The sequence below is a fragment of the Lithobates pipiens genome, unplaced genomic scaffold, assembly GCF_037356315.1.
Source record: "Lithobates pipiens isolate NorthernLeopardFrog02 unplaced genomic scaffold, aLitPip1_a1.2 Scaffold_3, whole genome shotgun sequence".
Classification (NCBI taxonomy): Eukaryota; Metazoa; Chordata; class Amphibia; order Anura; family Ranidae; genus Lithobates; species Lithobates pipiens.
Window position 1 is genome coordinate 14,462,086 of NW_027507790.1, and position 144,179 is coordinate 14,606,264.

At 41.9% G+C, this 144,179-nt stretch overlaps 1 protein-coding gene across 1 annotated transcript; it reads right to left on the reverse strand.

Moving 5' to 3' along the window:
• Positions 1-1,010: 1,010 nt before the first annotated feature.
• On the reverse strand, positions 1,011-79,151 carry SVOP (SV2 related protein). Its single transcript, XM_077461300.1, has 16 exons — positions 78,949-79,151; positions 63,958-64,118; positions 62,581-62,666; positions 57,674-57,772; positions 54,800-54,871; positions 54,530-54,654; positions 51,679-51,742; positions 47,252-47,377; positions 45,777-45,905; positions 43,160-43,233; positions 36,111-36,187; positions 31,214-31,321; positions 29,421-29,532; positions 13,662-13,743; positions 7,061-7,150; positions 1,011-3,620 (listed from the first exon to the last, which is right to left on the reverse strand). The coding sequence occupies exons 1-16, from the start codon at positions 78,981-78,983 to the stop codon at positions 3,414-3,416; spliced, it is 1,647 nt and encodes a 548-aa protein (XP_077317426.1). The 5' UTR covers positions 78,984-79,151; the 3' UTR covers positions 1,011-3,413.
• Between the last annotated feature and the right edge of the window lie 65,028 nt (positions 79,152-144,179).

Below are 144,179 nucleotides of genomic sequence, written 5' to 3' on the forward strand. Positions count from 1 at the left end.
AGCTTGCACGATGACGTGTACAGCACGTACGACGGGACTAGAAATAGGAAGTCCAATACACAGCAATGCAACCTTCCGCCGTGTAAATCCTTTCTGAGCATGCGCCATTCTTAGTCCGTCGAACTAGCCTACTCACGAGCGGATTGTCCGCTGAAACCAAAGTATGATGGACAGTATTACGGAAATTCCGAAATACTTAGTACGCCAGACTGCACGCTGAAAAAGTCCGCTGAAGCCCACACACGAGCGGACTGTCCGCTGAAATGTGTTTCGACGGACTAAGTAGGCCATACAGTCCGCCCGTGTGTACGCGGCTTTAGCTTTGCACCTCGAGCTATGTTGTTCTTGCTTTTCAGTGCAATCCCAGACACATGAGAAACAATCCTGCCATAACGGGTCTACTAACACCAGTGCTGCCTGTAGTGCACCCACACTGAATTTTAGGAGTCTTCCTTAGCACCCAAGTGTGGTCCCTTCCTCAGCTGTATCCCAATTGCCTGATTATATCTGATCATCATCTGATGACAGTTTCAGGCATAATGTCAGGTGGCTGTTTAAGTTGCAGGTAGCCCCAAGTTTTTGTTGTTGTTATTTTAACTGCTTTTGGGCATCCCAGCTGTGTCTACATCCTGTGGTCTTTAATGAAAGGGAAAGAAAATTAGATTTTTTTGGCTTACTATAAGATCCATTTCTTGAAGTTTCTTAAGAGAAACAGGTTCCATGCCTCTGTGTCTATGATGTGGCTCTTATTGTTGCTTTTCTACAAAACTGAGGCATACTGGGAGTGGGAAGGGTTATGCCAAACAGGTCATTGTTTGACAGTGTCCAAATCCTCCGTTAGGCGGCAGTATAGCTCAATTGTCTTTAAAGTCTGTGTCCCCTAATGAACAAGAATGGATTTTGCAATAGGTACAAAAATCCATGTACTTTCATAAGGTTCTAGTATTACCATAGTCACAAACTAAACATATACAGACCCCTGTACAAAAAAACAGTCACTAAATACACTATTCCTTTTAATGTAAAAATTTTATTGAACATAAAATATTCAACTTACAATAAAATCCAAGTCAACAAGGCATTGTGGACATAGGAAGAGATCATACAACAAGCTTCTGACACGGAGACGTTCAAACATTGAAATGCATTCATTAAAAGTCTGTACATTCGGACACACAAACATTCACTATTCTTCTGCACTGTTGCATCTGCTGACGTCGTACATACAGTGCCAAGCAGAGACAAGCAATGATTCACACCCAGGATTCAGCATCCTGATAACCTAGTGTGAAGCTGAACTTGAAATGATATGGTTCACTTTCTGTTACTCTCATAAAACCAGTTCTGTTAACCCTGTCTTTTCCAATGAAAATAAACAAACTGAACAGTACTGTCTATGCATTCAATTTCTTCTTTTAACCTGAGCATCTGAGTACTACAGAGGCTTGAGAACCAACAAATTGCCAATTTCAGCATTATACAATTTTGAAGAAGATGATCTGTTTTGTTAGAGATGATCACAGCTTTTTAAATTCATGATGTCACTGACTGATAGTCAGACGTGGACTACCAGTTGTTTTGGTGCCTTTTATTCAAAGTATAATTGAACCTAACACACAAAAGGTGTGCACCAGCTAAATGCACAACCTTGCATTCTGCAGATGTGGTGGTACTTTTTTTTTTATGTTTTACCTTTATTTTCACCTGGTGATTAAGCCAGTGACCCAAATTCTTAGGATAACAAAGCTCACACAATCTTCAGGACAATAGAAACTAGATAGGACTACAGAACCCCAACCTATTCTTGATAGCATTAAGAAGTGTGGTTCTGTAGTTCTCAGAAACAGCTGAAAACAATGTCAGCACAGAAAGAGAGCATAGGAAGCTATCAGCTCACAAGATTTCTGGCAAGATTAACAGGAACCTGTGAAGATAAAATAGGTAAAATGGTCCAAAAGGGACCAAATAAAAGATGTTCATAGTTAGAGTTTACATAAACTTTAATGCCGCATAGACACAACGGACATTCCGGCAAACTAGGTCCGACAGGATTATGCCGTCGCACAATCCAATTGTGTGGGCTAATCCATTCATTTTGTGGTGAAAAAATATGGCGGACCTAGAAATAGAACATGTTTCAAATCTATCCGACAGACTCAATTCCAACGAACTAAAGTCAGGAAAACCGTTCGTCTGTGTGCTGGTCCGACGGACCAAGTACGACGCAAGGGCAGCTATTGGCTACTGGCTATTTTTTTATCCCGTTTATGTCACCACATTCAAACCAATAGACTTTCGAACGGACTTAGTCCGTTCATATGTGGCCAAGTCCATTAGTTCGGAAAGTCAGTCGGAACTCCGCCGAAACTCCGTTGGGAAGACTGTCAGACCTAGTTTGCCGGAAAGTTTGGTCTTGTACGCGGCATAAGTCTCCAATGCTTTTCCAGACAGCAGCTGAATTTCTTATTACAGTGTAATGAACATTAATATAGACAAGGATGTACCCAGCAAAAATCTATGTTGTATCTAATTAGTGAATTGTTGCATACTCAAGTGCTATTTTGTAAGTCACAGATTTATTTTAAAGTTCAAACCAGACTAAAGTAAGTTACTCAACCCCAAATTTGCAACAAATATTATTTCAGCTTTTGAAGTAAATATTTTCCTTAGAAATGTAAAATTCTTAAATTACAATCTTTTAAACTCTTAACACCAGACATTGCTCTAAGCCAGATGGGCAAATGTGGCCTAGTATTGCTCATCTCTTCTTGCTTCATGTTTGAAACCACTCCTCATTTACAACTCATGATCATTTACTACTGTATGCTAAAAAGGAGTTAAAGAACAATAATGAACAAATTAGTTGAATAGACCATACGGTTTGCAGCACTGAAGGCTTAAACCAAGGTCTAAACAAATATTAAGATCACCATTATTAGTTATCTGCAGTTCTCCAATCTCTTGATCTAGAAAAATATTCTTAAGGAACTACAGCATGTGAGGTAAAATATCTAGAATACCTTAATCCATGGCTTTCTCTGGTTTACTCAAGATCTCAAAGACATCAACAGCATCCAGACATATCTGGTGAACCAGGGTCAAATTTAATTTCAAGTATGGATACTGTATCTTTTCTTGTCAGTGCTAAAAACACAGTCGGTTGTAGAAGTCTTTAACTGTTGATTTTACTCTATGGATGTTATTTAACAGTGTCAAATTCTCTCTCTATAGCATAAGCATAGCTAATTTCTCAATCTTCTTTTTAAGGAACTATGCACACCATTATCCCACTACAGCAGTGCTACTTTTCATTAGCAATACTTTGGCCATTACTGTCCATGTCCTAATGGTAGATGTGAGACTGAAAGGCTATCCATGTGTGAGTGTCAGTAATAGTGGGGGAGGTGAGGGGGTCACTCTTGTGAGCCAGAGTTTGATGGAGTGACTCCGTCATTGTGCACTCCTCTTCCCACCATCTCTTGACCCCATTCTCTGTGGCTGGACTCCTGTAGCCCACGTCCTTTGGTTTCAATGGGAAGGAAGCAAGAAGCCAGTGCTGCTAAAAGACAACAACCACTGTACACCAACACTGTGAGATATATAGAAGACTCGAGCATCACCTGTAAGAAAGGAGAATAGATCTGTAAATGCTTTGCTGAAATAAATGAGAGTGGAAACCATGACATTACAGTTACTCCTGGCAAAGAAGAGCAGCACGAGCGTCACAAACGCCAGTGTACCCCACCAACACAGCACCCGCCCCCACCTTTCCTGGCTCTGATCATGAGCCCCCCATGCACCTGGGGCCCAGGGCAGTGCCCATTCCTTAAGATGACCCTGCATAGATGCAAAAAAAGGTGAGAGGAGCTCTCTCAAAAGTAAAGGGTATTTCCCTCTTAGGCAGTTGTCACAGAGACAGGGGTCCCTGTTGGAGGATTTTCCCACAACTTTTGTTCTGGTGACAACTTTAAAATTCTGGATTTCTGTCTCAATGACAATGGACAAAGGACAAATAGAAAGGGACACAGACTAACCCATTCACACTATCCATAAAAAAAGGTTTTGCTTTTACAAACAATTTAATTCTTTAAATTATTTCTCTAATATTGTCACAGATTTAATATTGTCAAATGTGACCTTTTTAATATTTTTATTGAAGTATTTCACAAGAAAGAATACAAAAGTTACGACAAAGAATGTGTATATTCCACAATATAAAATACGTACTGAATGGGTAAAAAGTCCAAACATTTTTAAATATAAAAGAACATATAAAAGGGCGTTCTTCCAAATAAGAATCTTCACAGTCAGTATAGATTGTACTGTCAGTGTGGGGTAACCCCAGAACTTTTTTAAAACTCTAAATAATGCATTTACAAGGCACATTCCAGGCTCGTTTTACATTAAAGGACAGAGCAACTACATATTGCATTTTCAAACTTAGGGTCAGCTCGTAAACCCCAATGACTTGGAGATGAGCCTGGTAGTAACTGTATACTGTACATTCATGAAAGGGGACCTATACCTGCAGGAAAAGGAAGCCACATCCCTCATCACCCAGAAACCGGTCTTCACTCTGAGGAAATAGCAACTTTTCTGGATTTATAGGGAATAGACAAGGAGACGTGAGAGGTATAAAAGCAAAGACTGAAATAAGAGAAAGAAGAGGGGAAGACTTGAGGGGGAAAGTAGGGTATGCCCAGGCACACGAATCCCACCATCCTGAATTTGCCTTTAATCGGGTATGGATCGTGAATCTCCAGTCAGGTACTTGACCCATGGGTCCCAAACTTCCTCAAACATCCACATTATATCATTCAAGATTGATGATATGCACTCATTAATCATAATCCAGGAAAGTTTGTGCTTGCGCTGCTCGAAATGGCAAGACTATTTCCAAGATTTTGCAACAGTAATTTTTGCTGATATAAGTTTTAAAGGCTATGAGACATCTCTGGGGTCTCGAGGCAGTCTCCATCTTGCAGCCCAGCAGAGCTTGTCTCGAGATTTGACAAGGTGAGAGTGTAAATGAAGTTGTACACCCAAATCCAGTAACGCCTTACATTATGGTACTGCCACCAAATGTGGCAAATCGTCTCTTCGTGCCCGCATCTGCGGAAACACAAGGGAGATGATCCCAGTATATAATTTGCCAACCTAGCTGGGTTCCATGTACCATTTCAGAAGCACTTTATAATTCGCTTCAATAATAGAGGTATTAATGAGAGACCTCAAGGCCTCCGTAGCTATAGAGTGCCACTCAATCGTTTCCTGAAGGTCTACCTCCCATTTTTCCATATAACCCTGTTTGACAGGAGTATTAGTCAAAATAGTATAGATTTCTGAAATACGCCTTCGGATTTTATCAAGTTTCTGACACAAATATTCCATGGAGGTCATGGTTGCTATATTGGAATTTTGTGATAAATGGTATTTAACGTGTTACTAAAACCAGTACTATGAAAATACTTTATCTGCCCCCTTCTGTTAAAACTCTCCTTGTCAATATCCCTCTGTGATCACATAAATCAGCTATTTGCGGAAAGCCATTATTGGACAACCGGGCAAATGTTCTGGGGCTGAGGCCCGGGGTGAATTCCCTATTTCAAAGAATTGGGGCCAGAGGGATTTGCTGGGATTTAAATTTGTGAGATTTTGATAGTCTATCCCAAATTTTCATGGATAGGCATAGGATTGGAGGCCATCCCTAGGTGTCAGCCATAGGATATGGAAGATTGGTCGATCCAGACATGCATAAGCCTCCACTTGCATCCAGATAGGGAGAGGCTGATTGGAATGAAATTTGGCTAGCGGGGCCAACTGTGCCATGTAAAAATACTTAAGCAATTCTGGCACATGTGACCTTTTGTGTAACGAGTAGGTATGTGTAAATTATCTCCCACAAGGGACATTGCATTTTAGCAGATGGTGCTTCCATGGTGCTTCCAAGTCGCCTCCTTGTTTTTTCAACCACTTGCCGTCTGAGCCAGTTCTGACATTTTTCACATACATTTAAAAAATCAAATTTTTTGCTAGAAAACTACTTAGAACCCCCAAACATTATATATTATCTGAAAGCATGGGCCTTGGAGAATAAAATGGTGGTTGTTGCATTTTTTTATGCCACACAATATTTGCACAGAAGTTTATCAAGCACAATTGTTCAGGGAAAAAATTGATTTTCATGAATTTTACTGCACACAAACACAAATAATGTTTTGCAGCTGCAGCCACTGATGAGGCTATACATATACAGTATGTACAGCAGAGAATAGTTAAGGTATAGCACATCAGGAGAGACTGGTGAAACCTAATATGTACAGCATCAAATACAGAAAAGAAAGGTGGGGGGATCCTTCAGATACATGAAGGATGTGAATAGGATTTACGAGGAAAGTATATTCAAAGTAAGGCTGAACTCAAGAACACAAGGGGCTTCAAACTAGCAAACTGAAAGTTCACAATAGTGCCAAAAAATATTATTTTACTGAAAGAGTAGCTGATACTTGGAACAGACTTCCAGCAGAGGCAGTGAGTAAATTTACAGTAAGTGAATTTCAAAATAGTTGGGAGAAACATTGTTCTATTTTCTGACAAAAAACTCAATGGACTACTTGGTCTTTATCTGCCATCGGTCTTCTATGTTCATCTCATGCAGGCTGTTAATTTTGGATAAATATTGAGTCAGTAGGCAAAAACATAGCCTATAAAACTGACAGGTAGCTTGCAGGCAAGGCTGAAACATTGCCAGTGATTAAGGCAGTTTATTACTATTACAGTGCTAGAAAGGGTTGGGGGAACCTTCTGCTTAGCTTTGCCTTACTGCCCAGAGCAGAATATATGCCGACTTCAGATAGTTAGGCTTGCAGTTGCCACCACTGCTTTTAAAACTGTACTGAGGTGAGCAGAGGCATCGGGGGCAAAGACTTAATAAATATTTTACTGGGAAGAGAAAAATGGAAGTGTACACTGTCTGCAGTAAAATGCTTGGCTATGAGAGAAATGTTGTGTCTGCAATATTTATAGTGTATTATACATAATGAACAGTTTTCATTTTTACCTGTGCAATAAAAGGTGTGATTAATGCCCCTACACGAGCCATCCCACTGCAAGTTCCCAGACCTAGTGCTCGTGTAGCTGTTGGATAGACCTAAAGGGATAAAACAAAACATCAATATATTAAAATTCTTACTTATGGGAAAGACATTAGAGATAGCTAAAGCATATTCAATGCAATGCAAACGAAAGCAGCAGCCAAAGCCAAAAAAATAAATAAAAGTTAGCAGCTACAAATACAAAATACAAAAACTTACCTGTCCAGGGATCCAGCGCTGTCCTCACTCAGGCAGGGTTATCAGAAACCTTCGGGTCCCTGGTTTCCGACATGTTTACTTTGGGAACTTAGCTATGACTCCTTGTGGCCATATAGCCAGCTTCCCGCTGCTCATATACGAGCTGCACTGCAGATTGTGAATAGTCCTGCAGCCTCCTGGGACCGGCGACATGTCCCAGAAGGCTGCGGGCAAAGAGAGGGGGGACAAACCCCCTCAGCCTAGTCAATCTGAGTGGAAGCAGGAGAGGGTACCTTACCTATCAAAACCAGGTGCTTGTACCCATTTCCACTGGGATTCCAACCAGGTACCCACTCCCCCCCCCCCCCCCATAAAAATGTGCCCAAAAGTAGGAGATGAGAAGACAGAAAAGTGGAACTTCCCCTTTTGGGTAAAGTTCTGCTTTAAATTGCTAAGATACCATTCCTTGCTCCAAAATACATTTGAAACATTCAATCTATTGTTAGCCTTAAGGCCAAACTCAACTACATCCAGAGGAATGCTTTCAATCTTAATTGTCTTCATGACAGATTTACTGTCCACTATGATTTTTCAGGCTCTTCTGCTGTTACTAGCCATCTTGTAAGGTGCTGAAGTAGCAGTCACACATTCTCCCGATTCTTCCCCTTCTTTTCCCATTAGCCATTGATAAATCATCTTATATTCTATTCACCGAATACAAGGTGTTCTGTGACTGGACAAGAGGAAGTCCTGTTCATCTTCCCCTCGTCTTGTATCAGTAGGTGATGGGGGAGGAAGGGAAGAGCATGCTACCACTACTCCTGCTCTGTATGAAATGGCAAGTCACAGTAACAGAGCCCAGAAACTCAAAACTGACAGTAAATCTGTCATGAAGACAACTAAGATTTTTTGCATTCACAGAAACCCTTGAAATGCAGTATATACAGCTTTATGCTGGATCAATCTTTGGGATTTAAACGTTTGGTAATTAAAAAAATAATAAAAAAAAACAACATACTTACCTCTATTCTGATTTCTCAGTTTTCGTTCTTTTTGGAGCAGACAACCTGCAACTGTTAAGTCACTGCCCTCTGCTCTGCCCCTTCAGCCGCCACTGGAGCAATGGGCTGAAGAGGAGAAGGATGCAGCTGGCTTTGGCTCTCAGCTGTGAGCTGAGAGCTGGAGCCAGCTGTCAATCAAACAGCTCCTGTGACCCATAAGAGAAGTCTGGTCAAAAAAGCTTTAGCTATACTTCTCTTTTAAGTAAAACAAATAACATGCTTTTTTCCTGGAGTTGGGCATTCAGAATAATAGGGGAACATTATAGCTGCAGCATTTTTTTCCTGGAAGAGCTTCTCTAATTTAGACTTCCTTTAAAGTATGAAAACAATATACCCAAACAGTTAATTAAATTTTTACATGTTTGGATACAACAGCTACACCATTGTTGGTGAGTTATGTTGACAGCACAGATCAGACTGTGTGACCATAAAACTCTGATAATACACGCAAGCCAACTGGTCTTCATAACCATTGTATGAGACTGATCTTCATAATCATTCTGGGACTTTTAGCGCCCCATCAAATGCCAATAGCTGGCAATGCGAGGGAACAAGCTGCACTCACTGTGTAGCTCACTGTGCTCCAGACCTGATTTGAGGTGGTGGACTGCATGTTGGGCACCAAGGGGTTAGGTACATGATGCTTTGCTTAGCATATTACATGTCTTACCCATACCTCCCAACTTTTTGCAATAGGAACGAGGGACACTTGTGATGTATCACTGTGAACGTTAGAGCAAGAGCAACAATTCTATCCCAAGACCTCCCATGTAACTCTAAACAGGTAAACACTTTTAAAGCATTGCCTATGGAGATTTGTAAGTACTGAAGTTTGGTGCCATTCCACGAGTGTGAGCAATTTTAAAGCCTGACATGTTAGGTAGCTATTTACTCGGCGTAACATCGTCACATTATACAAAAAAATCGGGCTAACTTTAGTGTTTTTTTTGTTTTTTTTTAGTTCATAAAACAGTTTATTTTAAATTGCTGCACAAATACCATGTGACATAACGACCGACCATTTTATTCCTTAGGGTCCCTGCTAAAAAAAAAAAAACATATAATGTTTGGGGGTTCTAATTTTCTAGCAAGAAAAGTTTTATTTTTACATAAAAGAGCAGAGTGCCAGAATTGGCCCAGATGGCAAGTGGTTAAAGAAGAATTATACAAAAAAAAAAAATTATGAGTTAAACCCATAAGTGGTATTTTTTTTAACCACTACATAGTTAGTTACATAGTAGGTGAGGTTGAAAAAAGACACAAGTCCATCAAGGCCAACCTATGTGTGTGATTATATATGTCAGTATTACATTGTATATCCCTGTATGTTGCAGCCGTTCAGGTGCTTATCTAATAGTTTTTTGAAACTATTGATGCCCCCCCTGCTGAAACCACCACCTGTGGAAGGGAACTTCACATCCTTGCTGCTCTCAGCCCTTGTACACATGGTCGGAGATTCCGACGGAATGTGTCCTATCGGACCGTTTTGTCGGATAATCAGACTGTGTGTGGTCTCCATCGGACTGTTTCCGTCAGAGTATCCGATGGACCAAGTTTTCCAACTTGTCCGTAAAATTTTCTGACAAAATGCTCCGATCGGACATACTCCGATCATGTGTAGCCTACTCCGACGGACAAAGTGCCACGCATGCTCAGATCAAATTCCTAGACCAAAGCTATTGGCTACTAGCCTGAACGTAGTCCCGTCGTAACAAAATAAGGTCATCACGTTATGTACAATCGGATTTTCCGACAACTTTGTCCGACCGTGTGTATGCAACAGTTTCGGACAAAATCCGTCGGACAAAATCCGTCGGACAAAATCCAACGGATTTGGTTGTCAGAATGTTCGACCGTGTGTACAAGGGCTTACAGTAAAGAACCCTCTACGCAGCTTAAGGTTAAACCTCTTTTCTTCTAATTTTAGTGAGTGGCCATGTATCTTGATAAACTCCCTTCTGTGAAAAAGTTTTATCCCTTTTGTGGGGTCACCAGCATAGTATTTGTAAATTGAAATCATATCCCCTCTCAAGCGCCTCTTCTCCAGAGAGAATAAGTTCAGTGCTCGCAACCTTTCTGCATAACTTATATCCTCAGACCCTTTTTTAGCTTTGTTGACCTTCTCTGTACTCGCTCTATTTCCAGTACATCCTTCCTGAGGACTTGTGCCCAGAACTGGACAGCATACTCCAGGTGAGGCTGAACCAAAGTCTTGTAGAGTGGGAGAATTATCTCTTTATCCCTGGAGTTTATCCCCTTTTTAACGTATGCCAATATTCTGTTGCTTTGTTAGCAGCAACTTGGCATTGCATGCCATTGCTGAGCCTATTATCTACTAGGACCCCCAGGTCCCTTTCCATCCTAGATTCCCCCAGGTTCAACCCCTAGTGAGTAGATTGCATTCATATTTTTGCCACTCACATTTTTCTACATTAAACCTCATTTGCATGTAGTTGGCAATTTAATGAGGTAGTTGGCAATTCAAATTAATGGGGTGTAGCTGGCACCCCATTCATTTGTTCAGATCTTCTTGCAAGATTTCCAAATTCTGCGGAGAAGTTATTGCCCTGCTTAGCTTAGTGTCGTCTGCAAATACAGAGATTGAGCTGTTTACACCATCCTCCAGGTAGTTTATGAACAAATTAAACAGGGTTGGTCCCAACACAGAACCCTGAGGCACCCCACTTACCACCCCTGACCATTCCGAGTATTCCCCATTTATCACCATCCTCTGAACTCGCCCTTGTAGCCACTTTTCAATCCATGTACTCACCCTATGGTCCATGCCAACGGACCTTACTTTGTACAGTAAACGTTTATGGGGAACTGTGTCAAATGCTTTTGCAAAATCCAGATACACCATGTCTACGGACCTTCCTTTATCTAGATGGCAGCTAATCTCCTCATAGAAGGTTAATAGATTGGTTTGGCAAGAACGATTCTTCATGAACTCATGCGGATTACAGCTAATGATACCATTTCATTACTAAAATCTTGTATATAGCCCCTTTTAACCCCCTCCAAGATCACACTATTGATGTTAGGCTAACTGGTCTGTAATTCCCAGGGATGTATTTTGGCCCTTTTTTAAATATTAGTGCTACATTGGCTTTTCTCCAATCAGCTGGTATCATTCCAGTCAGTAGACTGTCAGTAAAAATGAGAAACAATGGTCTGACAATTACTTGACTGAGTTCCCTCGGGTGCAAGCAATCTGGTCCTGGTGATTTATTATTTATACTATTATGTTACGTTTCCCAAGTCTATTTGTAATTCTGTCCTCTGTTAGCCATGAGGGTGCTTCCTGTGATGTTTCATGAGTACAAACACTGCAGTTTTGGTTACTGAAGCACCCCCGATTCCCTCGTGAAGACTGTGGAGAAGCATAACTTCAATACCTTCGCCATCTCCCCGTCCTTTCCTCATTTTTTATGGGGCTAATATGGTCTGTCCTCCCTTTTTTACTGTTTATATACTTAGAAAATGTATTGGGATTTTTTTTGCTCTCCTCCGCTATGTGTCTTTCATGCTCTATCTTAGCTGCCCTAATTTCACCCTTACATATCTTGTTGCATTCTTTGTAAAGTCTGAATGCTGGTGATGATCCCTCAGCAATGTATTTTTAGAAGGCCTTCTCCTTTGCTTTTATATGCATTTTTACATTAGAGTTAAGCCATCCGGGACTTTTGTTCACTCTTTTAAATTTATTTCCCAATGGTATGCACTGGCTAATGCCCTTTTTTAATATGCTCTTAAAGAAAACCCATCTCTCCTCCGTGTTGTTGGTTTCTAAGATTTTATCCCGATGTATATCTTCTAGCAAGGTTTGTAGTTTAGGGAAGTTGGCTATTTTGAATTTCAGTGTCTATGTGTTCCCGTAGTGTTTCCTATTTGCGTGATTTATACTGAAGCCAATTTATTTGTGATCGCTGTTTCCTAAATTGCCCCGTACTTCCAAAATGGTTGATCGGGTCTGTATTGTTAGTAATCAGTATATCTAGTAATGCCTTGTTTCTAGTTGGTGCATCTACCATCTGACCCATGAAATTGTCCTGCAAGACATTTAGGAACCGGTGAGTCTTAGAGGAATGCGTGGTTCCCTCGGTCCAGTCTATGTCTGGATAATTAAAATTCCCCATTATGATAACACTTCTTATCCTTGCTGCTAATCCAAATTGTGATAAGAGGTCTGTCTCCCCCTCTTCCCTCAGGTTAGGGGGCCTATAGCATACTCCCAGTATTATTTTTCCCTTAGCTTCATCCGTTTGGAGCTCTACCCATAAGGATTACACCTCCTCCCTAGCTCCCTTATTGATGTTATCTCTCAAATTCCCTTGTACATTATTCTTAATATATAGGCAAACCCCTTCCCCTTGTATACCCACTCTATCCCTGTGATAAAGGGAATACCCTTGAATGGTTGCCAGCTAATCATGAGAGCTGTTGAACCAGGTCTCTGAAATTCCTACAAAATTTAAATCCTCCTCGTTCAACAGCATCTCTAGTTCACCCATCTTGTCCACCAGGCTCCTGGCATTAGTGAACATGCCACGTAGTTGAGACTGGTCGTATACTGTCCTTTTATTGGGTGTTCCGAGATTGCAAATAGGACTTGTTACTATACTTACCTCAGGTTTATATGCTTTAGTCAACCTACCACTAATGTCTCCAATACCACCCTATGGAATATGTTCATTGCTGACTATCTCTACCTCTGGACTCTCCCCCCGTCGCCTAGTTTAAAAACCCCTCTAACTTTTCGACCATCTTCACTCCTAGCAAATGTGCACCCTCCTCATTTAGGTGCAGTCCGTCCCTTCTATAGAACTGGTGACCGACTGAGCAGTCGGCCCAGTTCTCCGGGAACCCAAACCCCTCCTTACTACACCAGCTCCTCAGCCACTTGTTTAATTCCCTAATCTCCCTCTGCCTTTCTGGTGTGGCTCGAGGTACAGGTAGTATTTTGGAGAATACTACCTTGGCAGTCCTTTTCCTCAATTTAGCTCCTTAAAATTGTTCTTTAGGACACTCCCTCTGCCTCTGATTTTGTCATTGGTGCCAACATGCACCATGACAGCTGGGTCTTCCCCAGCCCCTCCCAGTAATCTGTCCACCAGATCCGTGATGTTGCTTTATACTGGCATATAAAATTTACCAATGCTGAAATTTGGAAACTGGATGAATGGTTTAGCACTTATAGATCAGACCAAAATGGGGGACAATGAGAAGAAAGGAGGGACAGAGGGACTTTGTTCCAAATCAGGGACAGTCCCTCGAAATCAGGGACAGTTGGGAGCTGTGGTCTTACCTCTGGAGTGTAAACATAGGCAGCTTGGAATCCACCTGAAATAAAGGCTCTTGCTACGAAGAGTAAAACTGTGAGCACATTCCTGAAAAAAAAAAAAAAAGAGTCAATGCTGAATAGTCGCAATGTAAACTATTAATATTTTAACAAAAAGCCATCAAGACATTTCAGGCTAATACTTATCTAGAATATAGAGTCTGTTTTTCAAATGATTTTTAAAATAGGCCTTATGTTTATTTGTTAGGGCATGTGTTGATGATTCTTGGCCTTGTGTTGATGGGAAAATGTAGGGTGCATTTAGGATCAGTTTGTGATCTTTCTGGGATCATTCACAGTTCATTGAAAGGCACATTTAACCCTCAGCTGACTGCCTTATAAAATGCCTCATCTTACTTCAAGCTGCTTTCCATTTCCATTGACTTGCATGGAGAGAGAAGCAAGTTCTAATGTGAGCAAAAGCCCATTGACGCAGGCCATTAAGCTGGGTACACACAGGCCGAATATCGGGAGACAATGGCCAGTTAAAAGAAAAACATCCGGCCATTCGGCCCGTGTGTATGTCCAACAGAAGCCAGCCGTTCGGAAGTTCTTTTGGAAGTGCAAGCTTGGCAAACCAGCATCCGACCAACTCCCAATTAGCGCTTTCAGCCAATGGCAGAGAGTGCTGATCAGAGTGATCTGACAGGGGAGCCAACTTACCTTGCATGGTTAGTACATCTTTTTTTTTTCGTTTGTTCGAAAAAACGAATAGTGTGTACCCGGTTTTAGTGTTGCAATGTTAAGCTCATAGTAAAGAAATACACCAATATCTTTCCAACTCAAGAGAAAACTAAGCTGTGCTATGATGCCTAAAATAGCAGCTGGAATTGTCTATTAAAATATAACTAAAGCCAACTTCTATTTATTTTGATATAAAATATGAAATAGCTAGAACCTTTGTGTTTGTCACATTGAAGAGATTTCTGTTCACTTCCTGTGCAATAGAAACAACAAGGATGTAAAGGAAAATATTTCCAGAGTAAGGGGAAATCCTCATAGAACTGTCCTAAAAAAATTTTTTTCTTGTGCTGACAACAACTGTAAAAATGTTTACATTACAGGGACTAAGAATGAAACTCCCAAGCAGAGTCACAGACAGCAATGCAAATTTGGCAGCAGTTAAACACTTCCACACTGTATAGTTAGTCACAGAGTCAGTCTGTTTGAAAAAGGGCACAAATCCATCCATACACAAGGTTGATCCAGAGGAAGGAAAAAAATCCAATAAAGCATGGTCCAATTTGTTCCAGTGGGGGGGGAAAAAAATCCTTCCTGATTCCCTGGGAGGCAATCGGATATTGCCTGGATCAACCACCCTTGGTATTATTACCTATAAATATTAGTTTCCAGTTGTATTTTGTGCATTTAGGAAAGAATACAGGCCTTTTCTAAAACAACCTACTGAGCTGGCCAGAACTAGTTCTTGAAGGAGTTTATTCCACATTTTCACTGCTCTGAGGCCAGGTTCACATTTGTGCAAATTGGATGCATGACATACGAGTGTGGCCGGCTCTCAATGGAGTCAGTTCACACAAGTCCGGAGCGGCTATAGTCCACATTCCAAAAGGGTCCTGTGTGTGCTTGGGTCCGGTTCAGGTTGAATTCCTGCAAAAAGTTGGACCTGATTTGCACCTGAACCAGTGAACAGAAACGCACTGGACCCCATGCTGGGAACCGTGGCCACATATATGTGAAACCAGCCTTACTGTGAAGAAGCCTTTCTGTATCTGAGGGTTAAATCTCTTTTCCTCCAGATGTAAAGAGTGTCCCTTTGTCCTTTGTGATGACCTGAAAATGAATAACTCTACAACAAGTTTACTATAGTAACAACTAATATAGGTATGCATGGTGATCATATTTCCCATTAATCACCTCTTTTCAAGAGAGAATAAATTCAGTTTCTCTAATCTTTCCTCATAGCCAAGTCTGCCTTGCCTCTTATCAGTTTGGTTGCCCTTCTCTGCACTTTCTCCAGTTCCCCAATATCCTTTTTGAGAACTGGTGCACAAAACTGAACTGCATATGCCAAATGATATTTTACTAATGATTTGTACAGGGGAAAAATTAGATCTCTCTCTCTCTCTGGAGTCTGTGGGGTTGATTTACTAAAACTGGAGAGTGCAAAATATGATGCAGCTGTACATGGTGGCCAATTAGTGTCTAACTTCAGCTTGTTCAATTAAGCTTTGACAGTAAAACCTGGAAGCAGGTTGGTTTTTACACAGAGCTGCACCAGATTTTGCACTCTCTCTAGTTTTAGTAAATCAACCCCTATGCCTCTATTAACACAGGAAAGTATTTTAGAAACTAGTAGCTTTAGAAACTGCAGCTTAGCATTATACGCAAAAAAATGTTGGCTTATTGTTTACCTAATATAGCATATGACATTTTTTTTCCCTGATTTGATGGATGCTCCTGAATGTTAAACTACAAATAGAATGTGCAAAGTCAAGGGATTTTAAAGGCATATTTTATTAATTTATTAATATTATACAGCAATGGCCACTTTTCCATGTCAGATCTCATATCTCACATTAGGATAGTTGCAGAGTTTCTAAAGCCAGCCAAGCAGTGGCAGCTGGTGAAGTTTTAAGATGGGTGAGCGCTAGACCCCACCCTTCCTTTTTGACGCCTCACACTTTTCACAAACCACACTCCTTATAGAATCCATCCACTCTGCTTCCTGTAGTACGTCATATACCAGGCTGTACATTATACACAGGACTCTGTACATCATATACCAGGCTGTACATTATACACAGGGCTCTGTACATCATATACCAGGCTATACATTATACACAGGGCTCTGTACATCATATACCAGGCTCTAAGAAAAACTAAAAAAATAAAACAAATAGTCATCACATTTAGGCACTGGAATAATGCAATATCTTACATGTTTGCCTTTGGGTTCAATATCACTTGAATCCATAACTCAGAGCAGGTCTACACAAGGTATTATCACTTAAAGTGCATGTTCACAAATAACAAACCTATGGTGTTATGATCTCTGTGGAACTACAAGTCTCAGGATGTCTTGTCCATGCCTATGACAATGGTTCCTTAGTCCCTCAGCAGCAAAAACATATAAATGCTTGAATATCATCAGAAATGTTGCATATGTATAACACGCACTTTTTTCCCCTGAAAATAGGGGGAAATCGCGGGTGCGTGTAATACGCCGATAGTGTACCGGGGGGAGGGGGACGAGTGCCGCTGGAAATCACCGAAACGCTTGACTCTCCATTAGCTCCCCTGCGATGTCCTGATCACATAGTTAGTTCCTGGCTAAGGAACGGGGGAAACTCCTAGCCTCTGCCCTTTTCATAGAGGACACATGGCTTGTTATAGAAGCTCCAGCTCTATAACCTCTGCAGGATATCGGCGGAGCTCTGGACAGGATTGCAGCGGGAGTGTGCAGGCTCTACAGCATGAGGGGAAGGAATCAGTACTGATCGCTCCGGGATGCCTGCAGCATACTTAGCCCAGGAAAGCTCTCCCAGCCTCCCCTCAGCCCCTGCCAGCCTGCGGGAGGATACCAAGCATGTGGTGGAGATGCAGTCTGGCTGAAGTAGTAGAGGATACCTCTGAGACCGGACACCAGGCTTCCTGATTAACCCGGCCAGTGCCAGCATCCAAGTCACCTGAACTCCTTAATTTATGGCATCCTGACAGCCAGAGCTTCTACAGTGCTGGCCCCTTGCAGAGGGTGCTATACAGTGCCATAGACAACAAAAGGGCAAGGTAAGGGCGCTCATCTCCTTGGGGGGGACATATCAAGATTAAGTCCTTATTTTTATATTGTATGAACAGGAGGGTATTACTACCATGGTTTATTAAAAAAAAAAAATTTTTTTGAAACTTGTCTCTTAAACTGCGGTGCGTGTTATATGCTGGCGCGTGTTATACACTGATAAATGCGGTATATATAAAAAGAATAGCAGCAGTTCCATCCATCAAATCCTTAAATCAGTGCAAAGATTGGACAGATCTAAAAAATTGGGGGCACCTACCCAAAATAGTGAGGTAAATCTCAAATGCTCTGCACTAGTAGTAGACATCTAGACACAGATAAATGTGCAGACACAGGCATCACAGCAAAGTAAAAAAATAAGACAAAGCTTAAAAAAACAAAAACAAAAACGTGGGTTTAACTATACATGATCTGAACTGCACAGTAATAAATCTGGCACATAACTGCAGCTTAAACTCTGTCCTTATGACTGATGCCTTGTACACACGGTCGGACATTCCAACAACAAAATCCGTTTGATTTTTTCTCAGACGGATTTTGTCCTAAACTGGTGTTGCATACACACGGTCGGACAAAGCTGCCAGAAAATCCGATCATTCGGAACGTGATGACGTTTGTTCGTTACGACGGGACCACGTTAAGGCTAGTAGCCAATAGCTTTGGTCTCGTAATTTGATCTGCGCATGCATGGCACTTTGTCCGATTGGAATGAAAAAGTCTGATCAGATTTTTTTGGCAGAAAATTTGAGATCCTGCTCTCAAATTTTTTCCGTCAGAGTTTCCAACTGAAAAAGTCCAATAGAGCCCACACACAAACGGATTTTCCGACAATATAATCCGATTGGACCTTTTCCGTCTGAATTTCTGACCGTGTGTACAAGGCATAATAGTTGTGCAAGAAATCGAGCAATGGAAGAGTTAATGAGCAATAAAAAAATCTACAATTTAATATAAAACAGAACGGCAGAACCGAAGCATTAAAATTATAATTAAAATCCTCATTATTAAACTTAAATGAAAATGCATAGAGGTATAAGAATTTAAGGCATAATTAGCAGGATCAGACGAGAATGTAAAAGCAGTAAAATACCCAGTAACTCAGACAAAAGGAAACAAAAGGAAGATATTATCTGTTGGAGGGATCAGGAATGACTGGAGGAAGATGTCCAGAAAACTGCACAGAGATAAGACAGTCTGGAAAGTGATTGAGGGATGTATAGCAAGGACAAAGCATTGTCACGGCTTTATGAAGCAGGTCGGGGAGGTTAGGAATTGTGAATGCTAACATGGTTATGTGCAAAAGCAGCTAAGACACAGCTACAATTATAAAATCTCTCAACATGTCAGCTAGGCAGCTGGCAGATGTTCTTCATTACTGAAAAAAACCCTCAGGGCTGCATGGTTCTTACTTTGCTTTCTGCTCCGCACGGGCCATGCAAAGAACGGAGTTGCTGAGGTCACTTATGGTTTTCGTAAAACCCGGAAGTAACCTCTAATTTAAACAACAATGCTCCTACCAGTATTGATTCTATGGGCGAAAGCTAAGCGGTGCTTTGGTTTGCGCCGCAAGGCGGGTTAAAAGCCCGCAAATGAAGCACCATGTCTGCAATCTCGTGATTGCATTGACGTGGTGCTTCCCATAGTGCACTGCGTCCGACGCCTGGACACTTAAGGACCTTTTTTTATTTATTTATTTTTCTTAAAGGGCCAGTTTAAAAAAAAAATGTGTTTTTGTTTTTTGGTGACTACAGGAAGGGGTGCAGCACCAGGGCGCCCCCTATGGGCGGGCCGCTACTGCAGCCAAGACACAAGTTACGATCCTTATTGATCTTTTCAATAAAATTGACTGCATTTAATGATTGTCTCAATCTGAGTTCAACCAAATATTTTGTTTGCTGGAATGAAAGATAATTTGCAAGGAAAAGGTTATTTGAAACAATCAGATCTATAGTTAAATCTTTATTGTTACGTGTATTTTCAGTATACAGTAAGGCATGCGGAGGATGCAACTTCCTACAAGCAGTTCAGCTTGTAGGATGAGATATTCCACCTCCCATTGCTGACATGTTAATACCACCCACCTATCTCCTGTGCTGGTTATCCACCAGAGCCAACACAGCTGTCAGCTGCAGCCAGAAATAGAAAAATTGTACTATAGCAGGAAAAGTATATTTCAAACAATGGCTGCAAGGAATCATTATATCTGTAGTTTTATTATTCAAGACACAGATCATGTCTGATCAGGAAGGAATACCTCTTACTGGAGATCTGTACTATATTTTGGACATACTGTACATACATTTTTGGTCATGAGCACATACTATGATGAAAAATTCTGAAAATTATTTAAGTTTTTGATGCACTTCAGTTGTCCTTCTAAATTGTGGCTTGAGGTTGAGGTAGTGGTAAAGCCAGCGTAATACTGGCCATGCATATGGAAATGTGTAGGCAAATTCAACCATTTATAACCATTGTTTGAAAATAAAAAAGGGTCAAAGAATTAATGCAATATAACCAATAATTTCTACCAAGACTGAAATGATTAGACTTGGTGGTGGTAGATTGCCTTGATTTTATTTACTAATTTTGAAAGATGGTTAAAACTGGTTGAAATTGCCTTACAATTACCATATTTATGGCTAACATAACAGAGTTACGCTCTCTATAATCGTAGCAATTTTCAATTTCAAACACTTTTCATCCTCCGGGAATTGCAAATATGATTGCAAGTAATCACCAGAAACGAAACAATCTACCAACCCACGAGATCAATTGACCAACCAAATTCCAGCGATTGTGAAGCAGAAACTGGGCAACAAATTGAAAGCTTCAATTAAAAAGTAAACTTTCTGCAGTGCACACTGAATAAGATAGAGAGAGTGATGATATGAATGCTTCATCAGAATGAAAAAGACATTCTACCTCCCAAGGTACAGATTGGCATTAGATGGGGCACAACATGTCACCATCGCTGTGCGGTGCATTCAGGAGTTTTGGTGCACTCTCAGAAAACGCACCAAACATGCAGGATATAATAGCAGTCTATGGCTCAGTGCATCTAACCTGCAGAAAAGCCTCAGGTGCACTGCGCTTCACTTGCGGATATGTGTGAAAGCAGCATAGGTGTTAATATGACAATTGCAAAAGCATAGTGTATGGAATGTTTAATACACTGAGCTTCTACTGGCATCGCCTTCCAGGCAGCCAGAAAGGTCCCAGGCAAAGTGAACTTGGTATCACTTCATCTGGGACAGGAGCTCTACAGAGGTAGCATCAGCTTATGCAGCTCCTGCTCCCTCCATGCTCTTTCCTTTGCTGGCAGATACTCTGAGATGGCGGGTCGGCAACCCATTGATTGCGATCTGGGCTTGCTGACCCGCTATCCCAGAGAGCAAGACATGCACTTCCTTGGTTTGAGGTTGCAGGCCACATCAGAGGGCTCCATGGGCTATGGGTTGAGCACTCCTGCTCCAGAAGGTTTTAATGGTTTGCTTCTGTAAACAATTTACATTGTAAGTGTGCTATGTTTGTTGCAGCATGTTATTTATTGCTATACTACGACTACTGCAATTTAAATAGTTAATTTTATTGTAGGTACAGTATGTCACATCTTTCTACTTCTGAGGAAGAGAAAGCTAAATGTATTGGGTCTGTCTTGATTTGGGGATAGGTGCAGACAAGCGAAGCACTATGAGAAGGTTGTAATAAATCCCCGATTAGGGACTTTTAGGTATTGCCATAAATACATTATATTAGATTAGATTAGGGAAGCTCATATGGAGCTTGCCCTATTAAACCACCCACATAGGTTGTCACACAGACCACCCAATTTTCTTTTGGGCGGGGGTTGTGACTATATTAATTGGTGTTAATTAATTGGCCATAGTCCTTTCCCCCCTCCCCTTTTTTTTTCTCCCCTTTCCTGTTAGTTGGTGATCTGGTAATGGATAATCTTAAGGTGTTTTCACTCAATGCCAAAGGGTTAAATACCCAGGAGAAAGGGAAAATGTTGCTACATGACTTAAAGACTACTCACAAGGATATAGCATTTATACAAGAGACCCATTTTAGGGAGAATAGGTTGCCTGCCCTTAAGAATAGATTTTTCCCCGTGATATACCATGCCACAAATAAAATGACTAAATCTAGGGGTGTATCTATACTTTTATCTAATAAACTCCCTTGGGTATGCAAGGAGGCATTGATGGATGAAGGGGGTCTTTTGCGTTTATAAAAGGCTTCCTTGGAGGGGTGTGCCTGACTTTGGCAACGATCTATGCGCCTAATGATCACCAGGACATCTTTATCCGGCGTATTTTTGCTAAACTGGTAGACTTTACAGAGGGCCCATTGATACTGGGAGGGGACTTCAATGTCTCCCCGAGCCCTCACGTGGATACGACCTCTGGAAAATCATCTGTCCCTATAGGCTCTCATAAACGGATCAATCAAGCCATATACAAGGCCCAATTGATTGATGTGTGGGTCTTCAACATCTGGGTGAAAGAGATTATTCATTTCACTCTCCTCCTCATAAGGTCTATTCGAGAATTGATTTTTTTCTTAATCCCTCATGCCCAGTTACACGTGGTTCGTGAAACTTCTATTGGTTTGATTACATGGTCTGACCATGCCCCTATACTTATGACCTATGCTCTGTTGCAAGATCCTTCATGGGTGACACGCATCTGGAAATTAAATTAAAGTCTTCTACATGCTCCAGAAGTGGTCGCTGAAATCATAAAAGAGCTGCCTTTATATTTTCAGACGAATAGATCTTCGGACAGTAGCCCAAGCATGGTTTGGGAGGCTCATAAGACAGTCATACGAGGTATTTTTATCAAACATGGCTCCAGACTCAAAGAAGACAAAGAAAAACAGCTAAATCTGCTTCTGACCACACTTCAAGAGGTAGAGTCCAAGCACAATCATGCACCTTCTCCTGATATAGAACGGAATTGGCCGGAATTCGGGTACAAATTAACGATCTTTTACAATATAGGGCTAAGGCGACTCTGCAGAAATACAGGAAAAACAGCTATGCTTTAGGGGATAAATGTGGGAAAACATTAGCCAGGTTGATCAAGGAACAACATTTTTTATCATATATACCACATATTATGTCCCCGAACAACCAGAAGATAGCTTTGCCTTTACAGATCTCGGAAGTCTTTTCGAGACTTTTACGCGTCCCTCTATAATATACCATGTGTCACAGATTCCCAGGCTTTAATGGATGAATTTGTGCGATCTTCCCAGATGTCCACCATTACTCCTGAAATCAGAGCAGAACTAGATAAGCCGATAAGCCTGGAGGAACTTGCATCAGTGTTGAATTCCTCCAAACTGGGAAAAGCACCTGGGCCGGACGGACCCTGCAGTACTACAGAACCCTATTTCCTATCCTAGGTCCCTATATGGTAGATTTATTTAATGAGCTGGGCAATGATGAACTCCTTCCTAGGGATAGTTTAAAAGCCTATATATCTGTTATTCCCAAGGAAGGTAAGGATCCGTCTTTATCTGGTAGTTATCGGCCAAGCTCTTTATTGAATGTTGATCTTAAACTGTTTACTAAAATTCTAGTGAATCGCCTAGCAATTCATCTGCCAGACTTGGTGCATTTGGACCAAGTCAGGTTTGTCCCTAGTAGGGAAACAAGGGACAACACGACTAAAGTTCTAAATCTACTCCATGTAGCCAGAACTTCCCTCACCACTTGCGTTTTTCTCAGCACAGATGCTGAGAAACCGTTTGATCGGGTGAACTGGCAATACATGTTTACGGTCCTTCGACACCTAGGACTAGGAAATACCATTATTCGATAGATTACTACAATTTATTCACAACCAACGGCTCAGGTTAAAGTCGACGGGGTTCTCTCCGATTCCTTTTCTATATAGAACGGTACTAGGCAGGGATGTCCGCTTTCTCCCTTAGGGCCGGTTCACACAGCGAGGCGAGGCGAGGCGACACGGCTCGCCTCGCTCCCGCAAGTCGCCCCCGTTCTGTACAATGGAACCGTTCTGAGAGGAGCGACTCGAGTCGCTCCGACTCAGAAAAAAGGTTCCTGTACTACTTCGGGGCGACTTCGGGGGCGACTTGCATTGACTTCTATACAGAAGTCCTCTGCAAGTCGCCGCTGAGCTCCCCGCAGGTCGCGGCGAGGTAAGTCGGAGACGCCTCGCCACGCCTCGCTGTGTGAACCGGCCCTAACTATTTACACTGTCTCTAGAGCCACTCTTAAATAGAATCCATTCAAACCCAGACATTCAGGGCATAAGGGTTGGAAAAGACCAGCACAAAATAGCGGCCTATGCGGATGATATGTTCTTTTCTTTGACAAATCCTGTTAACTCGCTCCCTAATTTATTACGGGAGTTTGAGATTTATGAATTATTCTCGAATTTGAAAATTAATCTTCATAAATCAGAAGCCATGGGGATAGGGATGTCCTCTCTTGTGTTGACTACACTTAAGTCCAGTTTTAACCCTTTCATGACTAAGCCTATTTTGGCATTTGGTGTTTACAAGTTAAAATCCATATTTTTTGCTAGAAAATTACTTGGAACCCCCAAACATTATATATATTTTTTTAGCAGAGACTCTAGAGAATAAAACGGCGATTGTTGCAATATTTTATGTCACACGGTATTTGCGCAGCAATGTTTTAAACGCAACTTTTTGGGAAAAGGGACACTTTCATGAATTAAAAAAAAACGAAACAGTAAAATTAGTCCAATTTTTTTGCATAATGTGAAAGATAATGTTACGCCGAGTAAATAGATACCAAACATGTCACACTTTATAATTGCATGCACTCGTGGAATGACGATAAACTACGGTACCTAAAAATCTCAATAGGCAACGCTTTAATTTTTTTTTCCCGGTTACCAGGTTAGAGTTACAGAGGAGGTCTAGTGCTAGAATTATTGCTCTTGCTCTGACGATCGCGGTGATGCCTCACATGTGTGATTTTTAACACCGTTTACATATGCGTTCGCAACTTCCGTATGTGTTTTCTTTGCTTCACGAGGTCGCGGGGACGGCGGGCACTTTAAAATTTTATTTATTTATTTATTTTTAATTAATAAATTGTTTTTTCAAAAAAAAAATTTTTTTTGATCACTTTTATTGCTGTCACAAGGAATATAAACATCCCTTGTGACAGTAATAGGTGGTGACAGGTACTCTTTATAGGTACTCTAAAAGACCCCCGATCCCTCCTTTACACTTCAAAGTATTCAGATCGCCATTTTCGGCGATTCTGAATAGTGTATATATTTTTAAATCTGGCGCCCTTGGCAGCCGAGTAAACGGGAAGTGATGTCATGAGGTCGCTTCCGTGTTTACCATTAGGAGACTGGAAGGAAGCCGCTTTGGTTGTTATGGCTGGAAAGCCAATCGCCGGCTCTAAAAATCAGTACCGGGATGATGCCTGCAGGTGCGGGCATCATCCCGGTATAACCCCCGGAATACGAGTACGCACATCTGCGTACGCTCGCGGCAAGGGGTTACATTTAAATGGACGGAGACGGCTTTGCAGTATATAGGTACTTATATCCCCAGGGATATGTCTCGTATTTTTTAACTTAATTTCTCCCCGCTTCTGTCTAAGATTCGCATGCTCATGGTTTGGTAGAATTAATTTACTGACAATGTGTATTTTACCTAAATTTCTTTACTTACTTCAAGACCTTCCAGTTAGAATTCCACCTTCCTATTTTAAACATATTAACTCGCTCTTTATTAAGTTTGTATGGGCGTACAAGAAGCCACGGCTCTCTTTTCACCTATTGTCCTTACCTAAGCAATATGGCGGCTTGGCCCTTCCAAACATTTCGGTATACTATCAAGCAATACATGTAGGTAGAATTATTGACTGGTGCCATCATGGCCAACTTAAATTATGGACTCAGATAGAACAAGCTCAAACATCCATTCGACTTTCAAGGGCCTTGTGGTGTTATGGACATCTTCAATCATCACAAAAAAATCACCGTTTAGTAGGTACGATGCTTCGTATTGGTTCTGTGGCTATTAAAAGGCATTCCCTTTCCTCCATGGAGTCTTCTTTTCCTAATTTTGGGGAATCCGCAATTCTCCCCCTGGTCTGTGCTCACACAACTTTGTCAATTTATACTGTTCTGGTATAATACAGGCATCTCATTTTCTCATAAAATGGTCCTCAATTGAGGAATTAACGACCGAAGAAGGCCTTTTTAAATTAAATGTTTGGTCAGCTTGTCAGCTACGACATTTTTGGACACTATACCTAACCCTGGAAATTTTGCCCTGGAAATTTTTCCTTTGACGTCGCTGGAGGAATATTGCTCTGGCGTGGGCAATATAACACAGGTTTTGTCCAAAATATACTCCATGCTGAACTGCCCAGTAGTTCCATTCCATCTGCCGTTTCTGGAAAAATGGGAACAGGATCTACAACGGAAATTTACATTGGCTCAAACTCAGAACATATTCAGACTTTCTCTGAAGTCTTCAGCCTGTACGAAAATTCAAGAATCCAATTATAAAGTACTGACAAGATGGTACCTTACACCCCATCTCTTGCACCAATACTACTCGGATATTACTGACCGCTGCTGGAGATGTGAGGGAGATAGAGGTACGTTACTTCATATATTCTGGTCATGCCCTAAATTGACCCACTTCTGGAAGACAGTCCAAGAAGTGTCCCAAAAATTCACGGAGTATAAGATCCCTGGTGATCCAGCATTTTTCTTACTTCAGGTTTCGGATATTGCTGACAATTATTATCAAAAAGCAATATTAAGGCATTTGCTAAGCGCTTCAAAGTCCTGCATCCCACTCTTTTGGAAAAACCAAATACCGCCAACAGCGGCTGACTGGCTGCATAAGGTAATAGATGTTAATGGAATGGAAGACTTGCTGGCGGTGGAGCAACACCAATGGGATAAATACACTCGGATTTGGAGTGCCTGGAAACAATTCATCCTGTCGGAGGAGGGGTTAGCCCTCCTTGGACAGGAGAGCCATAAATGAGTGCTATGCCGTTAATGTCATGGCTTTCCAAAACCAGAGATAGCTAACTTCCCTTTCCTTTGCCCCCCCCCCCCCCTTTTTTTTTATTGGAAAAAAAAAGGAAAAGAGTGAGGTTAGGTATGGTACATGTATTTTCCTTATATAGGAAATAATAAGAGGAGGCGCCGGCTGGTGATAGGCTTTATAAGCAATCTCGCTCAGCTGGTCCGCCATATATTAGATGAATAAGACTATATTTCAGTTGTAATTGGTATGTTATATTTCACTTTGGAATTGTACTGACCTGATTTCGCCCATTGGAGGCGTAAATAAAGATTATATATGAAAAAAAAAAAATACATTATATTTCATTTTTATGTATTCATATGATATTCCAGCCACTATACATTTTTATGTTTTATTTAATGTTGTAAATAGAGGTTAATGATTTTACCAATATGGTTTACACAGATTTGTTGTAAAAGTCACGTGAGAAATTAATGTGGAGAATCTGTTCACTGTACAGGTAGATAGTTATTTCTAATAAATATGTAAAAATGTCACCCCTGTTTACACTACATTTTTTAATAACTATATATCTATATATCTCATTCGTCTTACTTTTAGGGTTCTCTTACTTTTGTGCCTCTCTTTGGCTCTTCCTGCCTTTTGCGGCTCACATGTTACACCCCCTTTTGTTGGTGGAAGGGAAATCAGCATCAAAATATCCTACAGTTCCTCTGCCGGCTGATGGGCATAGACCCCTTTATCTATCTATATTTCCTGGGCACCCCTAGAGTGAAGATGTTTGAGTGTCCTTGTCCCAACACATGTTTTTAAACTAAATGAAGTGTGATGGCACATACTGTTTGAGCATTCGTAAGTCTATTATATTTTTTCATATATAATATTTTTTTGTGTATATATTGTTTACTTTGACATATTTTTTGATATACTGTTCTGCTATAATCTTTTTGCAATAGGGTTTCTCTTACATTCTTACCCCTGAAGAAGGAGGAATTTACAGTCTCCGAAATGTGTCGGATGTGAGAAACCCCTTTTTCTCTGACTATAATGTATATTTACATGTTGTAATTATTTCTTGAATATTGCTCAAACACTTCATGATTTTACTGTGTATATACGTTTTTTCTATGTATCTTTTTTGCAATAAATTTTTCAAAATATACTATTGAATTTACTTCTTTGGGAGAATAAATATCCTGTGCCTTAAAAGTCCACCCTATAAGGGATTTCTTTTTTGGTTTTATCTGTTCACTGTATAGTTTAAGTTGTTTTTTTAATGGTTGGAATTGCTGTTTAAAGGATTAATGGCACCTTTGCCAATTGTTTGACACATGTGCCTCATTCCTGAATGCCCAAATAGAATGTAGAAGTCTAGTTACTTGAATACTATGCTGAGCATCTGGATGGGTCTATGCATAGCACAGCAACAACATTGTCACATCCCATGAAAAAAACAGATGGCTTAGCAATGTTCATGCCTACTCAGAAATGTTAAGAATAACATGTAACCTGCAATAACACATAGCAATCATAGGAACAAGTTTAAGACCCAAAATTCACCCACCCCCTTCCATCGTGCTCTCTTCTGTCTAGCCTGCCACAGTGCCCAGCAGGGCACTGGTCAGGCAAGTTTTTGGCCGACAGTGCACTATCACAGTGTGCACCCCAAACATGTCCTTGTGATTGATGCGGTCGGCGTGCCGTTCCGTGTGCTGTCACGGATGGAGGGGGGGGGATGACACCATTCCAACTTGCTGTCACCCCTCTGTTCAGTGTCACCCGGGTGTGGTCCATGCCCCCTGCAGCCCCATAATGACGCCACTCCATCCAAAATCACGTAATCTGATATGTGTTTAGCTGTCCTTTAAAAAGAACCCATGAGGAGAGAAATATTATAGAAGTTATTGCTAGCTATGTGTCCAAGTTCAGCAAAATCAGTTCCAAAATGTCCTGCTTTACAAGTTACTAATATGGTAAGCAGAAAAATCACAGCACCCATAAACATATAACACTTGTTTATTTTATTGATATCAAATAAAATTAAAAGCAGTTCTCTAGTGTTCTCCAGCTTGAAAAAGATGGACACTTTGATTCTGACTTTATCCAGAGTATGAAGATTCCATAAACTTTGGGTTTTAAGTGCTTTGTCAAAACTCTGCTTACCATATTGTGTGGTGGGAGAATGCACTGTCCCAGACAGTTTACAAATCATGCTGTTAAAGCCTGGTTTTCGACTGTCTAAAGCCGCGTACACACGGGCGGACTGTCTGGCCTACTTAGTCCGCCGAAACACATTTCAGCGGACAGTCCGTCCAGGGTTGTCGGGAAGAGGCCCTTGTCCTCATCAACATGGGGACAAGGTGCTTTGGGGTCGGGGGGCCGCGCGGCCCCCCCTTCCCCAAGGCACCCCTCCATGTTGAGGGCACGCGGCCTGGTACGGCTCAGGAGGGGTGGGCGCTCGCTCGCCCCCCTTTCCTGGCCGGCCAGGTAGCGTGCTCGGACAAGGGTCTGTTGTGGACTTGGAGGGCACCCTCACGCCGATTTTTTTCGGCGTTGGGGTTCCCCTTTAAGTCCATACCAGGCGGCGGGGCCAGCGACGTCTCTTTCGCGGGCCCCGCCTACCTGGAGACGCGCTCGAAATGAGCGGACTTTCCTCCGCGTGTGTGGGCGAGTCCGTTCATTTCAAAAGTAGGGCGGATAGTATGGCGGACTTAGTACGCCGTATTAGTCCGCTCAAAAAGTGGTGTGTGTGGTCAAGTCCGTTCATTCGAAAGTATGACGGACTGTCCGTCGGATTGTCTGACGGACTAAGTTGGCCAGACAGTCCGCCCCGCGTGTACGCGGCTTAAGTTTCAGTGTATGGTTAGTGTTGTAGGGTAATGGTATTTTACCAAAGGATTACTGAAAAATTGTAATATGTGTCAATCATATTACATTACCTTCCAACACAAAGAAACAGAAGAAGTGCGCAAAAAGAGAAAACAAAAAAGCAGATGGCCATTGTCTTCTTCCTCCCCAGTCGGTCAATGATCCATAAAGTCACCAACACACCTAAGATGAAACACAGGATACATAGCTATCATAAAGATAAATATACAATTTTGTCAAGAATATCAACCAGAATTTTGGACACTTGCTTTAATAAGCGTTTTTTCTCCAAAACATTCCCTTCTGCTAATTTTTCAGTATAGTCAATGTACACTGAAACACTGAACAGTCCTAAACGCCGTGTTTAAAAGCATTTAATGTTTTTTCTGCTTGAAAACTTCTCAAAAAAACGCACTTGTCATGGATTTTTTGTCTGTCTCTAAACTCTCCTCTTGAACTATACCTCTAAAAGCCCTAATGTGCATGGACATATAGGCAGGAGAAAAAAAAAACTCCTGTAGAAGCAGTATTTTTTAAGCCCAGTGTGTATGGACCCTAAAGGCCCATACACATGATACGAAAATTGGAAATGGAAAATTTTGTCAGAAGGATCTGACGATTTTCAGATCGTTAGTACGGTGCTTTCGACAGCCGATTCCAGTTTTTTGGCAGACAAAAGCTGGACGAGCAGACTATAAAATGTTTGTCATATGTGAACTCAATGTCCGATTTTCGTTAAATTAGTACAGGTTGCGTACGAAAAAAATTGTAAGAGCAAGATTAAGCATGATCAGAAACAAAAGAAAGCATACAACTATTAAACAAATGATGTCACTTCTGAAGTTGTATCCTGTTGTACCTAAATTTTCTTATGGTGAGTAACCTCTTCACTTTTGACATGAGACAAGCATGCAACAAAAATGGACGAATGGTCGTCCAAAAACCTAATGTTTGTCTTTGTTGGTCGAGACTTTTCGCAGAAGTCAGTGCCATTTTGGACTACATCATGATATGGACTTTCATCAAAAAATGAACGTCAGATTGTCTGATTTTCTCATAATGCGTACTAAGCTTAATGCACACTGGTGTCAAGTTCGTTTGTATTTGGCAGTGACTTTCAGATCAGTTTAAAAAATATCTCTTTACATCTGTTTACATTTAAGCCAATCAAGTTTTCCTTGATTTTATAATCAAATGCAAATTAATATTCATTGATATATTAGATCCAAATGAAGTTTCAAACTACCATATGTTTTAGGCATTTAAAGTATAACTAAAGGCAAAACTTTTATTTATTTATTTATTTTAGTTTTGGATAGAGTGGAGAGGGATTAGAACCCCTGTCAGTTTTTTCTTGCTGTTTGTGTCCCTGTTATGAATAATCACTGTCTCCTTTATTATTATCACTGAAAGGAAAACCCCAAAATTGGATTGTCACCAGAACAGGGATACAGGGTAAATCTTCCAGTGGGGACATTAGTTTTGGTAACCCTGGTGACAAGAGATTCCCTACATTTGGAGGGATTTCTCACTTCCTATTATGGTTATTTGAAGGAAAATCTCTCCAATGGTTGAAAGGTGGCAAAAAATCCTTCCCTTTCTCAATACAAAATGTAAAAAAATAAAGTTTTACGTTTAGTTCTACTTTAACAACCTGTTAAATCACAAGGGCAGTGAAATGGCCGATTTTCATGCCAATATGTCCTATCAAATGAATTAACATTTGATATTACTTTGAATCACAGATAATTTTTGATTGACAAACTTGTATTTGCATTACACTGAACATATTAGGTTACAAGCTTAAATTGCTTGTGGAAATGAAGGTAAAAGCTCTTTGCTTGCACCTTATCTGTGTACTAACCAGGGAATTCTGATAGTGTGGTCCATAATAAATCAGTATAATCTTCCACAGTTAAAAATTCACAGGACAGGCTGCACTTTGGCTTCGCTGTCTTCCTGCGGCTGGAAACTAGAAGAGAGTAAAATATACCGATAAGAATAATCACAAAAAATAAAACTAGATCATGTCCTGAAAAGAGCAAACTCTGGGAAAAAGTGTAATTACAATTACAACACTTGTTGGCAATGTTATTTGTGGTAATAAATATAAAGTGCGCTGTCAAAATTAAGTAAATAAGCTTATATTGAAGTACCACGTGGGTATAAACAATTGATACAATATAATAAAAAAAATTCAAAAAACCAGTGAAACAAAGTCTGAAAAACAGGAGTCCTGAAATGAAAAATAAAAAAATATCTGGTTGATGAGTTCAAAATGATGGCTGTATTAGAAACAACTTTGGTAACAATGAACGTGTGTATGACAGAGCTGCACAATTAGGCTCCTTTCACACTGACGTCCCGTTCAGGCCCGCCTGTCAGTTTTTCAGGCGGACCTGAACGGGTGCTCCATAGAGCTCTATGGAGCGTCGGATGTCAGCGGTGACATGTCCGCTGACATCCGACCCGCTCCGATCCGAAAAAGTGTAACGGAGGAAAAAGCTATTTTTCCATCCGTCTGCGGATCCGATCGGGTGACAACGGGCACTGCGGTCCGTCGTCATCCGATCTCCCATAGGGGAGAGCGGCGCTGTGACAGGTCCGTCCCTGCGCAGTGTGCAGAGACAGACCTGTCATCTCCCTGCTCAGCCCCATGTGAAAGGACCCTTAATCGTCAAGGATTGTTATGGCGATCTTGCCTAAAGTGTTTCACAATTCTTTCTATGCAAATAATTCTCTCTGCTCTTCTGAAGCCACAGCCATCAAAAGAAAGGAAGGAAAAAAAACTGTCAGTCTGCCAAGAATCAAAACATTCTTTATTAGTTGAACTTCACTATAAACATTGTAACAATTTGTCAATGGAATAGACTTTGTGTGTAAGTGAAAAAAGTTTAACCACTTAAACACTAAACCTTTTTCTGACATTTGTGGGTTTCAAAATAAAATCTTTTTTTTTTTTTTTGCTAGAAAATTACTTAGAACCCCCAAATATTATATATATAATATTATATATTATATATTTTTTTTAGTAGACACCCTAGAGCAGCCTTTCTCAACCTTTTCAACACAGAGGAACCCTTGAAATAGTTCTGCGGTCTCGAGGAACCCCTGCTAAAAATTATAAATCTACAACTCGCAATACATTAATTTTAATGGTCAGTGGGAAGAATGGCCCTTACATTTGTGGTCATTGGGAAGAATTACATCCTTACATATAGCTAAAAAGATCAATGGTGTCAGTGGGAATGGACAGAAATTGCCCAATGCTGAAGGAACCCCTAGCAACTTTGAGGAACCCTAGGGTTCCACGAAACCTTGGTTGAGAATCACTAACCTAGAGAATAAAATGGTGGTTGTTGCAATATTTTATGTCGCACTTTATTTGCGCAGCAGTCTTTCAAATGCATTTTTTTTAAATGACTTTAATGAATTAAAAAAATAAACAAAAAAAACGAACCAGTAAAGTTAGCCCCTTTTCTTTTTTTTTGTATAATATGGAAGATTTTACTTCATGAGAATTGTGATCTTTTTATTCCAAGCAAAAAAATCGTGATTCTCATTTTGGCCAGAATCGTGCAGCTCTAGTGTATGAAATAAATTAGTCCATCTATAAATCATCTGCTATATCAAATGACAGTGTCCATTCATCACAGCGCATAAGTGAAAGTTCTCTGCAAACATATCCAAAAATGCTTCACTACCATGTTAAGGAGTAAATAGATGTCAGCTTACCAGATCCTAAGATCCTAACAGGATCTATATGCGCATGTCTCCACAAAAGGATTTAAATTTTGTAAGTGCAACCTTATTAAACTCTTATTCGTTTAAAAAGTTAATGCACTATGAGCTTTTTTTTACCTCTCCAACACGCTTGTTTCTGAGCACTTCAAGCCAATGTGAAACCCAGATATTGATCACAATTAGCTGAATTATCCTGGTGGGGACACCCATACATGGATCCTGTTGGGATTTCTACATCAGCAGGTGGAGTCAGTGTTCAGCCTGAGTTCCAGTCATCAACAGCTGATTTCCCTTTCTGGAGACACGTGCATATAGATTCTGTTAGTCCCAATTCACACAGGGGTGAACTGTCAGATGACATAGTTGCCTGACACGTGGCGCGCAGTGCAATGGAACCGTTCTAATAGGAGCGACTCAAGTCGCTCTGACTTAGAAAAAGGTTCCTGCACTATTTTGGGGTGACTTCGGAGCGGCTTGCATTGACTTCTATTAAAGGAGTCAATCCACGCTGCGGGCAGCTTCAGAGTCAGATGACTTTTAAGCCATCCCTGTGTGAACCGGCACTTAGGATCTGGTAAGCTGCCATCTATTTACTCCTTAACATGGTGGTGAAGCTTTTTTGGATATGTTAGCATTGAACTTTCATGTATGCAATGTTTTGGATGGACACTGTCATTTGATATAGCAGATGATTAATAGATAGACTAATTTATTTCATACACACGTTCTTTGTTACCAAAGTTGTTTGTAATACAACCATCATTTTGAACTCACCAACCAGTTTTTGCACCACTATTTTTTATTTTTCATTTCAGGGCTCTTGTTTTTCAGACTTTGTTTCTTCACTGGTTTGTTTCAATTATTTTGTATCAGTTGTTTATACACACATGGTACTTATGAGCCTTATGCACTTAATTTTAAAAGCGGACTTTATATATATATATACTACCACATTTATCGCATCCCACCAATCCTGGGATTTTTTTAGTGCAGCAGTCTTTAACTACATTGGCCAAGTGCACCCTTTTTAATTTTACACTTGCTATTGACTATGAAATTATTAATCATAGAAAAAAAAATGCATTTTTAGAAGCTTTATTTAGAGCTGCTAAAGAAACTGTACAAACATCAACCAAGAGGCTTTAGATGAGGTTTTCTCAAACTGGTGGCCCTCCAGCTGTTGCGGAACTACAAGTCCCATCATGCCTCTGCCTGAGGGAGTCATACTTGTAACTGTCACCCTTGCAATGCCTCATGGGACTTGTCATTTTGCAACACCTGGAGGGCCGCCAGTTTGAGAACCCTGCTTTGGATGGTAGTTGCATGAGTTATAGAGAGTATTGTGATTCATATCAGCAGTGTCTGCATTCCCCCAATTATTATTGCCAATAATGTTATGGTTCGAGAGGTGGCCTTGCCATGTAACAAAAAAAGAAAAGCAAACAGAATAATTAAACAATTATTCTGATTTGGTTCTGCCCACTCTGGCCCTGCTGCCATATCCTGTTAACTATTTTTACATTTTACTCTTAATATTTTTTTTTTCAATGAGATTTTTATTAAAGACTTAGTACAAAAATGAAAAATACAAACCTTAAAAACAAAAGTCAATGGACATCCCAGTCACCTGAGCCACAATATTATAACCCCGATACAGAAAGTACCAAGGTGTGGAGAAATTTTCCCTCATCCGCAAGGCAGCACCAACAACGGTCTGTTGCCGTCAGGCAGATTTAATGCAAGAGGTATGGCATCTTGTACCAATCAGTACGAATATTAGAAGCATTCCCCTGCATATGGAATTTAAGGGAACCCTTGTGTGTCAAGGTATTGATTCGCTCCCAGTCCTCTGCTTCCAGATGACAATCTAAGTCCTTCTCCCAAGCCTTACATGCAACCCCACTGTCAGGAGAAATAGTGGCCAAAAACAACGAATAAATCTCAGATACGAGATTAACTTATTGTCAGGGCTGGCTTAGCCCTTCCTTCTCTGGGCTGGCCGCTCAGCTGTCGGCTAATTGCCAGCTCTCTTCTCTCTCCACAGTTACCAGCTGTTCCTGATGATGCTCGTCTGACCTGCCTACTTAAAGCCTTCCAGCTCACTTCACCTTTGCCTTCGCCTTGGTAACATCAATAGAAACCATCTCCTGCGGTTTGTTTAAGGACTGGCTTGCTGACATCCCTTCTGGCTCCTTAACCTAATTGCTGTTGCTACTTGGATCCCTGACTTCTGGCCTGGCTGACTACTCACTCTGGTAACTGGACTCTGGCTATGCTTGACTACGCTTTTTCTAATTTACCTTTTTATTTTTATTAATAAACATGTGAGATTTAATTGTACTTCTGTCTCAGTCTGATTCATGGTTTCTGACACTTATGGGGATGACTGCGTGCAGATGGACTCAAAAGGTGTGCAATCTCTGGAAAAGCTCTCTTGACTTCCAAGGCCATTAAGGTAATGAAAGATTTGTAGGTAAATCCAGTCAGGGACATTAAAGCCCGGGACTTGGCTGTTAGACTCTTAATAAGAAGACTTACGCCGGGTACACATGACAAGACTTTCCGACAGACTAGGTCCGACGGTCTTCCCAATGGACATTTTCGGCGGAGTTCCGACGGACTTTCCGAACGAACGGACTTGGCCACACACAATCACACCAAAGTCCGATGGATTTGAATGTAATGACGTAGTCGGAAAAATTTGAAACATGTTCTAAATCTAAAGTCCGTCTGATTTTTCGACAGCAAAGGTTCGATAAAGCCCACACACGGTCGAATTGTCTGATGGATTTGTTCCGTCAGACCTTTGCTGTCGAAAAGTCCGGCCGTGTGTACATGGCATTAGATAAGAAGTGGTTATGCATGGTAGCTTGGAGCTTGTCTCTTGATATGCCTTTTTAGACTTTAAAAAAGGATATAAATGGACCTAGGATAGAAAACTGATATACAATAGATAATATCTTGTAACTGCTAGATCTTAGTATGATGTATGAAAAGTGAAAATCACTGTTACTTACTACTGCATGCATCTCCAGCTTGAAAGAGTTCTGTGGTTAAGAGAACCAGTCCATAGTATGAAAAGGCATTGGAAAACCTGGAGTATAAAAAAGTTATGTTATTTGTCTAGTCAGTCAGTATGAGATTTTTTTTACAGATAAGCTTCACAGTATGGAATGAATACCTGCATAATACCAAATATATCACATGGTCAATGTCTTTTGCATGGGGGAATTACTAAAACTGGAGCACTCAGAATCTGGTGCAGCTGTGCATGGTAGCCAATCAGCTTCTAACTGCAGCTTATTCAATTAAACTTTGACAATACAACCCCCGGAAGCTGATTGGTTTTTTATGCAGAGCTGCACCAGTTTTACACGCTACAGTTTTAGTAATCCCCCCCCCCCCCCCCCCACCACCACCACCACCTCATTGTGCTTGATTGCTTTATCTTCATTGTATCACAGTTTTACTCACCATAAGTTAGTATTAAAATAAGTTAGTTTTAAGCTGAAGAATGCCAAAGTCAGCCTGTTTCTTGTTTAATTTAGCACATGACATTGCTGATCTAGAGCACCTGATGTATAAGTTGAGAGATCCTAATGGCAGCTTTTATAATATTCTTTGCCACCCCCAGGAGACCTGCAGACCATGTTGTCAGGGAATGCTGCTGGTGGCTGCCATACTGAAACTGACGTGTGATATAACTTTTGTAAAAAAAAAAAAACATTAAAAAAAACCCATGCGGAACATGTCGAGCTATCTTGCTAACTAAAAATACGGACCCACATACCTGACACCACTCTCTGGGACTCTGAATATTTTTCTACTATTGGAGACCAAACCAATGGCTTTGTATTGTTAACTACTGTATTATATACTTTACTGGAGAATATCAGTGGTCAGGCAATATGGGTCAAGCAACACTATGTTTTATGTAAATAATTGCTGTACCTATGTGATTGTTTTATGTGTATGATATTTTTGATAATTAAATAATAAAATATTTCTAATACTTTATAGATTGAATACTCATGTGCCGTATAAAGTCCACCTATATTAGTATTACTAATATTAGTCTTTTTTCCTTATGTAACCCATATCGGGATGTTGGCACATTAATATTGGTGTGTTCGTAGTGTCACCCTACGATACGTACTATCTCCTCTAGACACTTCCTCATTCTCATAAAAAAAAAATATATTTTCTATAATGTTAGTACACCTTAAGAGCTTAAAGAGCTGATGTACTAGTTTCAGCCAGGATGACCTGGAAATTGATGAAGAACACTGGGTATTCCCTCTGATCTTAAAACCCTACTACTACTGAAATGTGTCAAACAGGTCAGGTGCCAGTAGTGAAGCTGGGGCCCCAGGTCTCCTTGCTGGAGCAAATTATCTATTTTGACCTTAGAGCCTGCTCCATATTAATGGCTGCCATAAAGAAATCCTGTAGTGCATGCATATACTATAAAGTAAGGTAGCAATTACATAGCAGGCACCAAGGTGTCAACCCATACTGGTACAGTGACAACCTGGCCCATTACAGCTTTGCTGGAGCCAAATAAAGTTCCTCTGCTGACTTTCTTAGGGTTCATAGTTTCATAGGGAATCCACTATGGGGAAGTGCTTAAAACTGGGTATACACGTTTAGTTTTTTCATTCAATCAGTGGGTTGAGTGGAAAAAAAAACTGACAGATCCCCAGATAAGCACAATGATGTGTGATGCAGGGATCTCTCATGCTGTACTAATGTATTCCGATAGAGGGGGGCACTTTCTTGACTTGGCACTTCAAGTTTATTTAACTTGTACTACCATTCTTGTGTATCAAACTTGCATAGAGGAACTTCAGCTGTGAACTAAATATCAGAAGAATAAAGGGTACCTCCAGTACATTGGGACTTTATGGGCAAGCTCAAATTATTGAATCAAATTACTATAAAAGTACAATGTTTATTCATAAATAATTGGAAACGGTGCATACATCACTACAAGATACATATAACAACGTGATATGAAAAAAACTCATGTAGGGCTGGTTATTGATGTGTAGTCTCTTCTCGTTATTCCCAGTGTTTCAGGAGCAAATATGAATCCCTTCTTCAGGGACATTTACAAAGAGAAGGTCCTGGATTTAGGACACTTTTTAACAGAACTTAACATTTGTTAAAAGCATAGAAACAGATGAAAGGTATGTACATGTTGCAGATGTTAATAACAGTGGAATCTACAAACCAACAGATCAGCCCGCAAAAGAGTGATCACAGATAAAAACAGCCAGCGTAATTCTGCACCAGGGTTTTGGATAATCCCCTAATGGGGGCCACCAAGGCCTCACAAGGGTCCCAGAACACAGGCAATTGATGGGCCAACTGGTGGGGAATGTAGAGAGGAGGAGGGAGGGTCATGGTTGTTGAGGAGTAGGGCAGTTATCACCAACAAGGATGTCTGAACATCATAATTGTCCCTGAATATACATATGGATGGAGAAAAAAGTCCCTATATGGGGGTATGTATTGTACCATAAATCAACCAATCCATATTGAGTGTAAAGATAGATAAGGCATGGAGAAAAGAATGCTGGAATATTGTGAGTTTAATGGAAGGTCCCCAACACAGCCTCTAAGCAATCCCTCGCTGGTCATCCTCTATAACTTGCATGCTCTCCATCTAACGTCATTGGCCTGCAATGACGCGGTGGAACATGCACTTGCTTGCAGCAGTCGCAATGCGTGTTCTGAATTGTATTTAGAGCAGCGTGTCTGTATAGGCAGATGCTGCTATCTAGGTGGATTGGGGAGAATGTCTCGGTTCTTGGAGCACACAAGGTAGGAACTAAGGACTTTTTTGACTATTATATTCCCATATTCATTAGGCACATTGGGGAGTTGACTTCTGGTGGTATTATGATACCGGTCTTTGGTGCTCCCCGTCTTGGGGACCTTCCTTTAAACTCTATACTCCAGCATTCTTTTCTCAAGGCCTTATCCATGGATTGGGTGATTTATGGTACAGTGCATATTTCCACATAGGGAGTTTATGTTGTCCATCCATATGTGCTATGACTGATTATTATGTATATGCAGGGATAATTATTATGTTCCCTCTGCTTTATTACTGTTTATCTACATTCTAGATGGGGTAGACATCCTTGTTGGCGCTAACTGCCCTACTCCTCAAAAACCATGACCCTCCCTCCCTCTCTCTACATTTCTCACCAGTTGGCTCATCAATCGGCTGTGTTCTGGGATCCTTGTGAAGAACATTTGAGGCCTTGGTGGCCCCCCATTTCCTTGGGGATCCACGCATAGGGGATTATCCTAAACCTTGATGCAGAATTACCTCTGGTTGTTTTTATCTGCGATGAGTCTTTTGTGGGCTGATCTGTTGGTATGTAGATTCCACTTATTAACATCTGCAACATGTGCATAGCCTTCATCTGTTTCTATGTTTTAACAAATGTTATGTTCTGTTATAGAATGTCTTAAATCTATGACCTTCTCATTGTAAATTTCCCTAAAGAAGGGATTCATATTTGCACCTAAAATGCGTCGGACATAATGAGAAGCAAGTGTTCACCAATAACCAATATCGCAAAAATTTAGCAGATGCCCAGCAGTTAGTATAAAGTGACCCCAGACAGTATTCTATCAAAAATAAGTATAATTTATTGGACATAAGATTATTAAAAATGTAAATTCAAAACCTCCACCACACATAACAACATTGCTATAAATTAATTAAAATGAAACACATATAGAGTCCAGGAAGCACAGTCTCATAGGGACAGGTGATTGTGTCCTCTGTTCACTGTGTGTATAAAGGATAATCGAGCAGGCAGCTCGGGGGGGGGGGGGGTGAATCAAGGGGGGTAAAAGTAACAGTGACAGGGAATCACCCATTCTGAGGAGTATCAATAAGGGTAAATTGGTATGTAAATATTTATAATGAATAACAATATTTGTAAGACCAGACTCTCTTCATACAGATGCAGGTAAGGATTGAAGGCAGTGATGGAGCGGAAGCATATGGTTGTATCTCTTTTTCCCCTTAACTTAGATCTCGTCAGCTGACACAGATGCAAGTAGGGATTGAAGGCAGTAATACATATTTGGACACTTTTTCCTTTCTGAAAGTAGAAGTGGTAAGAAGTCCATTCTTTATGCTAATATTCAGATCTAGAAAGGGAATTCAAATGTTGATAGAACTCTCCAACAGATTGAAAAATGTTGGATTTTTGAACTGGGTACACTTTTTTCAAAGGCAATGGACCATGGATTAAAGTTCGGTGTCTTCCTAGAAAAATAAGGCTCTTCTGGCCACCATCTGAGGATATGGCCCTATTATCCTAGCCAATTGGGGGTCCGCTGTGAGTAATGTTTACTTAGGGTTTCTTTGACTTCTATCCATTATGTACCATTTTTGGTAATATATCTAATCTGCTCAGATTTAGAAGTAACCTCTAAACCTTTTTTTAAGTCATAAGTTTCCTTTCTGTATCATATGCCCTTTTCTTAGCCCTCTGTAGGGTTCTATGGAAATACCCTCTCTCTCTGAACGTGTGTAGAGGAACTTCGCTTCCTTTCTAAACTGTTCCAATTCACTTCAGTTTCCTTTCTGAAATTAGAAGTGGTAAGAAGTCCATTCTTTATGCTAATATTCAGATCTAGAAAGGGAATTCAGATCTTGATAGGACCCTCAAACAGACTGAAAAACGTTGGATTTTTGAACTGGGTACACTTTTTCCAAAAGGAATGAACCGTGAATTAAAGTTTGGTGTCTTCCTAGAAAAATAAGGCATATGAAGGCATGGATCCATAATTTGTGGTGAGCATGATTAGACTGCATTGTCATTGACTGCAAGGATTGGAGTTATACTCCTGCCTACGTATCTTACAAACAACTATCTCCAATGCTAACCACACATGAAGATTTTTGTCCCATATCTGTGTCACAGTCATCGCTGTGGATTGCACATACATGTACCAATCATATCTATATCGGCTGACGAGATCTGAGTTAAGGGAGAAAAAGAGATAAACACATGCTTCCGCCCCATTACTGCCTTCAATCCTCACCTGCATCTGCATGAAGAGAGTCTGGTCTTACACGTATTGTTATTCATTATGAATGTTTACATATCCGATTTACCCTTGCATTGATACTCCTCCAAATGGGCAACTCGCTGTCACTCTGTGTTACTTTCTGATTCACCCCCCCTTGATGGACTCAGCAATTAGCTGCCTGCTCGATTATCCTTTATATGCACAGTGAACAGAGGACACAATCACCTGTCCCTATGAGTCTGTGCTTCTTGGACTATATGTGTTTCATTTTAATTCATTTATAACAACGTTGTTATGTGTGGTGGAGGTTTTGAATTGACATTTTTTTGTCCTCTATTTTTCAATAATCTTATGTCCAATAAATTATACTTATTCTTGATAGCATACTGTTTGGGGTCACTTTATACCAGCTCCTGGGCATCTGCTCGATTTATGCGATATTGTTTTCCTGGTTTGTTGATCCACTCATGGCTTTGTGGAATGGCAGATGCAACACAAGTCCTCCTGATGATTTCCCTTTATTAAGATGAGTCATTCTATCTGACTTTGCACATCAATAACCAACCCTACATGAGCCTTTTCATATAATGTTGTTATATGTATCGTATGGTGATGTATGTACCAATGTTTTTAATTGTGTATGAATAAACTTCATACTTTTATAGTAAATCTATTCAATAATTTGAGATTGCCCATAAAGTCCCAATGTACTGGGGGGTACCCCAGTTCCAAATTTAAGGGATGTTGGCAACAAAATTGGGCTCTACCACTGTGATTTAATCCATCTGAACTAAATATCAGGGCATTAAAATGTATGTATAACCAAAACATTTTTTAGTTTAGGATATTGTAGGGAACAGCTAAATCCCTTGCTACCGGTAGTTCATTTGTTTGCTGTTTGTGTTTTAATGGGGCTTCCCTTCACTTCCTGCTCCAGAGACACTACAAGAAGTTAGATGAAATCTCCCAAATTGAGGGGAATTCCCTTGTTAGACAATTGTCCTAGGAACGGGTGTACCTATTCCAAAATTTGTTAAGTTTGTTAAATTTGTTAATTTGTTAAAATTTGTTAAAACTTAAGTTTTGGGAACAACTCTCAAATTTAGCATGTACCATCATTTACTCTTTTAGTCATCAGGAATGGTGACTCTCCCCAACTGGGTCACATACAGCAATAAACTTGGCCATGGGTCTACCTCTTGCCAACGCCATCCTAAACTAAAACAAAAAAATTTTACCTAAAGATTATTTCTAATGCCTTGTACACACAGTCAGACTTTCTGACGGAAAATGTATGATCTGATCTTGTTGTCGGAAAATCCGATCATGTGTGGGCTCCATCTGACTTTTTGTGTCGGAATTTCCGACACACAAAGTTTGAGAGCTGGATCTAAAATTTTCCCACAACAAAATCTGATCGTTTAAATTCCAATTGTGTGTAGACAATTCCAACGGACAAAGTGCCACGCATGCTCAGAATAAATTATGAGACGAAAGCTATTGGCTACCCCTCTTTATAGTCCCGTCTAATGTGTTCTACGTCACTGCGTTCTAAACGATCGGATTTTCCGACAACTTTGTGCGACCGTGTGTATGCAAGACAAGTTTGAGCCAACATCAACATGTCCGACCATGTGTACAGGGCATAACTCTTCTGGTTAAACAGTTCACAACACTGTTTAATATGTTTAATATGTTCACTGTTCCATAGATGGCTCTAGTTTAAACTACGCCATACTACAGCCCACCACAAGACAGAAATATGATCTGCAAAGGAAACCAAGATGGCTGGCTGGAAACTGCCACATCCTACTCTCAGATATTCTTTAGACATGCACATCCACCTGTGTCCCTTTTACACAAATTGACACCCAGAACAGCACTCTTTAGGTATCAGTATCCCTCACTTGTCCTAAATGTACACATTTAATGGGAAGCTCTAACTCAGCACCCTCTAACATATTCAAATCTGTCTTTAAGACATATGAGCTTTACCACTTACCATATAAACCAAAGCAACAGTGTTGTACATCGAAACTGAGGTGTAAAAAGATCTCGTATTTTACCACGATCTTCCTGTAAAATAGATACTACATTTACTTGCCAGTGCAATTTAGCTCCTAATGAGGGAAGTTTTGGTAAAACATAAACGTAAAAAAAATAATTAAATCAATAGACAACAATAAGTATGCTATAAAGGTGTCAAGCTATACTGGTAAAGTTTGATAGACCTCAAGAAGCCTTATTCGGGGGCTTTCTGAGTGCCCTTTAAGTACAAGCAAAGATACAAAACGAAATAAAAAAAACATCCACTAATTTCTATTTGATACAAAAATATGATTAAAAAAAATTATCCCACAAAAATCATAAGTACAAACATGGCTTGTACATTCATACAAGTGTCATATTTGTTATATAAAACACAACCCCCACCCCCTGTTAACATGTTTAAAGGGGTTGTAATGGTAAATATTTTTTCACCTTAATGCATAGAAAAAACATCTGACAGTGCCAGCCCCCCCCCCTTTTTACTTACCTGACCCCTCGAAAGTCCCGCGCTCGCCTCCGACATCCTCTTCACCGCTCAGCCTGGCCACTGATTGGCTAGAGTGGATGGATTGAAAGCAGCACATCCATTGGCTCGCGCTGCTGTCTATCACATCCAATGATGCGGTGCGCCAGGGGTGGGGCCGAGTGATACCGCGAGCAGCTATAGCCACCAGCTGTATCACGGGAGCGCGCCCGCAAGTGCTTCTCACCATGCGAGCGAGCTCGCATAAACGTGAGAAGTACTTGCAGGGGGAAGCTGAGACAGCCACCGAGGGACCCCAGAAGACCAGGTTGGGGGGCCACTCTGTGCAAAACGAGCTGCACAGTGGAGGTAAGTATAACATGTTTGTTATTTAAAAAAATAAAAAAATTTACTTTACAACCCCTTTAAATATAAATTTACATGTCCTCAACACATTTTACAGAATGATCTACTTCCTCTGGAGTTGATAATATTTTAGATCCCATACAATAATATTTCTTTATTTAAATGTTCAACCATGTGTTCCTGATCATAGAAGTTCAAGTGGAACGTTACTCAGAAAACCTTGATAAAAAATAATCGTTTTTTTTTAGCAATGAACATACATTTAATACTAATATTTAAGCTACCAAAATTAGTCTGTGCTTTAAATTGCCTCTAGCATTGTTCCTGTTTCTTTTTAACGGAGACTGCTATTTTGCTGAAGCCCAGAGCCCCTTAGCAGCAGTAAATCTTTAGGCTGTCAGCAGATCGGCCTCTACATTTTTGACACAGTTCCGAAAAATAGAAAGCAACTGAGCATGTGCAGAGCAGGGTGAGATGCTGTTTTACTGCATTTTAAACAGTACAGGCACTTATGTTTAATGTTTTACATAGCTATACCTGCAAAAGGGGAGAGCCTGAAGTCATCTAGCAGGACTTAATTTTCTGACTAAAGTTCCACTTTAACCGCTTCCCGACCGCCTCACGCAGATATACTGCGGCAGAAGGGCACTTACACGCAGATTAATGTACCTGTATGTGGCCCTATAAGAGGCAGCTTGCGGGTGCACCCACCGGGAGCTTCGTGAGCGCGTTCGCGGGTCCCGCGTACTCGATGTCCTTGGGGATGCCAGTGATCATCTCACAGAGAAGAAGAATGGGGAAATGCTAATGTAGTAACAAGCATTTCCCCGTTCTGCCTAGTGACAGTGTCACTGATCACAGCTCCATGTAATCGGGAGTGGTGATCAGTGTTGTGTCAAACACAGCCCTCCCCCCCCCACAGTTAGAATCACTCCCTAGGACACACTTAACCCCTACACCGCCACCTAGTGGTTAACCCTTTCACTGCCAGTCACATTTACACAGTAAATCAATGCATTTTTAATTGCACTGATCACTGTATAAATGTGAATGGTCCTAAAATCATGCCAAAAGTGTCTGATCTGTCCGCCATAATGTCGTAGTCACGATAAAAATCGCTGATCACTGCCATTACTAATAAAAAAAATTTAATAAAGATGCCATAAAACTATCCTCTATTTTGTAAATGCTATAACTTTTTTGCAAACCAATCAATAAATGCTTACTGAGATTTTTTTTCCCCAAAAATATGTAGAAGAATACGTATTAGCTTAAACTGAGGGAAAAAAAATTTTTTATATATATTTCTTGGGTATATTTATTATAGCAAAAAGTAAAAAATAATGCGTTTTTCTCAAAATTTTCACTATTTGTTTGTTTATAGTACAAAAAATAAAAACCACAGAGGTGATCAAATACCACCAAAAGAAAGCTCTATTTGTGGGGGAAAAAAAGGACATCAATTTTGCAACCGCGCAATTGTCAGTTAAAGCGACGCCGTGCCAAATCGCAAAAAACGCTCTGGTCTTTGGCCAGCCAAATGGTCCGGGGTTTAATTGGTTAAACTTAAAGGGTCTTTCTCTACTCATGTGAAAAAGAAATGAATAAGAATGGTCTGAAGAGCTAAACCAACATGTTGGGAGAATGCGTCTGCTGAAGGCCAATAGACAATCATTTCTGAACCCACACACCAATCAACTGCCACTATATTGTCAACCAAATACACATAACAAATACATACCTGTCTAGATAAAATGAGTTTCCCTAGAGGCATTGGAGCACCGTTCTCAGTTGCAATACGCTTCAAAGTAGCAAGAGCTTTCTCTTGATTCCCAGACAGAACATCATACCTTGCACTCTCTGGCAACCACTAGAAAACAGCAGACAAAAAAATGATATACACATGCTCTACAGAACAATTCTAAGTGAACAATCATTCATACTCACCTATGTGGCTGCAGCATCAGCATCAATCCGATACTGCAGCTGTCCCCCACTGCTTCTAAGACCGATAACTGAGCAATCACATGACAGCTGATTGCCCACTTCCTGGTCTTCATCAGCAGAGACTGGTGACTGTCAGTCTCTGGTTCTCTTCTCTGCCCCTTCAGCGCTCACTGGAGTGCCGGGCTGTGGAGGGAGGGAGGGGGGCGGAAGCAGCTGGCTCCGGCTCTCAGCGTACCGCTGAGAGCCTGAACCAACTGCCAGTCGGGCATCTGGTGGATCTCAACATTATTGTTGGGATCCCTACAGAGCCTGGATCGGCTCTGTGACATCAGCTGACAGCAGGCTTTAGCTGAAACTAGGTCACAGGAGTGCAGAACTAAGTGCACTCCTGTAATTCACAGAAGAAGTATGGCCTAAGAGATTTGGCCATATTTCTCCTTTAAATTCCTGGGTCTGCAGACCTATTGTGGGCATGAGAGGTTTCCACGCTCTCTACTGGACCTTCATTTTTTTAGGTTATATAGAATACAGCATTAAGTATAGAAACATACGATTGGCAGCAACACTAACAATTGTCAAGTAGGCAGATAATCAAGAATAACAGAGAGATCCTAATGTTGCAATATCCCTGACATATGAGACCAAGGTCTGGCTCACCAGGATCCAACTATAGCTAATATATTTCTTTTGGGTAGATTGACTATTTCAACTGGCATCGGTAGGTTTAAAATCACTACTGAAAATTTTGAATTACCGGTACTCTAGTGAGTTTCAGTTTCGGGAGAATGAGGGCATATCAGTATGTATGTGTATTGATGGACCCAGGGGCAGACTGACCATTGGGGCACTCGGGCACTGCTCGAGGGCCCCATGCCACTAGGGGGCCCCATCAGGGTTGCCAGCCTCAATAAAACCAGGGGCAGTATGTGTCTCTGTGTGTGTATACTGTATGTGTGTGTGGGTGTGTATACTGTGTGGCCCCATAATCTCCTATTGCTCGGGGGCCCCATAATCTTCTATTGCCCGGGGGCCCCATAATCTTCTATTGCCCAGGGGCCCCATGAGTTCTCAGTCCACCCCTGGATGGACCTGCCCCACCACTCTCACCTGGACAGAAAACTGTAGAACTAGTAAATTTTGATATGCACTCCATTAGCGAAACACTTGTAGAAAATAATTAAAGGCTCATTATTTATTCTGCAAACGTATCAAATATATAAAAGTAACCTGAAGGATAAATAAATGTGATTTGAATTATTAAATACTTACAAAGCACATAATGGCAAAAATCATGAGGGGGAGGGCAGACAGTATAAGAAGCCAGCGCCATCCCAATGTGGGCATCACAAAAATAGCTAGTAGAACCTCAAACACAGTGCCAATAGCCCAGAAAATCTGCAATAAAAACATTAATAACATGAATCCAAGCTTGTCAATGTAGCACTACAAAGCAAACACACATTTTTCGAAATCTTTTAATACCGCTGTTTAGCTAAAACATTAGTAACCTGTTCATTTTAAGAACCCTTGTTAGAACTGATTGACAGCGATTTCTACTAACTGTAGTTTGCTGTCTGCTAATTTTTTATAAAAAAAACTACCCAAGTACGTCACCAAATATGTAGACACTCACATAGTTCCAAAAAATGCCTCAATGGGTAAACATTATCTTCTTTGGCAAGGAAAATACAAAATGATGAACATTGTATCGGAGAAGTATGTACAGGTTCAAAGCGGAAGTTTTGTGTTTTTCAGAGTGCCCATTTTGAGTCATTATTCATTTTGATTATAATATTTTTATACTTTATCATTTTTAACATAAAGTGATTATATATATATATTGTGGCAGCAGGCAGGTAAAGTCACCTGGTTGTATCCAGGATGGGAAATATGTGTGCCCTAGATTCAGGCTTTATGCAGACTTGTACAACTAGAGGGGAAGAGTTAATGAGCCCAGCTGAAGTAAATGGGCTCATTAAGACCTCTACAAAAAACCCCAGCATGCTTAGGGAGATGCTCCATCCTGGAACCAGTTTTGTGTTGTATAGACTGGGGAGTGTGATATCTGTTCTGTGCGGTGAGTTAACGCCTGTGTGGCAAACCTTTACAACAGAGGCAGGGACTGGTACAGCACAAGGCTGCACCCAGTTGTTAGACAGGGAATCTAAGTGTGTAGTTAGAGGTCAAGCTGACCAGGATTTATTTTCATGTTTTATTTTTGTTTGGCTGTTATATGCATCACTGCATGTAGCATAAATAAACCGGATCTTTTGTTTTTTGCACCTACAACGCTGTCTGCTGTGCCTGATTTTGTGTTGTGAACCCATCCAGGGGGTCACACACACCCGCTGCCGAGCTAACCCCTCACAGTATATATATATATATATATACACACACACACACACACACACTGTATTAGCAAAAGTATTGGGACACATGCCTTTACACACACATGAACTTTAATGGCATCCCAGTCTTAGTCCATAGGGTTCAATATTGAGTTGGCCCACTCTTTGCAGCTATAACAGCTTCAACTCTTCTGGGAAGGCTGCCCACAAGGTTTAGGAGTGTGTCTATGGGAATGTTTGACCATTCTTCCAGAAGTGCATTTGTGAGGTCAGGCACTGATGTGGACAGAAAGGCCTGGTTCGCAGTCTCCGCTCAAATTTACCCCAAAGGTGTTCTATCTGGTTGAGGTTAGAACTCTGTGCAAACCAGTCAAGTTCTTCCACGTCAAACTCACTCATCCATGTCTTTATGGACCTTGCTTTGCACACTGGTGCACAGTCATGTTGGAACAGGAAGGGGCCATACCCAAACTGTTCCCCACAAAGTTGGGAGCATGAAATTGTCCAAAATGTCTTGGTATGCTGATGCCTTAAGAGCACCCTTCACTAGGAACTAAGGGGCCAAGCTCAACCCCTGAAAAACAACCCCACACCATAACCCCCCCCCCCCCGCCCCCCAAATGATTTGGACCAGCGCACAAAGCAAGGTGCATCACTGATCAGTGTATTCTAGCACTGAAGTCCTGCTGTTAGGATGGAATAGAGCAGCGGAGAGGAATCCTGCATCCACTTCAAATGTGTGGATGGGGAAACCTGGCTGATCAAAAAAAATAACAGATTAATGGCCAGCTTTAGTCAGCTAACCCTTAGCCCTTGTACACATGGTCGGAGATTCCGACAACCAAATCCGTCGGATTTTGTCCGACGGATCTTGTCCGAAACTGTTGCATACACACGGTCGGACAAAGTTGTCGGAAAATCCGATCTTTCAGAACGTGATGACGTAATTTCGTTACGATGGGACTACGTTCAGGCTAGTAGCCAATAGCTTTGATGTAGGAATTTGATCTGAGCATGCGTGGCACTTTGTCCGATCGGAATTCTCTACACCTGATCGGAGTATGTCCGATCGGAGCATTTTGTCGGAAAATATTTCCGGCAAGTTGGAAAAGTTGGTACGACGGATATTCAGACGGAAACAGTCCTATGCAGACCACACACAGTCGGAATATCCGACAAAATGCTCCGATCGGACACATTCCATCGGAATCTCCGATCGTGTGTACAAGGGCATAGACTTTCATTGTGAGAAGGATCAGTAAACCACAACTAATGTGTAGTACTGCAAAAGTAGAACATGCATATGTAATGTGCAAAAATGGCTAAACCCATATGTATGTGTATATATATATATATATATATATATATATACATACATATGTGTGTATATATATATATATATATATATATATATATATATATATATATATATATATATATATATATATATATATATACAGTGCCTTGCGAAAGTATTCGGCCCCCTTGAACTTTTCAACCTTTTGCCACATTTCAGGCTTCAAACATAAAGATATAACATTTTAATTTTTTGTGAAGAATCACCAACAAGTGGGACACAATTGTGAAGTGGAACGAAATCTATTGGATATTTTAAACTATTTTAGCAAATAAAAAACTGAAAAGTGGTGCGTGCAAAATTATTTGGCCCCTTTACTTTCAGTGCAGCAAACTCACTCCAGAAGTTCAGCGAGGATCTCTGAATGATCCAATGTTGTCCTAAATGACTGATGGTGATAAATAGAATCCACCTGTGTGTAATCAAGTCTCTGTATAAATACACCTGCTCTGTGATAGTCTCAGGGTTCTGTTGAAAGCGCATAGAGCATCATGAAGACCAAGGAACACACCAGGCAGGTCCGTAATACTGTTGTGTAGAAGTTTAAAGCCGGATTTGGATACAAAAAGATTTCCCAAGCTTTAAACATCCCAAGGAGCACTGTGCAAGCGATCATTTTGAAATAGAAGGAGTATCAGACCACTGCAAATCTACCAAGACCTGGCTGTCCTTCTAAACTTTCAGCTCAGACAAGGAGAAGACTGATCAGAGATGCAGCCAAGAGACCCATTATCACTCTGGATGAACTGCAGAGAACTACAGCTGAGGTGGGAGAGTCTGTCCATAGGACAACAATCAGTCATACACTGCACAAATCTGGCCTTTATTGAAGAGTGGCAAGAAGAAAGACATTTCTCAAAGATATCCATAAAAAGTCTTGCCTAAAGTTTGCCACAAGCCACCTGGGAGACACACCAAACATGTGGAAGAAGGTGCTCTGGTCAGATGAAACCAAAATCAAACTTTTTGCCCACAATGCAAAACGATATGTTTGGCGTAAAAGCAACACAGCTCATCACCCTCAACACATCATCCCCACTGTCAAACATGGTGGTGGCAGCATCATGGTTTGGGCCTGCTTTTCTTCAGCAGGGACAGGGAAGATGGTTAAAATTGAGGGGAAGATGGATGCAGCCAAATACAGGACCATTCTGGATGAAAACTTGTTGGAGTCTGCAAAAGACCTGAAACTGGGACGGAGATTTATCTTCCAACAAGACAATGATCCCAAACATACAGCAAAATCTACAAAGGAATGGTTCACAAATAAACGTATCCAGGTGTTAGAATGGCCAAGTCAAAGTCCAGACCTGAATCCAATCGAGAATCTGTGGAAAGAGCTGAAAACTGCTGTTCACAAACGCTCTCCATCCAACCTCACTGAGCTCGAGCTGTTTTGCAAGGAAGAATGGGCAAGAATTTCAGTCTCTCGATGTGCAAAACTGATAGAGCCATACCCCAAGCGACTTGCAGGTGTAATCGCAGCAAAAGGTGGCTCTACAAAGTATTAACGCAAGGGGGCCGAATAATTTTGCACGCCCCACTTTTCATTTTTTTATTAGTTAAAAAAGTTTCAAAAATCCAATAGATTTCGTTCCACTTCACAATTGTGTCCCACTTGTTGGTGATTCTTCACAAAAAATAGAAATTTTATATCTTTATGTTTGAAGCCTGAAATGTGGCAAAAGTTTGAAAAGTTCAAGGGGGCCGAATACTTTCGCAAGGCACTGTATATGTATATATATATATATATATATATATATATATATATATATGTATATATATATATATATATATATATATATATATGTATATATATATATATATATATATATATATGTATATATATATATATATATATATATATATATATATATATATATATATGTATATATATATATATATATATATATATATATATATATATATATATAATTTCATAAAATAACCTTTAATTGGCATTAAAATGTAAACCATTAGAATCAGCTCACCTCAATTAACAGGATACACTTTGCACGAGCTTTCATTGGAAGGAATTCTGCATACAGGGTTACTCTGTCATGATACAAGGAAAAAAAATGAAATCACTGCTCATATCAAGGTTAGAAAAAAAGAAAGAAAAGAGACCTTTCCCCTGCTGTTGTGTCCCGCTTTTAAAGCGGGAGTCCACCGGGACTCCGCGTTTTTTTTTTTTTTTTTAAAAGCCAGCAGCTACAAATACTGCAGCTGCTGACTTTTAAATAGTGACACTTACCTGTCCAGCGCGCCCGCGATGTCGGCACCTGAAGCCGATCGCTCGCTCGGCTGCCGGGTCCCGCCGCCATCTTGGGTATGGGAATCAGGAAATGGAGCCTTTCGGCTTCATTTCCCGGGTTCCGTACTGCGCATGCGCGAGCCGCGCGGCGCAATCCGGACGGTCCCCGCTGCCTCTGGGAGCTGTGTGTTTCCCAGCAGGCAGCGGGGCACTTGCTGAAGGGGGCGGGCGCTTGCGGAACGGGGGCGTAACGTACGCCCGTTCCGCAGAGAGCTAGCCCGGAAGTGGGTGCAGTTACCTGGATTATCCAGGTAACTGCACCCCCCTCCCCCCTGAAAGGTGCCGATTGTGGCGCCGGAGGGGGGGGGGATTCCGATGAGCGGAGGTCCATTTTAGGGTGGACCTCCGCTTTAACTTGCGTACCAACACCAGGAAAAAAGAAAAGTAGCTACCTTAGGTTTTCGGTGAACACATAGGACATTTGATTAATATCAAAAATATTTTTATGTCTTTCTATACATAAAACAATAAACCTTGATTGAATTGCATCAATCGATCATAGATGTTTACACAACATTAACCAAACATGACCCAAAGATCATCCTTATCTGCACAGTTCATACACCCTGACTTTCAACAGACAAAACCAGACATGCTCATACATACAACAATAAAACAGATAGAGGCGCCTCCTATGGCCATACATGTGGTGATATACCGAGTATGATCAAATTGTAGATTAAGGCTTACCTGTAGGTCAAAGAAATATCTCCTAAACCTACACGATTTAGGAGATATTTGCTTTAAGACTAAGCGCGCTGCCGTCAACGGCGTTATGCCGCGCGTGGTGGCTCCCGTGCGCATGCGCGGGAGTGACATCATCGCGTCTTCACCGAATGACAGCGGCAGAGCAGCGAGACCCACCGAGAAGATGGATGCGCCGGACTACAGGGGACAGCGGTGACTTCGCTGGCTCCTGTGTCAGGTAAGTGACACATAATGGACTACTATGCGATGCATAGTAGTCCATTATGCTTTACCTTTGTAGGGAATGAAAGAGGAAGTAAACTCATCAGGGTTTACTTCCTCTTTAATGATCTACCAGCCATAGTTGCGACTTAAAAAACCAAAGCCAACAAAAATTCCCAGCTCAACATACCAGCGAGCCTGCAACCAACCAAATTATCCTGTAACACTTTGTGGTAAAAACAGCAGTTTAGTTAGCATACATTTGCAAATACATACATAAGCTGCAGAGCCACTTCACTGCACCTGAGTATTTAAAGGCAGTCCTAACTCAGTACATTTTTGAGAGACTCCATAGTAGAAGCACATGCATTCTAATGGATATGCAGAGAGCAGGTGAGCCTAGAGGGAGCCCACCTCTCCTTAACAGCAAAGGGGCGCACTGGACACCGAGCATATAGCACAATGGTAGAAAAAGTTTATCTGGATTAACCTCAGTGTCGGGAGAAGGCATTTAAGAATGTAAGCAGGCATTTTGTTATTTGCTTTTAAACGTATTAAACAATGTTATGCTATGGTTCCCTTTTTTTCTTATTTTTGATAGCTTCTATGAAGGAGAGATAGATTTAAACATAAAGTCTCCTGATATCTGTATTGATGTTCAAGCAAGTCTAAACACACTACCTACTCAAGCACTGTTTGACCTTCTTTTTAATTAAAGAGGTCATAGCCGTCTGGTGAGTAGGCAATCTTTATCCAGCACATCGGGTGTATTTTGCAGATTCACTGCCATATGATGAAGGTGTCATTATTTCATGTCACTTTGGAAAATTATCACTAAACAATATATGGCCTTCACAAAGGACTGGATTATCTTCTAATTTTATCCACAACATATATTGAGCATGTTGCACTTTATTTATGAATATGAGATTGACAATTGTGCAATATATCATTGTTGTATTTATTGTGTTTACATGATTGGATAATTAGTGCCCCCTCACTCCTGATTACCACTTGGCTGGTAAGTTGAGCAGGGAATTTTCTTTGGTTTTGGTTTACATGAGTTGCCCTTCCATGTGCTCCTTGCTACGAATGGCCAGTTATAGGTGCAGTCAATGGCCATTTGCTTGTATAGTTGTGACTTAAGCCCAAGCCCTATTGCCTACATATTTTTGCAACTGCCCATTTGTTGCCCCCATGTTGTCAACATTGCCAATTTGGTGTTTACATATTGTCAGGATTGAAAGTTTGTTACCCATGTGTGGTAATATTTGCCGGTTATGTACTGTCATTCTGCCATCTTTTTCTGCATATTGTCAAGTCAGTTATTTGTTTAGAGGATCATATACTATAATTGAATACCCTGCTGGTTTGTCACTATCAAACCACAGCACTGTTAGTCCTATATTTTATGTGCATCGCAATTAAAGCATCGCAATTAAAAAGCGGAAGTAAAGTCCCGCTGTCAAAAACTGTGAGCCGGCAGGTTGTTTATTGTAGAAGAGACATGAAATTTTTGGTTTTAAATGAAATTTGGTTTAAATGAAGTTTAAATGAAATGCAGTCAAACACAGTGTAAATATACATTTTAAAAAAAGTCCTGGATTTAGGCAACTTACGACTGAGGGACTCCTCCAATCCCAAAACCAACCAATCCTCTAAGCACAAGAATCCAACTATAGACTGGAGCAAATGCACTGAGGATCCCATAATACAAAGTCCAGAATACGCTAATCTTTAGACCCTATGCAAGAGAGAAAATGTAGATACAAAACATAATTAAACACAATGTAGAGCTCAATGCCTAGAAACGTCAATCGGGAAATCATAATATTAATATCTTTAGTGAGCTTATATAATTATTAAATGATCCTGTCACCAACACTTACTGTCTTTCTGCCATACTGGTCAGAGACATTACCCCAGAGGGAAGAGCTTGACATCATTCCTATAAAGACAACCTAGGAATAAAACAGAAAAAAACAACATAAGCATTCTTGGTACTGCCTGCAGTGTCCTTCACTGTATGGAAATGAGACTGTAAGGCACAAAAACATGCCAAAAATTGATCTATAGGACCAACAAGTTTGCGCAGATAGGCTGCAGAATTAGGGGTAAAGGCTCTTGTAGTAAAATAAGAGTTTTATTTTCTTATTCTAAAAAAGAGGCAGAATGCTAATTAAAATTAATGTGGAATATTTTAAAAATGAATAAAAAAAAATATAGAATCACTAATATTTATCAACATTCATGATGGCCTATTTCCTTACCAGGACTGTTATTGGTCTGTCTCAACCACTTAACTAGTTTATGCCGAATGCCATACCAGTACACACATCATAAAAGGCTAGTAATCTGTAGCTCACTTCTCACAGCTCAGCTCTTATATACTTAACAGAAGTGATTACATACTGGTTCAGTATCTGAAACCCTGTCTCAATAAACACACAAATGGGTACTCAATAAACGATGAGAGTGATTTACTGAAATGTAAGATAAAATTAAACTGCGCTTATCTACTGCACTACTATCTGTTTAAAGCAGTATTAAACTCCAATTTTGCAGGTAGGTGGTTGATGCCACAATGTCCTAGTATGCACCGCATATTAGCACATTATGACAGACTCACCTGTGAAACAAAGCCATACAGCGCTGAGGTGTCACTGTCACCCGGCTTCCTTCTGGGTTTGCGCTATTGTCACTACTGTCCATGCGCATGGGAGTCACCATCACAGCCCGGCGCTCTATGCAATCATAGCATAGGCAGTGTTCCGTGACCGCAGATGTAACTGTGCATGAAGGAGTGATATCATTGACCGGAGCCAACATCTAAATCTAGTAAAGAGCCCAGCCTAAAAAATATTTTAAAGGTACTTTCAAGGAAGACATACATCATTAATACATTGGAAAGTACAAAAGTTGGGCTTCAAATTGCTTTAAGTGCAGGGGAGAAAATAGCTGCAAACAGAGCAAAGTGAAGTTTGTCTATAAAGTGGTAGTAAACTCTCCAAAAAAAAAATAAAGAAAAAATCTAATAAAACATATATATATATATATATATATATATATATATATATATATATATATATATATATATATATATATATATATATATATATATATATAAAGCACATTAGAACAGACTTACACATAAAGCAGATTCATCCACCTGCATGCTGTCACCACTGCAGGGCTTCCATCTTCACCCTTCCTTCAGAGTTCACATGCTACGGCTGTTTGAATGGCCAAGCTGCGATAAAGTCACTCCCGTGCATTCACACACAAATCATAATCGCAGTACAGTGCTCTGAATGGATGAATGTGCGAGTGATGTCACCAGCTGCTACAAGTGTGAATATCTCCTAAACGATGCGTGTTTAGGAGATATTCACTGTACCTACAGGTAAACCTTATTATAGGCTTACCTGACGATACAAATGCCTACTATCCAAAAAAAATGTATTCTGGGTTTTTTTTTTTTTTTTTTGTAGTGCCCTGGGTTTTTTTTTGTTTCATAACAGAACGTAAGGAAAGGTAAGGAAAACAATTTTTTTGCCTTTTTTTCTATTATAGTAAAAAAAAAAAAAAAAAGCTGTGACTATTAAACACCACGTTAAGAAAGCTATCTGTCTCAAAAAATTAAATTAAAAGAATTGGGGTACAGTGTTGCATGGCAGGTTAAGTGTTGATCAAACTTTCACAGCCTTGAAAACTAAAAAATGGCCTGGTAAAGAAGGGGTATATAAAGACTGGTTCTCAAGTGATTAAAGTAGAACTATAGCACTTAATTAGAAGTGCATCTACACCATCAGTTTTCTCTGTGCCACTGCAAAATCTGCAAAAAACCTGTTGAGCCTGCTAGTAAAGTCTACATAATGCATTTCCTGTAATGGTTTAGCAACAATGCTGCACTGCTTCTGAATTCACAGTAGAGTTGCCGCACTCATTTGGTTGTTTGCTTGCACTACATTGGTTTAAATAAATGTTGCAGGGGCATGCAATTAAAGTGTTTCACAAGTCACAATGGACACTTGGCCACACCTAGTCTTTCCCACTGCTTTCTGAATTAATAGCACTGTTTCTGTTGTTGAAGCCCACCTACTGAGCTGTGTCTGGGTGGGGGGAGGGGGGTGCATGTGAGACACAACTGAGTGTTGGTTCACATCAATGAGGCTTCAAAGTCATATGACTTTGACAGCCGTCATCCTGTGTGACTTCATTGCGGCTTGTTTGCGACTTCATTAACAGAAGACATTGCAATTCGTGATGAAGTAGTGCAGGAACTTTTTTCTAAGCTGCTGCGACTTGAGTCACACCGATTAGAGCGGTTTCATTGCTGTTAGGGAATTCTCAAATTGCATGACAAGTCGCAGCAGTCTGAACCGGCACTGAAGGAGACTTGGCTCAGTCAGGGAAATAAAAATACGTTTTCTGTTTACTTTATGAAGCTTGTGCATCACATAGTAACTGGATTTTGTACTAGACTATCATACAGGACCCTTTAGTAGTACTTAAAGTGTTAGTTCTGATGACATTTTCAAAAAGTAATTTTAGATTAACATTACCTGCAAAGTCATTCAGTTACAAAGGGCATTGTGGCATAAGTTAAACCAATGCTGTTTCAACTAACAGTTTAATAACCAAGCATTACTGTGCCAACAAAGCTTTGTAATTAAAAAAAGATGAATGTGAGTGTTTGGGCAGCTATGACGTCAGTTCAGCACCTGGAATAAGATCAAGGCCTAGTCAGCGTATCTGCTTACCGATGTGAGCAAAGCCACCTGCCAGCTGGGTAATCTCCATTCACAGTGGAGTTGTGGAGCCAAGATGCTAAGTATCATCATTTCCATGGCATCTGCCATCTGTATATACACCAAGGCAAAGAATAAGTAAATTAGAATGTAAACACCAAGATAATAAATGCAGGGAAGGAAAGATGTAGAAGAATATAGCTCACCATTCAAAAAACAATGAAGAAAAACAAACAGAAGGAAAAAAAAGGCAACTCTTTATTTAAAGCCCTATTTTCTTTAAATACATCTTAAAGTGTTACTAAACCCAGGACTCTGCTTTCACTATATCTGGTCTCCCACAGTACACAGACCATGGAAATTAAAATATTTTAATTAATATAAACTGCTTAATACCTTTTTTCATCAGCAGTTAGAGCAGTCCTGTGACTTCTATCAGTTTCTGGTTAAAGCTTGTAGGAGGAATTTTCATTATCCACAATTGTCCTATGAAAATGCAGGACCACTGATTCTCTGTCTGGACAGTGCTGAGTGGCCCTGTGCTGATCACATGCAATCTCTCAAGGAAAAAAAAAACTCTCTAGCAATACACACCAAACTGAGCATGTGCAGCCTGTCCCTTGGCTCTGTATATATCAGGCTTTATATTGCAGTCAGCGGAAGAAGGAGATAATCAGAGGAGACTGGATTAACCCCTTCCACAGCGAGTATAACAAGCATGTTTTAATGCATATACAGATGTTACTGTTGTGGGTTTAGTAACACTTTAACTTAAAACCATATTTAAAATTTACATTTAAAACTGTCAAATATATTCCAGATGCATCAAAGCAAAAGGTACAAAGTTTTCCAAGTTGTTTTCTAAAGAAAGCAGCTACAGTTTAAGCAGATAAGCCCGTGTCCTAATACTGCAAAGCAGAACCTTTGCTCTTTGTGTGGAAGCAGTAGTCTCTTTGCAGAGGTTCAATACACCTCTTGCTGAGTCAAAGTATAGTCAAACTCACACTCCCTGCTGGTTGGAGAGCTTTAGCTTTGACTCTTTTCTAATCTGGCTGTGGCTGCTTTCTACAGAAAACAAAACTGATGAACCTAGAATGTATTTATCTGATTCAAAGTCCACCTGTACTCAGACTATGGACAATAAAAGTTTTTATATATACTTAAACAGAAAAAGAGGTCATCACTGACCTCTGTAGATGATTGTACTGTGGAGTTATTGATCCTTTAGGACAATCAAAGATCACAACAAAGACTGTAAAGTCAGGTTTTAGTATCTTTCTAAGCCCTTGCACACACGGTCGGACATTCCGACAACAAAATCCGTCGGATTTTGTCTGACGGATTTTGTCCGAAACTTGTGTTGCATACACACGGTCGGACAAAGTTGTCGGAAAATCCGATCGTACTAACGTGATGGCGTCATTTCGTTACGACGGGACTACGTTCAGGCTAGTAGCCAATAGCTTTGGTCTAGGAATTTGATCTGAGCATGCGTGGCACTTTGTCCGATCCGAATTCTCTACACACAATCGGACAAAGTCATGTTGTCGGAAAGTTTTGTAGCCCAGCTCTAAAACTTTGTCCGTCGGATATTTCGACGGAAACAGTCCGATGGAGCCCACACACAGTCGGATTATCTGACAACATGATCTGATCGGACATTTTCCGTCGGAATGTCCGACCGTGTGTACAAGGGCTAACATTACACGTGTCTGCTGTGTGTTTACATTAAAGGGCTGACGGGCTGTGAAGATTTGGTTTCCATAGAATACAAAGGGGAAATAATCTGTAATTTCAGTGCCTTTGCTGGGATCCCTCACTAGCTAAATGAGGGTTTGTTTTAAATAGCTTTTTAATGATTTTTAAGACAATGAAAATAATTTATTATGCATAGTCTGGACACAGTTTCCCTTTAAACTGAACATTCAGTTAGGCTTTCAAAACTGCTAACATTAACAGAGATTCAGCTGTCTAAATATTCAAATCCCATGCTAGTTGTTAAAAAAAATCATAAACATATTACAAATAAAAAATAGGAAGGAGGGCAAATTCACACTATTGCATTGTGGCAATGTTCTATAATTACCATAATGTATGTTAGCAACCATTTTGAATGGCACCCCAATGCACTTGAACAGCCCACCACTTGTGCCTTGTGTTTATTGTGTGTGAACCATCTGTTTATTGTGGTGCACTGTGTTAATACATTTGGTGGAGGTGAATTAAAACCTTAGCGATGCATTAGCATCCTATTCAAAATGAACAAGCTGTCTTAATGCAGAACACATTAGCAAGTAATTCATGAATCACAACAGTGTGAATTTAAAATAGATTTCTTTTTTCCTCAATGTTGCCTTTTTACTTAGACTGATATTAACTAACAGAAATACAAAAATCCTGTCACATCCAATAAATTTTAGGTTTAGCTTATTGTATAACTCTTTAACTGCCCATAAAGACTGTGGAAATATTTTATGCTGCACCATTCTCCTCCAGCCAGCATGAGGAGTGCTTAAGCCAAGCAAGCTCATAGACTTCTATGCAGAGAACTGAGATATCTGGGAGTTGTAGTTTGATATGGCAGCGGTATAATGTTGGCAATTGACTCTTTACACTACAGATCCCAATAGGCATTTCCGGCAGGAAGAGTGTGAGATTATTTTTATTAAACTGCCCAGAAAAGTTTTTCCTCTTGGCACTGAGGGAGAGAGAGAGGACACCTCTGTCTGAATAGCCACCTGCCAGCAGGAGGCCTTACAAGCAGAGATCCAAGCCTGAGGCTGGGAGCGAGGGGGCAGCGCAGCAGCACCTGTATCCCAGCACCTGTACCACTACTGCAGGGAGACTGGAATATCCCCCCACCCTCTGCTTCACTCCGCTGATCAACAGAGGCCTTCAGGGAGAGACCGTGGGGGGCCTCCTTCTACACAGAGGTCAACGCAGCATCCCGAGGAATGGTGGGAAAGCTATTCACCCATTGTTGATACTTCTAACAATGAGAGCAGGAAACCATGTGTTTCTAATCCATACTGCACCCATTCTGCACTCTATACTGTACTTATTCCAAACCTAGACTGCACCAATACCAACCCTATACCACATTATACCGAACCTTTACTGCATCTGAATCACATCTACCTTGCACCTGTGTAAAGACTGTACTGAACAGGTTAACTGGGACTGTCGTTAAGTGCACCAAAGCTCTTGAAGGGCCCCAACGATAGCCAGCAAAAGTCACCCTTGTTTCCCTGCTCCCCCTCCTCTCCCATCCTCCTTTTATTTTGGACAATGCATACCCAGATGGTCTAGGCTCCTACAGGGGATGCACTATATATGTATATATATGTGTGTGTGTGTGTGTGTGTGTATATATATATATATAACTATATACTACTTTACAAAGCTCTGGTTTGGTCTCATTTTGATCATGCAGCTCAATATTGGTCACCAATCTTCAGGAATTATGTCCTTGAACTGGAATGAATCCAGAGAAGGGAAACAAAACTAATAAGGGGGCCGAAGGACCTCAATTATGAGGAACAACTACAAAAGTTAAACTTATTTTTACTGGAGGAAAAGCAACTAAGAGGGAAGATGATCACAATATACATATCTTTAAATAGTAACTGTATCATTTGGAAAAAAAATATTTAGTCTAAGATCTCTAAACAAAACACGTGGCCACACAATGAAGTTGGATGAGAAGTTGTTTAATTTTAAACTACATAAGTGCTTCTTCACTGTAAGCCCTTGTACATACGGTTGGACATTCCGACCACAAAATCCGTCAGATTTTTTCCAACGGATTTTGTCAGAAACTGGTGTCGCATACACACAGTCGGACAAAGTTATCGGAAAATCTGATAGTTTGGAACGATGACGTTCGTTCAATACGACGGGACTACGTTCAGGCTAGTAGCCAATAGCTTTGGTCTCTTAATTTGATCCGAGCATGCGTGGCACTTTGTCCGATCAGAATTCTCTACAAACGATCGGACAAAGTCCGATCGGATCATGTTGTCGGAAAATTTTATATCCAGCTCTCAAACTTTGTTGGTCGGACATTCCGACTGAAAAAGTCCGATGGAGCTCACACACGGTCGGATTATCCGACAACACGGTCCGATCGGACATTTTCCGTCGGAATGTCTGACCGTGTGTACAAGGGTTTACAGTGGTAAAGATGTGGAAATTAGTAGCACTATGAACACATGTTGAGAATCTTAGAGTAGATACAATATATAGCCAACATTTCTGTTTCATTTTGGGTAAATTTGGTAATGGTTAAACCCTTGTCAGGTTTTTCTGCCACCTGTGTCATATTTAGCAGATTTCCCCTCACATCCTGTCCTGTAGACAATAGGAATTGTGGGCCAATCTCTCTGAAATGAGGTAAATCCCCTTTTAGATGGTTGTCAACAGAACAGGTCTCCCCATTTTCCTGATCTGGTGACAACAAAACATTTGGATTTTTCTCACTTTCTATCCCGATGACATGAAAATCTTAATCTCCCTCATGAGACCCTGACATTGATAAAAACATGACTTGGTTTGGCTGTATTTTGTCTATGTGCCACAGCCCCAGTGTGTTGCCAGACAGTTAAAATAGCTGATTGAGAGGGGCTTACAACAGCAATAAGTAGTGGAAGGGGGGGTCAGAGCAGATGTAGAAGTTTTCCATTTTCTGCCAATAAAATTACCTATAGCTGTCAATTACTAGGTAATGTTAATCAGATAAAACATATGCTCCAATTGATTGATATAACTTACTGGCCTTCAAACATCACTTCAGTCTTTGCTATTTGCATTCCCCTACTGAATCAGTCCAAAAAACTTAGTACAAAAACCAAAACAAAACAAAAGTGTAGCATGAAGATTGCACAGACCAACATTATAAGCTGTTACTTATGGTTACTTGCCCAGGCCAGACCAGTAAGGATTGAGAGCTTCCACTGGAATTTTCCAAAGCCAATAGCTTCCACAGCATCTTCCACCATAAAGGTATCTTCAAAGAAATGACAATGAATTCAGATACCATAACTCAATAGCAATGCTTGTTTGTTCAAACCCATTACTTCCGTTATAATTCTGTGTTTCATGTATTACTTAATTATTACATTGCACTACATCCATATAGTCAATCTTTGTATGGTAGCTGGGGAATAGGTTTTCTTATTGGCCAATTCCCATAATCTCTATATCTTACTACTTTGACTGTGAGGAGTCTAGCATTGGCCATGTCACATTAGCAAGTCACCAGCAAGAAAATTGCTAAGAGTCAGCTCACCTTCTCATTCCCTCACTAGCATTTATGGTTCTGCAGTGAATGAGGCACATATGTAGTGTGCCTCCATCCCTGGTTCAAATAAATGAGAAAGGTGATTCAGACTTTAAATAAGGCTCTCGACATTGTGGGGGTATGTTGTTAAAAAAAACATGCTTAATAACATGGAGAATACATAAACATACATATCAATGGTATAGAAGAAGTAAAAAATATATTGGATCATAAAATTACATATGCAAATACACATATAGCATAGACATCAAGGATATATATTAATATCAACTTGGCAACACATGATAATATATGGAAAGAATAGATGAGTAATTCCTATGAATTTTATATTATATATATATATATATATATATATATATATATACACACACACACACACACACACACACACACACACACACATGTCAATGGGGAGGCACACTGCAATATAATTAGCATGTGGAATGATATGAACATGATTACTTGGTAGACAATAGACAGGGTTGATTACTGATATAGGCATGTATCAGCATTCCTATATGTCCGACGTGTTTCGTGTATAAACACTCATCAGGGGCGGATCACGAGCATCTATAAAGAGTGACGTATAATTAGTCTAGTGTAACACTAAGCGTGACAGGAGAAGGCAAATTTGCCAGTCCTGGATATTTACATGCAGGAAGTTAGCGATGGGGATATGTTGAATGTAATCATGTTCATATCATTCCACATCATGCTATTTATATTGCAATGTGGTACCCCATTGACATGTAAATTACTCATCGATTCTTTCCATATTATCATGTGTTGCCAAGTTGCTATTATTATGTATCCTTGATGTCTATGCTATATGTGTATTTGCATGTGTATTTTTATGATCCAATATATTTTTTACTTCTTCTTTACCATTGATATGTATTCTTATGTACAAACACTAATATATACAGTGTTTATCAATACTTGCAGGGCCATGACTTTCAAATGATCTGATTGCTATCTGCCATAAAAGAATTCTTACCATCAGTTGGGTTTGCAAACTCCTTTGGCACAATTGTTCCATCTTCAAGCTCCACTGCTTCCAAATCTGTGTGGACAGGTCCAATCTGTATCTCATGTTCCCCTGATAGATTATCCTCTTCTGATCTGGCACTTTCCCCAGTCCGACGGAATTTGACAACACTGATAAAGGAGATTATTTCTTTAGAGATTAAATCCTAAAAAAAAATTTGTTGTACGCTTACATAATATACAGTTTATCTGTCATGCCTACACATAGATTGTACAAAGAAAGATCTCCATTTTGCATTTAGCAAACTACACTGTGAGAACATAAACCAAACTCATAACAGTTTGGTTTAAAGATGAAGTTTAGTATTTTTGGAGGGCTAAAGCACCAAATCCACACATTAGTTATGTGTAATGGTGGTTATTCCATTACCTGCAGTGCTGTGAGAGTTAACATGTGCTGCTGCTATTGTGAAGAGTTGTGGTGCTCACCTGCCCAGTTCTGATCTTTCTGAATTTAGAGACCTTGTACTACTATTCTCCCACAATGCATCACATTCTGTGAATAGATGACAGAATTCCCACCACCCTTTCACAGAATGCAATGCATTGTGGGACAATAAGGCCTCATTCACATTTACTGATCTGTACACTCAAGCGAAGGGTGGTCTTCACCCCCGTACACAGGCGTTCCCTGCAGCCCCCTGCAGGCGGCCTGTCAATGACAGGTGGCAAGCTACAAGGACAGGCACATTTTGGAGTGTACATCTGTGCAGGTAATGCAGATGGTGAATGAGGCCTAATAGTACAAGCTTTTAAATGGTTTTAACCACTTGAGCCTCAGGAGGATTTTCCCCCTTAATGACCAGGCCATTTTTTGTGATACGGCACTGCGTCAATTTAAAGCGGTAGTAAACCCGCTGACATTTTTTTTTTTTTAGACCTGCAAGGGAAAAGGCATAATGAGCTAGTATGCACCGCATACCAGCTCATTATGAAATACTTACCTTAGAACGAGGCCCCGACATCTCGCCCGATCCACACCCAGGGAGATGACATGTTCCCTCAGCGTGTCTTCCGGGTATCGCGGCTCCGGCGCTGTGAGTGGCCGGAGCCGCGATATCGTACTACATATTTTTTAGTAAAACAAACTCGCAATAAACGCATATTGATTGGTTTGCGCAAAAGTTATAGCGTCTACAAAATAGGGAATAGATTTATGGCATTTTTATTATTTTGTTTTACTAGTAATGGAGGTGATGAGCAATTTTTAGCAGGACTGCAGGTCAATGTGTGTCAGGTAGGTCAGTGTATGTCAGGTAGGAAGGCCAGTATATGTCAGGTAGATCAGTGCATGTCAGGTAGGTCAGGGTATGTCAGGTAGGGAAGTCAGTGTGTGTCAGATAGGTCAGTGCAAGTCAGTGTATGTCAGGGAAGAAGGTCAGTGTGTGTCAGGTAGGTCAGTGTATGTCAGTGTAGTTCAGATAGGTCAGTGCACGTCAGGTAGGTCAGTGTGCGTCAGGTAGGTACCACCCCCCCCCCCTTGGTGCCACGCTTGGACTTCAGGTAGGTCAGTGTATGTCAGGTAGGTCAGGGTGTATCAGGTAGGTCAGTGTGTGTCAGGTAGGTCAGTGTATGTCAGATAGCTCAGTGTATGTCAGGTAGGTCTGTGTGTGTCAGGTAGGTCAGTGCATGTCAGGTAGGTCAGTGTATGTCAGATAAGAAGGTCAGTGTGTGTCCGGTAGGTCAGGTAGGAAGGTCAGTGTATGTCAGGCAGGTCAGTGCACATCAGGTAGGTCAGTGCACATCAGGTAGATGAGTGCGTGTCAGGTAGGTAACACCCCCCCCCCCCCACCTCGGTGCCGGGCTCGGACTTCGGGCTGAGGCCTCTGTTTTTTTTGCCACCTAGCAATGCCCCTGCTCTGGAGGAGCTGCAGAGATCCACAGCTCAGGTGGGAGAATCTGTCCACAGGACAACTATTAGTTGTTCATTCCACAAATCTGGCCTTTTATGGAAGAGTGGCAAGAAGAAAGCCATTGTTGAAAGAAAGCCATAAGAAGTCCCATTTGCCGTTTGTGAGAAGCCATGTGGGGGACACAGCAAACATGTGGAAGAAGGTGCTCTGGTCAGATGAGACCAAAATTTAACTTTTTTGCCTAAAAGCAGAACACTATGTTGGAGGAAAACTAACACTGCACATCACCCTGAACACACCATCCCCACCGTGAAACATGGTGGTGAAAGCATCATGTTGTAGGGATTCTTTTCTTCAGCGCGACAAGGAAGCTGGTCAACAAACCATCCCCATTCTACAAGGTTGCTGTTTTTTCTCTCCAGCAGCTCCTGTCTTTTATTAAATGTTTGCATGGCTTTATAAATGAATAAACTTCCCTTCTTCCCTTACACCAGAGGAAGTTGTTATCAATGGAACACAAGTGCTGTGATTACCACACTTATAGTCCATTAGAACTTCCAGCTCAATATCTTGGTACAGACATGTGATCCACTGATTGTGGTTGCAATGCTTTGCAGGCTCATATGCAACTATAAATAAATAAATAAAAAATAAATGCACTTTTTGTTTTACAAATGTGGATGCATCTAGTATACAGTATTTTTTTTGTGCAAAAGGTGGACCTAGCATTTAAAGTGGTTGTATTGTTCGCTTGGTCATTTTTACCTACATGTTAGCCTATAATAAGTATCTGTAGGTAAAATGAATATCTCCTAAACCTATACTGACCTCAGCCGTGCATGCGCAGTAAAGGTCTGGCGTATCCGGAGGGCTCCCGCGTGCGGGAGTGATGTCATTGCTGCTCCGGCCACTCACAGCTCCGGAGCCCCAAACACGGAAGAAACGCAGAGGGAACATGACGGCTCCCTCAGCCGTGACTGGGCGGCCCTGTGGGAGCTTTGTTCTAAGTTCTGGCTCTTTGTTCTAAGGTAAATATTTCAAAATGAGCTAGTATGCAGTGCTAATATGCAGTACTCATTATGCCTTTGCCTTACAAGTTGTTGTTTTTTTTTTTTGGGCATGCAATCACTTTAACATTGTGAGAAGAAGCTGTAAAGCACAACACAGAGTAACACTGCAAAGAACTAAGAACTGCTTATATATGTGGCTGCCTCCATGTACAATATCTCACAAAAGTGAGTACACCCTTCACATTATTGTACATTTTTTATTATATCTTTTCATGTGACACTGAAGAAATTAAACTTTGCTACAATGTAAAGTAGTGAGTTTACAGCTTGAAAAACAGTGTAAATATGCTGTTCCCTCAATATAACTCACACAGCCATTAATGTCTAAACTGCTGGCAACAAAAGTGAGTACACCCCTAAGTGAAAATGTCCAAATTGGGCCCAATTAGTAATTTTCCCTCCCTGGTGCCATGTGACTTGTTAGTGTTACAAGGTCTCAGGTGTGAATAGGGAGTAGGTGTGTTACATTTGGCGTTTTCGCTCTCACTCTCTGAGGATCTAAAAAAAAGAATTGTTGCTCTACATAAAGATGGCCTAGGCCATAAGAAGAAGATTGGTCTCTAACATCCACCAGCTCTGTGATGTCGCCATGGAGGAGTGGAAGAGGACTCCAGCAGCAACCTGTGAAGCTCTGGTGAACTCCATGCCCAAGAGGGTTAAGGCAGTGCTGCAAAATAATGGTGGCCACACAAAATATTGACACGTTGGCCCCAATCTGGACATTTTCATTTAGGGGTGTACTCACTTTTGTTGCCAGTGGTTTAGACATTAATGGCTGTGTGTTGAGTTATTTTAAGGGGACAACAAATTGACTGTTATACAATCTGTACACTCGCTACTTTACATTATAGCAAAGTGTAATTTCTTCTGTGTTGTCACAAGATTGTTATTAGGTTCAAGTGGTGCATGCAGTTTTCCAGAAATGTGCCACTCCAGACTGCATTTTTAGGGCATAGCAGCCCACTTTTATTTAAAGACAGCAGTTCCAGCCCCATTCCGGTAGTAAAAAAGCCCTGCAAATAAATATCTGAAAAGTGTGGCGTGTATTTGTATTTAGCCCCCCTGAGTCAATACTTTGTAGAACCACCTTTCGCTGCAATTACAGCTGGAAGTCTTTTTGGGGATGTCTCTACCAGCTTTGCACATCTAGAGAGTGACATTTTTGCCCATTTTTCTTTGCAAAATAGCTCAGGCTCTGTTAGATTGGATGGAGAGTGTCTATGAACAGCAATTTTAAAGTCTTGCCACAGATTCTCAGTTGTATTTAGGTCTGGATCTTGACTGGGCCATACTAACACATGAATGTGCTTTCATCTACAACATTTCATTGTAGCTCTGATTGTATGTGTATGTATTGTATAGTATTTTGCAGACTCTAACAGGTTTTCTTATAAGATGGCCCTGTGTTTGGCTCCATCCATCTTTCCATCAACTCTGACCAGCTTCCCTGTCCCCGCTGAAGAAAAGCATCTCCACAACATGATGCTGCCACCACCATGTTTCACGATGGGGATGGGGTGTTCAGGGTGACCTGCAGTGTTCATTTTCCACCACACATAGTGTTTTGCTTTTAGGCCACAAAGTTTAATTTTGGTCTCATCTAAGCACCTTCTTCCACATGTTTGCTGTGTCCCCCACATGGCTTCTCGCAAACTGCAAACGGGTTTTCTTGTGGCTTTCCTTGAACAATGGCTTTCTTCTTGCCATTCTTCATAAAGGCCAGATTTGTGGAGTGCACAACTAATAGTTGTCCTGTAGCCAGATTCTCCCCCCTGAGCTGTGGATCTTTGTAGCTCCTCCAGAGTTACCATGGGCCTCTTGGCTGCTTCTCTGATGAATGCTCCCTCGTTGCCCGGCCTGTCAGTTTCGTTGGATGGCCATGTATTGGTAGGTTTGCAATTGTGCCATACTCTTTCCATTTTTGTATGGTGGATTGAATAGTGTGGGATGTTCAAAGCTTGAGATTTTTTTTTTACAACCTAGCCCTGCTTTAAACTTCTATACAACTTTATCCCTGATCTGTTTGGTGTGTTCTTTGGCCTTCATGATGCTGTTAGTTCACTAAGGTTCTCTAACAAACCACTGAGGGCTTCACAGAACAGCTGTATTTATACTGAGATTAACTTACACATAGGTGGACTCTATTTACTAATTAGGTGACTTCTGAAAACAATTGGTTGCACTACATTTTAGTTAGGGGTATCAAAGTAAAGGAGGAAGAATACAAATGCACAACATAATTTTCAGATATTTATTTGTAAAAAAAATCTTGAAAACCATTTATCATTTTCCTTCCACTTCACAATTATGTGCCATTTTGTTTTGGTCTATTACTTAAAGCGGGAGTCCGCCGGGAGTCCGCCGTTTTTTTTTATTTTTTAAAAGCCAGCAGCTACAAATACTGCAGCTGCTGATTTTTTAAATAATGACACTTACCCGCCCAGCGTGCCCGCGATGTCGATTCGTCTCTCGGGTGCTGCCACCGCCATCTTGGGTATGGGAATCAGGAAGTGGAGCCTTTCGGCTTCATTTCCCGGTTCCCTACTGCACATGCGCGAGTCACGCTGCGCAATAAGGATGGTCCCCGCTGTCTCTGGGATCCGTGTGTTTCCCAGCAGGCAGCGGGGGACCTTCGGAAAGGGGCATAGATTCTGCGGAAAGGGGCGTACCTTCTGCAGAATCTACGCCGGAAGTTGGTGCAGATACCTGTACTGTACAGGTACCTGCACCCCCCTCCCCCCTGAAAGGTGCCAATTGTGGCGCCGGAGGGGGGGAGGGTTCCAATGAGCGGAAGGTCCACTTTAAGGTGGACCTCCGCTTTAAAATCCCATTAAAATACATTTACATTTCTGGTTGTAATATGACAAAATTTGGAAAATTTCAAGGGGTATGAATACTTTTTCAAGGTACTGTATGTCATATTGAGAGCTACTTCTAGTCTATACAACCACTGTGTCCCAACTGACATCAGTGGGACTTACTGCACAGGGAGCACGGATCACCTGTGCATGCTCATGCGGGTAAGCATGGCCCTCCACGGATGTAAGCTTTAGTATGCTACTTATACTTATACTTATACATTACTTAATATGCATGCTATAACTGTGTAAAAATATACAGTATCTGATGCTAGTCCTCTAATTTTTGTTAATTTAGTAATATAATTAGTGCAGGTGCTTTATTGCTGATCAATTGCCAATACACAAATCAACACAAGAAATTTTGCCTTTTAACCTCTAATAACATGGCCAATCAACTACTCTTTAACTGTCTCTGTCTGTATAATTACTGTCCCAATAGTTTTCTGTTTTTATATTGATCCACTGACTACAGATTAACACTGACAGGACTAATCAATAATACTATCAGGTTATAGTTAAACACAAATGCACAAAAATAAAAGTTGCATCAGAAGCCCCCTTCACATCAGAGTTGTCCTTTCCCACTCCCATCACATCAGAATTGCTGCGGGCCTAATAAAATCTTGGATGTGGGCAGCAGGCCTTATGCCCCATACACACGGTCAGACTTTCCGATGTCAAAATCCGTCAGATTTTTTCCGACACATTTTGGCCCAAACTTGTCTTGCATACCCACGGTCACACAAGGTTGGCGGAAAATCTGATCGTTCTGAACGCGGTGATGTAGAACACATACGACGGGCCTATAAACGGGCCAGTAGCCAATAGCTTTCATCTGGTAATTTATTCTGAGCATGCGTGGCCCTTTGTCTGTAGGAACTGTCTACACACAAACGGAATTTAAACGATCGTATTTTGTTGTCCGAAAATTTTAGATCCTGCTCTCAAACTTTGTGTGTCGGAAATTCCGACGGAAAAATTCAGATGGAGCCCACACACGATTGGGTTTTCCGACAACAAGATCCGATCGCACATTTTCCGTCGGAAAGTCCAACCATGTGTACAGGGCATTCGTTTGGAGACCTCTGATCTCAAATACAAAAAGGCATTTTTTTCAGGTCTGAGGCCAATTTGTCAATACAAGCATGGACCCAAAGATATATACTGGAAGCAGTCTTTTTTTTTTTTTTTACTATGATACAAGTGAACTCATCAGAGTAGTCAGAAAACCTTGAATTACATCTAGATGATTCATGCATGATAAAAAGCAACAACAAGCAACACAGCTCATTCAGAGAGAGCAGCACAAGGCCATTACACTGTGCACTTCAAAAGGGAAGCTGTCGCGTCATCGGAGGCTGACATTTGTTGGCATTAGACAGATTGTTAGCTATGGGGCAGATAGTTGATGTTGGAGCTGCAGAGGTGTGTACTGCTCTCAAGCACTGCTTCCATAAGTCATGGTCACCACACCTGGAAAGGAGCATTGGCTGTTGCTGAAACAAGTTTCCTAAATGACTACTGTGTACATTTGTCCCATGTCTATTTAGCTTCTACCTAACCTTAAACCCATAAGTAAATACAGAGAGCTGCCAAAATCTTACAGCAATGTATGCAACACATTGTACAACCATACAATCACATTTTCGATCTCTGGCTTAGGTACTTTTCAGCCGTGGTGCCCAAACAGTGCAGTGAATGGTCACAGGACCTGGTGTTCTCTGCATAACCTGATGTTCTCCAGCAACGCTCACAACAATGACAAATTTTGTTAAGCTTGGTTAAAATAATGTTTTCCCATCAGCCATTATGGGCTGCAAAAAGGAAAACTACATTTTATCTAAATTGGTTTTGTGGCTGAAAAGCTTGTGCAAAAAAAAAAATATACACTAGATCAGCTTTGTCTCATATATATATATATATATATAGTCCCAACAGCTTCACAAAACATTGATAGCTATGTTATTATCAGCTCTTATGTAAGCAAATGTAATTTATAGAAGAGGCATACAATATGCCAAAGCGATATTAGCAGCTTCTTGACGCCTGCAGAGTAAAGAAAGTCATTAATGTAAAAGGATTCCTGGACCAGCCATGGATTTGCCATTATTTGAACAATGTGAGAGATATGGTGGTTACATATGGCATTTTTTGCTTTTTTAATGTTTGTGTTCGGGTTAATGAAACCCTAGCAGATAGTGACCTTTTTTAAAACGAAGTTAGTGTACTCAATAATGTTATAAAAGGTCCTTTTGCTTCCATTTTATCTGTTCTATCCTAACCTGACTAGTTATACTTCTGAAATAATGATGGCTAACGAGACTGAAAAAGCCTATATGTAATTAGAAGTAAGTGATTCTATAATATCGGTTTGCATCTGCGCTAAAGCATGATTCCAGACATGAAACGCGTCACAGGTTCATAAATCAATGATCATTACAGCTCTGGCCACTGACTTTAACTGTGGAGTAAATCCCTTGTTTTTAGATTTCTGAAGAAGCTATGAATCCTGCTCTATGATGGCTATGCCTATTGAAGGGGCATTTCTGTTACCGCCAAACAATCTGATAATTTTCAGCTTAGCATGCACCTACTACAGAGTAGCTCACCTAAATATGGCTAGGCTCACATATCTGCAAGTGGTAAATGCTTGCAAAATCATGTGTGTTCCTGACCCACAGAGAATTTGAATGCACTTCAGCAGACACGCTGGGGTGGCATTAATTCTTAATAGCACCCCCACACATTGGCAACAGTGGCACATTTTTGGCACCATGCTTTTCGGTGAGGCACAATGTAAATAAAAAGGTTTGGGGACTTCTTTCCCTGTGTTTCTGCGGTTAAATCTATCTGTTTGGCAAGAATCATAACTGTAGTATTCTTTCTTTCACCAGTTTGTGGGGAGCTATTCTGGGAGTATCTATCCACGGTTGCCAGGTTTTTTTGAGTAGAATTTTTTACTAACATTCCTATGTTGGTAGGTGAGTTTTTCATGTATTAAGGTGGCATTAACTGCATCCACCCACTGTCGCCCACCTGGCACCTGGGGGGATATCCAATTTCTGGTTATCAGTTTATGGGCTATATAGAGACGCCGCAAGACTGCCGTGTGACCATGTGGCAAAAGTGAGGGTATCTACAAGGCACCCAGCAAGCAAACAATGGTATCATGTGTCAATGGGAATTAAAAAATTCGGGAGATGGTGGAAAGAACATATTGCCAGTACTGAAAGTGTTTTGGACATTTCAACATCATGTGTAAAAGGTCCCCGTTGGTTTTATTACACTTGGGGCATTGGGGTGAGTCTCTGTTTCCATTTATGGAGCGGAACTGGTGTTCTGTGTGCTCTATGTAATAGGAACAGATGAGAAAGCTTGTGAGATCCCGAAACCGAAACCGATACCAAGGGGGGGAGAAGTCAGACATAGTTCCCAAAATTCCCCATCTATGTGGCCCAGGTCTTTTTCCCAACCCTTTTTACAGGGGAGTGTGGAAGCATCATGTGTAGAGTGCGATAGTTGTAATATACCCTCGAGATCATCCTTTTCTAGTTCTCTGTTAGGAGGACATCCGACTGTAAGGGGCAGCACCATAGGAGTAAGCAGGGAGACTCTAGCCTTGCATTGAATAGCGTGCCTGAGTTGCAAATATTTGACTTCTAGGTAGTTCAAACTCTGTTTGCATCTCTGTGAAAGACTTGAGTACAGTGCCAGTATATAGTTGAAATATGTATAGAATGCCTGCCCTCCCCAAAGATGGAAATCTTGGAGTTTTATCAGTTCTTTGTAATACAGGTTAAGCCATATGGGAGTGTAGAAATGAAAGCCTCGAATATGTAAAATATTTCTGATAAATGCCTACAAGGTTTTCATGAGCACAATCGTGGCAAGGGTTTGGGGTAGGTTTGAGAAGCCCCCTTCCAAATGAGTATCTATAGTGTTCTTATTGGGTCTAATAAGTCTTTGTTGCCCCAGTCCCCAAATTTTTGTACCTGGGAAGCTATGAAGTAAAGTTTAACGTGGGGGATAGCAAGGCCGCCCTGGTCTTTTTCTAATTGTAACGTAGATAATCTGATTCACGCAGTTTTATTGCACCATATCAGATTTCGAATCTGGGAGTCTATTTGGGAGAATCATTTATGTGGGATCCATACAGGCGTATTATGGAAAATGTACAGGAGTTGTGGGGCCCATACCATTTTTATTAGATTGACTCTACATGCTACAGACAGTGGAAGCTTAGTCCAAGCTGCGCATTTGGACTGAAATGTACGCAATTGTGGGACTAGGTTGAGCTGTATGCATTTTTGGGGATCCTGGGTTACCTGAATTCCAAGATATCTTAATTCATCGACCTTACATAGTTACATAGTTAGTAAGGTTGAATAAAGACACCAGTCCATCCAGTTCAACCCGAGTAAGTATCTACAATTATGCCTATCCCTGTACATTGCCTATCCCTGTCAGTAACACCCCCAATCCTTGTCTAAGAAACTCATGCTCACCCAAGTTTGAAAATCCCACATCCGCCAACACAAATCCTCCTAATCCTATCAGTAAAAAAAAAAAAAAAAACCCAGCAGTAAAAAAAGTCCCATTTCCCCTAAACAAATATGTAGACTCACCAGCATTGAAATCCCCAGGCTTCAGACCAGAAACCTCATGCAGAGCAGTGTCTGAGTAGAGTGAGTAGATGTTTTCTCTCTTGGTTATTTTAGACATGTCAGAGCTAAGGAGGAGCTAAGGAAATCTGCAGCTGCACAGGGACTGCTGCGTAACGGAAAAGTGCAGGACATCTCTGAACGGGAGGACACGTGACCATGGTGGCAAAGCATACTAACCCTAATTGCTGCTGTTACAATTACATTCATCTTTGCTTCAAGTAAGAACACCTACTTGCCATATTTGCTATGTCAATTTGGAATTATGTTCCTGTTGTACATCAAATTGTATGTGTATCTAAAGCCAAAACTTGTTTTAGTTTTGAATAGCATTTTAAAAGCATTATAAAATTTAGGATGTTATTGCTGTCTGTCTGGGGAGATCCACCCTTAATATGCCTCCTAGTTATAACTGTCACTGGGACTGAAAGTATGAAAAAAAAATCTAAATTTTGAGTTGTTATCTGAACAGGGATAGATGTAAAATCTTCCAAAATGTGTTCTGGTGACAACTGAGGCAAAGTAGGGGTTTCCTTTATTTAAAAAATGTTTACGCTTATTTTCTGTTATGTCAATGGGAGAGAAATATAAATTATTACCCTATCAAATAGCTCTGTTAGTAGAAAATAGTAAATATTAAATATTTGTATGCAGTATTTCATATTTATCTGAACATAATAAATAAAACATATATTTACAGGAACACTATCAAATTAAATTTAACAAGATTAACAAGCAATCTTAATCTCACACCACTAGACTATTTTAAAATCCATTAAAATAAATGTGGCAAATTCAATAAATTATGGTTAGATACCCCTGGGCTCTCTCCAGTGGATTTTATTTTGGACACACAGACTACTTCTTTAATACAATTGTCAATATGGTTAGGAATGTATAACTACTTGTTTATGTACTGCTAAATTGGCTCTAATTTGTAGTACAGTGGGCATGCTTTTGAGGGTAAACTAAAATCTACATTTTCAATGGTAGACTGTGATTATTTGTAATTATGGCTATGGCAATGTTTTATCTGGAACCTGTATTGTTTGTTCTGTTTTCTTTTTTCTTTCCAATAAACGTCTTTGAGAAAAAAAAAAAGAGAAAGAAATATGCTGCAGAATGTGATTGGCAAAAACAAACAATAACTGGCGCAAACATGTAGGTACTTCATGGGAAACTGGAATGCTCAGTGGAGAAATGGACAGTCCATATGATAATATCTTAGAGAGTCCGTAGAGATGTGGATGCTAACTGTAGTGGCAGCTCAATGTGAGAGCAAGATGCACCTCTAGAAGACAAATGAAGGAGAGAACACAAGTGCCTTCTAAGTGGATCCATGGAAGAGTTAATCATTGTTTATTGACAATTTTTAATCAAACTCTGTCCTCCTAATTGTACTCCACTACAAACATCTGTGCAATATAATCATTATTTAGGAAGTTTTGTATGACTTTATTAGCTTGCATTGCTCTTAATTGTTTTTATACATAAAATTTCCTTGTGCATTTTTTTTTTATATATAGCTTTTCGATATAGGTTTTTATTTGTAGTCAGAGTCTTCAAGTGGGAAATGCGATATCCTAAGAACCAAGGCCTGAGGTGTGCCTTGGCCTAGCTGGTCAGTATGCCTGAAAAGAGGGCATACCCTGAATGTAATAAGAAAAATACTATGAGTATGTATGAAAGGCTGGAGAAACGGGTGGGTGGCCCTGACAGAGGAGGAGGATTAAATAGCCCTCTCAGGCTCCTCCGGCCAGCCTTTACACTTGTATTTTATTTTTGTATGTAATTCTCTCACATCAGTTGTGACCACCAGTTTGCTCCATGTCCGCATTAGCCATCTGAGGACTATATTGGCTGCTGTAGGTCTCCGTAGACCACGGCCGCCGCCTTTGCCCACAAAAATCCTTTTCCAATATGGCGCACCTTTATGGCCTAAAGAAGGAGCGCATACTTTGCAAACGCGTCACAATTTTCCACGCATCACGTCCCGGAAGTAACATCTGGAGAGCCCATCTTTGCGTTCCACGGATCCAGGAAGTGGCAGAGTCCACCGGTGCTCCCCGATTGCGCGGACACAGCTTTCACCATCATCGGCCACCACCAGGACAAGTGATGCTGAGGACCCCAGCTATAGGGCATATTACCTGACACCTTTGCGAGTAATACTCTTTAAAGAGTGTTTTTTGTTCATAGTTTAGGCGAGTTTAGGACAGTTTTGCGCTTTTTCTACCAGAAAGCTCCAATCAGAAATGCAAACCAGAAGGGTTTTTGTTCCTGCTTCTAAACGTTGAGCTTAAAATATGCCTCTAAAACGTTCTAATGTGCATGGACACATAAGATAACAATGAGCTGCTTCTACAGGCAGAACACAAAGCTCCTGTGGAAGTAGCGATTTTTAAGCCAGTGTGCATGGACCCTAATACAGTGATAGTTGAGATCTTCTGGGTTCTACATGTGTAGCTTCCCCTTTGCACACAGAACATATGGGGGATGCTTGCTTAGCATCACCAGCATTCATACTACACCTTGTTTTTTTAGCTATACAATGCAGATTATTCTTGAATTTCAGCTTTAATCACCACAATAAAATAAAAAAATTACACATAAATGCATCAATATATATAACATAACCAAAGTGATAGTCATATAATTTTTAATCTTTGACCATTATGAAGACTTAAAGTGGCAATAAACCTAAAAAAAAAAAATGTTCACCTAGCTATCCAGGTGTATGTTATTCTTCCTTTAAAAAAACACGTTGTCCAGCAAAAATATCAGTTAGAGGGTTATGACAAATCATTTACCACTGGGACAGGGGTGTTTTAACGTGGTACAAACACATGGCCACTGCCCCCACCTATAACTGGCCTTCACAGCAAGGAGCACATGGAAGGGCAACACATGTCAAACAAAACCAAAGAAAATTCCCAGCTCAAGCCACCAATCAGCCTGCAAACAACCAAATTGTCCTATCCAACATTTGAATTAAAAAGAGGGGTTTAGTTTGCACACATACATTGATAAGCCTGGAGGGAGCCCAACCCTCATTAAAGGCACAGGGGCACATTGGACACCCAGCACAAAACACAATGACAACAAAAGGTATCGAGTACGTCCCCTCATCAGTATTCCAACAGAACAAACAAATGGCCCCTGCCCCCACCTATAACTGGCCTTCACAGCAAGGAGCACATGGAAGGGCAAAACAAAACCAAAGGAAATTCCTAGATCAACTTACCGGCCAGCCTGCAACCAACCTAATTCTCCTGTCTAACAGTTTGTGTTAAAAATAGGAGTTCAGTTTGCACACATTTGCAAATACATGTGTAAGCTACAGAGGCTGCCATTTTACAATGGTCAGTTTTTATCCATTGATGACAAACCTTAAAAAAAACAAAAAACTGAAAACCTAAAAGTATTTGTCCCTGTAACCATCTAAAAAGTGTTAGCTGAAGCTTAACTTAGTGTGTTAGTCACGTTCATCTAATGCCGCATACACATGATCAGAATTTTGGGAGGAAAAAGCTCTGATGGAATTCTAACGGTATTTCGCTCAAGCTGCCTTGCATACACACGGTCACACCAAATTCCGATCATCAAGAATGCGGTGACGTACAACACCTACGACTGGACTAGAAAAAAGCAGTTCAATAGCCTTTAGCCAATAGCTTCTGTCTCGTAGTTGAATCTGAGCATGCGTGAGTTTTTGGGTGTCGGAATTGCATATACATGATTGGACTTTCCGATTAGAAACTTTTTCCGTTGTAAAAATTAAGAACCTGCTCTCAATCTTTTGCTGGCCGGAAATTCGGGCAGCAAAATTCCGATGGTGCATACACACAGTCGCATTTTTTCAGACGAAAAGCTCTCATCGGTCTTTTGCTGGCCGAAATTCGTATGCGGAATAAATGTATTAGCGCATCTAACATCACCCTCTCCCCAGACTCACAAAGCTGCTGTCCAAAGGTGTCTGCTTTACTACTTCACAATGCAGACACCCTAAAACGGGAGGTGTTACTGACTGGATCACCAGCTGAAAACACAGGAAAAAAAGCCTAACAAAAAAAAAAAAAGGAAACTAATGCAGCCACCACATCTAAGCACCGGTAAGCTGAAATATGTTTTTGTTTTTAGGTTTAATACTGCTTTAAATATTCATCAGCTTCCAGGGTAAGGTTTTTACTGTAGAAGCCCATAATTCAGGCTGGCACGCATGCAATGATTTGAGAGAAGGGGTTAAGTGAAATCATTTGCTTTCTTACAGCATAATATCCTGAATTACTAATTACTGAACACAGCACAGGGATCCGGCCATTCTAGGAGCTGGATGTAGATGTGCCTTGCATGACATTTAATACCAAAACAAAGCATGCAGTTGAAAAAGGAACCTAGAAAGAATGGAGAAGGAGGAGAAGATCCTATAGACAGGGGAAGGAAGGGAGGGGGGCATTCGTGCCCATCTAAACAAGGATCACCATTGTGCTACTCACGGAAGATGTCTTAACTGGAATAGATCATCCTCCATGTCTGGTGTGTGTGTATTAGAGATGCCCGGACGGATGTCATGGCCTGTCACATTGTGCTCTATTCAGGAGGTCTGCCTGCTGGACAGCTCCTGTACGCTGAGCCCGAGCACTAAGGAAGCGCCGACAGATGTGTCACACTTCGGGAATGGCAGCCTAACAGGCCCTCCTTCCCTTCCCTATGTAATGCATGCCTCCATTGGCTCCAGATCATTTACCCACATTGCTTGCTGTGCAGCACATTCTCATTGGCTTTTCACTGCACTTCATTCTATTGTATTTTAGAAGTCTTAGGGTAATGGCTTTGCTGAGAACTGATTGAGAAAACTCATCAAAGTGTCATTCTTTGCACAGAATTGTATGAAATCGTTTTTAGTAGTGATGGCTGGCAGAAGGGTTGAATGTTACTGCGCCTTATTTCTACATAGGGTTTAAATTAGTAATAAAATCCAATAAACAAGAATTTGATACATGGCAGCTTATTAACCCATAAAGGGGTTGTAAACCTTTTGTGTATTTTCGCCTTAATGCATCCTATGCATTAAAGCGGAGTTCCACTTAAAAAATAAAAGTCAGCAGCTACAAATACTGCAGCTGCTGACTTTTAATAATTGGACACTTACCTGTCCCAGGGTCCAGTGATGCGGGGGAACGAAGCCCCGCTCATCTCCTCCTCCTCTCTGCGGCATCGGCATTGTCACTGGGTGCCCAGCTGTGGCTTCACAGCCAGGCACGCACGAGCCGCGCAGAGCACGCTATAACCGGCCGGGCAATCATCTGGGACCTGTGATGTGTCCCAGATGATTGCCGTGAGGGAAGGGGAAAGGTAATCTCCATTCCAGTGCCACGGTGGGCTGGGAGGAAGTGGGAGCTGGAACCCTCAAAAAATAGGGTATCCGCTCCCCCCCCCCCAAAAAAAATGACATGCCAAATGTGGCATGTCGGGTCACCTTCCTGTAAAGCGTAAGTTCCATTTTAGGGTGAAATTCAGCTTTAGGCTAGGTTCACACTATTGCGATGCGGGAACGCCGCGAATCCGCGGCGTTTTCCCGCATCGCATACCTCCCGCCGGCAGTTCACACTGCCCTATGCGGACGGCTGGGGGTGTCAATGTTATGTTAATGACACCCCCAGATCCGTCGGCATATCGCAGTGCGATCTGCCGACTCGCACAGGAATCGGATCGCATGGTGTGAACCCCCATGCGATCCGATTCCGTTGCGGACCCAAAAAAGGGTCCTGTGCGAGTTTGCTGCGGGACAGCTGCGAGTTCAGCCATACTATCTGTATGGCTGAACTCGCAGTGCTACGGAGATCGGATGTGATTTGCTGTGCGAATCACATCCGGATCTCCCCCCGCAGCAGTGTGAACCCAGCCTTAAGGTGAAAAAACATCTGGCAGTGATGGGCCCCCCCAGCCCGCCCCCCTTTTACTTACCTGAGCCCTGGAATTTGAACCTGGCAGAGCCACGCTGTCTCTCCGCCCGTGGTTCTCAGCTCTTGATTGGATAGGTTGATAGCAGCGCAGCCATTGGCTCCCCCTGCTCTCAATCAAATCCAATGATCCGGGGGGCTGGGCCGAGTGATACATTCAGCTGCTATGGATGCCAAATTCTGGACTCAGGGGCGCAAGGTAACCCCCCCCGGGGAGAGCGCTTCTCCTAGGGTGTTATCTGATGTGGGGAGGAGCCACCAGGGGACCCCAGAAGAGGATGTTCGGGGCCACTGTGCAAAATGAGCTGCACAGTGGAGGTAAGTATGACATGTTTGTTATTTGAAAAAAAACTAACCCTTACAATCACTTTAAAGAAGAGATACAGTCTGCTCACATAGAAACATCTTAGCCATTCTCCAGCTTCCCTCAATCACATTGCATATTATTTTATATATACCGTGATTCTGTACTTGCCAAATGTGCTGCAGAAATATCCCTCCACTGAGTGGCTGCAACCATTTTAACTGCGAATTTTTTATAAGTAAACCCATGGTTGGGCAGTAATACTGACCCTAATATTTTGTCCCTCATCAAAATACTTTTCTACCTCCCTAAACTGCACATTGTAATCTAATATCATTTTATGTTCATAATCAGGGCCGTCTTTAACCCTTTCATGACTAAGCCTATTTTTGGAATTTGGTGTTTACAAGTTAAAATCCATATTTTTTGCTAGAAAATTACGTGGAACCCCCAAACATTATATATATTTTTTTAGCAGAGACTCTAGAGAATAAAACGGTGATTGTTGCAATATTTTATGTCACACGGTATTTGCGCAGTGGTGTTTTAAACGCAACTTTTTGGGAAAAGGGACACTTTCATGAATAAAAAAAAAACCAAACAGTAAAATTAGCCCAATTTTTTTGCGTAATGTGAAAGATAATGTTACGCCGAGTAAATAGATACCAAACATGTCACACTTTATAATTGCGCGCACTTGTAGATTGACGACAAAGTACGGTACCTAAAAATCTCAATAGGCGACGCTTTAAAAATTTTTTACGGTTACCAGGTTAGCGTTACAGAGGAGGTCTAGTGCTAGAATTATTGCTCTCACTCTGACGATCGCGGCGATACCTCACATGTGTGATTTGAACACCGTTTACATACGCGGGCGCGACTTCCGTATGCGTTTTCTTTGCTTCGCGAGCTCGCGGGCGCGGCGGGCGCTTTAAAAAAATTTTTTTTATTTTTTTTATTTATTTTATTTATTTTTAAATAACTAAATTGTTTTAAAAAAAAAAAAAAAAAATTGATCACTTTTATTGCTGTCACAAGGAATGTAAACATCCCTTGTGACAGTAAAAGGTGGTGACAGGTCCTCTTTATGGAGGGATCGGGGGTCTAAAAGACCCCCCACCCCTCCTTCACACTTCAATGTATTCAGATCGCCGAAAACGGCGATTCTGAATACCGAATATTTTTTTAAAACCGGCGCCATTGGCAGCCGAGTAAACGGGAAGTGACGTCATGACGTCGCTTCCGTGTTTACAATGAGGAGACTGGAACGAAGCCGATTACGGCTTCGTTCCAGTTCCTCCGCAGCAGCCGGAGGCGTCGGATCCCTGATCGGTGCTCCCGATCGAGCGGGAGCACCGGTAGCAGCGGCGAGAGGCGGCGGGAGGGGGGGGCGTCCCCTCCCGCTCCTCCGGCATAACAGCCGAGCGGCTTTTAGCCGCATCGGTTGTTATGGCTGGAAAGCCAATCGCCTGCTGAAGAAAACGGTACCGGGATGATGCCTGCAGGTGCGGGCATCATCCCGGTATACCCCCCGGAAGCCGAGTACGCATATCTGCGTACGCTCGGCGGGAAGGGGTTAATATAGATTGGGCCCTGGGCAAAATTTTTCTTGGGCCCCCCCCCCATGCAATTTCCCTCTCCACCTACTCTGAGACATATAATAAATAGCAGCTAGACCTAAAATCAGTTTTCTGCATCAGATCAGGCAGCAATTGCGATTGGTTGCCAGCAGTTACAGCATATCATTACCGCTTACTGACTAGTTGCTAGAGGTTACAGCACATGTTACGGCTCACTGATTAGTTGCTAGAGGTTACAGCACATCATCTCCTCACAGCAGGGGAGCATGATATACATAGGAATGCCACCTTTATTTACATATCAATGCCGCCAGCCACAGCTATTTACTTAGTATTGTCACTGCTATTTACATATGCCGGTTACATATGCTGGTTATTTATATGTAAACATAGGTCTGGAGGTGAGTCACTTGCACACAACAATAGGGCAGAGCTGCGCAGCATTAGTACCAGCACTTCACAAAGATATTAGGACACAGCACAGGAATAAAACTTCAAGGGACAAGGGAATTTAAACCTGGATAGTTGGCAAGTATGAGGCAGCTGTTTTGGGCCCCACAACAATGACAGGGCCCAGGGCAGCTGCCCCTTTTGCCCTGCCTAAAAGACGGCCCTGTTCATAATTACTAGTTCCCCGCTGTTTGCCATCCCGCAACAATGTCTGTCTATCTATTTCCAACATTCTACTTTGGTCATTGAAAATGGGTGCAGGTTCATACCCTTTTTCTATAAATCTATTAGCCAAAACCTTGGATTGGAGCTGGTAGTCAGACTCTTCTGAACAGTTCCTACGTATTCTAATAACAACTATCTAATGGCAAATAGGAGTTCCTGTCTATAGGCTTAAAATAATTTATAGTGAGCAATTGAACTTGATCCTTAAACATTTCCAAGTCTAGGGACACTATTCGTTCATTACCTTAACTGACATTTTTAACCTTCAAATTTTCCAAATCCTCCACTACCTTGTTTTAAAAAAAAACTCAAATAAGTTGTTATCCGCATTGGGAGGATTGAATACTGATCTATTTTCAAAGTGGAGTGACATCCTATCTCTCTTTGGGGGGGACCCGGTGTCTGGCTTAGATAAAAAATACTTTCTCTAATTAAGAATACGTGAAAATTTCAGTATATGTACATATGTAGCAAATTTATTCAGATTTTTGGTAGGGGCATACTTTAAACCTCATTATTAAGATCCTGTCCACTAATAATAAATATTCCTTTGCCTATTGGCACTTTCTTTTTTTGTTCCATTCTCCCTGCTCTCCTCCCTCAATTTCTTTTCTTTTGCCCCCAGATATGTTTCCAGTTAATACCTGGTTGTTCTCTGGATACATAGGTTTCCCTAAAAAAAACAATAATGGAGCAATCCTCTGATTATAAAGAGGGGCAAATCTTTTTTCTACAGGGAAATTATAAACATCATTACCAGGGGTCATAGAATAAACAAAATCCCTACTAAAAAATGGCTGCCCACCCTGTCCAAAACGTCTCTGTCCAGAACCTCTGTGTTCCCACCAGTTCCCTCTAGATGGGGGCTGAGCCGGAGGAGGATGTCCCATATTGGTATTTCCCTGGGACTTTCTGGCTGGGGGGTTCTCTGATATCATGAGACATGGGACTGGGGGGGGGGGGTCTATGTTGATCTCCTCTAGGAGGTGTATTTTCTCAAGAGGGAGCTTGAATATCTTCAATGACACTATTTTGCCATTTAAAAACATCCTTATTTTTGTATTTATTTTATTTTTATTTAATTACATTTTTGTATTTGTGGAAGGTATTTTTTAAATAGGGTAGTGACGTCTCTAGCCCCACCCCTACTGAAGAAATCTACACCTTGATGAAATGGGTATAGGGGGCCTACGTGCTGATGTCACATCGTGTCCATCTTGTGTCCTATGGTTTTATGCATGTACAACTAGCACGGCTTGTAGTGCTATACTCAGCTTTTTATGGGAATAAAAATTTGTTATACGGTGAGCACTAGACTGCTAATCTTTTCCACATATCCAGTGACTGATGAGAGGCAGCAGGGCTTATAGACCTGGAAAAAGGAAGTGTGAGAGATGGAGGACTAGAAGTGCCAGCTTCAAGCCTGTTATATCTGATATCCCCAGAGAGGAACTGCTGTTTTTGATCCGCTGGTGAAACAGGGGTCCAAATTTGAGGTGAGCAGCCAAAAACTCAGGTGGAGGCGAGTACGACCCCTTTTGGAAATATTTGCAAACAGTGATTGGACATTTTTTCTGTAGAATTTATTTATGCACCTTTTATATACCAAAGAGAAAAAAATAGTTGCGCTATAGAGCTGGAAATATAGATAGTAGCTGCTAACACAATATTGTTAGATACAATAAAAAATATTCAGAAGGTTCGGTGTAGTGCTTGAAAAGTAATAATTAATATAAACAAAAGTTCAGGCAGGGTACAGGGATCTGATGTCACACACTGCACAGTATAGAGCAGGGAGCTGAGTGTAATCTGAAACCTTGGTAGAGGGAATGGACACACCCCATTCTACACATTCGTATAGGGAAACATGCACAGCTGAGGCTGTCAATCAGATGCTGTGTGCTGGAGGAGGGTGTCTCCTGGTATTTTCTGGTGTTAGGATAGACTCTCAAACATGAGTCATGCAGATAGCAGAGGAATCACAGAACAGACAGAAGTCACAGTAGGTGCTATGGATCAAGACAAGTATATACTATATACAGTGCCTTGAAAAAGTATTCACACCCCTATAAAATTGTCCATATTTTGTCAGGTTACAGCCAAAAACGTAAACGAGATGTAGTACCCTAGAGTTTAGGCAGGGATGCTCCTCACAAAATTTACTTGCCAGGAGTAGTTATCCTGGTTGATTGTTAGAGATATGTTGATTTCTCCCTAAGTTTGGCTTTGTTGCACTTTTCTCTTCTACCATTAGGTGGCCAGGTACTTGGTGGTACTAGATATGAGAAGGGCAACCCAAGGTCAGGTTATGGATATGTGCGGTATCTCAGGGGTTTTCTTGAATCCCTTGGCCTGCTGGGGGAGCCTATATATTTGGTGGAGGTGATCTGTGTTCTGTGCCACCTGGACGGCTGTCTGGGTGAACATGTGTCATGTGCCCTGGGCTGCTAGGCCGGAAATTGGGCCTATCCTGGGGGCATCTGGCTGCTAGGCTGTCTGAGGGCCTATCCAGAAGCAAGAGAGCAGCGCAGGGTTGGGACTATGGCTTGCAGTCCAACCAGAAGTGATGGTTCTGCCGGCCAGAGAACCTGTCAGTGGTTGGAGGTAGAAGCTGTCCCCACCAAGGGACCAACCACCTTATTACTAGGGACCACAGTGAGTAACTAAAGCAAGTACCTGGAGCAATGTTCTCACCAAACTGGCATGGTGGAGAATCGGGAAACTTCAGACAGTGATCAAATCAGGGACCCAGCTAGCGGAGGTGACGCTTGCAGAGCAGCCTTGTGTGTCAAGCCAGGGACCTTCTATTTCACAATTATGTGCCCCTTTGTGTTGGTCTATCCCATAAAATCCATTTATGTTTTTGGTTGTAACATGACGACAACTTTTTTTGCTCCTGGCTCCTCCCCTTTCCATATTTCACATTTGGAAAGGTAAGAAACGTTTTGGAATGGGTGCTTACCTTTTCTCTCGTTCAAAAATTTTTATTTCATGTTAAAATAAATTACATGTACAGAATATAAGACAAATTATGTGATACCAGAAATAAAAAGTAGACATATTGAAGTACGGATGATACAAAGCAAAGAAGAATTTCAAGATATTCTCGTGGGAATGACAATAAATGGCCTTATATATTTTAGAATTTGAAAACAGTCTTATAGCTGAGTTTTAAACATTTTAATCCCAAGAAAATATAAATATGTCTAAAAGAAAATATATGATTTTAAAGTTTTGACCATAACTTCTAAAGTATGTTTATAGTAAGTATTATATAGTAAGGGAAGAACATAAAAGGTATATAGGAAGGGAAGGGGAGGGAATAATTCTCCGGAGGAGGTTTTATATATCATCTAATGTTGTAATTCTATAAAAAATCTTAATCACCATAACAATAAAACTCGGTTGTCAATATTATCTGACGTATAATATTTAATCCAGGGTTTCCATATGATATCAAACTTTGTCATCTGGTTTTTATCTATAGCGTCCATTTTAGCATGGATGAAAGATTGATTGTGCTTACCTTTTCTAAGCTGCAGCTCTTCCTGCTTTCAGGCTTAGGCAAAAATAAGTAAGTATCCACAAGGTCCTAAAAATTTGTGGCATGTCTGTGAAGGCATGGAATTGTGCACAGATGTGCTTCAGGTCTCTCAGTGTTGCCAACCTATCAGATTGAAATTTACAGACACGACACCCAGAATTTACTGGCACAGCCAAGTTTTTACTGGCATTTCCAAAAGTTAAAAAAATACTGTTTTAAATGCAAATATAAAGTGATTGTAAAGCTTTGTTTATTTAAAAAAAAAAAACAAATAACAAACATGTCATACTTACCTCTACTGTGCAGCTCGTTTTGCACAGAGTGGCCCCGAACCTTGTCTTCTGGGGTCCCTCGGCGGCTTTCACGGCTCTTCACCACATCAGATAACCCCCTAGGAGAGGTGCTCCCCCCAGGGGGTTACCTTGCTCCCGAGTCCCTCATTCAGTCTCCATAGCTGCTGAATGTATGACTTGGGCCCCGCCCCCCGTCGCCCACGTCATTGGATTTGATTGACAGCAGCGGGAGCCAATGGCTGTGCTGCTATAAATCTATCCAATCAAGAGCCAAGAACCCAGGGAAGAGGAAGAGCACTTCCCCGGCGGATAAAGTTCCAGGGCTCAGATAAGTAGAATGGGGGGGCTGGGGGGGCGGTCACTGCCAGGTGTTTTTTCATCTTAATGCATAGGATGCATTAAAGAGGAAGTAAACCCTGATGAGTTTACTTCCTCTTTCATTCCCTGCAAAGGCAAAGCATAATGGACTACTATGCATAGCATAGTAGTCCATTATGTGTCACTTACCTGACACAGGAGCCAGCGAAGTCACCGCTGTCCCCTGTAGTCCGGCGCATCCATTTTCTCGATGGGGTCTTGCAGCTCCGCCGCTGTCATTCGGCGAAGCCGCGATGACGTCACTCCCGCGCATGCCCATGGGAGCCGACACGCACGGCAGCTCCATCGTTGGAAATACCGCGCTCAGTGTGTCTGCACGCCACTGTCTACGGCGCATGCACCGTATACAGCGGTGCCTGTCTTCGGGCAAATATTTCCTAAACCGTATAGGTTTAGGAGATATTTCTTGGACCTACAGGTAAGCCTTAATCTAGGCTTACCTGTAGGTCAAAGTGTGTTGTAAGGGTTTACAACCACTTTAAGGTGAAAAAACTCAAGGGTTTACAACCCCTTTAAGTATTTAGGCTACAAACAAGTACAATATGCAATAAGCAAAGTGATTTAAGGTAGATAATAAGGCAAAAAAAAATATTTATTTTATTTTCGATATAGTAAGTAAGTAGCTCAAGGACAGGAGGGCAAGAAATTAGAATTGGTTGGGTGCACACATGAAATTTTACACTCAAAGTGACACTGACAGCAATGTGCAGCAGCACAAATGATAATGACACCTCACCGACACAACATGTCCCCGAAACGTCACAGTGACAGTCTCTCTCCAAGCCAGATGGTCCCTTCAGTCCACTCCAGTCTAAACAGCACTGGCGGCCCCGCTACCAGCCTGCCTTGCTCCCGTCCCGCTGACCCACACACAAGGCTCTGGCTGCTCTGCTTGGCTCCCTTGCACTATGACATCACATGACTCAGGCACCACCTCCGCTAGAGCCACCTGAACACACTGTAGCAGGCACTCGAATAGTCTCAGCCGGCTCCGGACCGAGCCGAGTGTCACAGTTATATTTTTTTTACTGGCAACCTTTTCCTTTTACTGCCATTTACTGGCAGGAGAAATTTGCCTATTTTTTTAATGGCTGCCAGTAAAAATACTGACGGTTGGCAGCACTGCTCACAGGTCTCAAAGACCTATGGCACATCTGCACATGTGCAGGATATTTGAAGATGGTGGTGCAGAAAAGGACATGCAGGACGAAAACATCAGGGGATAAAGTTCCTTTTTATTCTGCAGTTCTTTTTTGTTTTGTTTTTTTACCTAGGGGTCTATTTATTTATAAAGCCGTGAATGTCAGTTTCAACAAACATTCTCTGCTGGAGAATCAATAAGTGCCATTTAAAACACATGCAGCTGGAAGTTTCATCTGTTTGTTGAATGTCAGATTTTTATGTGCCCCATGTACCTCAAGTATCTTGAGTGTATCTAAAGATGCATCTAACATTGGCTTATGTTGTGAACCTCAGACTGCAGGAGTGGGCGGGCGGATAGGCTATTTTCAGGATGCTATCAACAGCTTCCATCTGTAATGTTTTTCCAAATAAACAATATCACTATTTTTAGTCGGTCTAGTTAGAGAACGTTTAAAGGGAATATTCACTAAAAAAAGAAAGCCTGCACTTTTAGAAAATTACAAGATAGATAAACCAGCTTGTTTCTATAAAAGTATGTCAATGTACACTATTATAAATGTGTTCTGGATAAAGATGGATAATACTTTGCAGTATTCAGACACAGAGTAATGTGAAATTGTCAGATTTAGGGGGGGTGGATTTACTACAGGCAAATAGACTTTATACTTTGCAAGTGCAGTTGCTCCAGAGCGTAGTAAATAGGGGGAGCTTCACATTGCAAAGAATACCCAATCACATTCATGCAATATTAAAAAACAAATCTTTTTTTTTAACTGCTTCCCACCTGGACTATTGTAAAATGACCTGGCGCTATACCATTTACTACTAGAAATCTGTACGTGAAAACTCTGTTACATATATTTTCAGTGAGCTGGCAATTAAATGAAAATCATGAAATAAAAACCATGAAATAGAAAATGCTCATCCATATACCATAGGTAGCTTAAAGAGTATGCTACTATTAATAATAATAAAGTGCAAGTGCCAGTGAATTTACATGTGCCAATATCTGTATGCTGTCATACATAAAATTAAAAAAGACTATTAAAAATATAGAAATAAAATAAAACAAAACAAAAAGTGATGTCTTTGAACTGCCAGTGGATATAGTGACTGTACTTAGTCTATTAGGTGTTTTACAAAAAATATCGTGCAGAGTATAATCAAGGTTAATATCGTGGTGACTAGCACACTGCAAATGAATAAAAGTGGAAACGTGTGCAGTGAGAATTGAAAAAAACAAGATTAAAATAAACAATGGACCATATGCATTTAAATTGTGAATAGTCTCTAGTAAATGACGGAATCTTCCGTGCGTGAAGGAGGGGGGGGGGGTGATGATTTCCAATATTATTCCCCGTGTTCAGTGGTCACTTCTATATTATGCTCTCACCGGAAAAAGGACCCCATCCGGGGTGGATCAACCTTCACAATATCAGCTATTGTGTCGCTCTCTGGCTTGCTTCAGATGCAATGCTGGGGATCCCTCGTTTTTCCGTGAGTGTAGTGTGCCACGTTGTGTATGTTAAAAGAGAGGCATATCCATAGTGTAATAACGTTTAAAATCTCATTTTTATTCAAAATAGATTAAAACTACTTACAAAAGCAGAGTTTTCAATTGCGGTTGTGTTACAGCTTTAAAACGGATTTAAAAGTCCCGCTAAGCTTTCTGGTGTATGCTAGAGGTGTACGTTGCCTGGCCACGCCCTACGTGTTTCGTCATTCAGACGTCACTGGAGCGCTGAATGGCGAAACGCGTAGGGCATGGCCAGGCAACGTACACCTCTAGCATACACCAGGAAGCTGAGCGGGACTTTTAAATCCGTTTTAAAGCTGTAACACAACCGCAATTGAAAACTCTGCTTTTGTAAATAGTTTTAATCTATTTTGAATAAAAATGAGATTTTAAACGTTATTACACTATGGATATGCCTCTCTTTTAACATACACAACGTGGCACACTACACTCACGGAAAAACGAGGGATCCCCAGCATTGCATCTGAAGCAAGCCAGAGAGCGACACAATAGCTGATATTGTGAAGGTTGATCCACCCCGGATGGGGTCCTTTTTCCGGTGAGAGCATAATATAGAAGTGACCACTGAACACGGGGAATAATATTGGAAATCATCACCCCCCCCCTCCTTCACGCACGGAAGATTCCGTCACTCACTAGAGACTATTCACAATTTAAATGCATATGGTCCATTGTTTATTTTAATCTTGTTTTTTTCAATTCTCACTGCACACATTTCCACTTTTATTCATTTGCAGTGTGCTAGTCACCACGATATTAACCTTGATTATACTCTGCACGATATTTTTTGTAAAACACCTAATAGACTAAGTACAGTCACTATATCCACTGGCAGTTCAAAGACATCACTTTTTGTTTTGTTTTATTTTATTTCTATATTTTTAATTTTAATAGTCTTTAATTTTATGTATGACAGCATACAGATATTGGCACATGTAAATTCACTGGCACTTGCACTTTATTATTATTAATAGTAGCATACTGTTTAAGCTACCTATGGTATATGGATGAGCATTTTCTATTTCATGGTTTTTATTTCATGATTTTCATTTAATTGCCAGCACGCTGAAAATATATGTAACAGAGTTTTCACGTACAGATTTCTAGTAGTAAATGGTATAGCGCCAGGTCTATTTCTTCTTCCCCTTTTTAGCATCTTTCCACCCGTCAGGGTGGAAATAAATAGAGGCTGCTCTTACCTAATTTTTCATATTTTATTATTTTTTAGATTATCTTTTATCTTTATATTATATATCCATTACCTTTTAAATTGAGTGGTCCATAGCGCAATCTACCCCCCCCAATCTTATTGTAAAATGACGTTCAGGCGGGAACTCTATTGTTCTGGGAGGACGTCATATGGTGTCAAGTCAGACACAGCGAATGACTGATCAGCCTATCGACCTGCTGCCGATACCACATGAACGCTGTGACCTATCACAGCAGATCACATGACAGTTGTAAACAATGAATGGCAAATCGCAGCCCATTTTTACCATGTAATTATCTGTGGACAATCACAACAATACACAATGTCTACACACTGTCATTTAGTAAAAATATTTGCTCGTAGCAGTGAAATTCACTGTTAGAAGCGGTCACAGTTTGTTAAAAAAAAATCCTGATCAACTCCCCAGAGTGGTGCAGTGTTATTATGGTAACAATGTATTGCTCTGGTCAGAGTATGTAAAAAAAAATTACGTTTTTTTTTTTTACATACTGTCACCAATCAGTGTCCCTGGTTGCAGCCACACCAGTTATATGATGACACCATACTGCACTGGTGACAGTATGTAAAAACAAAAAATTCAAAAAAAAATTTTCATTTTCAAAAAAATTACAAATTTCAAAAAAAACGTGTCATGCCTATAACTAAATACCTCAGTCTGTCTACTTTCCAAAAAGGTAATTTGGGGGATATTTGTACTGTTCTGGTGTTTTTGGGTCTCAAGAAAAGAAAGAGGCCTCCAGTACATCAGGACTGATCGATTTTCAGATATATATACACACCATAGTTTGTGGACTCTATTACTTTCCTACAGACTAAATAATATACACAGATTTGGGTTATTTTCACCAAAAAATATAGCAGAATCATAGTTCCCAACTGTTCCTGATTACGAGGGACTGTCCCTGATTTGGGGCAAAGTCCCTCTGTCCCTCTTTCCTCCTCATTTTGGTCTGATCTATATCGTTATATATATATATATATATATAAAATGAACTATTTATCTTTCAAAAAGTGTTTCCCAGTGCTAAACCTTTCATCCAAATTCTAAATTGCTGCATTTGTAAATTTCAAAAGCCAGTATAAGGAAATAGTAGCGGTAAAAAGAAAAAAGCACTTGACTTGACTTGAAAGTTGGGAGGTAAGGATTTAGTAAAGGCAAATAGACTGTGCACTTTGGAAAGTGCAGTTGCTCCAGAGCTTAGTAAATTAGGGGAAGCTCTGTTGATTTCCATCATCCAATCATGTACAATCAAAAATGTTGTTTTTTTACTTTCTTTCCAAGTGATTGGGTATTCTTTGCAAAGTGAAGCTTTACCTCATTTACTAAGCTCTGGAGCAATTGCGCATGCAAAGTGCACAGTCTACTTGCCTTTAGTAAATCAATCCCTCGAAGTACATAGTTAACACCACTTTTTCTTGTAACTACGAACAGGTAGTGGAAATTATCAAGAGAAATCTACCTATTTTGTATTCAGATAACTGTTTGAGGTACTCCAGGGTGGTTGTAGATGTTTCAGTCGTCATGCTCCCACCCTGGGCACCTTACTCTCTCCCAGTTTTTTTATATCAGTAAAGAAGACCCTGCCTACCTGGCTCGCATATTTGGAATGTTCCATGTAATGTGAACAAGGCCGTCTTTAATATTGATTGGACCCTGGGAATTGCCAGGAGAGATCCGGCAAGTTCCTAGGTATACAGATTCAGGTAGGACCACACACGTGCTGCAAACTAGTGTGTAAATAATTTTGCTGGAGCTTTAAGGAGACTAGGAATTTACAAGGGGATGTGACATTTATAACTAAGTACAATATAGGTACACTATTAGGATATTGAGAAACCGTCCAGAAATATTGACCAATTTTCTTTTGTCTTCTATAAATAAAATAATGGGGTGGGTAACTATATGGCAAATGAGGTTTAATGTTGGCAATTTTAAAGTAATGCATTTGAGTTCTAAAAATACAAATACTCACTAGAGGGAGAACCTCTGGAGGAATCTAAGATGGAAAAGGACCTAGGGGTCTTAGTAGATGACAGGCTCAGGAATGGCATGCAAGCAAAGCCAACAGAATATTGGCATGTATTAAAAAGGTATAAATATGTATAGCATATATATATATATATGTATAGTATCTGCGCTACACCCAAAGGGCAAATAAATTGGTGCATATATATATTGTGGCAGCACGCAGGTAAAATCACCTGGTTGTATTCAGGATGGGAAATATGTGTGTCCTAGATTCAGGCTTTATGCAGACTTTTACAATTAGAGGGGAAGAGTTAATGAGCCCAGCTGTAGTAAGTGGGCTCATTAAGACCTCTACAAAAAACCCCAGCATGCATAGGGAGATGCTCCATCCTGGAACCAGTTTTGTGTGTATAGACTGGGGAGTCTGAGATCTGTTCTGTGCGGTGAGTTAATGCCTGTGTGGCAAACCCCTACAATAGGGACAGGGACTGGGGCAGCACAAGGCTGCACCCAGTTGTTAGACAGGGAGCCTACGTGTGTAGTTAGAGGTCAAGCTGACCAGGATTTATTTTCTTGTTTTATTTTGTTTGGCTGTTATATGTATCACTGCATGTAGCCTAAATAAACCGGATCTTTTGTTTTTTGCACCTACACCGCTGTCTGCTGTGCCTGACTTTGTGTTGTGAACCCATCCAGGGGGTCACACACACCCGCTACCGAGCGAACCCCCTCACAGTTGGTGGAGAATTTTGGCTGTTTTTTTTTTTTTTTGTTAAGGCCAGCATGGAGGAGATACTGAGAATATAGGACCCAGTAACAGGCCAGGTTATGGTTATGGTCTCATGGGGAGTGGCTAGGCTGAGCATGTGAGAGGAGGACGCTGTAGCACTGTGCTCCTGCCGACCATCAGCTGGCAATTAGTGAGGTATAGGGGAAGGATTCACCTGGCTTTCCACTGCTCCACAAGCTGGTTACTGGAGATTTATGTGTCTCTCCGTTTTTTCACTGATAAGTTGCTGAACTGCTGATAACCCTGCTGATAACCCTGACCCAATTATCTTCCTCCTTCAATCCTTACCGGCCACGCTGTTAGAGGAAAAGTTTGTTTTGTCTAAAGTTTGCTGTGTTTGGCTTTTGCTAAGCTAATCTACTGACTACATTTCCCAGTGTGCATCTTGCATCCTGCAGCCTTATCTGGTTACAAGAGCAATGGGGAAGCGTCTGAAGGAAACTGGAACAAGTGGAACAGCAGGTGAGAAAAGTATACAAGAAAGTGCTGTTCAGCCCTCACTCCAGGCAGGGAAAAAGGATAGAGGAAAAGATGCAGCTGCAAGGCTGGAAGGGTTTGCTTGGAGTGTGAACCGGGACGCAAACAGAGTGCCTAATATGCCTGGTATGTCTAATCCATATAATATTTCTGATATAATAAAAGGCAAAGTGAGAGATGAAGTGGAGATGGAGGAGGTGATGAGGATGGAGAGAAATGAAAAGGGGAAGGCTGACTCATGTGAAATAATGGAGGGGGCTATACAAACCGAGCAGAGTGGAGCTGCTGGACGGATGGAAAGAGTAGAGAAAGAAGGGGGGAATGTTTCAGGTGTTGTTGCTCTGCCTGTCCAAGATGAGTTGGGGAGAGAACCAACAATTAAGGATGTGTTCCTGGCAGTACAAAATTGTAACTGTACCTTGACTTCACTATCTACTCAGTTTAACCATCTCAGGGAAGATGTGTCTATTATGCGCCAGGATATGCAGAAAGTACGTGAGCGAACATCTGCAGTGGAGGGGCGGGTGGCTACTTTGGAGGAAGAGATGAGCCTAATGCAGAGGGACTTTAAGGAAATGGGTATGCAGTCGGGTCGCAATGCAAATCGCATGGATGACCTTGAGAACAGACTCAGAAGAAATAACGTGCGAATCCTTGGTATACCTGAACGCCTAGAAGGGGGGAAGCCAACGGAATTCATAGAGCAGTGGTTACTGGAAGTGTTTGACAAAAAAAACTTTACCCCTTTCTTCGCTGTGGAGAGAGCACACCGTATTCCTGCTAGACTCCCACCTCCGGGTAAATATCCAAGGCAGTTTATCCTAAAAATGCCTCATTACAGAGACAGAGACAAAATATTATCACTGGCTCGTATTAAGGGCACCATCGAAGTCAATGGGTCTAGAATTTATTTTTTTCCGGACTATTCTGCTGAGGTTCAAAAGCAAAGGGCTCAATTTAAAGATGTTAAAAGGCGACTTCGTGATATTCAAGTTCAATATTCCATGCTTTATCCTGCCAAATTAAGGATTATAGCTAGAGGAGAAACTTTTTTTTTTGATAATTCTAAGGCAGCGGCATCTTGGCTTGACAAAAATGAGCAACATATTTAATCGCTTGTTGACAGCACTGATGTTGTGCAAGGAAACTGAACTTTTTATGAATAAATTCAAAGGATAATGATTAAAAATATGATGAAAAATTAAAAATGTGTTAAAAATGCGATAGAAGGTGAAGAAATGCGACTGGGATTTGGAAAAGAACTTTTCTCTGTACTATATGGGGGAGGGGACAGAGACAAAAATGTTTTGTTTTCTAACCTTTAATCTCTTTTTTTTTTTTTTTTTTCTCTTCCTTGTCCCCAACCCTGTCCCTTCCTGCCCCTTCCTTTCCTTGTCCTTTCCTTGCGCCCACCTGAGGCATTTTTTTTTCTTTTTTTCTTCCTTCCCTTATCCCTCCCCTTTTATTTATATGTATGTGTATGCATGTGTATATGTATATATATATATATATATATATATATATATATATATATATATATATATATATATATATATATATATATATATATATATATATATATATATATATATATATATATATATATATATATATATATATATATATATATATATATATATATATATGTATGTGTATATATATATATATATATATATATTTTTTTTTTTTAGGCAGGAGCCCCTGCCTTTGCTTTTGTACTTGCAATAGTACAAGAACTCCTCCTCATTAGGGCTCAAGCCTGGATGGATTTTTTCCTTCTCCCCTGTATACACCTTCCTGCGGGAAAATGGAAAATTTATATCAAATACTTACCGTAATTTTCCTTTCCTGATGGGCTCCATGGCAGCATACGTGTGGGTTAGCCCCGCCTCCATAATTACCCAATAGGACCTCTACTCCCATAAATCTTTGCTCCAAGCTGCTATCCGTGTTCCGTAACTAGCCTACTCCAACATTTGGGAGGGAACTCCTGCTGCCATGGAGCCCATCAGGAAAGGAAAATTACGGTAAGTATTTGATATAAATTTTCCATTTTCCTGACAGGCTCCATGGCAGCATACGTGTGGGAAATAACTCGCCAAACACACCCGGGTGGGCTAAAAATGTTGAGCAAAGAAACTAGAATTTTATTTTTCATTGTCCACTGACAATACTTGTAAACCAAAATTAACAGAAGAAAGAGCAGCTGGCTCTACACAATAATGGGAAACAAAGGTATTAATTGAAGACCAGGAAGCTGCTCTACAGATAACTTCTGGTGCGACATGTCGAACTGCTGCCCAAGAGGTCGAGATGCCCCGAGTTGAATGAGCCGTCACTGCCTCAGGAGGAACCATGCCCTTTGCCTTGTATGCCCTTTGAATCGTTTGGACCACCCAAGATGAGATTGATCTTACTGATGCTCGCATCCCTTTATTTTTGCCATGAAGAAGGACAAAAAGAAAGTCTGTTCGTCTGAACGAGGCTGTAGCGTCCAGATATTGTTTCAAGGTGCGACCAACATCCAGGGGATGAATCTCTTGGTTGTCTGACATTCTAAACGTAGGTAGCACGATCTCCTGATTTTCGTGAAATACTGATGTGACTTTTGGATTTGATCCAAGCATAGGGATCAGGACCACTCTGTCCGGAAAGAAAGTTAGAAATGGTTCAACTGACCCAAGATTCCTAATTTCCGACACCCTTTTGGCTGAAGTTATTGCCACCAGAAACACCGTCTTGATAGTGAGATCTCCTAAAGACAGGGGAGCATCCAAACCTTTCCCAAGATCAGAAAGAAAGTCCAATACTAACGGAAGGTCCCATTTGGGAAACCTGGGTCTCTTTTGAGGCCTAAGCCTGATAGCTCCTTTAAAGAATTGTTGAATTAAGGTGTGATTCGCCCATGAAACTCCTGTAAAGGCTGAAATGGCTAAAACTTGTACTCTAAGAGAGCTAACTGCCAGAGACAAGTCTAACCCTGACTGAAGGAAAGACAAGATATCTTGAACTGCTGGAGAATTATATGAATTTGACCTAGAAGACATGTGGCCCATAAACCTGGCCCATATACGTTCGTACACTTTATTGGTACTCTTCCGTCTGGCACTAAGAAGGGTTGGAATCGCTTCTTCTGGGCAACCTAGAGCTTCTAGCCTTCCCCTCTCAAGAACCATGCCCTGAGGTGTAGACAGGATGGGCACGGGTGTAACAGCGTGCCTTGAGACAGTAGATCTGGCCTGAGAGGCAGGGGAACTGGGTCCTGATAGCTGAGGAGCAACAGCAGAGGAAACCAAGGCCTGTTGGGCCAGAATGGTATTATCGCAATGATTTCCACCTTCTCCCCTCTGAGCCTCCGAAGGAACTGTAGGATTACAGGAACTGGAGGGAAGGCATAGGCTCTCTGGAACTTCCAACAATCCGTGAGAGCATCTATCCCGAACGCCTGAGGATCCCTGAACCTCGAGTAGTATCTGTGCATCTTGCGATTGTACGGCGAAGTGAACAGATCGACCTCTGGAGATACTCCCAGAGTCAGAAGCCACTCGAAGACATCCCTGTGAAGGGACCACTCGTTGTTGTCTTTTTTTACCCTTGACAGAAAATCTGCTTGAACATTCTGGACTCCTGGGATGTATACAGCAGAAATGTTGACCACATTCTTCTGAGCCCAGATCATTATTGGTTCTACTTCTCGTAATAGAGACCAACTGCGAGTCCCTCCTTGTTTCTTTATATAGGCAACTGCAGTTGTGTTGTCCAGTCTTAACATTACTGACGACCCTGCCACCAGATGGTGAAATGCTATGAGTGCTCGAAAGGCTGCTCTCAACTCCAGGATGTTGGAGACCACATACCGCGACGGGAACGACCACCTTCCTTGAGCTACTTCCGTAAGGCAATGGGCGCCCCAACCTTTGTTGCTGGCATCTGAGGTTACTATTATCCAGGAAATGGGGACTATCGAATGATGGTTGCGTAGATTCTTCCCTTGAAGCCACCAGAGGAGAGACATCCTCATCGCTGGTGTAAGGTGTATGCGCTGTGTTTGATTGGACGAGTCCCACTGTTGCAGAAACCCTTTCTGGAAGGGACGAGTGTGCCACTGGGCCCACTTCACCATAGGGATGGTGGCCGTCATTGTGCCGATCACTTTCAAACATTGTAGAGCCGAAAGATGAGATGATTCCCAAACCTTGAGAATCCTGTCCCGGATCACACTGATTTTTTCCTCCGGCAGGGAGATAGTGCCTTTTAATGTGTCGAACTGAGCCCCTAGAAACACGATCACTTGAGATGGAACCAGATGGCTCTTCTCTAGGTTCAGGAGCCAACCAAACGTCTGCAGAGTGGAGATGACTAAACTCTTGTGTTCCAGAATTTGATCTCTGTCCTGAGATAATAGGAGCAAATCGTCCAGATAATGATGGAGACGAACTCCTTTGACTCGTAAAAGAGCTACTATCGCTAGGAGTACCTTGGAGAAGACCCGAGGAGATGTCGTCAACCCGAATGGGAGACAGGTAAACTGGAGGTGTTGATCGCCAACTGCGAAACGAAGAAATTGCTGGAAATCCCTTGCTACTGGCACATGAAAGTATGCGTCCTTCAAATCGATTGAGATTAACCAATCCCCTAGCTGCATTGACTGTTGGATTGTAAGAAGAGACTCCATCTTGAACTTTTCCTTGCGAATGAAGGAATTGAGGTGGGTCAAATCTATCACCGGCCTCCATGCGCCATTTCTTTTCTGAACCATAAACAGAGGAGAATACATGCCTTCGCCACGTTCGTCTTCTGGCACGGGCACGGCTGCACCTTGATCCAGCAAACAACTTACGTAGGTCAATAGGACCTGTTTCTTTTCCTCTGAGCCTGGAATTGTTGTGGGAATGAACCTTAACCTCGGAGTGTTGATGAAAGTCCACTTGTGACCCGAGGAAACCGTCTTGACGGTCCAATAATCTTGAATTGAGGCCGCCCAAACATGTCGGTAGTGAAGAAGGCGAGCCCACACTTGACATGTTTGAGCGGGCCCAATTTCAAAAAGATTTGGTAGAATCTTGATTACCTGCGGAAGCCCCCTTTGAGGTTTTCTTAAGGGAGGATTGTCTGGACCTCCAAGATCTAGAGAACTCCCTGCCAGGCCTATAACTGCGCGCTTCTCTAGCGCGATCCGAGGTCTGCCTTCTTGAGAAAATACCTTTTTGGTTTTGAAGACGTCTGTCTTGAGGGAGGAACCCAGACCTCCCACCCGTGGCCCGGGATATGGCGCTATCTAGTTTATTACCAAACAAGGAGGTACCCTCAAATGGTATACGGCACCATGCCTGCTTAGATGTTGGATCCGCCAACCAGGGACGGAGCCACAAAGCACGGCGTGCCGAGACTGCTGCCAACATAGCCCGAGACAGAAGGCGGGTAATGTCAATAGATGCCTCCCCCAAAAAAGCTGATGCCATTCTGATCTCCTGAATAGGAGAGTCTTTAGCCGTATTCACTGAGATACCTCTCAAGAACTCTTCAACATTGTCGGCCCATATTTCAATAGCCTTTGAGACTGCAGCTAAAGCCAAAGTTGGTTTACAAGCCATCCCTGAAGTTAGATAAATTCTTTTCAGATCCGAGTCAATTCTTCTCTCTAACGGATCTTTGAAAGATACCGTGTCTTCCAAAGGGAGAGTCACGTATTTAACTAAACGCATAAGTGCTGCGTCTACCAGAGGAGCTGATTCAAGGTGCTTCACATCATCCTCCCTAAAGGGGTACAATTTAGACACCTTTGATTGCATGGAGCTCTTCCTATCAATCTTGCTCCACTCTTCAGTAATGATTTCTCCCAATTCAGATAGGAAAGGAAAATGTTGCCGTTCCTTTTTGAGTTGTTTGAAAAACTTTCTTTGTTTGGGGAGGGGGGAAGAAGTGGGTTCTTCCCATTTTAAAGCTTCTTTCACTGCCTTGACAAGAGCAGGTACTAAAGCATAATCAAATCCTACTCCTGGATCCTCTGGATCCGATTCGCTGTCAGACAAGAGCACAGAGTGGTGGCTTGGTTGAGAAGATTCCCCAGTCTCTTGTAAGAGCCCTTCACCTCCTGAAGGACATAATGGGTCTGAGGGGGATTCCATAGCGTGATGAGCTTCCCTCTGCTGCAGGGATTCCTTTACCACTCTTCTCACCATAGATTCCAAGCGTTGATCCGCACCATCTCTTTCATCTGCGACTTTAGAGAAGCAATGATCACAGAGCGATTTGTCTGATGAAATGGGCATCTTACAGCCCCAACATGAATTATCTGGTCCTCTGCTTGAGTGCGAGTGACCACTGCGTTGTCCAGATCTGGAAGACCTGCGGTAACCAGACTTTGACGATGATTTGCGGTGGTGCGATTTTGACGATCCACTGCGACTATGCGCACTGTAATGCGGTTCAGACCTAGAAGGGCTATAAGGAAATATACAAGAAAGAGAGAGAGATACAGACCAGGCTGGTATCAAATGCTAAGGAATACTCCACATATACACAGCAATCCAGCCATGCACATACCTGTTACAAGCGGGCAGGTCACTAGTAGGCAGTGAGGCATCCATGACTAAGAACGCTGACTGTAACAACAATAGACCCTCATAAGCAGCCATACAAAAACACAGGAGCAATAATACATCAGAGCAGATCGTAACCTACCTTACACCAACCAGAGAATGGCCCCGGGAAGTCGCTGAATTTCCTGCAATCATTCCCAAATTCTGACATCTCTCACTGTGTTTTAAATATGGCGCCCATGACGTCATCAGCGGCGTCAGACGCGAGATGCCCGCGCGCATGCGCGGGAACCAAGCCTCGCTTTGGATTTGGGTCCGCGCATGCGCAGAACGCAGCGCTGGACCCGGAAACAGGGGGAGAAAGGCTGCTGGAACGCGGAAGCGTCAGCGCCTATGCACAAGAACCAGCTGGCATATGAAAAGACACAGATAGAAAAAGAAAAACACATAAACACTGCTGCCATGAAAAACGGAATTTTTACAGCTCACCACTCCACCAACGATCGCCTGGCCGAACAGGTTCAAGCACACACCACCGATCCATCGGGCAGATAATGGCCACCTTACATAGCAGGTAATAAGCCGTGCGCACTTTATCTTCGGACAAACCAAGCCTTCAGCGCTACTCTGCCATACACTCCATACCCATGCTTAACAGACAGGGCCTATCGGAGGAACAAAAGCTTGATAGTCGGCCGACTTGATCGTAGTGAAGATCTCTTCAGATAGGAAACACCTGTCCTATGGAGGAGGACAAAAAAGGAACACGGATAGCAGCTTGGAGCAAAGATTTATGGGAGTAGAGGTCCTATTGGGTAATTATGGAGGCGGGGCTAACCCACACGTATGCTGCCATGGAGCCTGTCAGGAAACAATGTTTTTTTTTTTTTTTTTTTTTTTTTTTTTCTGTTTTTCTTGTTTTGTTTTGTTTTATTTCTTTTTTGTTTTTTGTGTGTGTATGGGTGTATGTGTGTGTGTATGGGCGACAATTTACATGTTACTGCTTGATGCTGTTGTATTATTTTGTTTATGTCTATTACAGTACGATATGCTTAAGAGATCAACTGAATGTTGGGCTGGTCAGGTCTGTAACTCTTCAAATGGAGGAAGACCGTATAATGACTTACTGTTGTATGGTTTACCGTATTTTGGGGATCATGTGGACAATATGGGCACCATGTCATGTGTGTGTATATATAATTATTAATGGATAATAAGATCAGAATATGGTCATGGAATATTAGAGGGATTAAGAACCCTATTAAAAAGCGTGCTATGTTCAATAAACTGGTCCAGCATGACCCGTTGATTGTTTGCTTGCAGGAAACACATTTAACTAAAGATACTGTTAGCTTATTACAGAATAAAAAGTACACTACTCAATACCATTCAGTATATTCAGCTTACGCAAGAGGAACAAGTATATTAATTTCCTCAAAGGTCCAGTTTTCCTGCAAGCAAGCAAGGATAGATCCACAGGGTAGGTTTGTTTTGCTGGTATGTACACTGTTTTCTACGCAATGTATTTTGGGGTCTATTTATATCCCTCCTCCATATAACAGTGAAGTAATGCGACAGATAGGGATGATATTGGCTGATAATCCAGGGACCCCCATGTTTATTATGGGGGATTTCAATAATGTGTGTAATCCCAGCATGGACAGATATCCAGCAGGCCCTAATGTGAATACTACATTCTACAATTATATTCAGGAGCTTGGACTGTATGACATATGGCGGCTTAGGAATCCATCTTCTAAAGAATATTCTTGTTGCTCTGGTACTTTTCAGACCCTATCAAGGTTAGATATGTTCTTGGGAACAGACTCAGCTATTGTTTGGGTTTCTGATGTTTATTATTTAACGAGAGATTTATCAGATCATTCACCGTTAGTAGTAACAGTAGATAAAATAAAGCCTAAAATTAGGTCTAACTGGAGAGTTCCTGCTTTCTGGTTTAAAGTTCCCCATCAGGGGGATGAAATGAGGTTGGCCTTAGTTGAATTTTTTCAAATTAATAATAACTCAACATCACCTCAGGTAGTATGGGACACCATGAAGGCATTTTTGAGAGGATTATTGGTTAAGGCCATAAGCATCTACAAAAAAGCATGTAGAGAACAGGAATTGCTGTTAGCAGCAGAGGCGCAGCAGAAAGAAGTTCAGTATATTCAGAGTCCTACTACCTCTAATCGTAGGGTGTGGAAGGATGCACAATTATTATATAAACAAACTTCTATGAAAAAGGCTGCGCGGTCTGACTTTTTGTCTAGATGTCGCAGATTTGAAGAAGGGGAAAAATCAGGCAGAATGCTATCAGTAATAGCTAAATCCCAAGAAGATAGTAAAATTATTTCTGCTATTCGTACAGTGGAGGGAGATATTACTTATGACCAGAAGGAAATAATGCGATCCTTTGTTCATTTTTATAGTAATTTATATCAAAATAAAGTTAATTGTTCCGAGACAAGACTTAGAGAGTTTTTAGAACCTTTAAAACTCCCCTCTCTTTCTGAAAATGATAAACAAGAACTGGGTGCTCCTCTGACATTGGAGGAATTGATTAAGGCAGTGGAAGAAAGTCCAAATGATAAAGCCCCGGGTATTGATGGGTTACCCTCAGAAGTATATAAACAATATGGTGAGGTTTTGCTTCCAGAATTATTGAAGGTCCTTAACCAGGCTTTGGAATCATTCAGGCTTCCTGAATCTATGAGGGATGCTTGTATTATTGTATTAGCAAAGCCGGGAAAGGACCCTTTGGCTCCGGAATCCTACCGCCCGATATCATTGTTGAACTCGGACGCTAAGATTTTAGCCAGGGTCCTGGCTAAAAGACTAAGTAGACATATGCAGGGATTGATTCATCATGACCAATGTGGCTTTATCCCAACAAGGTCTACAGCTATTAATATAAGGAGGCTTTATTTGAATATGCAAATACCAACTGATAATATTGGGACAAGAGCGATTTTGTCACTCGACGCTGCGAAAGCTTTCGACAGTGTCGAGTGGACATATCTGTGGGAGGTGTTGGGTTTGTTTGGCCTGGGGGACAAGTTTATAAGGTGGATCAGGATGCTGTATGCCACTCCGAGGGCATGTATGCAAATAAATGGCATGGTTTCAGAATTTTTCCCATTATACAGAGGAACAAGACAGGGGTGTCCCCTGTCTCCTTTACTATTCGCACTGGCTCTTGAACCACTGGCCGAGGCCGTTCGACAGGCAGAATCTATTTGCGGATTTATTAGAGGAACGAGGATTGAAAAAATCTCCTTGTATGCTGATGATGCATTACTGTTTCTTGGGGATACAGAAGGTTCTTTAAGCTCCTTAATGTCACTAATAAAACAATTTGGATCGTTTTCTGGTTACATTATTAATTGGGATAAATCCGTACTACTTCCCTTAGATAATCCTAGTCTGTCCAGGTTAAAAGAGGCCCCTCAAGTTAAAATAGTGTCATCATTTAAATACTTGGGAATAATTATAAACTCTAGAATAGAAAACTATTTAATGGATAACTTGTCACCTATTCTTAACAAATTTCAACTTAAGAGCATGGCGTGGACCAAATTGCCATTATCGGTGGTAGGCCGTGCAAATCTCATAAAAATGATCTGGACCCCTCAATTGTTATATATACTCCATAATTCACCGATATGGATAACTTTAAAATGGTTCAAAAAAACAGAATCAATATTTCGTAGGCTATTGTGGAAAGGAAAAACCCCGAGAATTAAGTTATCAATTCTCCAGAGGGCAAGGGATTGGGGTGGATTAGCGGTACCACAGCCAAGACTCTACTTCATAGCCTCCCAGCTTCAGCATTTTGCAGGCTGGGGGGAAAGTAATTGGGAAGACCCCATACAGGTTTTACTGTTAAATAACAGTTTTCGATATAATCTTGTGGCTCAGTTGGAATCCGGAGCCCTGGGTAACACCGGTAGGGGTCTAACAACGACACTTATGAATAGAGTCTGGAAGGAAATGAGGAGTATAATGAAATTTGAAGGAGTCTCAAAATACTCCCCGCTTTGGGGGAATAAGCAATACAAAGAACTATATAAATTGGAGGGATTCGAAAGCTGGCACTCTAAGGGGCTTCAATATATAGAACAGATGTTTACACATAACGTTCTGCGCTCCTTTCAGGACCTGCAAGAATCCTTTCAACTGCCTCCTAGTCACTTCTATAAATATTTACAATTACGGCATGCGATTCAAACTCAGTTTAGAAGGGAAAAGATAGTGATAAAACCTACCCCACTTATAACATCATTAGCAAGGGGGGAGGAAAAAAAGGGCTTGATCTCGTCTTTATATGGTCAATTGATGAGACTATATCAGGATAAAGTTGTCAGCCCGGGTAGAACAGGCTGGGAGAGAGACATAGGGGACATCTCAGATGAAAACTGGCAAATTATTTTGAGAAGGGTGCCCCTAGTATCATTATCACCGGCTCATTGCCTGACGCAACTATTTATAATATATAGGGTATATAGAACACCAGTTAAATTATTTAAGTGGGGCAGACGCGATTCTCCAGAGTGTCCTAGATGTCAAAAGTCTCCAGCGGATTTAATACACATGATGTGGAATTGTCCAAAAGTGGCTAGATATTGGCGAGAGGTGGTTAATACAATCAATGCTACATGTAATACGCATATCGACAGGACCCCTATGACATGTCTACTGGGATATTTGGACGAGGAAGGTTTCTTTCCCAGGGAGGTGATGATATTAGTTACCAGACTATTGTTTATTGCACGTAAGTTAATTGCTCTAAGGTGGATATCTTCGAATGCACCTTTACTTGAGGACTGGCGTCTTCAGGTAAATGAAAACATCTTGAAAGAACAACAAATTGGTTGCAATAGGGGAGAATCCAATAACTGGATTAAAATATGGAAACGATGGATATCGGATCCACGGGTAGCTCCACCCTCATTGGTAATGGGGGAGTCTGTATTGAGTGGTTAGTATAGTTTTTCTTTTTCTGTTTGAGTGGGACAGTAAAAGCAGTATTCAAAGGAAGATGTGGGTATAAACATTCCCCTCTTTTGTCAGCTTGTGATATATAACTCACTATGGAAACTACGCTATGGATTTTTCGCCCGGAGAGTGCGTGTGTTTTTTATATTTTTTTATTTATTTATTTATTTTTATTTATTTTTGTTTTTTTTTGTGTTTATGTCTGTGTGTATGTTTGTAAATACTTGTGTCTAAAGGATGGTTAGGTAGTATATATGATAGTGGCAAGTAAGAATAAGAGAAAAATATAAAAAGTTGTTTTGCACGGATCAATTGAAATAAATAGGAAAACGAGAATATGATGTATTAGCGGTATAAGGAAACAAAACTGTAAAATATATATTGATATTGTAACTTGGTCTTTTATAACTTGTAATATGTCAAATAAAGAAATAAACAATAAAAAAAAAAAAAAAAAAAGGTATAAATATGTATAGCATCTATATATATATATGTATAGTATCTGCGCTACACCCAAAGGGCAAATAAATTGGTGCATATATATATATTGTGGCAGCACGCAGGTAAAATCACCTGGTTGTATTCAGGATGGGAAATATGTGTGTCCTAGATTCAGGCTTTATGCAGACTTTTACAATTAGAGGGGAAGAGTTAATGAGCCCAGCTGTAGTAAGTGGGCTCATTAAGACCTCTACAAAAAACCCCAGCATGCATAGGGAGATGCTCCATCCTGGAACCAGTTTTGTGTGTATAGACTGGGGAGTCTGAGATCTGTTCTGTGCGGTGAGTTAATGCCTGTGTGGCAAACCCCTACAATAGGGACAGGGACTGGGGCAGCACAAGGCTGCACCCAGTTGTTAGACAGGGAGCCTACGTGTGTAGTTAGAGGTCAAGCTGACCAGGATTTATTTTCTTGTTTTATTTTGTTTGGCTGTTATATGTATCACTGCATGTAGCCTAAATAAACCGGATCTTTTGTTTTTTGCACCTACACCGCTGTCTGCTGTGCCTGACTTTGTGTTGTGAACCCATCCAGGGGGTCACACACACCCGCTACCGAGCGAACCCCCTCACAGTTGGTGGAGAATTTTGGCAGTTTTTTTTTTTTTTTGTTAAGGCCAGCATGGAGGAGATACTGAGACAGCTGGCTCTAGCAAATGCAAACCAGCAGCAAACAAATGCAGCTTTACAAAAGAGCCTTGCAGCTCAACAACAAGCCCAGCAGCAGGCAAATGCAAATCAGCAGCAGAGTTTGGAAGCCCAGCAGCAGGCAAATGCAAATCAGCAGCAGACAAATGCAACTTTGCAGCAGAGTTTGGAAGCTCAGCAACAAGCCCAGCAGCGATCTGAAGCCCGCTTCATAGACCTGTTGCAGAAGCAAGAGCAGAATTTTCAACAGCAAATAGAGACATTGATACAGCAACGTCCGCAGACCAATGAAGCAAGTGGGTACAATAATACCGCAACCTTTGGTGTGAGCCGTTTACTGACAAAAATGACTGGAGAGGATGATCCGGAGGTGTTTTTGACCACATTTGAAAGGACTGCTGAAAGGGAAAAGTGGCCTAAGGAGCAATGGGCTGGACTGGTGGCCCCTCTGTTAACTGGGGAATCGCAGAAAGCTTATTATGACCTAGAGCCTGACCAAGCAAAAGACTATGTGGTGCTAAAAGCAGAAATATTGGCACGGCTGGGTGTCACCCTGGCAGTCCGGGCTCAGCGTGTGCATAACTGGACTTTTCAGGTTGGAAAACCTCCCAGGTCTCAAATGTATGATCTCATTCACCTGAGCAGGAAGTGGCTGCAGCCAGAGATTTTGACCGCACCAAACATTGTGGAACGTGTGGTTATGGATCGTTTCCTGAGAGCTCTTCCTACTGCCATCCAAAAATGGGTAAGCCATGGAGACCCAGAAAATGCAGATAAACTTGTGGATCTGGTTGAGAGGTACTTGGCTACAGAGAACTTGACCACCTCTTCCAGGGACTCACGGACTTTCCCCCCTAAGACCAGATCATCCCCAGTGGCGGGTAAGATGACTCCAAGGGGTGAGGGTGGAGAGAGTGAGAGGGTGGGAGTTCTACCTAAGGTCTGGCGGGAGCAGCCCAGGAAGCCCATGCTGCAAGAGGCAGCGAAAAAAATTATTTGCTACCGCTGCCGGCAAGAGGGACATATTGCAGCCAATTGCCCAGTTGTGGATGAGCCTATGCAATGTGACTTTATAAGGGAGAGACGTCAGTCGCTGTTTGCGACAGTTGCATGCACTGCCATTCGGGGACCTGAGAAACATTTATGTAAAATGTGTATTAATGGTAGACATGTTGATGTGTTGCTAGATTCAGGTAGCCTGGTAACATTGATAAAAGCTGAATTAGTTACTGCAGAGGTCTCTGGGAAGAACAGGGTGGCTGTTATTTGTGTGCATGGGGACACCCGAGAGTATCCTGTAACTTCAGTGTTTTTTGAGACCCCCAAAGGTAACCTCTCTCATCAGGTGGGGTTAGTGTCTCAGTTACCACATGATGCTATTGTGGGAAGGGATTTTCCAAAATTCTGGGAACTCTGGGATTGTCCTGAGGCCCCCATTGGTGCCCCTATAAACCAGGAAGATGACCAGAATTCCTCTGGGAGTGGTGAGGACTCTCCTGAATTTCCCTTGTCGGTATTGGCGGGGGAAACTCGAGAAACTGGGGAGGAGCCAACATCCTCAGATGAAAACATGCCGTCTGTGGAGTTTTCGGATCTTGAGGTTCACAGGGAAAATTTTGCCACAGAACAGTTAAAAGACCCCACCCTAATAAAGGCATGGGAAAATGTGGTGAAAATAGATGGCGAGTTAGTGAACCCAGATAAGACTTGCCCTTATCCTTACTTCACTATGGAAAGGGACCTGCTATATCGAGTGGCTCAAAGGGCAGAAGAAACCATTGAGCAACTTGTAGTGCCCAAACCTTACAGGAAGTTGGTGTTAGAATTGGCTCATGGACACATTCTGGGAGGTCATCTGGGGACAGAGAAAACCAGAGAGAGGGTATTGCAGAGATTCTATTGGCCTGGGGTCATGAAGGAAATAGAAAAGTATTGTTCCTCCTGCCCTGTGTGTCAGAAGTCGGCACCTATGCCACATTTCCGTAACCCACTGGTACCTCTTCCTATCATTGAGGTCCCCTTTGAGAGGATCGCAATGGATTTGGTAGGTCCGATAATGAAGTCTGCTAGGGGGCATCAGTACATTTTGGTTATATTGGACTATGCCACCCGTTATCCGGAAGCAATTCCTCTCCGAAATACCTCGGCCAAAACCATAGCCAAAGAGCTATCCCTTGTTTTTAGCCGCGTGGGTATTTGTAAGGAACTGCTTACGGACCAAGGTACACCCTTTATGTCCCGGGTTATGAAAGAATTATGCAAGTTGTACAAAGTGAAGCAATTGCGTACATCTGTGTATCACCCCCAAACAGATGGGTTGGTTGAAAGATTCAACAAAACCCTAAAACAAATGTTAAAGAAGGTGGTGGATAGAGATGGAAAGAATTGGGATTGTCTAATACCCTATCTGATGTTTGCCATTAGGGAGGTACCCCAATCCTCTACGGGTTTCTCACCCTTCGAGTTGCTCTATGGGAGACACCCAAGAGGGCTGCTGGATATCGCCAAGGAAACTTGGGAAAATTAGAGTTCTCCTCACAGGAGTGTGATTGAGCATGTCGCCCTGATGCAAGATAGAATTGCACAGGTAATGCCAATTGTAAAGGAACATTTAACCCAAGCGCAGTTAGCACAGCAGAGAGTGTACAACCGTGGGGCCAAGACACGTACTTTTTCTCCGGGGGATAGGGTCTTGGTGCTAGTCCCTACGGTTGAAAGCAAATTTCTGGCCAAATGGCAAGGTCCATATGAAGTAATTGAAAAAATTAGTGAGGTGAACTACAGGGTTAGACAGCCAGGAAGGCGAAAGCCGGAGCAGATCTATCACGTCAATCTGCTGAAAGCCTGGAGGGATAGGGAATCCCTAGTCGCAGAGACTTTGTCACAAGTACAGCCTGATTGCTTAGTTCCTGAGGTTGGAATAGCAGACACCTTATCGAAACCCCAACAACAGGAGGTTAAAGAGTTTGTACTTCGTAACAAAGAGATTTTCTCTGAGCTTCCGGGACAAACATCTGGCGTAGAGCATGACATTATCACCCCGCCAGGAGAAAGGGTAAAACTAAAACCTTATAGAATACCAGAGGCCCGACGGGAGGCAATACGTGGGGAGGTTCAAAGGATGCTGGAATTGGGTGTGATAGAGGAGTCCCAGAGTGACTGGTCCAGTCCTATTGTACTAGTGCCCAAACCTGATGGGAGCTGGCGGTTTTGTAACGATTTTAGACAATTAAATAAAGTTACAAAATTTGACACCTACCCCATGCCACGTATAGATGAGTTGGTTGACCGGCTGGGAACAGCCCGATATATGACAACTCTTGATCTCACCAAAGGGTATTGGCAAATTCCCCTGGCCGAGTCGGCCAAGGAGAAAACTGCGTTTGTAACCCCAGATGGGGCATTCCAATATAAGAGAATGCCGTTTGGGTTACAGAATGCACCGGCAACATTCCAGCGGAAAATGGATACGATTCTGAGGCCCCATCAGAAATATGCTGCAGCTTACCTGGATGATGTGATTATCCATAGCACAGACTGGGTCTCACATTTGCCAAAAGTACAAGCAGTCCTAGACTCTATCCGGGAAGCTGGGTTTACGGCCAATCCAAAGAAGTGTACCATTGGACAGGAGGAGGCCAAATATCTTGGGTACACTATTGGGAGGGGGGTGATAAAACCCCAAGTCAATAAAGTCGAGGCCATACAGAGTTGGCCACGTCCCAACAGCAAGAAACAGGTACGAGCCTTTCTGGGAATCGCTGGCTATTATCGACGATTCATTCCCCATTTTGCTTCTCAGGCTGTGCCCCTCACCAACCTGACAAAAGGGAAAGAGTCGGTTATGGTTAAATGGTCCCCAGAGGCTGAGGAAGCATTTCAGTCCTTAAAAACAGCCTTATGTAGCCAGCCAGTGTTGTACTCACCAGACTTCTCTAAGGACTTTGTTGTACAAACTGATGCATCAGACGTTGGGTTAGGAGCAGTGTTATCCCAGGTCTGGAACGGGGAAGAGCACCCAGTCATTTACCTCAGCAGGAAGTTAAAGTCCCATGAGGTAAATTACTCAACGATTGAGAAGGAATGTTTAGCAGTGAAGTGGGCTCTAGATTCCCTTCGGTACTATCTGCTAGGTAGGCACTTTGACCTGGTGACTGATCACGCTCCTTTAAAGTGGATGGCTCAAAACAAGGAGACCAATAGAAGGGTAAATAGGTGGTTCCTGGCCCTACAGGAATTTAACTTTACAGTTAAGCATCGCCCTGGTGTTAAAATGGGGAATGTGGATGCTTTGTCTCGGATACATGCCTGTCTGGCTGCTTGTGTTACAACCCCAAGGTTGAAACAAGAGGGGGGGGTATGTGGCAGCACGCAGGTAAAATCACCTGGTTGTATTCAGGATGGGAAATATGTGTGTCCTAGATTCAGGCTTTATGCAGACTTTTACAATTAGAGGGGAAGAGTTAATGAGCCCAGCTGTAGTAAGTGGGCTCATTAAGACCTCTACAAAAAACCCCAGCATGCATAGGGAGATGCTCCATCCTGGAACCAGTTTTGTGTGTATAGACTGGGGAGTCTGAGATCTGTTCTGTGCGGTGAGTTAATGCCTGTGTGGCAAACCCCTACAATAGGGACAGGGACTGGGGCAGCACAAGGCTGCACCCAGTTGTTAGACAGGGAGCCTACGTGTGTAGTTAGAGGTCAAGCTGACCAGGATTTATTTTCTTGTTTTATTTTGTTTGGCTGTTATATGTATCACTGCATGTAGCCTAAATAAACCGGATCTTTTGTTTTTTGCACCTACACCGCTGTCTGCTGTGCCTGACTTTGTGTTGTGAACCCATCCAGGGGGTCACACACACCCGCTACCGAGCGAACCCCCTCACAATATATATATATATATATATATATATATAAGTATATATTAATTCGAGTACTGCACCTTGAAGCCTCTTCTTTCCATTTCATAACACATCTCTTGGAGGAGTTTATCTAGCTAAAGGCTCTGTGAGGAGCATCGCAGCAGAAAAAAGCCACTACAGGAGGAGGGATCCGTCTTTTGGAGGACAGTGGACACATCCTTCTTGAGCCAAGTAATCCTTCCTGTGTGTGCCTATCCGATCTCTATAATTTGAGATTCATCACATCTGGTAAGTGGCTCTGTTTTACTTACTTTGTTTGATGAACAGAAAAATCGTTTGTTTTCCTGAGAAGTTCATCCTGGTTGTACACATGGTATCAAGCACTTTTTTGGACTACACATTTTTAATATTGTTTTTATTAGCATATTTTAGCACATCAACTAATCACAGCACATGTTGGCATTTATATATATACCCTTTTTTTTGGTTGCGCATGTATTAAAGGGGGGATTCACTCCAGAGATAAAACAGTAATTCTCACACTCTACAAGACTTTGGTGTGGCTGCAGCTTGAGTATACCATCCAGTTCAGGTACCAGTCTTTAAGAAGGATGTGCTGGAACTGGACAGAGTCCAGAGAAGGGCAACAAAGCTAATACATGGACTAGAGGATCTTAGCTATGGGGAAAGACTACAAGCATTTAAATTATTCTCTCTGGAGAAGAGACGCTTGAGAGGGGATATGATAGCCATGATTGAATACCATACTGGTGAACCTAGCATAGGTAAAAAACTTTTCAGTGAAAGTGAATTTAAAAAGAAACTCACTGAAATTGGAAGAGAAGCGGTTTAACCTTAAACTGCGTAGAGGGTTCTTTACTGTCAGAGTGGTAAAGATGTAGAATTCCCTTCCACAAGCAGTGGTATCAGCAGGGAGCATTGAAAGTTTATAAAAACTATTAGATGTGCACCTTAACGATCACAACATACAGGGATATACAATGTACTATTGAGGTAAACACAAGCCCACTCATAAAACACAGGTTGAACTGGATGGACTAGTGTCTTTTTTTTTCAGCCTTACCAACTATGTAACTATGTAAATTGTGAAAAGTATTCCAGATCCCCCAAATAGGAGGTACATAACTTTTATGGATAAGGATATGGATATGGGCAGTGGCGGAACTACCGCCATAGCGACCCACGCGGTCGCTATGGGGCCCGCCGTCGCTATGGGGCCCGCAGTCGCTATGGTGCCCGAAGCCTAGGCAAACCGCTGCCGAATGGGGTCCGCTGCCGAGCAGTGCGGGGCTCGGCAATGCATTCCGCCCAGAACACAGGCGTCAGCCCCCTCCCAGCGTCGTGACGTCACTCAGCCGGAGGCTCGATGGGCGGAGCGTCAGTGCTGAGCTACTGCAGCCTGCATACACGAGGAAGCAGGCAGCACCGCACCGCCGAGGAGGAACCAGACTGACTCACCCTTTGCATTGCAGACCATTGCAATCACAGAGCCTGAGGTACTGACTGTATAAGCTAAATGTACAAGCTAAGCTGATGCAATGATGAGGCCAGACTGCAGTCTAAACGTTTTGAACTGTCTGTGACTTTGACTGATTTTTTTAATATGCAGCATGGGGGGGGGGGGGGTAAATGTCCTGCACTGGTCACTGTAATTGTATTCATGTCCTGCACTGGTCACTGTAATTGTATTCATGTCCTGCACTGGTTACTGGTCACTTTTGAATGATTTTACTGGTCACGGTCACTGATGAATGATTTTACTGGTCACGGTCACTGATGAATGAATTTACTGGTCATGGTCGAATGAATTTACTGGTCACGGTCACTGATGAATGATTTTACTGGTCACGGTCACTGATGAATGAATTTACTGGTCACGGTCACTGATGAATGATTTTACTGGTCACGGTCACTGATGAATGAATTTACTGGTCATGGTCGAATGATTTTACTGGTCACGGTCACTGATGAATGATTTTACTGGTCACAGTCACTGATGAATGATTTTACTGGTCACAGTCACTGATGAATGATTTTACTGGTCACGGTCACTGATGAATGATTTTACTGGTCACGGTCACTGATGAATGATTTTACTGGTCACGGTCACTGATGAATGAATTTACTGGTCACGGTCACTGATGAATGATTTTACTGGTCACGGTCACTGATGAATGAATTTACTGGTCACGGTCACTGATGAATGATTTTACTGGTCACGGTCACTGATGAATGAATTTACTGGTCACGGTCACTGATGAATGATTTTACTGGTCACGGTCACTGATGAATGAATTTACTGGTCATGGTCGAATGATTTTACTGGTCACGGTCACTGATGAATGATTTTACTGGTCACGGTCACTGATGAATGAATTTACTGGTCACGGTCACTGATGAATGAATTTACTGGTCGCGGTCACTGATGAATGATTTTACTGGTCACGGTCACTGATGAATGAATTTACTGGTCATGGTCAAATGATTTTACTAGTCACGGTCGAATGATTTTACTGGTCACGGTCACTGATGAATGAATTCACTGGTCACGGTCGAATGATTTTACTGGTCACGGTCACTAATAAATGAATTTACTGGTCACGGTCACTGATGAATGAATTTACTGGTCACGGTCGAATGATTTTACTGGTCACGGTCACTAATAAATGAATTTACTGGTCACGGTCACTGATGAATGAATTTACTGGTCACGGTCGAATGATTTTACTGGTCACGGTCACTAATAAATGAATTTACTGGTCACGGTCACTGATGAATGAATTTACTGGTCATGGTCACTGATGAGTGATTTCACTGGTCGCGGTCACTGATTAATGATTTCACTGGTCGCGGTCACTGATGAATGATTTTACTGGTCACGGTCACTGATGAATGAATTTACTGGTCATGGTCAAATGATTTTACTAGTCACGGTCGAATGATTTTACTGGTCACGGTCACTGATGAATGAATTCACTGGTCACGGTCGAATGATTTTACTGGTCACGGTCACTAATAAATGAATTTACTGGTCACGGTCACTGATGAATGAATTCACTGGTCACGGTCGAATGATTTTACTGGTCACGGTCGAATGATTTTACTGGTCACGGTCACTGATTAATGATTTTACTGGTCACGGTCACTGATGAATAATTTTACTGGTCACGGTCACTGATGAATGAATTTACTGGTCATGGTCAAATGATTTTACTAGTCACAGTCGAATGATTTTACTGGTCACGATCACTGATGAATGATTTTACTGGTCACGGTCGAATGATTTTGAACTGTCTGTGAGTTTGACTGATTTTTATAATATGCAGCATGTCGGGGGGGAGGGGGAGGGGGAGGGGGGTAAATGTCCTGCACTGGTCACTGTAATTGTATTCATGTCCTGCACTGGTCACTGTAATTGTATTCATGTCCTGCACTGGTCACTGTAATTGTATTCATGTCCTGCACTGGTCACTGTAATTGTATTCATGTCCTGCACTGGTCACTGTCACTGATGAATGATTTTACTGGTCACGGTCACTGATGAATGATTTTACTGGTCACGGTCACTGATGAATGATTTTACTGGTCACGGTCACTGATGAATGATTTTACTGGTCACAGTCACTGATGAATGATTTTACTGGTCACGGTCACTGATGAATGAATTTACTGGTCATGGTCAAATGATTTTACTGGTCACGGTCACTGATGAATGAATTTACTGGTCACGATCACTGATGAATGATTTTACTGGTCACGGTCGAATGATTTTGAACTGTCTGTGAGTTTGACTGATTTTTATAATATGCAGCATGGCGGGGGGAGGGGGGTAAATGTCCTGCACTGGTCACTGTAATTGTATTCATGTCCTGCACTGGTCACTGTAATTGCATTCATGTCCTGTACTGGTTACTGGTCACTGATGAATGATTTTACTGGTCACTTTTGAATGATTTTACTGGTCACTTTTGAATGATTTTACTGGTCACGGTCACTGATGAATGATTTTACTGGTCACGGTCACTGATGAATGATTTTACTGGTCACGGTCACTGATGAATAAATTTACTGGTCACGGGCACTGATGAATAAATTTACTGGTCACGGGCACTGATGAATAAATTTACTGGTCACGGTCACTGATGAATAAATTTACTGGTCACGGGCACTGATGAATAAATTTACTGGTCACGGGCACTGATGAATAAATTTACTGGTCACGGGCACTGATGAATAAATTTACTGGTCACGGGCACTGATGAATTAATGTACTGCCACTGCTGATCATGGTCACTGATGGTGATGATTGTGAACTGTGACTGTGAGTTTTATAATATGCAGCATGGCGGGGGGTAATGTCCTGCACTGATCACAGTAACTGCTGTATTAATGGACTGCCACTGGTCACGGTCACTGATGAATGATTTTACTGGTCACGGTCACTGATGAATGAATTTTATTAGCAGTGGTTTTGTTTTGTTGTTAAAGCGTTGTTCCAGCCGTAAAAACCGTTTTTTTTTTAAAAGTCAGCAGCTACAAACACTGTAGCTGCTGACTTATAATATGTAGGCTGATCCTTCCCTCCTATTGCGTGCTGGCGCTGCCATCCTCACTAAGGGAATTAGGCAGTGGAGCCTTGTGGCTTCACTGCCTGTTTCCTACTGTTCATGTATGACTCCCCTGGCGATTTCTGAATGGGCAGCTGTCTTTTGTGACGCACACGGGTCCCAGAAGACACTGTGTCCAAATTTCCCAGAAATAAATGTGAGGAGGAGAAGACCGAAGATCACCTTGGAATAAGAAGTGGCAGATTAGGAAAATCTGCCTAGCAACAGGCATTTCTGGTGAGTAAAACATGTATTTATTTATTTTTTTCATTTATTTTTGTTGCATTTGTATGTATTTTTTCAGGGTGGACCTCCACTTTAACTATATAATTGAGGAGTAAGGGTCTTTCCTTGTACTGTATTTTTCAGTTTCAACCATAATGTCCAGTTACCATCATCAAAGTGGCGCTCACAAGCGTAAAAAGAAAAGGGAAGACACCTACAAAACCGGGAAACTTCCAAAAATCACACATTTTTTTAATGTGCCCAATGTTGGTCAGAGCTCTGCAGCAGACCATGATGCGGAAAAAGTTGCTGAGGCAAGCCCAGAAAGCCTTGACCCCACAATTACTGACATGCCAGTACAGGAGCAATTTCTACCTGGCCAGTTTCCCCTAAATGAACCGAGTACAAGCCAAGAGTTAGGTGGTGTTGTTCAGGAAAATATTGAAAAAGATTATCCTGAAACTGAGCCATTTGCAGCAGCCGATGTTCACTTGACTGGTAGTGACATAGCTGTGCTAACCGACATTGCATCTACAAAATATATCACAGACAGGGCAAACTTTCCAATTACAATTACAGATGCACATGTGAAGAGATTTATAATTACTAATGGTCCTTGCAGACCTACAGGGCCCTTTAAGAGAGACAATGATGAGGAACAGAGGTGTTTTTCAGTAAAATATTATGAAAAAACAACAAAAACAGGACTTAAACTACCCATTACCTGGCTCTGTTATTCTCCTAAATTGAATGTTGCATACTGTGAACCATGCTGGTTGTTTGGTGACCGTAGAAAGCTAGGCTCTGAACCAGCATGGGCAAAGGGGATACAAAAATGGAAAGGCTTGTCAACAAAAATACAGGTTCATGAAACATCTCAAACTCATATAGATTCTTGCATAATATATGATCAGTGGCGTAAAAAGGGAACAATTGATGAGGAAAATGAACAACAATTAAGAAAAGAAAAAAACTTTTGGAGAGATGTTTTAAATAGAATTGTGAATGTCACCTTGACTATGGCTATGAATAACATGGCCTTCCGTGGCCACAGAGAAAAAATAGGAGAAGTCAACAGTGGAAACTTCCTGGCAATAATTGAGCTTCTAGCTGAGTATGATCCCATATTAAAGCAATTGCTACAGTTACCACAGGGAAAAGTCAAATACCTTAGTCCAAAAATTCAAAATGAAGTCATAGATATTTTGTCAAAGCAAGTTCTGAATGACATTTTGTCTGAAGTGCAAAATGCACAGTTTTACTCATTGATTATAGATACTACTCAAGATATCTCTAAATGTGATCAAATGAGCCAGGTTCTCCGATATGTTTCTATTGAAAGAGATCCAAATACGAGAGCAAAACAAATTAACATACATGAGGCATTTCTTGGATTTAATGCTATTCATGACCAAAGTGCTGCAGGTATAGAAAAAGAAATACTTGCATTTATTGATGATAAAGGAATTTCTTTGGATAAGTGCCGTGGTCAGGGCTATGATGGTGCTGCCACAATGAGTGGAATCTATTCTGGTGTGCAGACTAGAATTTTGCAGAGAGAGGAAAATGCACTTTATGTTCATTGTGCAGCACACAATCTTAATTTGGTCCTCCAAGATGCTGTGGCAGAGATTACAGAGGTCTCAAACTTCATGGGTGTGGTTCAACATTTACACAATTTTTTTGGGGACAGTGGAAAGCGGTGGGAGATCCTGTCTTCATTTACCAGTGAATCCTCTGTTACACTGAAGAAATTGTGTCCCACACGCTGGTCATCTCGCTATGAGTCGCTGCTTGCCTTGCGTTTTCGTTTTGTAGATGTGCTTAAAGCGCTATCAAAAATAAGTCTTGTAGCTACCAAAAAAAGTGAAAGAGAAGAGGCAATGGGGCTGAAAAAAAAATTGGAGTCCTTCCAATCTATATTTCTAATTGTTCTACAAACCAAAATATTCTCAAGCATAAATTCTCTATCTAAACTCCTCCAGTCAGAGAGCATGGACTTGTCCAAAGCTTCTCATTTAATTAAGACAGCCTTGGATGAGCTATCCAATTTCAGAAACAGTTTTGGGGAAGCCAGAAATAATGCTGTATTGCTTGCACAAAAATGGAATATTACCCCCAGATTTGAAGCAAAACGAATTCGCACTGTCAGAAAGCATTTTGATGAATTGTGTGTTGATGAGAGGTTAGAGGACCTTGAAGAACGTTTCAAAATCAACGTTTTCTATAGGTGCTTAGACATAATAGTAAACCAGTTGTCAAACAGGTTCCAGGGACTTAATCGGGTTGTTCAGCGCTTTGAAATTATTCAACCTGCAGTTCTAGCATCAGCATCGGATGATGATTTGTTTAAAGCTGCCTCAAACCTGCAACAAAAGTATGAAAAAGATCTCTCATCAACTTTTGCTGGTCAGCTTCTAAGTTTTAGATCAGCACTTAAAGAGGACATTCAGAAATTGTCCTCTGTGAAGGATCTTGCGCGTTTGCTCATAGTTGAGAATAGCGCTCTTTCATCAAATCTGCCTGATGTGTGCATAGCGCTGCTTTTATTCCTAACACTACCTGTGACAGTGGCCTCAGCAGAAAGATCCTTCTCAAAACTAAAACTTATAAAGAATTATCTCAGAAGCACTATGTCTGAGCAAAGACTTTCTGGGCTTGCTATCCTGAGCATTGAAAATTCTAGAGCAAAACGGCTGGACCTAAACCACATTGTGGACACTTTTGCAGAATTGAAGGCACGCAGACGTGTTTTCTAAGTTGTGGTGTTTTGTGAGTATACAAGTTGGAAGAGTTTTCAAAGTTCATGTTTGGTTCTGTTGCCAGCTATAGCCTTCCTTATTTGGGTTAAACCATGGGGTCTATTTATAACCTATTCGCAGAACCATTCACCCTCTAAAAATGTCAAAACATTTATTTTTGCCACTTGGCACAAAAAGATATGTTCTTTGTTTTTTGGTATTTCACGTCAAACTTATGGAATGTAATATTGTATTTTGACTATTAGATGAAGCTGAGGAGCATGGGAAATATGTTATAAATAGAACCCTTTGGTTCCAGTTTGGCAAATATTAAAGTGGAACTTTAGGCAAATATTTGAATAACTGCATGGTAGAATTGGCAGCTTATGTTTGAGTAAGCAGACCTAGAAGGGGGCAAAGGTAAAATGGTGCACACCTGACTGGCTTTCTAAGATCGCTTTGATGTGTAAAACAGAAAACTGGCTGAACTGAATTATAAGTATTTGGTAAATATTTTGTCTGAATTCTTATATGTATGTCAGCTTTGTACTTTGTTGTGTTGGCTAGAGTTCCACTTTACTTGTTTAACTAGCCTCAGTTGTTGAATTGGCTGGTTAACCAATACATTTCTTTTTACATAGCTGTCCACAGCTGCCCCACGTGCCCTCTTTGAGCATTGTAAATCAGGCAAAATTTCATCCTATGTGAATCAAATTTTTTTTTTAATCCAGCAAAAATTAGTTTTCTGCATACACTCTTTTGTAAAGTATGTGTAGACCTTGCCCATTTACCCAACAAAATCTTCCTGTTTGATGACAAATTACACCTTTCTAGTCAATTAAATCAAAGGATGCTTCCGCACTGCCTGTTTGGTTGGAAAACAGCTTTGGAGAGAAATGGATAAAATCAAATAAAAGAAAAATAGTAAGATATTGTTCATTTATCATCATCGTATCTTCATATTTTAGATCAAGATTCACTCTTTTTCAGGTTGACTGACTGTTTATAATGTTCTGTTGCCTTACATTTGGCTTATTTTTGGCTGTTGGCTGTTGAAACCATGGCTTCTTTTCCTTTGGTTATTTTTAAAGACATGTTGAAAATATGCACGTTAAGCATCAAGATCTAAATCAAGTAGGTGTAAACTCAAAAATTAAGAATTTTATGGCAAGTTAAAGTGCATAGAATGGAAGACCTAATTTCTTCCTTCCCTTACAAGGTTGTCATCCTGTTAATTTTCCTCGTAAACCGGTGCAGTTTGCGTTGTTTTCCCTTTAAACGTAAGTATAAGAGAGTAATAGTAGTACACACAATGCTTTGAATTCTGCATTTTATTTACTATATGGTTATTTAAATTTTTGTTGTTGTTCAAAATTAAAATAAGCTGTTGCCTGGGTACTGTGCCATATGAGTGTGGTAATCTGTTGTTCAATGGAATTAGTTGATTTTTTTTGTGGAGGGGGCTGTTTGCAGGGGGGCCCCATACAACATTTTGCTATGGGGCCCTGTGATTTCTAGTTACGCCCCTGGATATGGGAGAAGTAATGAGAAAAGGAAGAGATATTAAGATTTTATTTTTCATTGCGGATGACATGCTGTCCCTGGAGGACCTTTTTAGTGACGAGTATCACATGTATGTACTCTTGAGCCAACTTGGACAGTGACAGTGGAACACATGGTCCACTTATTGGGGCCTTTGCTGTTTGGAAGGAAACATGTTACATATGTTGCGTTTATTTAGTTTATACTGTAATATTCCACTTCATCAGGCTGGATGTCTTTACTTTCCACTAAATACATTCTTGTGGGAGATCCTTTGTGGCTCACTTGCTGATAACCTTAAAAACACTATCTTGTAGGTATCAATGGTTGGATGTGTCTGCTGTGTCTATATCACTTTACTTTAATTCATCTACAGTAGTGAAGATAACTTGGTGGACAGATCTGATTTTACCAGCTGACTAAAGGACCATACAAACAATGAGAAAATCATACAAAAAATATTGATTTTGAAGCGATCGTGTGATTATCTGATCGTTAGTACACAGCTTTTGTATGAAATTATCCGAAGGGACAGACACTAAAATTTGTCTCGTACGATACCAGATCATACGATTTTTATGTAATCATTAAAGCTTTCGTATATGACATTACAATACAAAGACAATACAATATATTACATCACTGTCGTTCGAGAATTTTGGAACTTTAGTAACCTCTTAATTTTCGATATGGAGACTAATAGAAAAAAAAAACAGACGATCATTCATCCAATAATCTCATCATGTGTACCAGGTTTAAGGGCTTGTGTCTGTAGAAGCCCCCCCCCCCTCAATTCCCATGGGCATTTGTGGGACCCCTAGTGGCTGGGTGGGCTGACATTTACCTCAGGGCTGAGTCCATAGCTAAAAGGGATTGGGAAACATTGAGCGTCACTTTAAGTGTGTATTCACGCATTTTATTGCTTAGCACAAAAGGAGAGAGGAATAAGGGCTGCAGATACACAAAAGCAACACTTACAGACAAGCAACACTTAACGTCTCCCAGGAGAGTCACCTGGCCCTGCGGATATCCAGCCCAAGGTCATTATTGTGTCCGCTGACATCAGTGTTGGGGGTTATTGTGTCAAATAACACCAATGCTGAGAGTTATCATTGTGTCCACTGACACCAATTTTGGGAGTTAATATTGCGTCCACTGACACCTGTGTTGGAGGTTAATATTGTGTTCACTGACATCAATGTTGTGGGTTAATACTGCATCCACTGACAACAATGTTGGTGGTTATTATTGTGTCAACAAGTACTGACACCAATGTTGGGGGTTCATTTTGCATCCGCTGACACCAATGTTATGGATTAATATTGTGTCCACATCAACGTCGAGTGTCAATATTGCATTCATTGACACCAATGTAGGGGGCTTTTTTTGCATTCACTGACACCAAAGTCAGGGATTATTGCATCCATTGGCACAAATGTCTTGGCTTATTATTACCACTAACACCAATGTCTCCTGTGGGTATCCAGCTACAGGTTATTATTGTGTCCATTGTGTTGGGATTATTATTGTGTCAAATGACAACAATGCTGAGAGTTATCACTGTGTCCACTGACACCAATGTTGAGGGTTCATATTGCATCTGCTGACACTAACGTTGGGGGTTATTATTGTGTCAACTGGCAGTGACACCAATGATAGGGGTTAATTTAGTATCCACTGGCACTAACATTGGGGGTTAATATTGTGCCCACTGACAGCAATGTTAGGGGTTATTATTGTGTCAACTGGCACCAATGCTGAGAGTTATTGACTCTCGGTTGGTGCAGATTTCCTGGACAAGAGCAGAGGCAGCGTTATGGCTATATGGGAAGATGTTATGTATGGTCATTTTTGGACGGTCACTCCACTCAAAACTTTCAATAATAAATGACTAAGTTCCAGGGGGCAGAGTGAAACACATTGGAGGGGCATGGCTTTGGTTGGATCCTGGGCTGAGGCTGTCATATGCCTCCACACGGGTTTTGCTGTGATGCGTGACTTTTAGGACTTTCTTTCCCTACTGGATGTTTTGAGCTGGAGCGAGCTCTGTCCTTATCAGCACTCCTAGCGGTTTGTCATGTTAGAAGACCTGGTGGAGCCAGTGGGTAACTGAACCCAGCAGACTCCACTTTTAACTGTAATATCACTTTTGGCTGGACTGGCCCTTTAATTGTACAGGTGATATAAACGACATGGTGGAGGGAGTGTGTGTGTGTAAGGCCCCTTTCACGCTATTTGTAACAGAACACTGCGCTAATCTTATCAAAAAATAGAATGAAACAAACACAAAAAAGAGCTGCTAACACATCACCGGGGTATCAAGTGTAAAGTAAATGATATTGTAAAAAAGTGTAGCGCTTCTCATAACATCAATCGATAGAACTCATAAATCTTTCATGTAAATGTAAGATTACACTGTAGAATAGTGCTCAAAATATATATATAATTTATGTCAAAAATTTACATAAGTGACACAAAGAGTATCCAAGTAAGTAAAAGAAAAATAAATAAATAAAATTAACCAAATGGAAGGGCAAAGTCCCAAAACACAAAGTCTTTAGTGTGTGGTATCTTGGTATGATCCAAAAACGTGAAATAAATTGCACCTCCTTTCTAAGATTCATATATTAGTCGTGTACAGTTCCCATCACCAAACGAATTGGAGGCTTACCAGAGATGTTGGATCCTCACAAATTTACATTTGGGGGATCATACAAGCCTTTGCAACTATATGCAAGTCCTCACAGCAGCAGTTAACCAGGGGGACCCCAAGTATGGATGATCTTGTCATGGGTTACAAGGTGTTTTAACTCCAACCAGATATATCCAAAAAACGGTTTAGGAACATAAGAAAAAGAAGCAGGGACCAAACATAGCATAATTCCGTTTTTATAGAAATAGATAAAAAATAAAAGTACAAAACTCACATGTATAAAGTGGTTTGTGCGCTTAACAAGATAAAACAAGGTTGCAGCAGAGACCCGACGCGTTTCGTCGTATAAGACGAAACGCGTCGGGACTCTGCTGCAACCTTGTTTTATCTTGTTAAGCGCACAAACCACTTTATACATGTGAGTTTTGTACTTTTATTTTTTATCTATTTCTATAAAAACGGAATTACGCTATGTTTGGTCCCTGCTTCTTTTTCTTATGTTCCTAAACCGTTTTTTGGATATATCTGGTTGGAGTTAAAACACCTTGTAACCCGTGACAAGATCATCCATACTTGGGGTCCCCCTGGTTAACTGCTGCTGTGAGGACTTGCATATAGTTGCAAAGGCTTGTATGATCCCCCAAATGTAAATTTGTGAGGATCCAACATCTCTGGTAAGCCTCCAATTCGTTTGGTGATGGGAACTGTACACGACTAATATATGAATCTTAGAAAGGAGGTGCAATTTATTTCACGTTTTTGGATCATACCAAGATACCACACACTAAAGACTTTGTGTTTTGGGACTTTGCCCTTCCATTTGGTTAATTTTATTTATTTATTTTTCTTTTACTTACTTGGATACTCTTTGTGTCACTTATATATATAATTTATGTCAAAAATTTACATATTTTGAGCACTATTCTACAGTGTAATCTTACATTTACATGAAAGATTTAGGAGTTCTATTGATTGATGTTATGAGAAGCGCTACACTTTTTTACAATACCCTTTCAAGCTATATCGACTTCAAAGTCGTGCGATTTTTGCAGAGATTCCAGGGAATGCCTGTGCAAACTTGAGGTCTATGGACCTCAACTCCCATCAAAGTCAGATCAAAGTACTACTGTGACTACTTTGAAGTCAATGTGACTTGAAATTGCACAGATATGAATGGTACTCATTGGAAATCATGAGGCACAACATGTCATGCGACTTTGCATTCCCAAGTTGCAGGACAAATCGCACAAGTGTGAAAGGGGCCTAGCACCCCCCCCCCCCCCCCCCCAGTGCTGCCGACGTATGGAATACATTAGTGGGTTAAAATAAGGATATGTAAATCCTAACAATGAACTTCTCCTGTTTTGTCCAAGTACATCTCCAGTACATCATGCACACATCCAGGGCCTTGCATATTCGGGTAGAAGAACACATCAGAAATATAACAAAAAAGGGGTGGTCACATATAATGTATCTAAGCACTTTAGGTTAGTTCATGTCAGAAACCATGAATCAGACTGAGACAGAAGTAAAGTTAAATCACACTTGTTTAAGAATAATAAAAAAAAAAAGGTAAACATAGTTAAAACATAGCCAGAGTTCAGGAACCGGAATGGATAGTAAGACAATCCAAAACGTTAGGCAGCCAGAGATGAGCGTAGTGGAACAGCAAGCAGGATCTGGAGCCAGAAGGAATGTCGCCAAGCAAGTCTAACAGGAACACAGGAGAGCGTCTCTAGAGATGTGACCAAGGCGAAGGCAGAGATCATCTGGACTGGACGGCTTAAGTAGACAGGACTGATGAACAGGATATCGACAGGGGAGTCACTGTGGAGAGATAGGAGCTGGCAATTAGCCGACAGCTGAGCGGCCAGCTTTGAGGAGGAAAGGCTGAGCCCAGCCCTGACAGTTCATGATAGGAATCTCGGTTCACTCAAATTTTGGGGGATAGAACAAGTGGAGAAACATTGGAGAGGGAATAATTAGAAAAGACAACTGGGTAGGGAAGGGAATCCTCTTCGATTTGTGAGGCCAAGGTTCTTGCTCCTAAAGGCCTCAACATAGACTTCGATCTCAATTGTTTTATAAGTGATAGGTGATTTTATATTTGGTATAATATTATTATATAGGTTATTTTAGGTTATTTTATTATAAGCAGTTGGTGTCCCTTTAAAATATCAAGTGTGTCCTAAGATATTTTTATTGTTAATGTAATTTTTCTATATTTATTTTATATAAATACTTGGATTTGTTTATCTATTTCATTTTTTTTTTTTTAACAATAAAGGTGCTTTATTCAATAATAATGAAATTACATTACATGAGAATACAGGTCAGACAATGTCATTAACATACAGTCCAGATGCAGCATGAATAAACAAAAATGAACATTAAAGGAGCCAATTGCAATTCCTATTTATTTTCCAATTTTAGCTTTACTTAACAGTATTTAGCTGTTGCGGAGCTCTATAGCCCCGGGAAACCACTATTCCCCTCATAAAGGTTAATTTATGCTTCAGTACAACACATCAGCATAGGAGAGAGGGTGGTGGAAGGAGTCAGGTCCCCCGACCCAGGTTACAATCCAAGGTTTCCCACGCTCACACCAGGGGAAACATTAGGTCAGTGTCCAGGGGGCCCATACCTTCTCGTACTTCCAGGCACATCCCCTGTTTGAATATGTTAATTTGTATAATGGCAAAGCCTCCTCCACCATCCTCTCCCAAACAGAAACAGCTGGCAGAGATGAGTATCACGTACCTGTTAGTAGAGCTTGGATGAGGAAGGACGAGGAAGACCTCTCTTGCACCTCTGACTCAAGGCCTCTGATTATGTGAACAGAAGGCACCGGAGTGCAGAGTCACTTGAGTGCTAAGGAATCTTGCAGGCAGTAGGGCGGATGTCCTGGATGGCTGGAGAAGATACCGGAAGGTCTTGGCAGGTAGGCAGCTGGTGCAGGTGACAGCAACAGATAGCAGGGTCAGGCAGGCTGGGTCATACACGGCAAGACACTCAGATGCAGGGTGCAGGCAGGAACGTAGTCAAGAGACAAGCCAGACCTGGAACCAGATGAGTGCAAACAGGAGCCAAGGGAGAAGGCAGAAGAAAAGTCACAGGACAAGCCGAGGTCAATGCAAGTGGAGTTCAAGCGATGAGTCTCTAAGGAAGAAGAAAATATTAAAATGTAATCCAGATACACAATAACAAATAGATCTAGATAGTCCCAGAAGACCTCATTAATAAGGTGCTGAAATGTTTCTGGGGTGTTGTAAAGTCTGAAAAGGCATTAATAAGCACGCAAAATGTCCAAATCAGGTACGAAAAGCCATTTTCCACTCGTCACCTTCACAAATATGCCCCAAATTATATGCCCCACCTAATTCCAATTTAGTGAAGATGAAGGCAGAAGGGAGTCTCTGAAACAGCTCTGGGACCAAAAGCAGGGAGTAACGATTTTTAATCATTATTTTATTGAGGTCCCGGTAGTCCACACACAAGCGAAGGGAATGATCATTTTTCTCGACAAAGAAAATTCCAGCTCTGGCTGGGGACGTGTAGGGACGGATAAACCCCTTTCGCAGGTTGTCATCAATGTACTCCTTCAAAGTAGCAAGTTCAGGTTCCGTCAGAGGGAAGATTTCGCGCAAATGGTATTTCGGCCCCAGGAAGAAGCTTAATTGGGCAATCGTATGGCCTATGGGGGTGGGGTGGGGGGGGGGGGGAGAAGTCTCTGCTTGTTTCTTACTAAACACATCAGTAAAGTCTCGGTAAGGTGCAGGAATAGAAGCACACATTTCATCATCAGAGTCTCTACATAGCAGAGGAGACTGGTGAGTAGATGGCTTGGAAAAGTGTTTATGGCAGTAAGGAGAAGGAAACTCAATTCTTCCTGAATCACAATAAATGCAGGGATTGTGCTCCTGGAGCCATGGCATACCCAGAATGATGGGGAACAAGGGTGAAGCTATGGCATCCAAAACATAACAGTTTTCTGTGATTACCGGATATGGTGGCCGGTAGAGGAACAGTCTCTTGAGTGACAGGACCAGATTTAATGCGTGACCCATCTGCCAGGTGAACCGAAAGTCCATGAGATCTTGGCTGTAGTGGGATCTTATGTTGTAATGCAAAAGTCAAGTCAATAAAACAGCTGCAAGCTCCAGAATCGACAATAGTAGGTGCTTGGATGACCCCATCCGGCAGCTGTAGTAAGAACTGAATAGCCAGATGAGAAGAATTGTAAGGCAGAGAGGACTGGTTGATAGAAGAGAAAGTCAGGCATCTGTGGATCTTGGCTGGACAGTACCTGACATAATGGCCACTCCTCACACAGTATAGACATAGGTAGTTCTGCTGGCAATTCTGGCGTAACTCTGGAGGAAGAGAGGGTTGAGGAGTACCAAGCTGTGCTGGATTTGGTGAGTTGTGAGTCTGTGGGAACATCCGGCCAATCTTTCAGCCCTGCGTTCTCTTAAACGCCTGTCAATCTGGATCGCCAGAGTTATCAATGCTTCCAAGGAACCAGGTACTCTCACACGAGCTAACTCATCTTTTAGAGGTTCAGATGAACCTAACCAGAATTGGTAACAGAGAGTGGCATCATTCCATTTGACATCTGCGCTCCAGAGTCTAAAGTCTGTCACATAGTCCTCAGCGGCTCTGGGGCCTTGCTGGAGCACATGTAGGGCTGCCTCGGCTGTGGCAGTTTGCAGGGGATCCTCATACACCTGAACCATGGTCCTAAAGAATGAAGTCAGACTTGACAGACAGGGGTTATTCTGCTCCAGCAAACGGTGGACCCAGGACTGAGGCTCACCTTGTAGAAGGGAAATTACATACCCCACCTTAGTAGCTTCAAGAGAAAAGGTCTGGGCCTGTAATGAAAAGTACAGTTTGCAAGCATTATGAAAAGTCCTGAACTTGCTGCAATTTCCTGAGAACTTTTCTGGAGTCGGTACCCGCGGTTCAGATGGCAGCATTACTGCAGTTGGTGCAGGAGGAAGTTCCACAGATGCAGATGAGACGGAGACTGATTTGGGAGAAGGGAGTCCATGGATCTGCTTCTCAAGCTGACTGTATCCCTCCTGCAGATTCTTGACCATTTGAGTAAGTGCTGTAAGGTGATGGCACAGCTGATCCACCGGGGAGGTCGCTCGTCCAGGCTTGGACATGGCTGCTTTGTACTACCACGTACCTGGTAGTAGAGCCTGATTGGACGAGGAAGGCCTTTACACCTATGACTCGGGGCCTCTGATAATGTGAACAGAAGGTGCCGGAGTGCAGAGTCGCACGAGTGGCAAGGAATCTTGAAGGCAGCAGAGCGGATGTCCTGGATGGCTGGAGAAGATACCGGAAAGTCTTGGCAGGTAGGCAGCTGGTGCAGGTGACAGCAACAGATAGCAGAGTCAGGCAGGATGGGTCATACACGGCAAGACAGTCAGAGACAGGGTGCAGGTAGGAACGTAGTCAAGAAACAAGCAGGTGGAGTTCAAGGGATGGTCAAAACAAGCCGGGTTAATACAGAGATCAGGACACAGGTTTCACAGGTAACAGAGCACACAGGAGCTGAAGACGAAGCAGGACTGGAGGCAGGCACTAACTGGGTTTAAATAGACTGTTTGGCGCCAGCCTCAATCACGGGTGCGCACAAGCATTGGTGCGCACGGGGATGCGCAACGGATCCTGTTTGCGTGCCAGTTTGCCCATGCACACTTCTATGTGCCAATGCTCGTTTCCTGCGAGCAATGGGAATACGTGTTCTTCTGCGCTTTGGAGTACTTCAAGAGGGGCAAGCTTGTCTGCTGGCATATGCACCCTGACAATGAGGATTACCTTTTTAGCATAGCACAGAAGATATGCTATGAGTAACTTAGAATGATGCGAGAATTGAATCCCTAGTAAGACTAAAGCTGGGGTAGGTGTTAAATCAAGTTGCAGTCTAAGGTTAATTTCAGAAAATATTGCTTGCCAATATGACACTATAATGGGTCATTCCCAGAACATATGCATACAAGATCCTATGTGAAGGTTACAACGGGGACAACTGGGGTCACGGTTCGGGAACATCCGCTGAAGTCTTACAGGGGTGTAGTACACCCTGTGGAGAAACTTAACTTGAGTTAGTTTGTCCCTAGTTTAAATGACAAGTTTGGGGCTGTCAGAAACCATGAAATCAGGCCAGCAGGATCTGGAGCCAAAAGGGATGTCAGCAAAGCAAGAACAGGATGGCAGAATTTCTCACATCCTGTTCCTCCTCAGTAAGCTGTTCAGTAAGCTGTTCTGGCTGGCTAAACACCACTCAGATGATGGTGTGAAGTTTACTGAGGAGAAACAGGAAGTGAGAAATTCAGACAAAGAATAAAAACATTTAGAAGGGAAATCAAAGGAAAAGGTAAGTGAACCAACAATGCACTAGCTTAACCGCTTTGCACCCGCCCTATAGCCGAAAGACGGCTACAGAGGCCGGGAGGCCGTCCCTGGACGTCCTCCTATTTACTTCCCCCCTGCGCGCCGCCGCAGGCGTGCATCGGGGAAGTTCTGTGCTGACCGTGTCCCTCGGACACGGCCAGTCACAAATCGCTGTAAACGGCCAATCACAGCGGCCGTTTACAGCGCGATCGGCGTGTTCAATGAGAGATGATCTCATATGTAAACAGATCATCTCTCAGTGCCACTCTCCCTCCTCACACAGACAGCATGTGAGAAGGGAGAGATGAACGGCTGCAGCGGCTGTAAGTAAAAAAAAAAAAAAAGTGCCATCTGCCCCAGTGCCATCCTCCCCCAGTGCCATCCTCCCTAGTGCCATCCTCCCCAGTGCTACCTGCCCCCAGTGCCACCCGTTAGTGCTATCTGTCCCCAGTGTCACCTGTTGTCAGTGCCATTTGTCCCAAGTGCCATCTGTCATCAGTGCCACGTGTCCTCAGTGCCACGTGTCCTCAGTGCCACGTGTCCTCAGTGCCACATAGTGCCATTTGTCATCAGTGCCACATATTAGTGCCATCTGTCATCAGTGCCCCATATCAGTGCCATTTGTCATCAGTGCCACCTGTCAGTGTCATGTGCCATCTGTTGTCAGTGTCACGTGTCATCAATGCCACTTATCAGTGCATCTCTCATCAGTGTCACGCATCATCGGTGCCACGTATTAGTGCCATCTGTCATTGGTGCCACATATTAGTGCCATGTATTAGTGCCATCTGTCATCAGTGCCACGTATTAGTGCCACGTGTCATCAGTGCCACGTATAAGTGCCACGTGTCATCAGTGCCACATATTAGTGCCATCTGTCATCAGTGCCACGTGTCATCAGTGCCATCTGTCATCAGTGTCACGTGTCATTGTCCTGGTGCTCCAGGGCCTTCAAAAGTGTAATAGGTAGTCAACAAGTTAGATGTGTAATTTATGCTCCTAGAACACGTGATGGTGCTCCCTGCATGTTGGGCCTCCCTATGTGGCCAGACTGTGAAAAAGTCCCACACATGTGGTATTGTAATACTAAGGAGGAGTAGCAGAATTTTTTTGGGGGTGTCATTTGTGGTATACACATGGCACGTGAGAGAAATACAATGACAATATTGTGGAAAAAAATAAAAAAATCTTAATTTTGCAAAGAATTGTGGGAAAAAAATTACAACATCAAAAAGCTCACTATACCTCTTACTAAATACCTTGGAATGTCTACTTTCCAAAAAGGGGTCATTTGGGGGGTATTTGTACTTTCCTGACTTGTTCGGGTCGCAAGAAATGAGATCGGCCACCAGTACATCAGATGTGATCAATTTTGATGATTCGCACCACAGCTTGTAGACTCTCTAACTTTCACAAAGACCAAATAATATCCACTAATTTGGGTTATTTTTACCAAAGACATGTAGCAGTATAAATTTTGGCCAAAATTTATGAAGAAAAATTAATAATTTGCATAATTTTGTCACAGAAACAAAGAAATGTGTTTTTTCCACATTTTTGGCCTTTTTTCATTTATAGCGCAAAAAATAAAAACCCCAGAGGTGATCAAATACCACCAAAAGAAAGCTCTGTGTGGGGGAAAAAAAAAAAAAGGACAAAAAATTCATTTGGGTACAGTGTTGCATGACTGAGTAATTGTCATTCAAAGTGTGAGAGCACCGAAAGCTGAAAATTGGTCTGGGCAGGAGGGATGTTTAAGTACCCAGTAGGCAAGTGGTTAAAGGAACCTATTTAGAAAATAAAAAATTAAGCTTTACAACCCCTTTAAGTAGGACTTACGAGCAGGATATCATCAACAGCTGAGTCATATCAGAGATAGGAGCTGGCAATTAGCCGACAGCTGAGCGGCCAGCTCAGAGAAGGAAGGGTTGAGCCCGGCCCTGACAGGGGCCCTTCTCCAGACACTCCTCCCATGTCTCCCTATTCAAAAAAGGAATGTCTTCTTGCCAGTACTTCCATTGTTTTTCCATTTTGGCCGAGTTGGTACAAAGGAGCATGCTATAGAGCTTGGACAGTTGGAGGCTGGGGAAACTGAGCCCTGGCTGCGTTCCGCAATTGGTGGTATCTAAACAACATCCAGCCAGGTAGGCTGAGTCTCTGAGACAGCTGAGTGAAGGTCATAAGGACGCTCACAGGCCTGACATCCCCCACTGTTTTTACCTCAAAGCATGCCCATATGTGAGGATCAGGAACAGTACTTAAGTGAGGGAGACATGGATTACCCCACAAAGGTTGGACAAGTGACAGTTGACCCCGGTTGGCTGAAACGTCTGGTTGCTGCCTTTCATAATTTCCACGTGGCATGTGTTGGTCCTGGCAGAAAGGGGTCCTCTGAAGATCAAGTTACCGAGGTCCATTGATGATCCCAAAAATGTTGCTTCCAAACAAGTGGTTGCGTTGGACCTAGAGCATTGAAAACACCAATATGCCGAGACCAGGACCGCCACCCAGAAATATACTCTAAAATCCGGGAGTGGCAAACCTCCAATCCTCTGCGGTAGGGACAGAGTTGATTTAGCTAACCGGGGGGATGCCCCATTCCAAATAAAGGTGTTTAGGCATCGATCTATTTCTCTAAAGAAAGCTGCGGGTACCGGAGCCAGGCAGTTGCCAAACACATAATTAGACTGCGAAAGAAGCATCACCTTAATAAGATTGATGCGACCTAAGAGATTCAATGTGAGCCTGGCCCAAGATGAGCAGTTCGCCTTAAGTGAAGTAAATAGTGGTTGGATGTGTCGGTCAAAAAAGTCTGTTGTCTTCCTAGTCACCTGTATTCCCAGATATTTGAACTCCCCCACTCGTCTGATCATCAATTGGGAAGAAAATTGATTTGGACCAATTTATTTTTATGCCCAAGAATGAGCCAAATCTGCATCATTTTAGTACAGCAGAGCATCATCCGCATATAAGGACAATAAGGACGATTTCTCCTCCAATTGTCCCACCCGTAAGCCATGAACCTCAGAAGATTCCCTAATTAGGATCGCCAGTGGTTCCAGGGCCAAGGCAAACAGGGAGGGAGACGAGGGGCAGCCCTGACGCGTACCCCTGTATAGGGAAAACTTTTCTGACTGCCGGTCATTAGTACGTATCCGTGCTTTGGGAGCCCGGTATAGTAGCTGGAGCCAGTGCAGGTATCTGGGGCATGACTAGAGGTCGACCGATATGGGTTTTTCTCTGGCCGATGCCGATGCCGATATTTAGAAATCATGGCGGCCGATAGCCGATATATGATGCCGATTTTTTTTGGGCCGATATGTTAGGCCGATTTTATTTTATTTATTTATTTTTTTCCTTTTTTATTTTATTTTTTAATCCCCCTTGATCTAACACACCTTTCCCACTGGGGCGTTTTTCAGGCGCTTTTGGGCTAAAAATAGCGCCTGTAAAATGGCTCCCCTGCAGTCTGTGTGAAACTTTCACACTGAGGCGATGCGCTGGCAGGATCTTAAAAAAAAAGTCCTCCAAGCAGCACGTTTGGAGTGGTGTATACCGCTCCTCCACCACTCCTGCCCATTGATATGAATGGGCACCACTGCTGAAGCGCATGCGATGCGATTTGGCAGCAGTGCTTCATGAGCGCATTTAACCTCTTCCTTGGCCGCTAGCTGGGTTATATGTGCATTTGATGCACCTCTGTGCAAATGCCGTGTGACAGAAAATATTGCAACAACCGCTATTTTATTCCCTAGGATCTCTGCTAAAAAACTATATATAATTTTTGGGGGGGTCTAAGTGATTTTCTGGCAGAAAATACAGGATTTTTACTTGTAAGCAACAAGTGTCAGAAAAGATTTAGTCTTTAAATGGTTAAACTGAGAACTTCTACACAAGGAGATGATTTCATTCATTCAAATGTAAACATTGTATCATTCTGTTCTTTTCTTGGCAGCCTGCCCAGAGAGGAGGAAAGGGTTTCTATGACGACTCAGGCAACTTACACTGACTGAAATGACTTCTGTAATAGAAAAGTCCCGCTGTAGTTCTAAATCGGCTTTTTATCAGCTCAAATCGGCCGATGCTGATTATTTAAAAAACGGCAAATATCGGCCGATATATCGGCCGGCCGATATATCGGTCGACCTCTAGGCATGACCTCCCATAAATAAATCCACTCCACTGAGTCAAATGCCTTTTCCGCGTCCAGAGAGGTGATGATTCTAGTGCCCGGATTATCATGGGGGATTGATAAATTTAGAAAAAGGCGTCTCAGGTTGATGTCTGTCCCCTTACCCGGTATGAAACCCGTATGGTCAATGTGAATTAAAGTCCTCTATAATAGTGGAGAAGCAATTCGCTAGTACCTTTGCCAGAATTTTTGCATCCACCTTCAGAAGCGAAATCAGCCTGTAGGATGCGCAATCCCGAGTATCTTTGCCGGGTTTAGAGATTAGAGAACAATGCTGTGAGTTTGAGGGCCACAAGTTCAGCAAAATAAAAGTAAAATTTGGTTGGAAGGCCGTCAGAGCCGGGAGTCTTGCCCGCCTGCAGTCGCCCTATAGTAGTCTGAACCTCCTCTAGAGATATGTCCTCCTCTAAACGCTCCCTGCCAGCTGCCAGTAGCGGAAGTGTAATTGAATCCAGGAAGGCCATTAGGTCAGTCAAGGAGTATGTAGCCCTAGATTTATAAAGTTCACAAAAAAAAAAATAGCAAAAAGCGGTCGTTTATACTCTCTGGAGTTACAAGGGGTATACCATTTACATCCCTTACACTCACAATGTAGGTTGTGGAGCTTTGAGTTTTAGCCAACCAGGCAGCCATTTTTGTTGCCATATTCAAAAATTCTCTACCGGGTGTAAAACATAGCCTTCTTAGTATTCTCCACCCGGTGAAGGGAGAGCTGTCTCAGAGCCCACTGCCAGGACTTGTACCCATATGAGATTGGAGACAACACAAATTCTGCCTCCCACTCAGCAGCCCCTTACTCCAGTTGCTCTAGCATTTGGGAGGATGTCCTCTGCAGCGCCGCAATTCTTGAAATATAGGCTGCTCTAACCCACGCCTTGAATGAGTCCCAATGCACCAGCGGGGATTCAGTGTCCCTGTTCAAATTCTAGTATGTGACCAGTGACTCCGTTATGGGTTCCTGCAACCTTTCATCTGATGCCCAGAGCCCCAAAAACGCCATAGCCTAGTAGCGAGAGAGAGAGAGAGAGAGAGAGAGAGAGAGAGAGAGAGAGAGAGAGAGAGAGAGAGAGAGAGAGAGAGAGAGAGAGAGAGAGAGAGAGAGAGAGAGAGAGAGAGAGAGAGAGAGAGAGAGAGAGAGAGAGAGAGAGAGAGAGAGAGAGAGAGAGAGAGAGAGAGAGAGAGAGAGAGAGAGAGAGAGAGAGAGAGAGAGAGTTTTTATAAGTACTTGAATAATGCGTATACTCCCTAGCGTCCTGGTGCAAGCAACGCCATACATCAGTAAGGGCATACATGTAGGCCCATTGTGTCAGGGTGGACTCACCCTTGGTACCCCCCTGCAGCCTGTCCATCCCTGCACAGGGAGCCATATTAAAATCTCCCATCAGTATAATGGCTGGAGTGTCGTATCCTAATACAATTTGCATAATATCGTTTAACATAGGAACTGATGCCAGAGATGTCAGATACAGTCACACCAATACCACATTTTTACCGTAAATACAGGCATGGATTATAATATATGTCCCAGCCAGATCTATGCTCGCTTGCAGTGTTTGCAGGCGCAGGGTGCTCCGTATAAGGATACTGACTCCCTGGGCATACGTAGAGTACGTAGCATGGTAGTGCAGGTTAACCCATGGCCGACGGAGTCCCTTAACCCTGGGAGGTAAGTTTCTTGCAGAATACATATGTGTGGATTGTACTTTGGAGAAACATAAACATTAAGGATCGGTTCACAGGTGAGTTAAGACCCCTAACATTCCATGAAATTATATTAATGTGTGACATGGGCAGGCAGGCACATATAGTAAGATCCCAAACAATATAGCATAAGAGAACCGCAGCAGCGGATCTGACCTAGAACTGGAATGGCAGCATTGGCAATGAGATATTTGGCATTGTGACCAAGGTATGTTTGCAGATTGCAGTATATGACATTGTAGAGAGCATAAATACCAAATATAATGAGTGAACAGAAGGTAGAACTAAACATAACTGTACTCCCAACCTTCCCACCCCCTCCAGGAGCAAAACAACCCTCCTCCCATCCTGCATCCCCATCACAAACACAGAGTGCATAATTCCCCAAACAACAGACAACTGGTTTATTAGGTCAAGTTAGCAAAACAGAGGGACATGAGCCAGATGGATCAACTCACAAGGCCGATCACCAGTACTACACCAGAGATGCTGGCGACCAAAGATCAGCATTTAGGTGTGCATAGGAAAATAGTAGTTCTCCATAGCTGTACAGGAGTGAACTGAGATTAGAGGCAGTAGTATAGTGTCGAGCCTCCAGTTATCAGTAGGAAAGTTCCCCTCGAGGAGCGACAGTAAGTTTTTATGCTGCACAAATCTTAGAATGTTACAGTACCTGTACAGTACCTGGGCAATGCGGGGGCTCCAGCTTCCAGGCATGCGAGATACCCCTAACCACTAATTGTGGTAGATAAACACAGGGATCTCAAAGAAAACAGATCAAAAGGCCTGCAAACATGTGAAGAGATAGGGAGGTAAGAATTCCATCCCACCTCCAAAGGTGCCTCTTGCTGCCTCAATCAGCGGTGGGGTGGCAGGGTGTCAATCCAGGAAGAAGCTTCCAGAGGGGAGGTGAAAAACTGGACTGGGTCCCTGTCCTAAACCTGGAGACGTGCAGGGAAAAGGACGCTGTAACGATGCCTTCACTTGGTCAAACGACTTCCTCAACTTCTGGGTCTCAATGGAGTAGTCTGGAAAGATGAGCAACTTAGTATTCTGGTATTGTAATTCTCCTTGTGCCCTTGCTGCCCTTAGTACCTCAGCTCTATCCCAGAAGTTGAGGAGGCGAAGTATGAAAGTGCGGGGAGGGGGGGATCCCACAGGATTGGGCTTGGGTGGGACATGATGCACCCTCTCCACCGTGTAGTAAGGGGAGAAGTGTGCATTGGGTAGTAGATTGCGCAAGAGATCTTCCACACCCTCCATTAACCTCACAATTCGGAGGTTGTTCCTCCTGTTACGGTTTTCTGCGTCATCCACTTTATATTCCAACGCTTTGATTTTAGTCTGATTGGTAAGGAGAGTGGAGGAGTGCTCTGACACGGTGTCTTCTGTACCACTCACACGCTGCTCCATTTCAGAACCCGGGAGTGAAGCTTGTCAATGTCCGGCCTCATAAGACCCATTTCAAGCCGTACCTCGATCTTGGTCATTATTGTGGCTTGACACGTGGCTATCGCCGACATAATGTCCGCCACAAAGCTCGGCGGTGATGAGGCATCTTCCAGCAAGTCTGTCTGGTACATCATGTTGCCTCTACTCCTGCCACAAGGCTCCACACAGGCCGCTGGAGACAGGAGCTGGGTCTCTTCAATCGGTGGGAAGCAGAGCCGTTTTCCTCTGCCAGGGGTTTCCTTAGCTGATCGGCATCTCATCTGGGTGAGACTCTCGGTTGACCAGCAGAGCTCTGTAGCTCGGGTCGCCATCTTGGACACGCCCCTTTTATTTCATTTAATATATTTTTCATTATAATATCCTATTTTTAAATTACATTTTTCTTTTTCTTTTTCCATTTTTTTTTATTTTAATATTTTATTAATATTTATTTTAAGTTTTATTTGAATCTTAATTTTTATTTTTATTTAATTTTTATTATTTTTGTATTTATTATTTATTTTATTTTTATTTCAATTTATTTTTGTATTATTTAAATATTGCATTCAAATGAGGTATTTGTATATAGCTTTATATGTTATATTAAAGTAGTGTAAAGGTTGCCACGTGGTGATTAACCATTTAAGGACTGGAAGGATTTGCCCCCTTAATGACCAGCCCATTTTTTGTGATATGGCACTGCGTCACTTTAACTGACAATTGTGTGGTCGTGCGACATTGTATCCAAACAAAATTGACATCCTTTTTTTCCCCACAAAAATAGAGCTTTCTTTTGGTGGTATTTGATCACCTCTGCGGTTTTTACACTATAAATATATATTTTGGTATAATATATATCCCAATTTAAAAAAAAAAAAGTCTTCATCAGTTTAGGCCAATATGTATTCTTCTACATATTTTTAGTTAAATACATTGAAAAAAAAAAATTAAATATATTACAATAGGCATATATTGATTGGTTTGAGCAAAAGTTATAGAAAAATTATAGAGGGGCCACCTATCAATATATTACTGAAAACCTGAGCCACATCCCAAAATACACATAAAAAGAAACACAGGAAGGGTTGCTCCTGGGATTGTATGGGCAGAGGATAAAAACCAGATAGGAAAGTAAGAGGCGTATGTAAAAAAGAATATACAAAATTTATTAGGTACAAAAAGCATACGAATATACACAAGGTAGCTTATTTAAAAAAATAAAAAATAAAACTTGATAGTCATAATGGATACATATATTACAGCTAGGTTCTGAAACACATGATTGATCTCATAATAAGAGGCCAGACGAAGTGCATATACACAGAAGTCCTCCTTCTGTCAACCATTCCTGTATCTTGCGTCCCATACCCAGATTCAGGGCTCCCAGACTAACAGGGCAGTAATAGTTGACATCCACAGACAAATTGGCAATAAGAGGTCCCACATAATTCCACCCCTGTGCCTGGATTTCGGCGACATTGCCAAGGGAACACCATGCACCTCTAGCTATTGTAGGTTCACTGAACATCCTAGTTCCATGACTAACGTTACATTGGTATCCTTTACGAAAAAGAAACAAACTCTTCTATGTCCCAAATAATACACCAGCGTTTCCTTCCCGGCAATGTTCTCCCCATCCAGAACACAGAGGGAAGCATCTTCCCAAAATTTCTTGTTCACCACTGTGTACTGATCTGGCATACAAAGGACATCATGGTCACGCCTCCGACAGAGGGAAATATCAACCTGCCTCCAGCGTCCATCCTCTCTGATCACATGTGGGTAATTTAGCCTCAGATGCAACAAGGTAGAATCCCCAGTCAGTAAGCCCATTGATGCCACCGAATATACAGACCGATTCTGTACTTCTGTATATCGGATCAAATGAGAAAGCATAACACCTTTCGTAATCCAAACTAGCACAGCCCATCCAGGCATTCAACCATCACTTTGGATTAGTGTAAGCAATGTGTTTTGGCAAAATCTTACTGAGCTGTGATGCTAACTCATAAGGCCACTGCCCCTCCTACAGAGACTGTACAATCAGCTTGATGTTGGTTAATAATTCTGCAGGCACGCCAGAGCCCATGACATATTTTTTCCCTGTACCACCACACTCTCTACCAATCTCTTAAAAAAGTGGATAAAACCTTGAGCCACTTTAGCCTGCGTATTTATGTGACTTTGTTGAATGTTTTTATGAAAGGGTTTACAACCACTTTACAGAATAGTCAAAATATGGCAAACATTCTTCAGTTCTTATACTATTTCTGAACCAATCGTATTTCTCTGTAGTCAATCTAAAAGGAATATGTTTGGTATATTGGTTTACATATGAATTACTGATCTACTGCAGTTCTATAGCTGAAAAAATATCCTCTAAACTAAAGACCAACTCCTACCAAAATAATTTAATTTGTTTTAATAGAACATAAAAAGTTTTGGGCTGCTGTTGTGGGTTTTTTTTTGTTTCCCTGTCAGTGTCAGGGCAAGTCAGGAAAGTGATGGTAAATCTCTCCAAAGGGTACACAGCCACAAACTAGATTTTAGGACACTATGAGAGGTAGAGAAATGCAGAGCAAATGACAGTGGGCAGTATGTAAAAGAGAGGAGGATGGTGGGTATGATGGCAGGCAATATATTTTGGAGAAGAGTTTGGAGGATATGACTGTGGACAGTATGGGGGTTATTTACTAAAACTGGAGCAGGCAAGATCTGGTGCAGCTCTGCATAGTAACCATTCAGCTTTCAGATTTTACTCTCAAAGCTTAATTGAACAAGCTGATTTTAGTAAATACCCCTCTATGTGTGGGTGAACAATGCAGAAGGTAAAATTACAGTCAGTATGTCCTCGAAAGGAGTATGAAGGATATGACAGTGGGCAGCATGTACAATGGAGGAGTATGGAGGGTATGACAGCAGGCTGTATGAATAGGAGCGGAGTACAGAGGGTATAACAGTGATCAGTATGTGCAGGAGAGGAGTGTGGAGAGTATGACAGCAGGCAGTGTGTGCAAGGAAGACGTGCAGAGGGTATGAGAAGGGGTAAAAGTGCAGAGTTGGCATGCAAAGAACTAGTTCTTAGCTACACTATCCTGATCCCCATTCCCCCACCCACCTGCACAACACCTGCATAACAACCCCCACTCTGTGGCCCGACCACCTTCATCTCTCCTCGTGCTCTTATCACCACTCCCACATGCCCCCACTTCACTCACTACCATACCTAAGCATGCCTCAACACTCAATGTCAATGTACCAATTCAATCTCCTTCACTGCAGTAATTTGTCTTTCTGTATTTAGCATAGTTAATGAACGAACACACTTTGGCTAGGATTGTAGTGCTATAGGTACTGTAACCTGGGGGATAGGTAGCAGGTAGAAAGCTCCTTGGGATGAGCAGTCTTTCAGGCACAGATACCAAATACAGTGAGGTAGTGACAAACAGTGCAGTGTTTATTGGTGATATATACAAGTCTTTTATATATAGGTGCTGTACGGTGTCTCAGAAAAACAAACAGAACAAAAATAGCCAAACAAAAACCTAGCTGTGTCTCGGCACTAACTATATAATATACAGGCCCTCACTACCAGGCTGAGCAAGCCGACAGCTTGTCAGCTTCCACATAAACTGCTCAGGGGTTGTAAAGGTTCATGTTTTTTCACCTTAATTCATCCAATGCATTAAGGTGGAAAAACATCTTACGATCACTGGCACCCCAGCCCCCCCCCCGTTTTACTTACCTGAGCCCTGGAAAGTCCCACGTCGCGAACGCGCTCTTCCTTTGCTCCGTCTTCTCGGCTCTTCATTGGATAGATTGATAGCAGCACAGCCATTGGCTCGTGCTGTTGTCAATCAACTCCAATGATGCAAGGGCCGGGGGGCAGGGCAGAGTCCTGTAATCGGCGGCTATGGACAGCGAATACAGGTCTCGGGAGCATGCCCAGAAGGTAACCCCCTTGGGAGAGCGCTTTCCAGAGGGGGTTATCAGAAGCGGGGAGGAGCTGAGACAGCCGCCGAGGGACCCCAGAAAACGAGAATCAGGGCAACTGTGTGCAAAACGAGCTGCACAGTGGCGATAAGTATGACAACCTTTAGTGTCACTTTAATAACTTTCACCAATCTGTTGCTCTCACAGACCGAAGTTGTCTGATCTTCCTAGGCAGAGAGCAAAGACATCTGTCTCAGATAAGCTTAAATTAGCCTGTGAGAGAGAACCAATATCCTAACTGGACCATGGATCAGAGATTCCTGAATGTTTATGAGAGGAGCCTGGAAGACGTATAAACTCTGAACAGGACTTTTCCTGGCTCTCTCTGGGATGCTCTGCTACAGTACTGATCTTCAACTGATTGACATCTACACTGCGACTGCCTAAGCCTGCTTACTTGGCAAAAAGATTACAGGCACATTTACCTCAGGGAGTGATTCTTTCCTCAGGATGGCAGAAATATGGATGCTAGTGACTTTAAAGTTGAACTCGAACAGATTTATTTTACTAGTGCATGAACAATAGAAAATAGGGTGGTGGCAGCACAGGATGTCCAAGGTTTTTCTACACATACACATACACATTCTCTGAAAAGTCTTCTAAAGATGTTCATTAGTGATGGACGAACTTCCGACGGGACGTTTCGCGAAAGCGAAATGCGAACGGACCCAAACGTTCGCGAAACCGAACGTTCGCCGCGGGCCCCATTGACTTCAATGGGAGGCGAACTTTGCAAACCTTCATGTCGAATTTGCGGCCACGTGGTAATTATTAGGGGGTAAAACGTAGTCCCACCATCTGGACAATGACATAATACATGTATGAGGTGAATTTGGGATCGATAACTACAAGCATTTTTATTTTATTTGGGAAATTGTTCTAACAATTCAGGACTATGGAGCTAATGAAGGCAATGGAGGAGAGGGAAGGTCAGGGACCAGGGTAGGCAAAGAAGAGGGTGCAGGAGATGATCACCAGCAGCGTGACATACCGGAATGACACATGCACCGTGATAGAGGCATCTGACAGCAGCACCGTGACATACAGCGCTGACAGCAGCACCGTGACATACAGCGCTGACAGCAGCACCGTGACATACAGCGCTGACAGCAGCACCGTGACATACAGCGCTGACAGCAGCACCGTGACATACAGCGCTGACAGCAGCACCGTGACATACAGCGCTGACAGCAGCACCGTGACATACAGCGCTGACAGCAGCACCGTGACATACAGCGCTGACAGCAGCACCGTGACATACAGCGCTGACAGCAGCACCGTGACATACAGCGCTGACAGCAGCACCGTGACATACAGCACTGACAGCAGCACCGTAAGCAGCCCCAGGAGGAAGTCAGCACAGCACAGGGATGGTGTGATCCCCTCATAATAAGAACCCCCAGGAGGAAGTCAGCACAGCACAGGGATAGTGTGATCCCTTCATAATAAGAACCCCCAGGAGGAAGTCAGCACAGCACAGGGATATCATAAGCAGCCCCAGTAGAAATATGACACCGCTCAACCTCTTCAAAGAGGAGGGTAGGGGCATATAGTACGGTGTGCTTTTTTGGGTCAAGGAAGTGAGCCAAATGAATTAAGAAGGTCTGTGTGCTTGATTAAAAAAATAGTTTATAGACATATACATGGTCTACTGGTCACATGTGTTGAATTCCTCCGAGATCCATGCCTCATTCATTTTTAGAAATGTGAGGTAGTTAACACTGTGGTGAGCTAGGCGAGTACGCTTATCGGTCACAATCCCCCCTGCTGCGCTGAACGTCCTTTCGGACAGGACACTGGATGAGGGGCAAGCCAACAGTTCGATTGCAAATTGGGCAAGCTCTGGCCAGAGGTCAAGCCTGCCCACCCAGTAGTCTAGGGGTTCATCACTCCTCAGAGCGTCCACATCGGCCGTTAACCCAATGTAGTCGGACACCTGACGGTCTAGGCGTTCCCTGATGCTGGATCCGGATGACACCTGTCGATGGGTCGGCTGAAAGAATGACCTCATATCCGAAGTCACCAACACATCTTCAAACCGGCCTCTTCTTGCAGGCGCTGTTGGATTGGTACCCGCAAATCCTTCTCTGGGAGTGGGAATTGCTCCTCTGCCAGCGCACGCAAAAGCAGAATGCAGCATTTCTCGAAGCAAGGCCTGGAAGTGCTGCATTCTGACAGCCCTCTGCGACGGCGGTAACATTTCCGCCATTTTGTGTTTGTACCGGGGGTCTAAGTACGTTGCCACCCAGTACTGGTCCTTGACCCTCATGCTTTTTATACGGGGGTCCCTATTAAAACACTGGAGCATGAAGGCCCCCATTTGCACTAAAGTGGAAGCGGTGTGGTGGCCTGGCTCCTGCTCATCATCCAGGATAATGTCGTCCTCTTCATTCTCCTCTCCCCATCCTCGCACAACAGGGATCCCAGAAAGGTTTAAAGCATGCTCTTCTTGCTCCTGCTCATCCGCCCCGGCACCATCCTCCTCTGACTCCTCATCAGACTCCTGTTGTTGACTTGTCTCAGATAGAGTAGCCCCCCCTGGGAATTCATCCAGCATTGCGACTTCCTCATCTTCCCGCTCCTGCTCCTCCACAGCCTGATCAATGACACGACGCAATGCACGCTCCAGAAAGAAGGCATAAGGTACCATGTCACTGATGGCGCCATGGCTGCGACTGACCAGTTTGGTGATCTCCTCAAATGGCCGCAGAAGTCTGCATGTGTCGCGCATGAGCAGCCACTGGCGCGGTGAAAAAAAACCCAGCTCCCCAGAACCGT

Bases quoted from the DNA above. Each gene is read 5' to 3' on its own strand.
- SVOP (XM_077461300.1), bottom strand. From the start codon at position 78,983: ATGGAGGATGATCTATTCCAGTTAAGACATCTTCC. The intron at 64,119-78,948 runs GTGAGTAGCACA...CTCCTTTATCAG, and splicing joins TTCCAGTTAAGACATCTTCC to TGTTGTCAAATTCCGTCGGA. The intron at 54,655-54,799 runs GTAAGTGTTGGT...TCTCTTGCATAG, and splicing joins ACCAGTATGGCAGAAAGACA to GGTCTAAAGATTAGCGTATT.